General features: G+C 38.7%; 7 protein-coding genes across 7 annotated transcripts; 3 read left to right on the forward strand and 4 right to left on the reverse strand.

Annotated features, from left to right (window-relative positions):
* Window positions 1–5,720: 5,720 nt before the first annotated feature.
* Window positions 5,721–8,277, reverse strand: hmx2 (H6 family homeobox 2). Its single transcript, XM_084735897.1, has 2 exons — window positions 7,749–8,277; window positions 5,721–6,759 (listed from the first exon to the last, which is right to left on the reverse strand). Exons 1-2 carry the CDS (start codon window positions 8,023–8,025, stop codon window positions 6,215–6,217), a joined length of 822 nt encoding a protein of 273 aa, XP_084592023.1. The 5' UTR covers window positions 8,026–8,277; the 3' UTR covers window positions 5,721–6,214.
* Window positions 8,278–15,051: 6,774 nt separating this feature from the next.
* Window positions 15,052–18,367, reverse strand: hmx3a (H6 family homeobox 3a). The gene is made up of 2 exons (XM_084735744.1): window positions 17,596–18,367; window positions 15,052–16,596 (listed from the first exon to the last, which is right to left on the reverse strand). The coding sequence occupies exons 1-2, from the start codon at window positions 17,882–17,884 to the stop codon at window positions 15,977–15,979; spliced, it is 909 nt and encodes a 302-aa protein (XP_084591870.1). The 5' UTR covers window positions 17,885–18,367; the 3' UTR covers window positions 15,052–15,976.
* A 25,204-nt stretch (window positions 18,368–43,571) lies between these two features.
* On the forward strand, window positions 43,572–47,733 carry ikzf5 (IKAROS family zinc finger 5). Its single transcript, XM_084736306.1, has 4 exons — window positions 43,572–44,020; window positions 44,186–44,357; window positions 45,262–45,435; window positions 45,512–47,733. Exons 2-4 carry the CDS (start codon window positions 44,225–44,227, stop codon window positions 46,474–46,476), a joined length of 1,272 nt encoding a protein of 423 aa, XP_084592432.1. The 5' UTR covers window positions 43,572–44,020; window positions 44,186–44,224; the 3' UTR covers window positions 46,477–47,733.
* A 2,668-nt stretch (window positions 47,734–50,401) lies between these two features.
* LOC146315535 (uncharacterized) lies at window positions 50,402–64,581 on the reverse strand. Its single transcript, XM_084736555.1, has 26 exons — window positions 64,454–64,581; window positions 64,048–64,192; window positions 63,763–63,947; window positions 63,085–63,183; window positions 61,920–61,967; window positions 61,719–61,817; window positions 61,459–61,491; window positions 61,266–61,364; window positions 60,529–60,564; window positions 60,338–60,436; window positions 59,457–59,492; window positions 59,267–59,365; window positions 57,461–57,496; window positions 56,340–56,438; window positions 55,492–55,527; window positions 55,302–55,400; window positions 54,915–54,950; window positions 54,722–54,820; window positions 53,685–53,726; window positions 53,359–53,503; window positions 52,989–53,197; window positions 52,324–52,499; window positions 51,963–52,193; window positions 51,723–51,883; window positions 50,676–50,920; window positions 50,402–50,554 (listed from the first exon to the last, which is right to left on the reverse strand). The coding sequence occupies exons 1-26, from the start codon at window positions 64,482–64,484 to the stop codon at window positions 50,511–50,513; spliced, it is 2,667 nt and encodes an 888-aa protein (XP_084592681.1). The 5' UTR covers window positions 64,485–64,581; the 3' UTR covers window positions 50,402–50,510.
* Window positions 64,582–67,552: 2,971 nt separating this feature from the next.
* agt (angiotensinogen) lies at window positions 67,553–72,849 on the forward strand. The gene is made up of 7 exons (XM_084735929.1): window positions 67,553–67,699; window positions 69,580–70,037; window positions 70,167–70,533; window positions 70,898–71,022; window positions 71,174–71,322; window positions 71,905–72,061; window positions 72,149–72,849. The coding sequence occupies exons 2-7, from the start codon at window positions 69,621–69,623 to the stop codon at window positions 72,323–72,325; spliced, it is 1,392 nt and encodes a 463-aa protein (XP_084592055.1). The 5' UTR covers window positions 67,553–67,699; window positions 69,580–69,620; the 3' UTR covers window positions 72,326–72,849.
* Window positions 72,850–74,786: 1,937 nt separating this feature from the next.
* On the reverse strand, window positions 74,787–87,313 carry cog2 (component of oligomeric golgi complex 2). The gene is made up of 18 exons (XM_084736165.1): window positions 87,145–87,313; window positions 85,833–85,994; window positions 85,593–85,658; window positions 85,410–85,490; window positions 84,657–84,760; window positions 83,464–83,572; window positions 82,691–82,870; window positions 82,459–82,583; window positions 82,037–82,163; window positions 81,770–81,909; window positions 79,405–79,466; window positions 79,166–79,317; window positions 78,205–78,390; window positions 77,976–78,048; window positions 76,857–76,999; window positions 75,496–75,635; window positions 75,093–75,276; window positions 74,787–74,988 (listed from the first exon to the last, which is right to left on the reverse strand). Exons 1-18 carry the CDS (start codon window positions 87,199–87,201, stop codon window positions 74,890–74,892), a joined length of 2,190 nt encoding a protein of 729 aa, XP_084592291.1. The 5' UTR covers window positions 87,202–87,313; the 3' UTR covers window positions 74,787–74,889.
* Window positions 87,314–89,232: 1,919 nt separating this feature from the next.
* On the forward strand, window positions 89,233–118,430 carry pgbd5 (piggyBac transposable element derived 5). The gene is made up of 7 exons (XM_084736620.1): window positions 89,233–89,932; window positions 99,209–99,639; window positions 106,143–106,277; window positions 111,043–111,223; window positions 114,886–115,083; window positions 116,658–116,763; window positions 117,662–118,430. The coding sequence occupies exons 1-7, from the start codon at window positions 89,560–89,562 to the stop codon at window positions 117,855–117,857; spliced, it is 1,620 nt and encodes a 539-aa protein (XP_084592746.1). The 5' UTR covers window positions 89,233–89,559; the 3' UTR covers window positions 117,858–118,430.
* Window positions 118,431–139,110: the final 20,680 nt, after the last annotated feature.

The raw sequence follows: 139,110 nt of genomic DNA on the forward strand, positions 1-139,110 counted from the left end.
TCATGAGAGGTAATTATCCCTAAAAAAGAATGCCATGCTGTATTAAGATGTAGCCGCATCAAAACGAGGGAGGCAGCCTCATTACAAGTAATTATGAGGGAATTAGAAACATCATTTAACTAAACGAGCAAATAATGTCCAGGATATTGAAGAAGCTGCCTGCACTTCTGCCGACCGCTGCAAGTCCCATTACAAAAATTGTAGGTCTTTAATAGAATAATGACATGCTTTATCTTCTCTGAGAGGGTCTCGGAGCAGAGGGAAGGGCTGAGGGAGAGAGGGGAGGATGTGAAAACAACTGTTGCAGAGCTCTCTGTCCTCGTGGTCTCACTCTTGAGTGTGTAGCATAAGGCCTTCAAGATAATCCCCCTATTATCCTTACAAATACAAAATGGAGAGCAGAGAATTGTATCTCACATCCATTATTGTGTCAAAGGTAATGCTAATGGACTTATCTCTAGAGTAATAGCCGGGTTCTCCACGCGTACTGTAGCCTATTATTTGATGCATATTGGACAGCGAATGGCACTTCAAAACAGGCAGTTCAAGAAATGGCTGGTAATTTAACAATAAGGCTCTAATCCAGATTTTTGGTTAAATATTGTTCTTGGGGAGCTGAAGGTGGAGATGGAAAGGTTTTCACACTGTGTTTCAAATAAAGGAGCTGCTTGTATTTGACCTTAAGTTACAAACATCTCAACAGATGTCATTCACAGAATTATGAGTTTATACAAATTGATTTTAATACTTAAAACCACACTGTAAATATCATACAGGAATTTAATGGAATAATATTTATTTTCAGAACACTTCAGAACTTCAAAATATCAACAAGTTCTTCTATCGTCAAGTGTTTTGACTTGAAATGATGAGTTGAACGAATGTGCTGCACAGAGTTCAATCAACTCATTAAATTAAGTTAAAGAAACGTGGTCAGCATGTTAGTGGATTTCCCAGCATGCATTGTTTGAATTAAAACTTTCCTGAGACCCCTCTGTTCTACAGTTTTAGGAAAACGTGATGGAAACCTGCTGTGTGTTTTAATACACTTTAGAATAAGTCATGTTTTTTCACAAAAATAAAATGAAAAATGATGAAGTTAGTATTGAATTTAATTATAACCCTCTTACACTTAAAATGTAATAAATTCACCAGTGGCAGTTTTGCATATTGCCGTAATAAAGAGCTGAGTTTTCAAACTGAGAAAAGGCGTAAGGAAATCAATTTTTTGTATTTTTTGTCAGTGTGGCTAAACAGTTGTTGGTTCAACTTAACATCTTAAGTTTATTGAACATTTTTTTTCTCATGTGCAACCAAGATCAGGTTTGTTTGTTCTTTTGTTGTTGTTTTTTTTTCTTTACTAGAAAAGTTTATTTGCTTTGAATCTTTACATTTGCCCTTTCAAATTCAGTCAACTTAAAATTTTAAGACAGCCTTTTTTTGAGTTAGGTTTAAGTGCTGAATATGCCTGAATTTTGCAGAGATGCACTTAAAATGATGCAGAATATAGAGAAAATTTGACTTTGATGGAATAGTACAGCTAGAACAAATATGGAGTCTTGGATTTGAAAATTTCACTCAATTAAAAGCTGGAGCAAGCTGATACAGAATGTATTTGAGCGGTCAGACAACATTTTATTCCACATTCATGGGGAAACAAATGGTAAAAAACGGTATGTTAAGAGGTTGAAATATTACAAGTGATACAACGATAACTTAAGCTTACTGAACATTTTTTCTCAAGTACTACAGAATTATTATACAATTTATTTGAAGAGAAAAGTTTATTTGTTTTGTATCTTTACAAATTACCTCAACTTGTCTTTTCAAATTTGGTCAGTTTAAAAATTTTAAGGCAGCCCGTGGACTAACTTTTTTAAGTTTAAATAATTTGTTTATTTTTTCAGTGCATTCTGAGGTTTCAGTTTAACCAAATGACAAATTTAAAACCTATTTTTATTCAAAGCTTGGTACATCCTCTGTTTTTTTATGCTTGTTTAAGTAAGAATTACAATCATTTAAATGGAGAGGTGTACAAGGAATTTGCTCTCGGCAGGTGAGTTAAGACAACAACAACAAGAACAAACAAAAACGATGCAAGTGGGATTATTAAATAAATAAGATAACCGTATTCTAGACTGTGGGAATTTACATATGTGACTGCATTTTACAAGAATGTACAGTGTTTGGATACTGCAGAACATACATGGCTGTATTTTATAAATTTGCAAAAGGATTTACACAAGAGCCCCAGATAATTTCCACAGCTTTGACTTAACCATATATGACTATCCATATGTTGCATTTGCCATTTCTCTTTGCCTGGTAGCTACAGCAGAATTATTCCTCTCCTGTTAAGGAGACGGGGGCAGGGGACTGGGGATGGGGGGGTAGGATGGGGAGGAGGAGGGGGGACAAACACAATTTCCCTTCAGCTCCTTCATTTCCAGTTGATATAAAACAGAATCATGAAAAATCACTTCTGGTCCAAGCTCTCCTTTTTAACCATTAACCCATAAATACAGAAGCTGGTTAAAGCCAGCGGATGACAGGGCCTGCCTCAAAAACCTTGTTACGCTCCCCTCAAATTCATTTAGGGAGCAAACAGGTCTTGAGAGTTGTCTGGCTTAATGCATCGCGATCGCTTTTAAAACTCTTGTCTTGAGGCAGACCCGAGGCTCTGCATCTGCTCTGGGTGTTATACTTCATAACCCTTCCACTCTAATATGAAGCCACACATACCCTCTTTAAATCAAACGGCTGTAAATATGTTGAGAAGCCCTCATCCAAATACATGATGAAGGGATGAAGGGATTCAAATATTAGAGGAGAACATTATAAATAAAAAAGTAATGTTGTTGCAGCCTGTTTAAATTTAATGGGGTCTCTATTAAGTTAGTTTTGATCTACATCATTTTATCTCAAGACGTAAAAGAGGTGATATCCGGAGGTTTTAGTATAATTCATTATGATCCTGTAAATATGCTCTAAAAACTATCCGGAGAATCAATTTGCCCGCTGTGCTCTCTGTCTTTGCCTCTCTCCCTCTCCACACTGTGTGTAGCCCACAGTTTCCATTACTCCCATCATAAATTATACCACAGAGTGAATTACACTTGCTTTTCACCTTACCAGGCAGGTTTGATGAATCCTAAGGCACAACACATCATCTCAACAAATCTTCATCACCATGCCAGTCGCTGTCTCTTTGCAGTTTAAACCACTTCAAATCATTTTCATTGCCCTGCTATTAAAATTTGTAATTCACACCTGCCATTGCAGTGATACATAGTTACATCCAACCCCCTCCTCCTCCTCCTTTACCCCCACCCATTCCTCTCTTTCACTTGGCTCTTCTTCTTTCCTTTGCTCGTCACAGCATCCTCACACACATCTCTCTTTCTCTTTCCCCCCTCTGTCTTGTAAATCAAACAACCTCAGGTGACAGGTCATGCAGATTTCCCACAAGTCACTGGGGTGCAAACATCCATCCAAAAGAGCGGCGCGTTGCCGTCACACCTGATGACATAATGACCACTTGGAAACTAATAAACAGCTTCATTCAACCAAAGCTATTGCTCCTTTTCATAAGCGTTACGGTCCCCCCCCCCATCCCTCCTCTCTATCTCTCTTTTCTCTCTCCTATCTGTCACAAATTCATCCTCCTGCACCTCACCTATTCGCTGGTGCCGGAGTTACCCATAAATCACTGCTGTTGTCTAACGCTATCCATTTTCCCAGAAACACAGGGCGGCTGTTGCAGAAATTGGGTCAGGCATAATCTGCAGGGCAGCAGAGCCTGGCTAGTCATGATTCTGCTAGGTAATGTAGCCATTAGCACACAGTGAGAGATTGGTGGGATGGGTAGAAGGGGTTGGGCGGGTGGGTGTTGGGGGTCCCTTGTACATGATGTGACACCCAAGAAAAACTGGCAAATGACACGGTTTTATCGCTCCCCATCAACAACGGTGTGTGTGTGTGCATGTGTTTGTGTGTGTGTAAGGGAAGGAGTAAGTGTGTGTGATTCTGCTCAGGCTTGTATGTAGTATTTGCATACACTGAATTTTTATGAAATAATAAATTCACCTTCAATCTATACAACTTGATTTTAAGACTTAAACCCCTGAACTATAAAAACAAAACAAAACAGGAATTTAGTGGAAACAACTAATATTTTCTCATTAACTAAATGTAAAAATACAAGTTTTATTTATTTACTTTTAACTTTACATTAGATTTCTAGTATTAATTATGAGCACACTTCAGAACTTATAAACATGAGTTCCTCTAACGTAGTCATTTGACTCGAGATGGTGAGTTGTATGAATATACTGCACAGAGTTCAAACAACTCATTACATGAAGTTTCTAAGGAAACGTGATCATGATATGATGGGTTGGTGGTAGTTGGGTTGGTGGGTGGGTGGTGGTGGTAGGAGGGGGTCCCTTGCACATGATGTGACACCCAAGAAAAGCTGGCAAATGACACGGTTTTATCGCTCCCCATCAGCAACGGGACATCTGTGTGTTTGTGTGTGTGCTTGGGAGGGAGCAAGTGTGTGTGTGATTCTGTTCAGTCTTGTTTAGTATATGCATGTATTGAATTATTATGAAATAGTCAAACTCAAGCTGACTTGAAAATCCAAACTAGTGTCTGTATTAACAAGTCATGCTGCGTAATTCAAAGTGTAACTGATCCAGTGATTCATTAGGCAGATGGAGAGAAGAGAGCAGCTTCGATTAATGAGAGTCTTGAACTTTGACAATATGCCTCTTTATTATGTTTCCCCTTACAAGGCCTGATGCTATAGGTGGCAGACCTCAAATGAGAGAAGATCCGGCCCAGAGGCATGGATAGCTCTGATAGTGTGCATCTCTTTTCCACCCTGCAATTTGCTTTACCTACTTCTTGGTTACTTCAGCGTGTATTAACTTTGTAAGGCAGCTTGCTAGGGTCATCCACTTCTTGATTTACAGCAGATTAGCCCACTACCAGTACTGTTTACACATTCAAATTAATCTGAAAATGACTAAAATGAATCTTTGTATAATGTAAATGTTTATAATTTAGACACAGCTCAATATTTTTTTCCATGTGCTTAGGAATCAAACTAATATGGAAGCTGCCGTACAAGCCTTGCAGTAGGTTAAATGCATGACATTTCACACTGAATTCCTGCATTACAAATGCGTTGTCCCTCCACAGACACAAGCTGTGATTAAAATAAACCTGTCAAGAAGCTCACAACCTAATATTTGATGTAATAATAAAAGGAAGTGCCTGGTGAGATGTGTGCGTCAGCAGCCATGTAAACTAATGTCATATATATCAATATAATATCATGTTAATTAACGCCAGTGTCTTTTGGGTTTTTCCTCACTCAGTTGTGGTTAAAACACAGGTGTGTTTTCAGTTGAAATAAAACCACCAAGGTGACAATTGCTGCAGCTCCACACAAAAAATCACCATTAATTCCTATATACAATATGAGCCTTTAACTTACAGAGATTATCACACTATCATTTAGTTTTCTATGAATTTCTTTCTATTCTATCAATTGTTTTGTATTCTGTTTGTATGCTCTTCAGGGGACAAGATGTGTAAAAATAAGTAGGATTTAAAATTGGCAAAGTTCGCTTTCTGTGTTACAAATTAAACTGTGTCAATAATTAAGCTTAAGTACACAAAAACATACATACAATAAAACCAAGCAAGTCCAATTTTCACTGAAATAGAAAATTTATTGAATGAGAAGGTTATTATTGAAGGTCTAAATTACAATAGAAACAATGATATTTTTCCTTAAATGGAATAATTATGCTTTTCCTGTCGGGTGAAATAAAATGGCTGATGTTTTTGCGATATATTTGACAAACCAATTATCAATAAAAACAGTGTAAAAGCATTTCTTGTGGAATCCATTTTTCTTGAGTGTGATATGAATGTTAAACTCCGTTATTTCACCAGTTAAGGGAGGAGAAGGAAAAATAACAAAATAAAAGTACAAAAATTATCATAATTAATTATACACATGGTGTATTTTATACATTTAGGGAAGCTTGATTGCTTTCTTGTGAGACGCACAGTTGCTGCATAATATCCTCAACAAATAAAGTGATACAATTAATATACAGCGGTTATGTGGAGACACTTATGAGAATGTTTTGTAATTTTTTTTACGTGGACTGCAGTGGCGAACATACAGCAGAGTCATTCAGTACTCGATCTTGTTGTACAGGTTGTATAAAGGTAACGCTGGCAGGTTGCTCCCCGGGTAGTACAGGGGCGTCGGAAAGGCGATAGAGCGGGGAACCGGGACGCGCAGTAAGGAGTTATCTCTGAAAACCAGCGGCATCCCCACTAGTGTCTGTGCGGAGGCGTGGGCCATGTTGGCCGCCTCCAGTTCGGCTGATAGCTGCCGTTTCCATTTGTTCCTCCTGTTCTGAAACCACGTCTTGACCTGAGTCTCCGTCAGTTGCAGGCTGGACGCTAAGCAGGCCCGCTCCGAGCTGCTCAGGTAGCGCTTCATGTCGAAGGTGGACTCCAGCTGGTACACCTGACTCCGGGAGAAAACCGTGCGCGTCTTCTTCTTGGCCGAGCCGCTCTGCTTGTCCGCACCGTCCGCCTGTCTGTCCTCGGAGGACAGAGGAGACATTTGGTGGCACGGCCTCTCCCGCTCCTCCTTGTAGTCCTGCAGCTGCGGCAGGTGCGGCCGCCGCGCGAGCCCGTCGCTTCCGGACAGGAGTCCTTTGGCGGGACCTGAAGGCGAGCAGGAGGAGAAGGAGCAGGTGAACATCACAACTGACAGACGCGTTTATGTTTGAAGCATGGGAGAAAAATCGTTTAACAAATTTTCGACATACTCAGTTTGAGAGTTCGTCAAGTGTGAACTCTGACTCCCTAAATCGACTGCTGAAAGCCGGTGACTTTTTAAATAAACAATTCAGCACGAGTGTACAGTAAGCTATTAATTAAATCCAGCTCTATTTAACGCTCAATTGACGACGTGTAGTGCAGCCATTTTAGAAACATGTTTCATCAATTAGCAGGCTCAATTAAATTTGAAATGAGAGGAAAGACACAGGGCTAATTATTCGACCTTCCACTCTTCCGCCGCTGCTGAAATGATAGTCTGCACATGACAAACAAGTGGAGGTGGATGAGCTGCATGTGAGTGTTACAGTCACAAACACAGGCTAATGAAATGTGAGCTCAAGTACAAACAAAAACATTAAACTACAGGCCTGCTGACTATAAAAAAAATATGAACTAATCCGGATTACTTTTATAGAATATGCTGAATAAAATATTTTAAAATGTAAATATGTGTAATAATAGTTTAATTTAAAGGTAGAATAAAAAGGATTTGTCCGTGCTGAAACGTGTAGTGTAATGTAGTCTCCTTCCCAGAACGTGACATACTGACGTTTTTGTCCCGAAAACAGAAAAATAAAGATAAAATGAGGAAACACAGGCTGAGGACTGCAGGGTCTCTGCAGATACTGACACCACCACACACTTACAGTTGATCATAAGTGATGATTAAAAAGGATTATGTTTATATGAGTCTATAGGTTGTTTTTCTTTTATGAAAATGTTGCAAATTATGCCTTTAATTCCTCTTTTTGTAACATGTGAGCAATTGGTTTCTTCCTCTTTTCTGAAATAATATCACTAATAATATTCTAATAATAATAAAGATATTAATAATTTTAATAATGATGATGATGATGATAAATAAGCCTCACCTAAACATGAGAAGTTGTGGGGTTGATGCTGGCTGCATGGCTCGCTGTGACCCGTGTCGGAGCAGAAGCAGTCTGCTGAGTCCTCCCCGCCGCTGCACTCCTCCTCGGAGGACACCGACAGCGAGCGCCTCCGCGGCGGCGGTGGCGGTGGCCCCTTGGAGAGCTCTTTGGTCCCGGAGCGCGGCGCATCGGACGGCGTGCCTAAAATCGACTGGATGGTAAAGCTGGAAATCGGGCCCGACGAGCACTTGCTCCCGCTGTCTTCTGCGCTACTCATTCTCGCTTCATAACAGTATTGAAGTATTGACTGAATCTGTCTGTCCCCTTCTTGTATTCCGTTATTGGTTTCTACACGATTGGTGCGTAAAAAAACACGAAAGCGGCTTTTTGTCTTCTTCTTTTTTTTTCTCTCCCCCCTATAGTCGGTTTAATTGTGGAGTTTTAACATTGAAGGAGTTTGTAGGTGTTTTTTCTAGAGCTCGGGGAACATGAGTGTATTCCTGGTCCTCCTCCTCACGCTCTGGATCAGAGGCAGCAAGGTTGCGTTGCTTCATTTGCATGTAGGTAAGCTCCTCCTGGGCCAATCGCTGCCTCCGACATAAGCCCGGAAATTTCAAACTCCTGTCAAGGTTTTGAGACGGGATGAGAAGAGCGAGAGAGCCGAAAAAGACCAGCAGTGCTCATTTCTGCAGTTAAGTTGCAGTCAGGACAATGAAAGTAATGTTTAAACCAGTAATAACTCGTGAAAACTGTACTTTTTATTAATGCAATATGGTTAAATATGGGTTTGAATTTAAAAAAAAAAGCACCACATTGCTATGAGTCATAAAGAAAATTTGTTTAGATTAATGAAAAATAGGCCATAATTTAAAGCTACTATAAAGAGTTTTTATCTGGTAATTATAAGTCATAATTTAATAGTGATGTCTCTATTCTTCTGCATAAGCAAGGGACACCATCCAAGAAGATTGGTTATTTCTGTGAAGTTAATCTTAACGACGGATTCTCACTGAAATCAGAACAAGCATGTGTTTACATTTACCTAAAGTCACAGTGAGTAGTAGCCTGTTAAAACGAAGTTTTTATTTATCCAATTTTATTTTTGACGTTATTTTTTGTGGTTATTATGCTTTTGTCCGCAAGAGCCTCCAAAATCAACAACATATAGAAATTCCTAATAGCAACTTTAAATAAATCAACATTTATCTTTTCTTTAGTGTTATGTGCCTTACAAACAGAAGAATACGCATTATCTCTATATTCCAACATGCAACAAGCAGGAAAAGTATCAGTCACCTGAGGATGACCTCATGCAAGACCTGCCATGTCTTTTTTTTTTTTTTTCTATTATCCTGTGCATGCCAAATTGGTCGGGGTGACGGTAACACGCACGCAGCCTTGGAACTAATACAGAGGCCTAACTCATTTTTCCTGAAAATAATAAACTCATTCCGCGTCCATTATCTGCGATTAAGAATTAATTTGATCATTACTGAGCTAATCTGCCTCGTGATGACCGCGCGTGGAGTGGAGGCCGGCTAATTGATTGACTAATTGATTGGAGGTGGTGGGGGCCGAGGACGTGCACACGTAGTGTGTGTTTGGTGTAAGAGTGGAGGAGGGGGGGGTGGACGCTTCCCAACAACGCCCTCCTCCCACCTTCACCACCACCCATGCTGTGTGTGTGTGTGTGTGTGTGTGTGTGTGTGTGTGTGTGCGTGTCTGCGGGACAGCTGCGGGGCTTGAGCTGGCGGTTCGGGCACATTATCCCCCTTTTACTGCTTTGTAAGGGAGCCCCAGACACATTACAAATGGTCAGCTTTAATCATCATGTCAGCGCTCTTCCCGGTAGCCACACAACTGGCATTCGGTGTTAAGACAGGCTGGAAGACGGTGAGTATTGGGCGCTGATTTTAGTGCTGCTGCTGCTGCTGATGATGATGATGCTTATGTCGTCACCATCATCATCATAGCGCCCAGACAGAAGCATCTGGATCCACGCGTAAATATCGTCAACATGGAAGCGGGGCCAGCAGCTGCTTAACGATCTTAACAAAACGCTTGCGCAGGGGAGGCTTTACTGAAGGGGGGGCAAATATATGAGGGCAGTCCGGTCGGATGCTGGATTTATGGTGGTTACACATAAGGCGTGAAATCTGCAATGACAGTTAAATGGGTTTATTTTATATGCCGCTCTTTTCAAACAAAGACCTTTGTCAGTGCGGCCGCCTTCATCACTTTCAGACGACTTTTGCAAAGTGAGATTAGTTCATCACAGAGATAGTGGACATAAGAGGCCGCCATTGTGCCGCACAGAGTGAATTACACGCTGTTTTTATGTCAGAGTTGGCGTTTACAGGCCGAGCTGTGTAGTTCCCCTCTATTAGTATGGAAATGTCCATCCCTTACCCGCGTTTCTGCGTCTCACCTTCATCTGGCGAGGCCCCAAACAGCAACAGCAAGGCGCGCGCTCTATCTGAGTTCGTGCTCTATCACAATGATAGGTGGCGTATGGCCGCCCTACCGCAATAACAGAACAAGATCTTTAGCAGGAGAGAAAGGTCTGAGAAAGACAGATGAAGTTATGAGGCGCTTTGATCTGGGAATCAAGCTTCGATAAATATTAAACAAAGACCCTTTACACGTGTGTATTATGATATATGGCGTGTCCAACTCTAGAATAAGGAAATTACCAGAGAAAATGATATCAATAAATTTTCTAAGTATAAACGTTGATTATGTTTCGATTTTCATTCAAGAAAGCGGGGCCTGCTCTTTTTTCAGGAGGCGTTTGTGTGTGTGTGTATGTGTGTGTGTGTGTATGGGAGAGAGAGGGAGAAAGAGAGAGAGAGTTGTAAACGCAAGCAGAGCGCCCGAGCCCTGGAGGTGTACAATTTATGTAATCTGAGTGTGGAAATGAACTGGGTAATTTATTGGAAAACACAAAGTCAGGAAGATTGGATCAGTACAGCCTATCCACAGGCTCCTATCCATCAAGTTCCAATTAACAACCTAACCATTGAGTTTTAATGGCTTTCCAATCTACTGCCCTGATAGACTCATCAATTCCTCGGGGAGAAATTAAGAAAATCGACCGCCCCTCGGCGTTTCACTGTCATTCTTCACAGCAACTATATGTCAAATTAAAAACACAATTAAAATTTAAACTGTTCCAATCAGACGGTGCCCCGCAACCTATGTTTCACTTAATAGAACTTTGATGAAAATCTGATGCTCGCATTCAATCAGCAAAGCAAATGGGATGGGTTTAAAACAAGATTTCCTCACCAAGAAATGTCAAAAGAGTTGTTCACACATACGAGATTTGACACGAGGTGCTCGGATCACTTCTGTTTGGCCTCTGATTATGGAAATTCACTGGTATCTCTGTCACCCTACCAGCCCTGCAAAGCCAAATATGCAATAATTAGCTTACATATCCAGTCAAAATTTAGTTAAGATCAAAAACTGACTTCTTTAAATTTATTTTGCTATACATTTTTAAACCCAAAGAAAACAGCAGGTCAAAAGTGTAACACGAAACAGAGCTGAAATAAAAACAAGTCAACTACACAGCTAGCCAAAGCAATACACCCAAATCCTGCTGAAGCTAGCTAGAGATAGACACAACTGGCCTTGACTGAAGCCCCATAAGATTAAATAAATGGATAAATATATACATTTCTTGGTAAATTAGATTGTTATCATGCATAAATAAGACAGAAACTAAATCCAGTCATAGATGGACAAAATGGTTAAAGTGGGGGGGCATGAATGAAAATGTTTCTTGTTTGATATGATTTGTTAAAGAAATAGAAACTTTGCAGGTGATCATTCTCTTAATGCTGCAGGTGAAATATCTCTGACACACATGGTTTCTAGATTGGCCGGCAACCCTTACCAACACCTCAAGTACACTGTAAAAAATCACACAGGAAGTCAGTGGAATCAAATAATATTTTCTCATTAACTTAATACAAACATACAGGTTCTTTTTTTTTTTTGTCACATTAATCAAACTTAAAATTTGTAGTATTTTTGTTTGACCTCATAAAGATGAGCTCCTCTAACTTGAAGTGTACTTTGCAGAGTTCAATTAACTCATTAAATTGAGTTTAGAAAGAAAAACAATAAGCATATTATCAGACTTCCAGCTTGCATTGTTTTACAGTTAAAACTCCTGAGTCCTCTTTTTAGTTTGAAGAAACCATAGGTTTACACTTAAAGATAACTAATTGCTGCTCATTTTCATAATAATGAAAACAGTGAAGACCCTTGGCACTGAATCAAGTCCCTACACTTAAGATTTAATAAATTCAGTGAGAGCAGGTTTACATGTTGTCTTTGTGTCCATGCTGGGACAGAGGAAATCAAGTTTGTTGTGTAAAAAGAAGAACTGGCTTTTCAAACCAAGAACATGTAAAAGTAAATCAAATTTCTCTGTAATGTTCATCAGTACGACTAAAGAGTTGTTGGTTCAACTTAATAACTTCAGCGTAATGAACATGTTATCTCAAGTACAACTGAATTAAAATCAAGTTTATTTGACCAGAAAAGTTCATTTATTTTGACTCACTCCAAATTAACTGAACTTGTCTTTTCAAATTCAGTCAATTTTTAAGGCAGCCCAGACACTAACTTTAAGTTGAAAACTTTTTTTTACAGTGTACTCCAGAGGATATTTTTTCATGATCCATAACCAGTAGCTGTTCCTCAAACTACTGCTATGACAGAACCTATTTTGGTTCTTTAAGTAAGGGTTTTAATATCTGTATTCAGTTTTTCAATAATCCAACACACATGCGAGCAGATGCCAGTGGCTTCAGAGAGAGAAGGCTAACGTTACGCAAGGTGGTCGGGCCACTTGTGTGTTTCCAAACTGGCACTAAAACCTATGATAGGGCGTAAAATTACCCATTCAGCTCTCCATTTTAATGTAATCCACTGAGCGCAGTCCCCGGTCACGTCCGTTTGCCCCCGTCCCTGCAAATGTACTTTATCTGATTTTGGCCTCGCTCGCTTTTCTCCTTTACATAAAGATGTCGCACAAATGGAAATTATCGAGTGGTAATTTTTTCAATTTATGCGCGCAAATCAAGGTCATACGCTGAACGTTGCTCTTTACTTGACGCAATATGATGCAGACGTTTACGGATCGATATGTGCCAGAGGAATAATGCCATACCAATCTATTAATTTGCAGTAATGGGGCCGTGTTGAGTGTGCATGGTAGGTACGCGTCAATACTTGGGTGATCTGACGATATTTGAATGAACCCTTTGTCTCTAGATGAGGTCATCATATAGAGATTATTGCTGACTGATTCATTTCCAATAACCGGCCCACAGATGGAAACAGAAAATGACCTTTGAGACAAAAGTCTGATGTGCCTCAGTTGATTTTTACTCAGTGTAATTTTTGCCTTTCAGCAGTTTTCTTTATGGTAATATTTTTCAAGTTTGAGTGATCCAAGTGTAACATTGTGTATAAGGAGTTTTTGTGCAGTTTACTGCAGGTAGATTGAACCTGAAAATACTTTTAAAACTATCCTGAAACTGCATTAAAGGAAAAGTGCACAAGCAGGTTGTTTCTCTGCAGTCTATCTGGACTAACAGTCTGGAGGTGGATTTCACTTATTCCAAAGCGTAGAAATGTTAAAACGTTCCTTTGTTTAATTAAAACATCCCATGGTTGTGGTTACTTATCGCTGTTATTTAATTACTGATCATTGCTATTTATTGTACTTGCGCCCAGCTCAAGATGAGGCTGACAGGAGTGTTCACTCCCTCCTCTCAGAGCCTCCTCCCCCTGGATCTGCATCACTCCCCTGTAACTTTATACAACCAGATTAGTTTGAAAAAACAGTAAAACAAATTTTTTTAAAAATACTATTTACATTTTATAGGCTCAAGTTCAGTCTCGGCATTCTGTTAAAGAAAATACCTATGGAAACGTAATTCTGATTTTTTTTCCCCCCGCAAGATTAAAAATAATACAAACACCGTGGGGTGACACAGCCTGTATCAGAATATATTCAAATTATATTGTCCATATATTTTGTCCAATCACACAATATCTTCAGTCAATCTAGAATTCAAATCTTTCCACATTCGTTCAGAGGTTTTGTCTCCTTATTCAAGAAAAATGTACAGATTAGCAGATTAATTTGCATGGAAATAAACGTTATTATCTGATTGCATTCCAAAAAAAATATTTTAGACCTTTAGCTGTATTATTTAATTAACTTGCATAGAATCTTAGTCATGTCTTCGTTAAAATACTGGGATGTCCATTGACACCTGTAAGGACATAACCTATGTTTTATAAAGTACCAGTTTAAATATTTATCTGTAATTTTAAATTATAGGCTTTTAATACTTTTTTTAAGATAAGCAATTATTTTAGGTTATTACGATGCAATATCAGGTTTAACGGTGGAGACATTGTGAGATGTCATTCTAGAGATGTTGAAAAAATAAACAAAAGACGTAAGACTAAGGATAGAATTTGTATATAAAATGTTTTTATATCCTAAAACAAGTGTCCTACCTGACTACTTAAATTACAAATGATCCCTGTAAAAAAAAAAAAGAGAGAGGGGAGGGAGGGAGGTTTCCTCGTAAAGTAGTAAAAAGAAATAAAAACTTGCTTAAAATAAAAAAAAAATAATAACAGAAAATTAAAATAGAATCACTTAATAAATCTGACGGCTTGCTGCAACAAAAAAAGAAGAAGTGGAGATACACAGATCCTGACATCCTTCCACCTCACAATGAACATAGACTACACTTCACACACACGTACACACAAGTCCACGAGAGAGGGCGAGAGAGAGAGAGAGGGAGAGGAAAAAAAACGTTAAGAGACAGCAGCTCACACTCAGGGAGTAATGTCCTCTTCTGAATACATTACCCGTAATTTTGGCAAGATGGTGGCAATTACGCATCTAATTGACCGAGCCACTTTTTATGTAAAATAACGTTTTTAAAGTGCATAACACTAAGATGATTATAGAAACCCACCTGCCCAAGCTACAAGTGTGTGTGTGTGTGTGTGTGTGTGTGTGTGTGTGTGTGTGTGTGTGTGTGTGTGTGTGTGTGCTCCATGCATTATCAGAACAGAGATTAATTTGGGTTGCCACCTATTTTTGTATTTTTTTTGTCTCTTGGTGCATATAAATTATTATGAAAAAATAGAATAAAATCAAACTTAAAAAAAAATACTCGTTACTTAAAAACTGGCTTAATTGAACCTGCTCTGAGATTTTCTAATCCATCAGAAATCATGCAAAAATATCCTAAAATGTAAGGAATATTCTCCATTTATTTCACAACATGGTTCAGCAATACAATATCAAAACGTTGTTTTTACTGTACAAAGGAGAAGCCGCAAGTGACAGCTCCTCTCCCCGTGTCTCATTAAATATATACATTTACATATTTTTTACACCAGTGTATCGATAACCTGTTCAAAAACACAAAGTAGATTAATAAGAGACATTGGAGCTCACACTTGTGCTTGAAGGACGTGTCCATGTGGAGAGGACAAGAGTGAGAATCACTAAAACTAAACATAAAGCTACATGGGTATTTTACAGTTGAGAGTGTCTTGATTGTCCCGTCAAACGTGTTAAAAAGCAAAAAATGGGAAATTACAACAAAACCTCATCAATATTCCACCGTGAATAAAGATGGCAAAACGTTTCTCGTTGAGTGGATTCACAGCAGCACACCATCAGTGTATTGCACATCATCGTGTTATAATCAGTTATGGAAATGTAGATGAAATCAAATAATTGATGTAAAATGATAAACAGGCCGCCATTTTTTTGTAAACAAGGCAATTTTTTTTGTACATCAAACAGAGTTGGCCTGTCCAGCAACAGTCATGGTGTAAAGAGATAATAAAGGGCACTCATCAGGCAGTGTAAGCAGGTGGACTCCTGAGGTGATCATTACATATAATAATAATAATAATAATAATAATAATAATAATAATAATAATAATAATAATCTGAAACGTGGTATTTGAATTGTCGGATCACGTGAAAACATACCCTTATGGAAAATGACACAATATATTTGCCAAAATAGGTCCATGTAGCCTGACAGTGTCTTTTTTTCTGTTTTTTTTCTGTTTCTTCATTCAGTCAGTTATACAAAAATATTAAGTCTTTTTTTTTTAATTTATCGGATGAAAATAAACACCAACTTCTGCCGCTTTTTCTTTCAGACCGGTCTGAGCAGCGGCACAGATGTGACGATGGGATGGGAGTAGTAGACGCCCGGGTGCGGAAAGGTGAGCAGCGGCTGGCTCGCGGGCACGTTGGCGGCGGCTCCTGCGCTCTCCGAGGCCGAGTTCTCATGGTAGAGGATGGGAACCCGGACTATCCTCTGCGCCGCGGCGTGGCTGAGGTTGGCGGCCTCCAGCTCCGCCGCCAGCTGCCGTTTCCACTTGTTCCTCCTGTTCTGGAACCAGATCTTCACCTGGGTCTCCGTCAGGTGAAGGGACGCGGCCAGGCCGGCCCGCTCCGAGCTGCTCAGGTAGCGCTTCATGTCGAAGGTGGACTCCAGCTGGAACACCTGGCTCCGCGAGAAAACCGTGCGCGTCTTCTTCTTGCGGCACGGCTTCTTGTCGTCGTCCCTCTTCTTCCACTCCTCCAGCTCGTCTTTTTTGGCTTCTTCCGTGTCGCTCTCCTCTAGGATGATCTCGTCGCCACTTTTATTGTTGTGCTCGTCGTCCTCGTCGTCGTCTTTGGCGTCTGGCTCGGATTTGAGGACCAGGTCCGGCGAGTCTCTGTCTGTGCCCGAGGTTGGAGAGGAGTCTCTGGCTCCTGGTTTCTCGGGAACTGGAATGGGGACACAGGGAGATGAGGTCATAAACACCGGGGCCTGACACTGTTTGGAGTTTTATTATTATAGCCTGTTGATAGTGGCCAGCCAGTGGGCTCTGGGAAAACTGAAATGGTGAATAAGCTAGTGCCAGAAAAATAAGGCGTGTGACATAAACATAAACCGTTTTTAGAGCTAGCATACGAATGACAATATTGTGATCAAATTTTTTCAAATGATTAATTTAAGCCACTAAAAAGAACACGTTAAATAGACTAAAATATGATATAAAATATTAAAATATGTAGGCCTGCTTAATTTCTTATCTTTATTTCAACAAATAAACTCTCCCAGTTAAACAAGCTTTCTGTTTCTTTGCATGGACGCATGATAGTGCTTTCCATATCAGCGTGTTTTGAATCCCACATGAATAAATCACAGAAACAGGCAGGTAAAAGCGCTGTCAGTGACCGAGCCTCTGGGGTAAGATGTTCATAGTGAGCAGCGCCAATAGACAAATCAAAAGCACGCCGCGCATCGTCACCCTCATCCGATGATTTGATGATGTCTACTTCATTTTATGCTCAGTGTGTCACTTTATTGATCTATTATCGCGCGTCGTGGCATAACAAAATAGGCCTTCATAGAGGACAAGGCGTCAAATCACTGTGTGCTCTGTGGTGTTGTAAAGACAGGGCGTATCATATTATTTTCAATAACCAAAACGCACGAAATATACTTTTATAACTAAGTTTCTGGGGAGGAAGTAAAATGACTGGTTACTGGCAAAGCAATAATAGGGCACATAATACTGGGGACATGGTCCTGGAAGTGGCATGTTTGTTATTTTGAAAAATAATTATGTTTCTTCACTCTGTTTTAATGATTAAGAAGAAAAACTCTAAAATCAGCACGGAAACTCAAAGGCTAAAAGTGTCATAGTTGCTCGCTTGTGAGTGTTACTCTCTCAACGCCATAAAATACAATAAATGTTGTTTTCTGTCAGTCAGTCTTACCTTCGGTTCTGTGTAGGTGGGCGGATGAGCTGATGGCGTAGGGGTACCACCACGCCGAGGTGCGCTCCAGGTAGTGAGCCGGTAGACTGAACCTCTGTGCGGGCAGGTCAAAGCGAGGAAAGTTGAACTCCCCGACCTGAGAGAGGGAAAATCCTCCCTCCAGGGCCGCCTTGGTGGCAGCCAGCACGGGCTTGGGTTTGGACGGTTTGCTATCACAGTTCAGCAGGTTCTTAATGAAGAAAGGAGAGTCCTTGGCCGGAGCGCACGTCTCTTGCGTTGTCTCTGGCATCGCTGTGGCTGTGGTCTGAACGCAGAGGACCACGGAAACAGGAATTCGGACTTACAGACAGTCGATATCCCGGCTGAGAAGCGTCCCTGTTTAATCTTCTTCTTCTTCAGTGATTTAAAGCGAGGAGACTCGATTTCATACCCGGAGGAGAGCGCGTCAAAACACACGTCCGTCTAGGCTAGTAAAATAATAAAATAAAATGTTTGACGGGTAAAAAAAAAAAATGTATAAACATGGAGATGTCTCATTCCGGGCTCTTTCGTCAAAACGCAAACTGTGTCCACCGTGTCAGTCAGTCTGGCGTCTGATGCTAATGATGAAATAAAAATGTCATCCAAGTTAAATGCGGAAAGTATAGGCGATTGGGCATGTACAATGGCAAATGGGATTAAGGGAGAGACGGTGAGGAGAGAGAGAGAGTGTGTGAGTGAGAGAGAGAGTGTGTGTGTCTCTGTGTGCGCGTGTGTATGTGTGTGCGAGAGAGGGAGAGAGAGAGAGCATCCTCCCCTCTCTCTCTCTCTCTCTCTCTCTCTCCCTGTGCTCTGGCTGCTGCAGGCTGTGTGTGCTCGCCTGTTATTGGTCTCATACAGTCCAATTAGGCAGCAAATGAACACAGGGCTGTTAGCGCCAAAAAGGAAGGTTTTGGATAAGCGCCGTCAGATCACACAACTAACACTACAGTCAGATACAGATTTAGTGCACGCGTTACTCATAATTTAGTGGACTTTTAAAAAAAAAAAAAAAAAAAACTGGCGATTTATGAATAGATTTTAGAACTTGTGGTAGACATATTTAACTTTTAAACTAATCACTAAAACCAATGTATTTATTTTTACGCCTGTAGTTTATACGCTCATACCGAAGCTCCTGTGTACAACAGTGGTAGTTTTCCCACCATGATAACCACAAAATATAACGTCAAAAATAAAACTATCTACATTTAGAAAAAGAAAAAAAAATCCCTCATTGTAATTTTGTCTGGGAAAATGTAAACACGGTCTTGTTTAATCTAATTTCAATGAGAATCCAACCAGGTGACAGACATTAAGATTAACCATATAGAATCAGTAATAAATTGAGACTGTTTCATAACCACTTGAGAACTCTTTTAAGTACTTTTAAAATGCATTAAAGGCCAAAATGTGATTCCTTTATAAATAAATTCAGTTTAAACAGATACAAACAAAGCAAATGCAAACTAGTAAACAGTAACGTCAACTTAAATAGTCCAAAAGTCTCGGAATCACGTGCATTTTTTATTAAACAATTTAATAAAACGCCTCTTTTCTTATGCAGAATCATTAAAATCGTCATCCTGACTTGACAAAACATAATCAGAGTCTATGGTCATCACGGCAGCAGTCAGATCGTCAAATGGTCCCTAAATTTTAGGCTCTCAGACACGATCAGAAAAAGGCCTGAGATCAGGCTGCTGCAGCTACTCAACATGTCACCAACGGCCGATTAGATTCATATTTCTAATTCATTGATTTTCAGCGAGGACCACTTCCACAATGTCTGCGGGTCGCACTCTCATTTATTCACCCCTAATCGATTTGGTTAATTCATCCCTCAGATTGCACTCTTTGTAAATGTGCTATGTATATTCACTCATTGATATTAATTGACTTGTTAAAAAGCAGTCCATTGGTTGGAGGCTGGAGGAGAAGAAGAAGGACGGGGAGACAGCGTCCTCTGTGGGCCAAGAGGGAGAAATGCAAGTGCGTGAATAGTGTGTTGTTGCTTGTTGTATTAATCACACTGTGAGGACTCACCTCCAATATGGGGGCAAAAAAGCAGGCACCCACAAAGCAAACCACTAATTTTAGAATAAAGATCAGGGTTTTGGTTAAAGTCCTCTATGATTAGTGTGTGAATAAATCTCCAGGGAATGAATGCAAGTCAATATGTGAGGCCATACAGACAGTGACAAGACTGTTTTCTTATAAGTCTGCTATATTTTACACCACAAAGCTATGAAACAAACAACCTGTAGATATCATAGAAGCCAGCTTATCCACACTTATCTGTTCACTTTAGCCATTAACTAGCTTTGACTTTCTTGATACAGGGACAAGACTCTATTTTGCATTCTATTTTGCACTTATGCACCTCTGAACTTCTTTTAAAATGTTGCATTTTCCTTGATTTTATGCATTCTACTCTATTTTTAATTTCAATTTCATTATTATTATTATTATTATTATTAGGTGGGCATTATTTTCCATGTGAGGTTGCACTCTATGTATTATGTTCTCATCTGCATCTTATTTTTCCTAGTGAGTTTTACTTTAAATCTGACTTTACCTCTTTTTTCACATGAAGCACTTAGTGCATGCCATTATTTGTTGTAAGGCATTTGGTGCTGTATTTCTTGTATGTAAAGCGCTGTACAAATAAAGTTTATTATTTTGATTACATGTGTGACCTGAGATGCACTAATTCCTGTAATGAATCATCACCTTACCTGTTCCCTAAAGACATTCATGTGATCTGCAGCCATAATAACAGGTGTCAGTGACAAGGTAAAGGGTGCACAGGGTGTCACGGTGCTTCTTTTTCCCTCATCATCTGTAGAGTTCTTACATGTATCAGCATGTTCGTGTCATTAACACATGTTATTCATTTAGTGAGCTGCTCAAGTAGAGATATCCTCTTACTGTGACGTAATTGCCACCTTTCCTTACATGGTTCATCAGAGGTATTTGATGGGACTCTGACTAAGCTGCAAAATGTGCACATTTGGTAGGAAATTCATGTTATTCCCATAAGATTTGGTCAGTATTTCAAAATAAGCACAACAAATTAAACTGGGTAAGAAGATCTGAAAGCTCGTAGTAAATCTTACTGGTTAGAATTTCATCCATGTATTTGTAGTATTCATATTGTTTATATGCTCCAAAACACCACTGAGCACAGGGATGAAACTGCTGCTAATCATTCTGGACAGTGTGCACTGATCAATTATCTTAAAAAATATTTATTTGTAAGAGTTTGACCTCTTGAGCTAAATTTGGCAGGTCAGGATTAATTCACATTCTGATATCTGATACTTGTTCGCTAATCATGCAGATCCCAGTCTGCATTTGTCTATTAAATGATATGTGAGGAGTAAAATAAGAAATTCTTGGGAAAAAATAAAAATAGACTAACATGTTTTTTCTCAGCCGAATTCCACTTAGAAGACAGAAAAACACCATTAATGGGTGACAAGTGGTGACAGTGCTTGGCTGCTGAGAGATTTATATAATATTATTTCATTTTATATAATGCTTATAGATTGTTAGACTAGAGCATAATCTATTAACTATTTTAGTTTTAAATGTTAAAATATTATTTATTGAACAATTAAGCCTTTTTGAAATAAATAAATAAGATGTTTTTGCATATATCATGATCATTTAAACAAGTTAATCTGAAAACTTTTCCTGGACATTCTGGCAGAGTGCCACAGACTCCAGCGTACCACTGATGTACGTGGTATTAAATCATTGTCACATTCAGCACACTTTGCCTATATTAATACCATACAAACAGGGCAGAATATTTATAGCACCAAGACTTGTGATTTACTGACATTAAGTATTCCACTGTGTATCTGTCCACTACAAAATACATTTTCTTTTTGTCAGAATAAAATACAGGATTTTTTAAGGTTATTGTGAATCATTTCAAACATTTAAGTCATAATATTTCAAACAGAAACAAGGTGGAAGGATGAAGGGACATTAAACAAACAGAGAAGCTGATGCCCGATCAACGTCTGAGACCAAAATGGTGTGAAATAAATACACATATCATTTGGGAGCTGTTCAGCATGCAGATATCATTACTCTCCTCTCTGTATCATTATCATTATTATTATTATCTTAACCCTTGAATAAAAGTGACTATTGTATCATACTGGCCCCATTCCCAGGTCTTTGAATAGTCAAATGGAGACTGCTGAATGGTCCAGTAATATTTACACCACAAATATGCTTTACTACTATAAAGGCAGTCCAACATGTTTAACTGGGAATAAAAAGAACACAACAGATGCCAACCCTGAAAATAAACAGTAGAAGTTAAGATCCTGCAGTCTGTACTTTCAAAAATACAGTTCATATTATGCATTGATTAGAAACATGCAGTAGACATTGCCCAGAGGCCATATAGGCCTTCTGAATGCTCCATAAGTCTATTTTTGTTGCTCCTCGGGTAGGTTACTATGACTTTTATATTATTTATTTCAAAGCGCCCAGATATTGATTATTTCACAAGGAAAAATGACAAATGGCAGGAGGGAATGACACGGTCAGCAGGTTCTATTAGAGAAATGATAGTGTTGCTCGTGGTTTGTTAAAAGGTCCAGTTTAGATACTTTATAGGTTTACATCCATCATCGTCTAATGACCTATTTGATGAAAAACACGCGCTCTGGTGACAACGGCCCTGTGCAGCCAACTTCGCTTTGTAATTGCTCCCATATTAAATATAGATTTTTGTTTTGATATCTTGTGAGAATTCCTTTCTGTGGGTCAAAATTGTGATAAAGGACATGGATGCAACGGCACAAGCTTGGAGGGAGAAAACTGGGAGGAAAATAGGAAAAATAGGTGGCTATGAGATGTTTGATGGGGGAACTGTGAGCCTGTGATTCTGAGATCTGAGCAGTAGTGGAGGAAGTATTCAGATCCTTTATTTAAGTATCAAAAACAAAAGTAGGCCTCCTACACATGTGAGATGTAGAGACTGTTCAGATTATTTGAAATATGGTTGTATGAGTCAGTGTACTACCTGCAGTAGATCCAGGTCGACGTGCCCCCAGTTTGGAGAAGCAGAGAGGAGTACCAGGGTGGAAGCTAAGCAATGTCCTACTGTGGACAGAGTCAACAACAAAAGGTATTTTAGCCATTCAAAAAAGGGTCCACCTTAAAAAAAATCAGTATCAGTTTAAGTGTATATTATATTTAGAATATTTTCACTGCTTTACCTTGCTGTCAGACAGCATTGCCTGGCGGGAAATTGCTGTTGTGGAAGACAAACAACACTATGTAAACCAACCAAAGTCTGTGGGCGAAATCAGTAATTTTACCTCACAGAAAATGGAAGTTGCTGGTCTACAGCTGCCACAATCTGTTCGTTTGTTGTTCTGTGACTTTGGTGTTTTACTAGGACAGTTCAGATTCACCAAAGTAACACAATAACACAAACAAACTAAGAGATATGTAGGTCTAGATGAAGCTTATTTCAACTTCATTTGTTTTACTGTTAGGTTCGCCTGTAGTAGTAGACCAAGTAGCAGAGTAAAAAGTACAATATTTGCCTCTGAAATGCATCAGAGTGGAAACATAACGTGGCATGAAATGGAAAAACATAAAATTGTACTTAAGTACAGTACTTTCCACCACTGGCTTGAGCTTATGAGTCTTTGTACTCATTTAGGAATCAGTGAAACTGAAGAAAAGCCATCAAATATATTAGATTTTCAGTTGGGATGGTCTAATAAAATATGCAAACTAGTGCATGGTATACAAAGTCAACCATGAGTCCTTGACTTTGCTCTACAACCACCTGGAGCCTATATAAACAGAAGAACCTATACTGATTTTGTCACTAGAGGGTCTACAAGAGGAGACTGCACTATTCCAGTTCACAAATGTGAGCCAGTCAGCCTGGACTGTCAAAGATTCAAGAAAATGAAAATCAATCCAAACCATCATCAGACAACTAAATACTTACTTAACCAATTAAAACACACTACTCATGATTCTGCAAGTCCATGATTCAGTTCTGAATTTAGGGTCATTTTTCATATTTCTATTTTTCGATTTTAACTTTTTTTTTTTTTTTTTTTTTTTTTTCTTTTTTCACGGTTATGCCATGGTTAGACTATCAAGTATTGACTGGTAAAGATCAATAGGTCATTGGTTTTATGTCCTGACAACTGTCATTTACATTTTCAAATTCTACTTTAAATTGATTTACAGTATATCCAGTGTGATATTATGGCCAGTGAAGTACACTGTCTTTTAAGTGTTTTTTCACTTCAGATGTGCCAGTCTGCCTTTCTATTCTGATTTTCAAATTAATATTGTGCATGCATCAGTTTGCACTGCCACTCTTTAAATAAACTAAACTAAATTGAACTATTTCAGCCTATTGTATAATAATATGTCTCACATCCTATTACTAACCTCTGTTATGACACACTTAAAACAGTGTAATACAATGATGAATCCAAAATGACTCAGCTGGTTCAGGTAAATGAGGATGTCAGTTGATGAAACACTATCCATGCATGAAACCTCCCAGAACACGTTGTTTTCATTTGGTATGAGGAATTGAAACCAAGAGTTTGCACAGAGTCCTGTTGGACAACAAGCTCTCTGTGTCAAACTGCCTGCACAGAGACAACAGCACTTATCACTGTAGCCTGTCCACCCTGTGTCCTTCTTGCACTTTTAACTGGACACTCCTGTTGGGATGAGCCATTAAACCAACGAAGGCCACACAGAGATTGCTTAGATTTAAGTATTGCTTTTAACTTGAAAGGGAATTGGTGGCCCTCCACTGACCCGGCAAGCTTTAATTGGGATTGTGCGAGTATTGATTGTAAGTGGCCAGGCGAATCTTGAATTACAGCCTGATTAGCTTTTACTCGGCCCCTTGCACCAGCCAGTCGAAGGAGCTCAATGTCATCCAGGTTGGAACACTTCAGCTGCCACTTGACTACACAGGGAGTCTTGTTACTTCCTGCGTAAACAGGAAACAACATGTATTTAAGAATGAGAATGACAGATGTACTTTAGTCACAAGGCTGTAATATTCCCTTAGCATAGATCACTTCCTTTTAGAAATAATCTGAAAATATGTCGCTTAGCATGTACCTTATGAGTAGATATAGAACCACAGATGGTGTATTCTCTTTTTTATCTATCCTGCTCTCATTTTATCCACATTTTATCACTCCATCTTTTCCTTTATTGTTTCCCAGCAGAGATGATGACCTCTGTACGGTTCGGATGGAAACAGTCATAGGAGCGATGTAGCCCTTTTTCTCTATTATGAGCAGCTTCGTCCGAGCCCTGCAGGCACCCAGCCTCAATATCCACCCTCTGTACCTCCAAAAAACTCTGCCCCTCGGATCGTCAGATTTTTACCCAGCCTGCCTGTATGTGTCATTACAACTCGATAATCTGGAGAGGGCAACAGAAAAGTTCTCATCAGTGTCAGCCTGAGATATAGATATGGGCCGGGTAACAAATGGCCAAATGCACAGGCAGCAGAGCAGACCATCAATAAAGCAATTTCTTGTGTCATAACAGCCGCGCTTTTCCTAAAGCCAACCTTTCAAAACTTTTCCCTCTGCAAATCGCTGCAGCCCCACCATTAGGGTCCTGCCTTGTGAATTTAATGGATTCCGTACAAACAATATTCCACCATAATGGAAAAGGTTGAAGTCACTGAAGACAGATGAAGTCATAAACACGTATAATTGAGAATCAAAGACCGATAAATTTTAAACTGCTATCCATTTTCTCTTTTTAGATGATGATCTATGTCAGTGCGGCTGCAGGAAAATGGAAGAGATTATGGGGGAAAATTATAACAATAAATTTTCTAAACATACACCTTGATTATGCTTCGATTTTTTGGAGGGGTAGAAGGCGAGGGAGGGGGGTTAGAAAGAAGGCTGGGATCGCTGAAAGCTTGCTGGCTAAATGGCACCATAAAATAGGTTCCCTGCTCTTTTGCCTGCAGAGCGTAGGCATGCCTGGAGGTGTGATCCCCCCCCTCCTAAATGGGGGAAATGAATTGTGTAATTTATGGCAAACGTGCACACAGTGAGATTAGATCAGCATATCCCATCAAAGGAACAACAATCAATCAGCCTCTAGTTAACAGCTTGAAACACATAAACCAGGGCACCTAATGGCTTTCCAATTTAACAGATTGATAGACTTATCCGGTCCTAGGGGATGAATTAAGAAAACCGGGTACTTTCACACAGGCACTGGCACTTTTGACAGGACCTTTTCCCCTTTCTACCGTACTTACCATCTTTACTCCTGAATATAGAGATAAGGTTAACCTGAAAATAAAGAGGAAGTCAGTTTTCCCTCTTTTCTTTTTTTCCCTTTCTGTTTGAGAAAGCACTCCACAGCTGATTTGTTATTCAGATGAGGCGGGAGTGGAAGTGTGTCAGATGTGGAGAATGGGCTCATTTTAATGACCTGATTATCGCGGGTCATTTGGAACTGTGAAATCAAGGGAGCTATTCAAAGCCACTTAACAATATCTAAATGTGACCCAGGCGACCCATTCAACCGAGAATGTAGTTTTTTAAAAAAAGAACTTGTTTGTTTCATATCTTATTACTCACATCATTGATTCATGTAAACCCATCAGCAACAGAAAATTAAAGGAGCAGGTTCACATTTTGGTAAATATACGTATTCTAGCTTAGCTTAGCATAAATACTGGAAACGAGGATATAGCTACCCTAGCCTCTGTCTAAACATTAAAAAATCAGCACAAAAGTGTTTAATCTCTTTATAAATTAACTTGTAAAAACCACAATTCATTCAGTTTTATAGGGGATTATGTACCAGACTAAAGTGCTGCTAGGATGATGTATTTTTGTAGGCCAGCCTGGAAGTTAACACTGCTTTGGTTCTCTGCAAAAAGCCAATTGGCATATTTCCACTGGATTTTGGATTATTGCAGAAAATAAGCTTTGTGGTGAACAAAAGTTTGATACTTTTTGTTTAGCAAGACAATCTTAACAAATGAACACCACTTATATGATTTTGTCATGAGAGATACAAAGCTAACGTAAGGCTATAAGCAAGCCAGTGTCACCACCACTAAGACTTGTGTTCAGTGCGATGATGTTTAATGTCTGCAAATAACTAAAATCCATTCAAAAACCCCATTCACTTCAAGACAAGAGAATTGGAAGTGCTGTTATGCTAATTCATTTCCGTTTTGAACAATTTTCACTGAAGGAATCAGTAATTTTTAGCAGTGGAGCTCCCCTCACTGGTGACTGACAGCTTTGTTGCGGTCTGCATGAATTACGATACAATAACTCAAAATCTAGGATAGCGATAGGCTGCTAACAAACAAAGCACTGTGCCTGAAGCTGTTCTGTGGATTGGAAACAAAAATACTAAACTAAATACTAAACTAATACTAAATAAATTAACAACCTCCTTGTGTGTAGTAGGGCTCCAAGAATCTGGATACAATATGTATCATGACACAAAGGTTACAATTCAGTATATTGTGATACTGTCAGCAAGGCGATATATTCCTTTTTTTAATATAATTTTTTGATAAAGAAGACATCATCATATGTATAAAACCTGACTTTAAAACGTTTATGTTTTTTATATAACCAGGACAGTGATGATAAATAACAACACTGCTATCTTGTGCCTGGAGGTTTTACAAAACAACATTAACTGCCACCACAAATCTTTGCATGTAGCACATAATCACAATACAGGGTTTCTGAGAATTGATACAGTATCACAAAACATAACATCACAATACTCGTGTATCAATATTTTCTTACACCTCTAGTGTGTAATACAGCAGCTATGTCCCATGGAAATTTTGCTCTCCTCCTCTGCATTTTAAATTTTTAATAAACCAGCAGTTATTTTAGTCATTACCTCACACATAAAGGAACTAATTACTACAATCCTGCAAAAAAAAACACAGTTGCTCCTGCCCGCAGCAAAGTTTAAACCACGCACTTCCACAATATTTGTGCTGCAGTCATTTAGTCATTGGCTTATGAAGTGAAGTGAACTGAACAAAATGATTTAAATCAACAAAGTGATCTGAAATTTCTACAGCAGGTGCCAAACACCAGCCTCAAAGAAGCACACTCCAATAGGTTAACTGGCACAACTGTCCTCTAAAGAGCTTGGCTAAAAACCCAGAGCCTTGACCCAGAGAACTAGTGTAACGAACACTCGGTGTCACCATATTATCTTGTCCACGTCCACAGAGACAGCTGATCTCTCTGTGTCACTGCATAATTGAGGAGCCGTTGGTATCAAGGATGTGGCCCTGAGAAGGATGAGAAAGTGTTACTCTAGACCCCCACAGCAGACTGGAGGGACCGACTCGAGTGAGACCAGAACCTCAGACGGGGTGCATCCACAGGCCAGAGACGGCAGACGGTCTTCAATCTCTCCGACAGCCTCTCAAGCCAGCGGCCCATAACGTACACATGTGACTGATGTGTGCGCTCCATTCTAATGTGACAGAACTCCACGTTAAAGGGGAACCAGATCGTCTCGTCAGGACTGGGGTCAATTTTGTTTCGTCTGAGACACTTCAGGAAATGGATTGAGATTCAGCTCATGGGTTGAGAATAAGCCAAAATTGATTACTGATGGATCAATACATTGGCTAATGAATAAAAGCCCATTACTATCCAATCAAACCTAATAGCACTTTAAGCTGCCTCTTTGTTTCTGCTTTTCCATCAGCTTAGCAGAAAACCTGCAGCTATCTGACTCGCGGCGTGGCGAATCCTCCAAAACTGAAGAGGAAACACCCAAACATAAACCAGGAACAAGACTATTAAACTCAACAAGTCTTACTCTTCAGGTCAGAGAACAAAAATTGTGTTTTCCTACTTGACACTAATACTTGTATCCTCCCTGTGGACACAACTCCACTGACCCTCTTGTTTGGTCTGTGAGCAAACCAAGGAGCAAATGATCACAAAGAGCGCCCAAACATGATTGCCCGCCCCCCTCCTCGTGATGGACAGTAATTGGTGTTTGTTTGCTCTCTCTTCTCCCTCTCTTGTGTCGTGGGGTGGTAAAGAGTGCTATTACTGTCAGCTGATTAGTGTAGCTCCTCAGCCTCTTCCAGCAGCTGTCAGGACTGCCTAATGAGAGGAAATGTGAGTAGAGACAAGAGAGGCCTGCACACACACATTCACACAAGAACACAAGAACATAAATTTAAATATACAGAGTGGGAGTGAGATAGAAGTCTTTCGGTACAAAACCAACTTTGTTACAGCAATTACTGGGAAAACGCTTTCCTGTTTCACTGGGACAATGCCCCTGTGCAGAAAGATCCACAGAGAGATGGTTCTCAGAGTTGAGAGCAGTAGAGCTTCACTATCCTGCACAGAACCGTGATCTCAACCCGATCCAACACCTCTGGGATGAACTGGAAAGCCGACTGTTAGCCAGGCCTCGTTGCCCCCACATCAGTGCCCATCCATGCCTTTGCTCTTGTGGGTGAATGGCGCAAATCCATGCAGGAAGGTTCCTTGAGAAAAGCCCTCCCAAGAAGAGTGAAGGCTGTTACAGCAGCAGATTGATGCTAATGCTTTTGGAATGGGATAATAAGCAATCACATATGAGTGTAATGTTGTTATCAAACTCCGAAAAATTACACTCAGTCAGATAACTTAGTTATGGATGCACGGATCATTTGGACGCCAATCATTTTGGCCAATATTCAGTAAATATATTTGATCGAGATCATGATTGGTAACCGATGATGACTCAAAAAACATTTTTTCCAACTCTCAGCTGAGTTGGGCTCATTGTCATATGTTAACTGATCTAAAGAAGCATTTCACCCCCAACATAAATTGCTTATCAATTACTCACTCTGTGTTGCCTTTTGTGTTGCCTCCTAATGAACATAGAATGGATCCAAAACATGTTATCATACTTGTTGAAGTGGTGGAATGTCAAATCTTGAAAAAAAATCCTTAGATTGTACTGTACTCAGTGTTATACTGCAAAAACATTCATTTTTTTCTCTTTTTATTTGTGTGAAATTATTAATTGTTCCAGTAGAAATTACTAAATGAAACAAACAACAATCTAATACATTGCATTTATGATATACAAATAGAGATTAAATAATAGAAAAATGTCTGAATGAAACAATAATGAGAGCTAAACTTGAGCAGAGAAGACATTCTGCTGCTGCAGAGAAAACAACGTAATACTAAATAATAAGTTAAAACATGGGCCTCACAATATGGTAAAAAAAAAAATCATATTGCAATTGCAAGATATCATGTGAAGTCAGTCCAGAATGTGTCTCAGAAGGTGTATGCTCACCTCTTTTTCTCTACTGCAGTCATATGTCATCTACCCTTTAAGTTGTATGAATTTTGATTTAATAAAAAAGAGTTTTACAAGTAGGAGTAAAAGTAATGAAGTCCAAAGCTTCACTTTTTAGCAGGTAGATAAAAACAGGCTTGGGAGCCTGAGTTTGGCCATATAGATGCAGTTAGGATAAAGAAAATTATGATTATACATATACAGGCCTATACATATAAAGCGGAAGATATATCAAATACTCCCAAAGCATGAAATCAAATCTAATATCTTTGTTTAAGTAAAAATGGGAAACATACAAGGGACCAGCACAAAATGCTAATGGTTCTTTCAGGCTCTCCTAATACATCAAGCATTCACACCAGCATCTGACATCTCTGTCTTCCTCACATCTTAATGCACCCCAAAGTCCTCAGGGCACGCTGGAAAATTAACCATTTAATAGCAATAAATAACAGATTCTGACTCAAGGGGACTTCAAATCAGCCTCTCTCTCTCACACACAAACACACACACACACACAAACAAACACACACACACCTAGAGAGAGTAGCCTCACATGCAGTAGCTGGTTAAAATCAAAGAGCTTAATCAAATGCTTGATGACTGAGATAACGCGCCATACATAACAGTTTTTTTCCATTCACGTGTACAACAGCTTTTTATGTGACAGCTTTACAGAAAGTCTGACACAGTGTGTGGTTGTATGTGTGCAGTTTAAGTAGTCTAAGCACATTTACTCAAGTAATGTACATAAGTGTAAATTTGAGGTACTTGTATATACTGATCGATAAGTACCTCATACAACCTTACTTCAAATCTACTATCTACTACAAATCTACTATTACTATCCCTTTAGTATTTTTGTATTGTGTATTGAGTATTGTGATATCTGATCTGAATAATGCCTCCACTGGCTACCATTAGGGATTTGTAGTACAACTAATTTGACTGTGTTTTTTTTTTCCTTCTTCTTCTCTTTTTTTGTAAAACCACACAGCACTGTTACATTCTGGCATCCATCCTCTCTGTCAATAGCATTCCCATTAATGGCTCTTCCATCTTTCCATGTTTCTCTCATTTTCCCTGCTTGACGATGTAGACTGTTAGAGGCCCTCGTGTTAGTCAAAATGGATTGATTATTTGTAAAAACATAAGTGCAAATCAAATCAACATGGTACAGGGACAGATGAGAGCTGCCTACCTGTGCACACGCAGGAAAAAGGGGGCAGTTATTGACCAATTGATTTGATGTGAAGGAGGGGCATTCTTTTTCCCTGCAGTGGAAAGACCTCGACTGTAAGGCTAGCAATCACTCCACCCCCTTACCTCCGACTACAACTACCTCTAACACCCAACTGTGTCCTCAATCTCCACTCCAACGGGCCCAGGTATGCAACTTTTCCGCCAGCACCGTTGTGTATTTGGCTTTCTATTTCACTTTAATAGGGGAGAAATTGGCAACATATTCTTTTACAGCCCCCTGGCACCATTAGAAAGCCTGCTGTCATTTGGATTATTTATGAAAAACTATTTCATGCTTACTTACATTTGCCGCTTATTTTCCCCCAGTGTGACCTGCAGCAGATTTAGTTCCATTTCGAAAGCCTTAAAGCCAATTCTTTATGTCTGCAGGTCAGCCTTCTCGATTGAGTCGAGATTGAAACACCAGCGTGTAGTGGGGAAAAGTATGGCAAGAGGAAACCAATGATCTTTTATTGTGTAGAGGGGCTGTAGTAAAGAGAAAAGGAAGGGCGGATGCTGAAAGAGGAGAAACGATAGAGGGGTGAAGGCAGTGGGAAGGGGGTGATTTTAAGGTGGAGACTTCTGCAGAAATAAGAGGCAATGCAAAGGCAGCAGCAAAAGTTGAGGAATGAAAGGGCCACAAACATCCAGCTGCTCAAAGACAACAAAGAACAGCCAAAAACTGAGTCAGCAAATTGGCATAGGAAGTAAAAGACATAAAAAGAAAGTCTTAAATCTGCAAGATTTTATATTTCATCCAAAAACATGTCAAATGCAATTGCTGGCGCGGTGTTTTACAATGAAAAACTTTGCTGGGGGTTTTGTTTGTGTTTTTTTCCCTGTGTTTCTAGAATCTATACTCATATTCTTGTCTGTACAAGAAAATTGGCAATCTTTGTCTTTCAACATATCAAATAAATCAAAATAAACCTCCCCACTAAGAAGCTCGACGGGCCAGGACAAAGCAGTCACACTCATGCATCTATACTCATAATCCCATACTGTATGAGATGGGGTCTTTCACTCCCCATTGCACACACACACATACACAAACACACACACACACACAATTTTGATCTGGGTTTGGCCTGGGCTTTATACAGTGACCCTAATAAACTGCGGCGTGGCCGGGCATGTTTGTCACTGTCACAGGTAAATGATGTAATTAATGACTGTGTAGCCGAGTGGATGGGAGCCAGGGTGTTAGCTTTTAAACACTTCTCCAGCTGACTGGGTTTGGGGAGGCCCAGCTGGACACAGGCAGCGGATCGATACAGGGTCAGGGGTCAGTCAACCCTCCCATTATGACCATGGTAGCTCCCATCATCGCCTGGCTAACGATGCCTGCAGGAGGGCCAGAGACGGAGCTGCAGCAGGAGGAGGAAGCAGCTCCCAGAGCTCAAACACAGGCTGGTGTGGTTTCTGGGGCTGATATCTGTACAAGTGTGTGATGGAGTAGCCAACCAGCTTTAGCCTAGTTAGAGACTCCATATTCTGTTATTATTGGGTCACACGTGGTTGCTAATGCCATCTAAGTCCATATTTTCAACACACGCAGTGCACACTTCTGACATCTAACATGTATCTGACATGAATTTGTATTTTCATACATTGAAATCAGCATAAACTCAGAAGCACCGGCAGGATGGAATAACTTCTCCAGCCCTATGTGCAGTTTTCTTTGTGTCAGGAATTTGTTATATTAAAACAGGACAGAATATGATTCATACTGACATATTTCTGCATAAGTATCATGAAATAAACAGGTGAAATAATGTGATACTAGTGGCACATCATTTAAACTATATTGAGAAAATATTTTAGAACTAAAGAACCAGTTTAAGGAATAGTTTGAACTATTTGATGTGGGATTGTGTAAAATATTTATTTTCAGTCACTTCTAAAAAGGAAACCACCGTACATCAGCCAAAAATCACTCTCAAAATCTGTAATTTTACCTCACAGAACACAGGAGTTAACAGACTACTGCAGCCTTGATCTGTAAGTTTGTTTGTGTTATTGTGTGACCAGTGAATTCAATTATGCTTTTAAAACACTGAAAATGTACAAAAACACAAAAAACTAATAGACTGAGGCAGTGGCAGACCAGCAACTCCTGTGTTCTGTGAGAGAGAGAGTGATCTTGGAAAGAATGATATTTGGCTTATATAATTTCCTGCCAGAAAAGTCTGTCCCGACTGGGGACGTGCAGCATCTACTGTAACTGATGCACTGACTATCAGTGAGTACCTCACACAACCCCACATTATAATCTGGACTATCCCTTTAACTGGTTCTTTAACTGCACAGAGATCCAGACCAGCAGTGAAGAGCTGAATACTGCTTAACCTGACAGCGTGTTTCAGTCTGTCTTTTCAAAACATTTCTGTCATTAAACTAAAATAACCCAGGATAACAACCTAACTTTATCCACGGCGTTGACCTCTGGCTAATGCAGGCACTGAACAGCAGGGGAGCATGGGAAATTGTTCCTGGTCAGATTGGTTTAATCAATAACTGTGAGTCTGTTGATAGAGTGATTTTTGTTTGGAAAAACAAAGCACATTATGTCACACATTTTGTAATGATAAACACAATTAGATTTGGTAACCTTAATGTAGGGTTGCTTTTGCTAATGCTGATTTTACTTTAATCTGAGATGTTATCTTCAGATTTTTTTTATTTGTTAATTTTATAAAATTGTAACTCCTCAAATAATTTGATATTGTTATGGATATAATTCCCAAAGTTATGTTTTATTTGTAATACTCATCATCACTTTAACATTTTTCCTTTGCTTTTAAGTAACATGTAGGAATAGAAACAGGTAGAAATAAGCAATATTAACTTAGAAATCATTTTGTCATCTTGGTAAAAGAAATGTATGAGGCATTTTTTTCTTTGTGAGGCCAAAAAATAGTTTTTATTCCTCTGTATGTATTGATAGTGTAGCTGTATAATTCATGGCTGGTTTGTTTACACCAGAAGAAATTTTAAAGAATTTCAGCAGTCTAGCCTCAGACAGACTGAAGCCTCATTAATCTCCTTCACATTAGTAACCTTATCCATTTCAGAGCCTCTTTACTCAGACTCAATAGCCATTCCAGCAGATCCATACACAGATCAAAACTCAACAGCTAATTCTAAGTGTGCCTCACATTTCTTAGAGCTTTGAGTTTTTTTATCCCGCAGGTGCCCTGAGGAATACTGCGACCAGTTTTGTCCACGATGTTGATACATTATTAATATCACAGCAGAGGAGCATGGGAAATGTTCCTGGTCAGATTGGTTTTGATCAATATCCTCAAAGGGCACAAGAAGTCTAATCTAAAACTTCCTCCACATTAGCAGAACTGTCCAATTCAGAGCCCTCTTTACTCAGACTCAACAGCCACTTCAGCTGATCCATACAGAGATCAAAACTCAACAGCTAATTTCGAGTGCGCTGGAGTTTTTAATGTTGTGAGCTCCCCGAGGAATACTGGGACCAGTTTTGTTCGTGATGTTGATGCATTATTAATTTTACAGGAGGGGAGCAAATCGTTCCTGGCCAGATTGGGTCTGATCAATATCCTCAAAGGGCAGAAGACTCATTAATCTAAAACTTCCCTCACATTAGCGGGACTGTCTGATTCGGACCACTCTTTACTGCAGCAGATCCATATAGAAATCAAACCTCAGTGGCTAATTTAGAGTGTGACGCAGTTTTTAACGCTGTGAACTCTCAGAGAAATACCAGATCTGCTCATGATACGGATGTAGCTGCATTAGAATTATATTTACAGGGATCTTCATTTATAAAGCAAGGAAGTTGTGATGTTACAATTGCAACACTTAACAGAAATTCAGCCAATCCCTGTGAATTTTGCACAACCTTGCAGTATTGTCCAATCACTGTAGCTGTTACACAAATCTGACCAATCGCCATAGCTTTCCACCAGTCATAGCAGTCCCCTCTGCAAACATCATACACGAACGTCTCAATTATTCATTATTATGATTATTGATTTTTGTTTGTAATTTCTTTTTGTATTTCTATTTCTTTTAATTTGTGAAAAGAACACAAGGTTTTTCACTGTTACTGACATTTATTGACATTGACAATTTTCTGCTTGCTGTTTTGACTGAGTTTGAGCTCCAAAAAACTTGGATTCTTTGTGAAATGCCACCCAGTTGTACAAATAAAGCATATTTTGTTATATTTTTTTATAACACTGAGCCTTTTTTGTAAGGTTACTTAGAACACCCAGAATGGAGTAGTTTTATTCTCCCTGGAACAAACTGCCTTTGATTTTTAATAAACTATAAAAAAGGAAAAAAACACATTTTCTTGCAATTTTCAAAGCCAAACATTGCAATATATGGCACAATTTTTCTTTAAAAAGCTGCTGTGAAATCAGGCATTTTATACCACAACAAAAAAGAGGGACTCATTTTTCTACAATTTAAATGACTTTGTTTCTTTTTTCTTTATTAAACCAGGAATCTTTGCTTCATAATAAAGTAAATCTATTTGTATGCTGAGGAACCTTTAAATAATGAGACAATTCAAACTGCTTTACATAAGACTAATGCCAGACACACTTTTTGTTGTTTTACGGGCAGAAATTTATGTATATTTAATCATTTTCTCCATTCAAGTTGTTCTGTTTGTGATTTTTTTTTTACATGTAGAGGCAGACACATAGTTATTTAAAAGAATAAAATATAACAGAGGATAAAATACGCTAAAATTGTAAAACTGAAACAATTTGTCAATTAATCAGTCAACTGATCAACACAACATTAATCATTCTTCAAGCTAGAAAAATGGAAAAGCACGTACCACATTTTTATGTGACAGTACAAATATCTTTTTTTTGACTGTTATTTGGACCAAACAAACATTTTTTTTGCTCTGGGATACTTTTATGTATGTTTTTCACTACATTTTCATGACATTGTTTTGACATTTCTTGTGCCAAACAATTCAAAGGATTTGCTAATTAATCAGAAAAAATTATTGGCATACTAATTGATGCAAATAATCATTATTTGCAGCCTTAAAAAGAGAGCTCTTTGTGTTTTTCTCAGTCAGAACTGCGAAGATGATGGCTAAGATCAGTACTAAATGTGAGCAGTGTGGCCGACATGCTGAGAGTTGATACTCTACCTGTGACCCGCTGGTGTTTAAAGATGTGCCAGTGGACGCACTATATTATCTTCCTATGGACAGCCTAATCCATTACCAGCCTTCTCACGGTGCGAGTGAAATACTCGTATTAGGGCAACTGTGCGTTCAGAGGCATCATTCAGGACAATGAGCTATAGCCAGAGAGTGACAAGCTAGAAAAATGTCCCCACTTTTCAGGCTGTACAAATGACGTTTGGCCACGATAACTCACAACTGGACACTTCATTTCAAGTCGGGAGCTAGCTGGCCAGTCAAAAGCTATTATACCATCTTCTTTATTTGTGGCCCATGGTTTTGGTAGTGGGACCATCAAATAAATACTGCTAAAATGCCACTTCAGTCAAAAATATTGGCCAATTCTTTCTCTGTCGTGACTGGGTCCGGATGGCAACCTGTTTCTGATGGTATAAACCTTTAAGAGTCAGGTGGTCGGGCAGCCGGCATACATCAGGCCCAACGGCACCGTGAGTTAGTGTTGGATATATATGCAAGTGAATAAGAGTGACCAAAGCTGCCGGTCCCTTGGAGCCATTCTCAAAGCATAATAGTCGAATGAATTGATTACCAATTTATCACTGGGGAATTGCTTGCTTAGAGGAATAATCACTCACCGATAAAGAAGAAATGGCTTTGAATACATTTCAAGGATGACAATCTTTGAGGAGTAATAGTATAATTTGTCACTTCTGACAGTCTATTTGATTGTTGTCGATATTTCAGCCAGGTGGAGTATTGGACAGAATCACGCCGGGTTGTCAGAGCCAGGCTGAGGTGTGTGTGGATTTGTCGAGTGGTGCTTTAATACGGTAATAAGGCAGTTTGAAGAACACTTAGACTTCCTAAGGTGACAGCAGCTTTATCACGCATCGCCTCATAAAGTCCCATCATATCTGTTTGCCACTATCATCAAATGGCTGTTTAGCGTGCCTCTGTGTGTCCACGTGTGCGTGAGTGTATGTGAAAGGAAGAGAATGAGTGAACGACCCATGTTTGTGCACTGAGAGTGATGCAGAGGTGGGAAATAACTAAGTATAAATACTTTATTACTGTAGTTAAGTACATTTTTCAGATATGTGTTCTTTAATCGAGTACCTATTTTTCTGACAACTTTTTACTTTTCTCGCCACATTTTAACACAAATATCTGTACTTTCTACTGCTTACATTTTGAACACAGGCCAGTTACTTTAGTTTTGATGCATTGTTTTTATTTTGCATCTTTGCGTGCCACATCAAGACAGATTTCACCCTCAAAGGAGGGGAAAAAACACAGAAACAACTACTCCTTAGTACATATCATGCACAACAGGCAGATTAAAGATGATGAAAATAATGTAACAAGAGGAAAGAGGCAAAGAAGGAATACAAAAATTATGTCAGAAGACATAGGAAGATGAAAACAACATAAAAAGATGTAAGACGATCAAAATGGGATAAAAGACACTCAAGATGAACCTGATGTAACAAGATGAAAATGAAGTAACAAGACGTAAACAACATAAGAGATGTAACAAGACAAAAAAGACCTAACAAGATGAAAACAATGTAACAAGACAAAAGCAAAATAACCAGACAAAAACAACATAAATGTGACAAGACGGAAATGATCTAACAAGACAAAAACGAAGAAGACGAAAACAAGTAACAAAACAAAAACATAACAAGACAACATAACAAGATGGAAAAAGTCGTAAAAAAAACTAAAATGTTGAAACACACCAAAAACAATGTAACAAGATGTAAGAAGACGAAAACAACGTAAAAATGTGTAAAAAGATGTAAAAGACGTAACAAGGTGAAACAAACATAACACAATGAAACAGACAGGGAGGGAGACTTGACTGCAGAGAAAAGGTGAGCTTCTGTTGGCTTTTCACAGAAACAGCCAGAAGAAATGTCCATCAAAGGACTACTTTTTGCTTACTTTGAGTACAATTCAGAACCTGTACTTCTTCACATTTACTTGAGTAAAGAAGTTAAATCAGTTCTCCTACTTCTAAAAGAGTCTCTTTTTTTTTGTCTGTCCGTCTACTTGAGTAAAGATTACGTGTACTTTTTCCACCTCTGGGTTGATGACACAAGAACACAAAAAGATCAGCATGAATAGTGAGTTGATCCTGGCTGAGGGCAGAACAATACTGTAAGATTTTGAGCTTTTCATAAGAAAAATAAGCCCATCCTCCCATGCTGAAGTGAAACATTTCTCTTTTTTGCTCCTGTTCCCTCCTGAAGCAGCTGTGGTCAAACTTAGGTCAATAAAATGTCTGTCTGTCCATTGAGTTGCCACATCTATCAAAAGATGAAAGTTTGTCTTTAAAGGAGAGATAGAATTCAGCGCGGAGAGAGTGGGCCCTTTTCTGTGCGGCACGCAGGAAATTAATCAAGGAAATGGGGTTTTTGGTGTGCCTATATCACGTCTAATCTATCCTTTGTCCACATGTAGCCGGCTCCAAGCCTCACCAATCAAGAACGACACGCTGGCTTTATGAAAAGCCACTTGTTCCCTGCATAATTGGGGGGTCTCATTGCTGAGTTAAATGGGAGGTGGAGGTGGAGGGAGGGGCAGTCTTGTTTGCCCATGTAAAGTGTGATCCAGATAATAGCATTCTCATCAAAGGCGGCAATTACATTCATTACAACGGCGCAAGGCGCGCCTGCAAGGAAATTAAGTGGTGAGAGGAAAGAAAAGCTTAATATATACCTCCTTTATCCTATCCCCCACCTCTCAGTTCTTTTTCAAATGCTCCTTGTGGAGCGGGAGACCTCAAGAAAGAAACAGTCTCAGTGAGAGAAGAATAAATCTTGTCAAAGTCCCCCTTCACCTTTCTGCTTCCAAGAGGCTCCCGTCTACCGTTACTATGGCTGCACTTGTCTAGGATTAAAAAGCTTTTCCAGGAGGGTAATCTCCAATGCAGCTTTTACACAAGCCCAACAAATGACACCAAGTCTTTAAAAACTGCTTAAGACCTTCTCTAAATTAAATTCCAATTTCTTTCAGGAAAGGAGGAGCAAATCAATTGTCTTGTGTGGCGTTAAACCACAAACAGCCTGTAAATCAAGCGCTTACGAGGAGAAGGGAACCTTTTCATTCAGGCCTTTTAAATGTGAATCAGAGCAAGTGGATAACACTGCAACCTTCTCAAAGACAGGTGTTGTCCCAGAGCCCATTCTGCATGTGGCAGTGTGTGTATTCATATTCACTCGGGTAATTTTGATTAGTCTTGTAAAGGTTTTGAGATCAAGTCAGACCTTTACAAAATGTTAAGTATATGAGTAATTGTGTAATTGTATCAGAACAGACAGACATTCTGGATCAGTGCATTTGATTTACATTATATTAGATCTGAGGTTCTCATTTTGTTTCTCAGCCAAGGACCCTTACAAGATAGAAAATATACCACCTCATGTATGCCCCTTGCAATAATTTGACACAGGGCTGGGCAATATATCAATACTGTGATATGATATTGTCTTAGATTGTGGATATTGTTATATCGTGATATATTATAAACATAATATTTTTCTGGTTTTAAAAGCTGCGTAAAGTGATTTAATGATCTGGACTGACCAGACTTTTCTAGCTGTTCTATTATTAGATTTTTCCACTTAGTCATTATATCAACATTATTGATCATCATTTCTGAAAAATGTCATTCTGTGATGTATTTGGACAAAAATATTGTGATATCTGATTATGTCCATGTCACCCAGCCCTACTGCTGGGTAGTTTAATCTGTGGAAATCATCATATTCTACAAAATTATCATAGGTTTGCACTATTCGAGAGGACACAGTATGTTAGTGGAGAGATATATATTGTATATCATGGCATAGCCTAAGAATATCAATATATTATTTATAAGCCATTTTTACTTTATTTTATATATATACACATACATATAGAGTCATAGACTGTTAGATTAGAAATATAATCAATTAAATATTTTAGATAATAAAATATAAATTAGGGTTGCAAATTCATTTCATTTATTTCCTTTAACCCACAGTTACCAACACCAACAATCAATTAAACATGAATCATTTATAAGATAAAAAATGCATTTTTTTCTCATTTTTTTCTTTCTCTTTCTCAATTTAAGTTTCCTTATTCGACAATAACAGACAAAACAATGTCCAATCACGCTTAATTACTGCCATTTCTAATCTATCAATTAATACATCAGTTAATTTCTTAACACTGATTAAAGTTAAATTATTAACATCTCTAAAAAACAATGAATTTGAAATTTTCACAGACTCCCTGGCAGAGTGCCATGGACCCACTGAGTCACTGGACCGCTGTTTGAGAACCAGTGTGTTAAATGTTCCACAGTTCTATCAGGTAACCCACTCAATATCTGACACAGTTTTTCAACACAACTCAAGTATACTGTAGGAAGTCATTTCAAGTTTCCATCGGTGTGACCACAGCATTATTGGGTGTAAATGCCAGCCCTAATACGCCCTATTAGAGTATTACCTGCTCTCAGTCTCATTAATACATGTTCACTGCCCTTTAAAAGAGCAGCTTAATATATCGTGCAGTGGACATGTCATTAATGCAAAATTTAGTCTGACCAATTATTCCCCTTATGTATTTTTAGGCTTAATAAATCTGTCCCTCAAACCAAAGGCTGCATTGGCTCTAACCGCAGGAAATGCTTAGCTGGAAATAGAACACAAGATTATTGTTTTAATGATTTACAATCATGGGAATTAAAAACAAAACTACTGAAACAAATGAGAGCACCGAGAAGTGTGCACTTTGTCTTTTCGTGCCGACAAATCATTGTGGCTGTGTGTAAATTATTCAACAGGATCTGGCCCCGGTGGAAACCTGAGCATAATTAAATTGCAATAAAATAACATTAGTGTGGACAGGCTGTTAGGAGGTGATGTAATTGGCCGCTCCGGTGGTCATGGTTCAACTGATGAGGTCGACTGTCACGTCTTCCACTGTTCCTGTACACGACGTCCCTGAGGACTGGCAGCTGACACACACTATCTGACTGTACACTGAGCTGTCATTGTCTGTAGACAGAAGTGATCTGTGATGGCCTCTTCTGTAAGGTCAGAGCTTATAAACAATACTCGCCTACGTGTGTTAGCTTTGTGTCTTGTGTCATGTGGAAGTACTTGCCTCTCTAAAGAGCCTGTGGTAGAATGGGAAGTTCCTATTTCACCACTGAGACATGTCCGCCATCTAGTGTCCAGATGTTGAACTGTACTCACATGTGGACAGGCGACATCAGGTGTCCATGCCAGGCCAAATGTACCTGTTGAAAAATGTTAGAATAGTATGTTAAAATTACTCCTGATGTTCACAAGTGACACAGAAACATCATACACAAGTCCAGTTAATATACAAAATATAGTGCAGATAAGTTAATACATTTTCAGAACCAAACTAGTGACTCATGTTACAAAGTAAAGAATTCACTGGTCACAGGTTTACATTACTCTGACAGTTGCAAACTTGTAGTGTGGTAAAAGGATACAGCGGCCTCACTGAACGTGGTCGTTCATCATCTTCTCCTCACTGGTTTTCCTACAACTTTGACACAAATGGGGCAACGCGATCTTCACCAAGCGCTTACTGGTAAATTATTGATTGTGATAAAACATGAATGAGTCAATAGCTTTTGAAAGTAATGCAATTGTTGTGCCTCATTTGCCACTTGCGCATAATTGCAAGCTGTACATCTGAAGTGTGTCATGTCATGGATGTGAGTGGATATCAGTTAACTTCATTAGCTGGTGGCAAGAGATGGCTGGTTCAAGTCAACATATCTGTAAAAAAAAAAAAAAATGACACTGTGCTTGAATGACAAAGTGCATTGTTGGGATACTGTTTAGATACTGATACATTTTTTGACAAATTGTTATTGAATTAGTAATACCAACAATACTTTCTAAAGAGCAAGACAGGTCAAATGGCTTGTGAATGTTTGAATTTTACCAGCCATTTTAACACCACTCAATAGATCACTTTTTTTGGCTGATGAGTTAAGGAAGTCTATGAACCAAATACATATTTTACCAGAATTTGGCTGTGGGGCTAAAAAACAATTCACCAATAAAGCCTTTTATAATTAACATATAATTACAATTAGATAACCAATTAATTCAATTTTTTTCATAGAAGGTCATATAATCTATAGTTTATGCACACCTGAGGGCAAGAAAAGTTCATATATGGTGAGCAAAAATGATGATGATGATGATGATGATGATGATGATGATGATGATTTAATATCCGAAAGGACAAAACAATACAAAACAAAAAAAGAGTTCTGACTTTTTTCTAGTAAAGTTCATCATAAACTTCACAATACTTTCGCTTTTATAGAGTCATTGGATGTAGAATTCAAATTAAACACTTTGAGAAAATCTGTCAAATCAGTTAATAAAATAGCCAATATTTATCAGTTAATATAACAAATACCGATATAGAACGATATGTGATAGCCATACACGATATTTATTGTGCATCACTACGATTTAACTTGATATAACGTGATTACACATCAGTACAACATCAAACGTTTCATTTTATTATATATATTTATAATGTGATTTATCGTTATAAACGAAACTTTTCTTGTTATGACAATATATTGTTTATATTGTTATAATGTGATAACTTATATTATTATTATGTGTCATGTTTAAACCAAAAAAAATCTTGTTATAATGCAATACGTTTGTATATTCTAATAATGTGAAAATACCTTGAAATAACATGAATAACATCTGTTATGGCAATACTTAACGTTATAACATGACATTGATACATTTTTCTTTTTCTGGAGTGGCAGCTATCGTAACTTTTAGCTGATTGGACAGACTTTGTTTGTGAAAATATACATTTGACATACGTGACTTGTACCCCATCGACGCCAAATAATGTCATCAGGAGTAGGTATTAGTATTTGTAAATAATCAAATAAATAATCGTTTATGATCAAATATGCTTCACCCAATCTTCTGCAGCATGTTTTAGGCATTGTCCGCTGTGAAAATGTATATCTTCTGTTTTCAGGCAAAGACAGACAACAAACAGCCGCAATATTTTTGTTGGTTTCACACGTTATGAGAAACTGTTATTGGTGGGAACCTTTCTTCGCGGGCACGTTGAGCTTGAAGCGGGACGGTTTTCAGCGGTGCACACAGAATGAACTTTCACCTCTGTTGCTGGTTTATTGTTTTGATTTAGCAGGGTGTCTTTTCGTGTTATGTGTAGCAAGTGGTTCGACTAAAGGACCTTTCAAAAACTGGTAGTACTGTTGAATATTTATTCAGACACGCACAGACGATGTAAATAATGACCGTGTCGGTCAGACAGGCGGTGTTTGAGTTGACAAAGATGCTTTCTCCAAGATAAGCTAATGTTAGCTGTCTGGCTAACGTAGCGTACGTAGCTTTGGTAACAACATGACGATGATGAGGAGCAGTGTGTAGGAGCGACCGACCAGACATCGGATCGCGCCGATTTCCTGCTTGTCAATCACAGATTTCCAGGATTATCCCGTCTTTGTGTCTGGATAGCCACAAGACGACTTTTCCAGCCAACAAAACAAGATTGGTGACATTTAACCAACAAGTCATCTTCGAATAGGTAGGTATGCATCTCTGGGAATCAGGTAATAACAGGTAGCTAACGCTGATGATAGTGCTACTTTTCAAATCTGGTTGTTTGCATATGTTTTTTGTTTTTTTTAAATAATATTTGAGCGTTGAAGTTCACTTTCTGACCTCAAGCCGATTCATCTTAACTCTTCAGTTATTGTGGTCGGTTGGACATTTGCATCACTTTCTTTCAATGGGTGAGGAAAAGCCAGACACGCTGGACTTTGTCAAGGATTTCCAAGAGTACCTGAGCCAACAGACTCAACATGTCAACATGATATCAGGCTCTGTTAGCGGCGTCAAAGAGGCGGATGAGCTTCCACCAGGTAACTAGTTATGTGTCGTTTACTGTCTACAGCTATTCTTTCTAAATCCAGCAGCTTTGGTTTGGTGACACCTGACGCTATCACCTATAAGTATTATAGGTTGCAACTGACATTTTTTTTACTTATTGATTAATATGTCATTAATTTTCTCGATTAATCAATTAATTATTTGGTCCAGAAAATGGTGAAAAAGGTTTCCCAAACCCCACAAATATCCTCAAATATCTTGCTTTGTCCACAAGCCAGAGATTTTAAGTCCACTGTCACAGAGGAATTAAGAAACCAGAAAATATTTACATTTGAGAAGCTCAAATCAGATATGAAATAAAGCGATTAATCAACAATCAGGTATCTATAGCTGGTTATCACAGAGGTTTTGAGTTATCACTGTTTTAGTAGTCAGGCATTGTCATCCTTATCCACATTATCCTTCAAGAAGTCTTAAATAAATGTTATTGCAGTTCAGTATAAATGTAACTAAGTGTTGGACTACATGTTATTATGTAATCAACTGGAGTACCAGCTGTAGAAATGCATTAACGAAGCTACAGTGTGCAGTATACTTCCTTAGTTTCTCTCAAATCCTGAATGTCTGTGGGATCATGATTATGTTGTTTTTCTTCCTGCAGACACTAAGTAGCCTAAGATAGCCTAATATTGCTGTTTGACAGTTCCAGACTACACCAAATACATAAAAAGGGTCTGTTGATTAATAGTAATAAATAATGTAATATGTTTTCACTTCCATTCAGTGAGCATCCACTGAAACTGTTTGGAGACCCTCTGGGGAGGCCTGCCTCCCACTTTTTAAAACCTCAGCCCTAGATAAAGTATAAATAGAGTTTGTGTGGTAGGTCATTTTGTGCATATTAATTGTAAGTTCTGCTAATGATCCTGTCTGCAGACTGCAGTCAGAATGGACTAGATCACCCCTCTGTGGACATGTCCCTGGAGGACAGCTCAGGGATCCTGGTGGATGGTTTTGAGAGGACCTATGATGGGAAGCTCAAGTGCCGCTACTGCAACTACGCCACCAGAGGCACAGCGAGACTCATTGAGCACATCCGCATTCACACAGGTAAGTGTTAGCAGTTTGGGGGAATAACATTGACAAGTTACTGTTGTTACTTAGCCTCTTTTCCTCAATTAAACAGGAGAGAAACCTCACCGCTGCCACCTGTGCCCATTTGCTTCAGCCTATGAGCGTCACCTGGAGGCCCACATGCGATCACACACAGGCGAGAAGCCCTACAAGTGTGAGCTGTGCTCCTTCCGCTGCAGTGATCGTAGCAACTTGTCGCACCATCGTCGTCGACGCCACAAACTCCTGCCAATGAAAGGTGCCCGCTCACTATCCCATAAGAAGATGCTGAGCGTTTTACAGAAGAAGGCCAGCTCACTGGGCTATGGCCGCCGGCTCCTCATCAACTTCAGCCCCCCGTCTATGGTGGTGCACAAGGCTGACAATGTGAGCGACTTCTCCCATGAGCTGCCCCACTTACGCCAGGAGACCTATGATAATCAGAGTCGAGCAGTCGAGGATGGACACTCCACAAATCAAAATCACCATCATCATGACATGGTGATGGATAATCCACTGAACCAGCTGTCAACCCTGGCGGGCCAGTTGGCCAGCCTCCCATCAGAGTCTCAGGCCCAGACTCAAGCTTCCATGTCTCCAGGAGCAGAGTCTATCGTTGATGAGAAGCCCTTCCTCATCCAGCAGCCCCACCCTGCCACAGCTCCCGTGGCAGTCACAGCCAGCATGGCCCACGCCTCCTCCTCTTCCCCCATCACCCCAGAGCCACGAGCTCCTCCCCACAGCAACTGCAGCCCTGGAGGGGGACCTTGCAGCGAGCACAGTGGGCGCACCAGTACCCCCAGTATCTCCAACAGTCAACCCAGCACACCGGCCCCTGGCATGTCCGCTCCACTGCAGGACCCCCACATGCTGCACCACTGCCAGCACTGTGACATCTATTTCCCCGACAACATCCTTTACACCATCCACATGGGCTGCCACGGCTATGAGAACCCATTCCAGTGCAACATCTGCGGCCACAAGTGCAAGAGCAAGTATGACTTTGCCTGCCACTTTGCCCGCGGGCAGCACAAGTAAAGAATGAAATCTTTGAAAGAACTTTTAACGGACAGCTTTGTTTTATCTATTCCATAGTAACTTTATTTATTGGTCTTTTACTTGGCCTTGATGTAGCCTAGCCTTTGAAAGTTGTACTTATACAGGAAAATGTCAACATTCAGATGGTTTCATTTTGTATGGTGCCCATTCAAGTGTATTATAAAGGGATGATCAGTGTTTTCAACAGGTTGAGAATTTATTTGTGGCGGTGGAGAAAAAACAACTTCCCTACTCAGACAAAACTAATTAACCTCATTTAATGTTGTAGGGGTTACCAAAGTCACAACATTTATTGAATTTTGTTTATCTTTTGCTTTTTTTTAAAGTTACTATAAGGAGTTTTGAACTGGTGGTGAAACAGTCTCAATTTATTACTGATGCCGCCATCTGACTTACTTAAGTTAACAAGACTATCCGCGAGAAGATTGGCTATTTCTGCGTAACTATTCTTAATGCCTGCCACTGGGTTGGAGTCTCCTTGAAATCAGATGAAACAAGCCTGTGTATACATTTTCCCAGGCAAAGTTACAGTGAGTAGTATGTTAGTTAAAAAGAAGAAGGATGTGATTTTTATTACGATCTTTATTTTATTTTTGATGATATCTTTTGTTAATTATAGTGATGGAAACACTACTGCTTTCGTCTACAAAATACAGAAGTTCCTTGTAGTTGCTTTGATAAGCAAAAATGTATTACTACTCTCATGTTGGAGCTTTCTTTAAGTACATGTACTTAACTGATGCAATACCATGTAACACTAAGGTAACTGACAAAAATGGCTTTAATTGTACCTATCTAAAGAAAATTAGATAGGTAAGTACCATTTTATACAGGTTATATGGCCTCAAATCAGGATGAGGTGATTGAAATCCATTAGCTGCTTGAAGTGATTTATTCAGCAATTAAAACAACCTAGGAATAAATAAAGTGAGAAAGTCGTGCTAAAGGCAGAGGAGCTGTTTTGAGAAAACTACACCTGCAGTTGCCAAATGTTATGTTTTTATTAACCACACAAATAAATTCTCAACACTCCTGGAGATATATCTGAAGATTGTTCTGATGATACTAACACAGGAGTGAAACTGTTGGTCTAGAGAGACCTTACTTAAGCCTTGTTGAAATTATTTCAGTGCTTGGTGCATTACTATTTCTTTGCAGTGCCTGACATAGTCACTTTTTGTGTGTCCAGCATAGAGAGGACTGTTATTTTAAAAATTAAAGGATATTATTACTATATCCACTTCTTACTGTAATGGATCGGCCCAGAACCTTAGAAACAAGTTGGCCATCATGATTTTCCATGGTAGCAATTTTTTTTTCTTTTGCCAAAATTCTACTCCATGAATGCTGCTAAGAAACTTTGGGATCAAAACTATACTCAAAAATATAAACGCAACACTTTTGTTTTTGCTCCAATTTTTCATGAGTTGAAATTTGAAAAGTCTAAGTTTTTGTTTTCCGCACAACACAAGCTTTTTTTTCTTCCAAATTGTGTTCACAAATTTCTTAACCCTTTAGACCTAAGTAGATTTCCAGAATGTTGTTGCAGTTCTCCTTACTGAAAGATCATCGTACCTCCTCTGGAAACCAGCCTCCATCTCGAGCATTAAGAGCCAAGAAGGTCCTGCTGTCTACTGATAGTAATCATGTGATGTGATTTCAAACAAAAAAAAAAACACAATGTCTTAATTGTTTTCCACAGTGGTGCACAGGGTAGTGCTTTTACAATGAATATTTTTGTTTCCAGTTATTGATGACAACTGAAAGTATTTACAGCACAAAGCTCAGTACATATTTCTGTGTTTTAATACCCAGTGGGAGAGATTTTAAAATGATGGGTGCTCCCGGGCACTATAGTGAAATATGGGGTCTAGAGGGTTACAGTCCATGTTAGTGAGCCCTTCTCTGCCTCTGACTGGCTTGTACTCATTGCCTTCACTGGTTGGGTTGGTAAGTTGTGGACATAAAGAGTACGGTTAGGGTTGAGTTAAGAATATCAGGGTAAGCCAATCAGGGACAAAGTGGGGCAGTTCATGACTTTGTCCCCCTGGGGAAAAAATTGGTATCTGTAGCCGTATGTGAAATAGCCATAGTTGAGTGCCTAATAAATGTCTTTTCTTTTTTTTTAGATAGAACTGGTGGCCTTTTATTGTGAACAGGCCAAGGCACACCTGTGCAATAATCCTGCTGTTTAATCAGCACCTCTATATGCCACACCTATTAGGTGGATGGATTTCTTTGGCAGAAGATAAGAAACTCACTAACGGATTTTAACAAATTTGGGAACTAAATTTGAAAAAACAAAACTTTTGTGTGCACAGAAGAAGTCTTAGATATGTAACTTCAGCTCACGAACAAAGGAGCAAAACCAAATGTGTTGTGTTTATATTTTTGTTGAGTATATGGTTGGCATCCACAGTAAAAACCTGGCAAAACTTTGTGCTTACTGGTCAGCCAGTTGTTGAACTAGATTTTGTAGAAGTCGTGTTGTTTTGAAGTCCCTCCACACAGTGCCCTTCTTTGACCAGCATCGTAGTAACTTCACTCATTTTGTTAAAAGCATTTTGCATATCCTTTTAATCACATCATGTCACAACCTGATGTTTTGATATTGTATGAAGTCACCTTGATATCCAGTGTCTCCATGTTTAGGACAAAATCACAAAGTCGTGTGTCTCATGTGAACACTTTTTCAGAATTGCCACGTATCGCTGGGGATGCCACGTTTTAGCCTTTGTGATACAAACACTGAGAATCCCCATTTATCATATGGATCCCAGTGCATTTCTGAATATTTACTGAGTATTGTATTCTGAGTGGTTGGATAGATGTTCGGTGTCAAAAAAAGCAAAATCATGTTGCAGTAAGACTGCTACTTTAGCAAGATTGTTCTTTGTCTTGGATACTGTTGTCTGTTGCATAGCAACATGCGTGGAGAACATAGTTACTGTTTTTAGGACCACCTCCTTGTCACCACGCTTACCAGTAATAGGGGCATCCAGTAACGGCTGCCTTATGTTCTCTCAGTGTGTCGTAGGTTCATAGGTAATGGTGAATGTTGAAGCCTTTTGGCGATCACTCTCTCCCTCTGGGATGGCAAATCATTTTATTGTGACATGGATTAATCTAACTAATTTATAAGTAAAGTGTTTTCTAACTGAGCTGCACTTTGTCTTTTGTTGTCCTTCTCTCCATCCTCTTGGTATCCAAGAACATAAATTAATACTAGTTGTATTATTTAAAGGAGAAATGTGTAATATATTTTCTGCACTAAATCATAAAATGACCATATGTCATCAGATTAAGGAAACATGCCAAGTTGAAATACTGTCTCCTCCAACAGCAATGCTGCTGCTAGATGTTCTCCCTTTAAATTCACAGTCTCGGCTGAAACAACCATTTCTGTTCACCAGTTTCACGCTTGTTATTTTAAATTAATGTTAAATGTTCGATGAATGAGTAAGTGTCTTTTAGAAGGAATAGATGTTTATGGTGATTAAATTTAGGAATATTTTAATGGAGTTTGGCAGGCAGTCACTGACCTCCAACTCCAGAGTGTGTATTTTCAGAGCTTTCGTTTTCAGGGTAACAGGCTTAGCGTTGCATTGACAGACAATTGACAGTTATAAACAGCTGATCAACTTACAGTGCAGGACTCGCCATCACTTGTTATTGTCAAAATATAACGTTGCACTCCTGAGCTTCAAGTCTGGGAAGGAGGAGGTGGAAAAACAACCTGCTTCAACCATAAATCATACAAAAAATTGGGATTTAACCAATTTAATATACAGTTTACGGCTCTAATTCACTATTTGGACTGCAGTACTGATTTTTGAACACTTAAATATTTCTTCATTTAAGTTTCATTAATTAATAGCATGACAATTAAATACACAAACTCAGATTGTCTTTTGATGATGCTTTTAATCAGTTAATGTGATAAGGAGAAAAATGATTATAGTGCAGTATTAGTGAACAGAAAGGTGACTGAAGCAGTTCATTGCAGGATCAAGTTAGGCCTTGTCCTCCTTCTGAGTCTCTTCTTTTTTCTCAGGCTCTGGTGAAGAGAAATAGTATATTTAATTGTAATGTTTGTGGACTTTTCTTAGTGATAATATAATATAATTATTTAATTGATTCATTTTTGGTATCAAAACCAGGCACAAATGGCTGCAGACCTTTGAGCTTGATGGGACCCAGGACCAGAGTTTGACTGTCATGTTTTGATCCCACGCCTCTGACTGCGCGTCTGCTGCAGCCACGTTTGCAGCGGGAGTTGGTGTCAGACTCCGAGCATATCAGGACCTTGCACTGGATGTACACAGACTCTGTGGCTCGTAGGAATTGGAAAGCTCTAAATGTGAATTGGGCATAAGGACTTGTGCCAGTGACATAGGCATGGTAGGTGCTGTCCATACGACATCTAAATGTGAAACAAGACAAAATTAATGGACAATACTAAAACTATGAAGAGCTAGGTCCTGTAAAGGTCTAAAAATGTAGTTAACACTGACTTTAGTTTTCACACTAGACTAAAATCCTCGTCTCCTGGAACAGGATTCAAACCCCAACCCACTGACCCACTGCAGCCTTTTTAATAGTAAATTAGTCACTATTTATAGCAAGAATAAGGGGGTTGGGTGTCAATAATTTAACAGCTGCATTGTGCCTATTCTCACCCAGGTGCACATAGACACACTGTAATGCTACAAATGTGAATTCATCTTTTTGGTACTCTAATAATAAATGCCATCTTTTTTCAGTCCACCAAATTATGATGGTTTTTTTTATGAGGTCAGTGGGATTGACTGCCTGCTTGACAATCCCCCTTTTGCTGCAATAACAGTGTATGAAGTAAGATGAACAGAATGAAAATGTTATATTATTAAAAGAAGTTGATAAAGTTTTCCTTTGAGGACCTAATTTCCAATTGGAAAAAGGGAATAAATTGCAATATATCGCAACAGATGTTGGTGCAATACTAATTATATCACAAAATGTTTAAAATTGCAGTGACATTGTACTGCGACCTAAGTATAGTGATAATATTGTATTGTGGGCCCTCTGATGATTCTCATTCCTACTTTGCACCACTAATGGTGGGTGATATTCCCAAGAGGCTTCAGCTTTAATCTGCCTGTTCTTACTGTGAAAATGTGCACACAGTGCAGATTAATCTACACAGTTTATAGGGAACAATGAAGCGAGGAGCACTCTCATCTTACCCGTTACGGACCAGGTAGTAAGCTCTGGTGTTGAAATCGTGGGGTGATGGTGAGGCCACACAGGTGTCAAGAAAGAGGTCCAGGGTGTTGTCACCCCTCCTCAGGTCCACTTGGATATACAAGTTCTGGTTGAGTGTCACCTCATACGGCACTTGAGTCACCTGAGAGTGCGAAAGCAAATTGTCAGCATCTTGTGGAAGTATTTACAAAAGGAATTTTCTGTCCACTACCTGAACGCACCTTATAGTAGAAGCTGCTGGATGTGTAGAAGTCCATGCTGGTATTGAATCTGCCTGTGCCTGTGATGCTGCTGTTGTCAACATGATTGACAACGTACATAATCTGGGCCACTGAGTCCTGTTCCATTCGACAGGCCACATTCAGCTTCAGGTGAGTTTGGCGTGTGATCTCACCAGAGTTGGAGGTGTAGGCTCGGATGGTGTTGCTATACACAATTCTGCCACTCTCAAACTGATCAAGGTAAAAGATATTGAAAAACAGTCGCACTCAAGGTTCCACCGACATGTAATTCATCCATAATTTGTGGGAGAATTATTATGAAGTATTTGTGATGTTTTCTAGAAAGTGATGAGTTGTCTACCTTTCGAATGGTGCCACAAGAGTTGATGGGAAAACTGAAGACCACCTGATAATAGGAAACCTGGGGTCGGCATTGCGGGTCGTTCAGGTACAGACTATGGCCGTCGTAGCCGAGAGAGTTCAGGTAACTCCTCTCAATCACAATGTTCATGTTGTCTGAGGAACAGTCCACTCGACCTGACAAAGGACCACGTTCACAAAATATTTACTTTCAGCATTAAGCTTTTAGCAGTGCTTGGTTGGTTGGGATGTTTTCCACTTTGGTCCAAAAACTTCTCAACAACTACAGAAAGGATTGTCAAGAAGTTCTGTACAGACATCCGTGGTACCTGGAGGATGAAACCTTTTGATTCTGGTGATCCCCTGGTTTTTCCTGTAGCTACAAGGTTACATTTGTGGTTTTGAATTAAATTCCTTGACATCTATTGTATGGATTTTAATGAAATTTGGTATTGACATTCATGTCTCCATCAGGATCAACTGTAGTAACTTTGGTGATCCTTTCATTTTCCTTATAGTGCCATCATCAGGTCAAATTTTTAATTTGTCCAAGACTTTTGTCTATGACCAAATAAATGCAAAATGAATGGATTATGGATTATTTTTATATAAGACTATACACTGAAAATTCTGTATAGTATGCCTTTAAATCTATCATAATTGTACCTGAGCTTGGTGACAGAGAGCTTATGAAGTCAGCACTGAACCCTCGGCCAACCACAGAGCCATCAGTCCTGAAGAGCACAGTCATGTAGTTGGAGGTGGAGTAGAAAGAATTCAGAGTGTTGTTGTTGCAGACTGTCCCCAGATATCGTGAGCCAACAGATGGCCCGTCGTAGACTTTAATGTAGTCACAGGAGCAGCAGTTCTCCAATCTGTTTTTAAAAAAAGAAGATAAACTCAAAAAATAGTTCAAATGTGTCCTTGATGATTATCAGTGTAGAGTCTAATTCTATTTGTAGGTATTTTTCCATATAACATAATTTCTGCTCATTTATACTAATGATCTTCAAAAATGAGTCTGTTCTTCACTCACTGCAGGTATGTGAATGTCAGGAAGAGCCTTTGGTCATAAGGAGCTCTGAGCTGCCAGGTACAGTAGGCATTGTCGTAGTAGTAGTTAGGGTGGTTCGGGCTGGAGAAAGTCCCAGAGCCAAACAGAGAACCTCCGCATGGGCCTCCTGAAGGTGGACAAGACAACACTAGTGTCACTGAAGTGAACTGTGTTTGCAGCAGGCTCATTTTGCACACTGAGAATCTTGTCAAAGTTGTAAAACACATCCGTAAAACTTCCTGCCAGCAGAATAGAATAATAAACTGATTTAATCCCATATATTCCCTGTTAAAGAGAGGTTTTCATACCTGTAGTGGATGGGGGTGACTGAGTGGTTGAGGGGCAGACATCTACATGACAAAGAGAGGAGGATAAAGTTATTAAAATCTTCCCTTGTGTAAAACACATTCTGGTACACTTGTTTATTCTGCAAATGTGAACAAAAAATATTATCCTTCCACATTGTTACCCAGTCAACTAGCAGTTGTTTTCGATACACAAGTGAGGAGGATACTGCAATAGTCTAATTTACTAAATGAATGTGTGAACAAGTTTTGTCCATATGTGGCTTACTTTAAACACATTTTGTAAGTTACAGGTTCCCGGTCTGTCTGGTACTTTCTAGAGACAGACGGGTTAAATAAGGACATGTTTCCTGCTCCTGAGGCTTCAGCACAATAACAAGAATCTCTCTTTCACTTGATAAAGGCGGAGTCAGTAAGATTTGCCCGAGCAAATAATAATGTTTTGAGTTGGGGGAAATTATGGATGTTTTAGGTTAGTCAAGGCTGTATTAGCAGCAGTGACAGATTTAGGCTGTCTGAGGGGCAGGAGAAAAAAAAACAAAAAGGGCAGGAGCATGCTGAAAGTCATATTTTTGGTGAATCAGTTCTGATAAAGGTACTAGAAGAGGTACTACAAGTCAAATCAAGGCTAGTTTTCTGACAATTTCCCTGAGGGCTCAGAGAAATACATCTATTAACATCATACAGTAAGAGTTATTTGTAGCCAGTAATGGGGAAGGAACTCTATGTGGCCCATGAACCCTCGGTGATTTTTTCTACTCTGTCCACTTCCATTGAAGTAGAAGAATAACACTGGTTTGGAGTTTAGTATGATCTCCTACAGGTGTCCTGTTTCAAGAGGAAATACATCCTATCAAGAGAAGAATTCAGTTTGTATCACCGCACCATCAATTTCTATAGGAACTTTTTATAGTACTTCACTCATTTCCTTTATGAGGAATAATATTGGAGTAGAGCATTTTAGCATGAATGAAGATACTATTTGGTTGAAATTGAGATCATAGTGTGCAGCAGCTTCACTGCTGAGCTTTGATACTTACAGTAGTAATCATAACAGCAGGTTCCATAGTATTCACAAGAGCTTGAGCAGGAGCAGCTTCCCATGTTCCTGCCACAGTTGTATCGACATGAGGGCTGAGCTGAGCAACACAGGAGGTTATGAAACATTTCAGTCATTGATGATATTTGAATGTTTTATTCTTTTAAAAATATGTTGTTGAGAAGTTTTCCTACCTGTTGTAGGTGCAACAGTTGCTGACGAGCAGTAATCTACATGACAGAGAAAAGAGAATAAAGCATTTATTATCTTTTACACACAACACAGAACCTGCCTTGAGAAATTCTACCAGTCTTTCCTTCATATCAGATCTGACAGCTTGTATCTTTCTTAACTAATATCTCTGTTTGTTTTAGTTTTACAGTGATCTCCCACAGTGTCCTGCCCCAACATCCTGTTTCAAAAGAAAACACATCATATTAAGATGAAAAGATGTCTGTTTTATCACTGTACAGTAGGAACGAAACAACAAACCACCATACTGCATAGTCAATTTCTATGGAAACTTTGGATAATAATTCAGTAAAATTCAGCCGCTTCTCTTTGGGGGACATGATACTTACAGTTGTAATCATGGCAACAGTTTCCATTGTATCGACAAGAGCTTGAACAGGAGCAGCTTCCCATCCACCTGCCGCAGTTGTATCGACATGAGGGCTGAGCTGAGAGACATGAGAGAGTATAAAACATTTCAGTCGTTGATGATATTTGAATGTTTTATTCTTTTAAAAATATGTTGAGAAGTTTTCCTACCTGTTGTAGATGCAACAGTTGTTGACGAGCAGTAATCTACATGACAGAGAAAAGAGAATAAAGCGTTTACTATCTTTTACACCTCTTTTACACCTATTAACCTTTTATCTCCCCACATGGTCAGACAACTTGTTGTATAAAGTAGTCTTTCTCTGTACAGTTCTAACAGAACTGGATCATCACACAATTTATGTATGTTATGTTTTATTATTTTACATTTATCTAACCATTGGTATAATTAGTCTCATTTGTTGCTCAAAATTGTGAGCTGCAGATTTTTAGATTTTAATTTGGGCTGTGGCATTTTTAAGCTTGGGAATAACTAGTTTAGAGTTTACAGTGATCTCCCACAGTGTCCTGCACCAACATGCTGTTTCAACAGGAACTGCATCATATTGAGAGGAAAAGCTGCCGGTTCTTATCACTGTACAGTGGCAATGACATAATAGACCATGATAAAATCTCAGACAATGAGTATATCAAATGTTCTTTATCATCAAGTGTGCTTGATTACCAAAGTTTGTCTCCCAGATGCAGATGCAGGATGCATCTTTGCTTTGTTTTGCATCAATGAAAACATTCACATCACAAAGGACATGATGCCATTTCAAAACATTGAGAGGTTTTCAATATAAACACTTTGCAAAATGATTTCAGTGTGTGTATCAGGACATTTTAAACATAATCAGCACACTACTACCACAAAACTGTGGTAATACTAATAACCGACATCATTTTTGTCACTATAATCATGATATTAAATGCAAGCGATGCTTGCAGTTGCTTTTCAGTTAAAATTGTGACCATTGTGTTCTTCTACTTTTCTCTTTCGGGGACATGATACTTACAGTTGTAATCATAGCAACAGTTTCCATTGTATCGACAAGAGCTTGAACAGGAGCAGCTTCCCATCCACCTGCCACAGTTGTATCGACATGAGGGCTGAGCTGAGAGACATGAGAGTATAAAACATTTCAGTCATTGATAATATTAGAATGTTTTATTCTTTTAAAAATATGTTGTTGAGAAGTTTTCCTACCTGTTGTAGATGCAACAGTTGTTGACGGGCAGTAATCTACATGACAGAGAAAAGAGAATAAAGCGTTTACTATCTTTTACACCTCTTTTACACCTATTAACACTTTTATCTCCCCACACGGTCAGACAACTTGTTGTATAAAGTAGTCTTTTTCTGTACAGTTCTAACAGAACTGGATCTGAGAAATTTTGTCCTTCTTTTGTATGTTATGTTCTGTTATTTTACATTTATCTAACCATTGGTATGATTAGTCTCATTTGTTGCTCAAAGTTGTTATTAAACATTTGGGTAGGCTGCAAAAGATTTTCACATTTTAAATTGGGCTGTGGCATTTTTGAGTTTACAGTGAGGCCATTCAGAACAGCTGTTAACACTTTTACTTCCCACATGATCAGACAACTTGTTGTATGAACTGTTTTTTTTTCTTTCTGGACAGTTGTGACAGAATCTGCCCTGAGAAATTCTACCAGTCTTTCCTTCATATCAGATCTGACAGCTTGTATCTTTCTTAACTAATATCTCTGTTTGTTTTAGTTTTACAGTGATCTCCCACAGTGTCCTGCCCCAACATCCTGTTTCAAAAGAAAACACATCATATTAAGATGAAAAGATGTCTGTTTTATCACTGTACAGTAGGAACGAAACAACAAACCACCATACTGCATAGTCAATTTCTATGGAAACTTTGGATAATAATTCAGTAAAATTCAGCCGCTTCTCTTTGGGGACATGATACTTACAGTTGTAATCATGGCAACAGTTTCCATTGTATCGACAAGAGCTTGAACAGGAGCAGCTTCCCATCCACCTGCCGCAGTTGTATCGACATGAGGGCCGAGCTGAGAGACATGAGAGAGTATAAAACATTTCAGTCGTTGATGATATTTGAATGTTTTATTCTTTTAAAAATATGTTGAGAAGTTTTCCTACCTGTTGTAGGTGCAACAGTTGTTGACGAGCAGTAATCTACATGACAGAGAAAAGAGAATAAAGCGTTTACTATCTTTTACACCTCTTTTACACCTATTAACCTTTTATCTCCCCACATGGTCAGACAACTTGTTGTATAAAGTAGTCTTTCTCTGTACAGTTCTAACAGAACTGGATCTGAGAAATTTTGTCCCTCTTTCATATGGAATCACACAATTTATGTATGTTATGTTTTATTATTTTACATTTATCTAACCATTGGTATAATTAGTCTCATTTGTTGCTCAAAATTGTGAGCTGCAGATTTTTAGATTTTAAATTGGGCTGTGGCATTTTTAAGCTTGGGAATAACTAGTTTAGAGTTTACAGTGATCTCCCACAGTGTCCTGCACCAACATGCTGTTTCAACAGGAACTGCATCATATTGAGAGGAAAAGCTGCCGGTTCTTATCACTGTACAGTGGCAATGACATAATAGACCATGATAAAATCTCAGACAATGAGTATATCAAATGTTCTTTATCATCAAGTGTGCTTGATTACCAAAGTTTGTCTCCCAGATGCAGATGCAGGATGCATCTTTGCTTTGTTTTGCATCAATGAAAACATTCACATCACAAAGGACATGATGCCATTTCAAAACATTGAGAGGTTTTCAATATAAACACTTTGCAAAATGATTTCAGTGTGTGTATCAGGACATTTTAAACATAATCAGCACACTACTACCACAAAACTGTGGTAATACTAATAACCGACATCATTTTTGTCACTATAATCATGATATTAAATGCAAGCGCTGCTTGCAGTTGCTTTTCAGTTAAAATTGTGACCATTGTGTTCTACTGTTCTCTTTGGGGGACATGATACTTACAGTTGTAATCATGGCAACAGTTTCCATTGTATCGACAAGAGCTTGAACAGGAGCAGCTTCCCATCCACCTGCCACAGTTGTATCGACATGAGGGCTGAGCTGAGAGACATGAGAGTATAAAACATTTCAGTCATTGATGATATTAGAATGTTTTATTTTTTAAAAAATATGTTGTTGAGAAGTTTTCCTACCTGTTGTAGATGCAACAGTTGTTGACGGGCAGTAATCTACATGACAGAGAAAAGAGAATAAAGCGTTTACTATCTTTTACACCTCTTTTACACCTATTAACACTTTTATCTCCCCACACGGTCAGACAACTTGTTGTATAAAGTAGTCTTTTTCTGTACAGTTCTAACAGAACTGGATCTGAGAAATTTTGTCCTTCTTTTGTATGTTATGTTCTGTTATTTTACATTTATCTAACCATTGGTATGATTAGTCTCATTTGTTGCTCAAAGTTGTTATTAAACATTTGGGTAGGCTGCAAAAGATTTTCACATTTTAAATTGGGCTGTGGCATTTTTGAGTTTACAGTGAGGCCATTCAGAACAGCTGTTAACACTTTTACTTCCCACATGATCAGACAACTTGTTGTATGAACTGTTTTTTTTTCTTTCTGGACAGTTGTGACAGAATCTGCCCTGAGAAATTCTACCAGTCTTTCCTTCATATCAGATCTGACAGCTTGTATCTTTCTTAACTAATATCTCTGTTTGTTTTAGTTTTACAGTGATCTCCCACAGTGTCCTGCCCCAACACCCTGTTTCAAAAGAAAACACATCATATTAAGATGAAAAGATGTCTGTTTTATCACTGTACAGTAGGAACGAAACAACAAACCACCATATTGCATAGTCAATTTCTATGGAAACTTTGGATAATAATTCAGTAAAATTCAGCCGCTTCTCTTTGGGGGACATGATACTTACAGTTGTAATCATGGCAACAGTTTCCATTGTATCGACAAGAGCTTGAACAGGAGCAGCTTCCCATCCAGCTGCCACAGTTGTATCGACATGAGGGCCGAGCTGAGAGACATGAGAGAGTATAAAACATTTCAGTCGTTGATGATATTTGAATGTTTTATTCTTTTAAAAATATGTTGAGAAGTTTTCCTACCTGTTGTAGATGCAACAGTTGTTGACGAGCAGTAATCTACATGACAGAGAAAAGAGAATAAAGCGTTTACTATCTTTTACACCTCTTTTACACCTATTAACCTTTTATCTCCCCACATGGTCAGACAACTTGTTGTATAAAGTAGTCTTTCTCTGTACAGTTCTAACAGAACTGGATCTGAGAAATTTTGTCCCTCTTTCATATGGAATCACACAATTTATGTATGTTATGTTTTATTATTTTACATTTATCTAACCATTGGTATAATTAGTCTCATTTGTTGCTCAAAATTGTGAGCTGCAGATTTTTAGATTTTAAATTGGGCTGTGGCATTTTTAAGCTTGGGAATAACTAGTTTAGAGTTTAGAGTTTACAGTGATCTCCCACAGTGTCCTGCACCAACATGTTGTTTCAACAGGAACTGCATCATATTGAGAGGAAAAGCTGCCGGTTCTTATCACTGTACAGTGGCAATGACATAATAGACCATGATAAAATCTCAGACAATGAGTATATCAAATGTTCTTTATCATCAAGTGTGCTTGATTACCAAAGTTTGTCTCCCAGATGCAGATGCAGGATGCATCTTTGCTTTGTTTTGCATCAATGAAAACATTCACATCACAAAGGACATGATGCCATTTCAAAACATTGAGAGGTTTTCAATATAAACACTTTGCAAAATGATTTCAGTGTGTGTATCAGGACATTTTAAACATAATCAGCACACTACTACCACAAAACTGTGGTAATACTAATAACCGACATCATTTTTGTCACTATAATCATGATATTAAATGCAAGCGCTGCTTGCAGTTGCTTTTCAGTTAAAATTGTGACCATTGTGTTCTACTGTTCTCTTTGGGGGACATGATACTTACAGTTGTAATCATAGCAACAGTTTCCATTGTATCGACAAGAGCTTGAACAGGAGCAGCTTCCCATCCACCTGCCACAGTTGTATCGACATGAGGGCCGAGCTGAGAGACATGAGAGTATAAAACATTTCAGTCATTGATGATATTAGAATGTTTTATTTTTTAAAAAATATGTTGTTGAGAAGTTTTCCTACCTGTTGTAGATGCAACAGTTGTTGACGGGCAGTAATCTACATGACAGAGAAAAGAGAATAAAGCGTTTACTATCTTTTACACCTCTTTTACACCTATTAACACTTTTATCTCCCCACACGGTCAGACAACTTGTTGTATAAAGTAGTCTTTTTCTGTACAGTTCTAACAGAACTGGATCTGAGAAATTTTGTCCTTCTTTTGTATGTTATGTTCTGTTATTTTACATTTATCTAACCATTGGTATGATTAGTCTCATTTGTTGCTCAAAGTTGTTATTAAACATTTGGGTAGGCTGCAAAAGATTTTCACATTTTAAATTGGGCTGTGGCATTTTTGAGTTTACAGTGAGGCCATTCAGAACAGCTGTTAACACTTTTACTTCCCACATGATCAGACAACTTGTTGTATGAACTGTTTTTTTTTCTTTCTGGACAGTTGTGACAGAATCTGCCTTGAGATATTCTACCAGTCTTTCCTTCATATCAAATCTGACAGCTTGTATCTTTCTTAACTAATATCTCTGTTTTAGTTTTACAGTGATCTCCCACAGTGTCCTGCACCAACATCCTGTTTCAAAAGAAAACACATCATATTAAGATGAAAAGATGTCTGTTTTATCACTGTACAGTAGGAACGAAACAACAAACCACCATACTGCATAGTCAATTTCTATGGAAACTTTGGATAATAATTCAGTAAAATCCAGCCGCTTCTCTTTCGGGGACATGATACTTACAGTTGTAATCATGGCAACAGTTTCCATTGTATCGACAAGAGCTTGAACAGGAGCAGCTTCCCATCCACCTGCCGCAGTTGTATCGACATGAGGGCTGAGCTGAGAGACATGAGAGAGTATAAAACATTTCAGTCGTTGATGATATTTGATTGTTTTATTCTTTTAAAAATACGTTGTTGAGAAGTTTTCCTACCTGTTGTAGGTTGAGTGGTTGTTGGGCAGAAATCTACATGACAGAGAGAAAAGAATAAAGTGATTACAGTCTTCAACATCTCGTCACGCTGTGTAAATCAAATGTTAATACACCTGCTGTTTATTCTGCAACTGTGAACACAAAAAATATTATCACACCATTTCCATATCAGCACTGAGGAAATAGACAGACTGACTTCCTCAGCGAGAGAGGGATGCAGAACCTGTTAATACTGTTGATTTGTTGGACTTGGCACTTACAGTCGTAGCCATAGCAACAGTTGCCATGGTATTTACAAGAGCTTGTGCAGGAGCAGATTCCCAGGTTGAGGCCGCAGTTGTATTGACATGAGTACCAATCTGAGAGACATAGAGGATAGAGTCTTACCAAAGTATTTACATTTCTCTGTCAGGATGAATGAATTTGATGGAGCTATTGTCTTAAAAAATGTTTGGTCATACGGGTGACATCTGTCGTCGGTGCCATAGACGTCATGGTTAGGCAATAATCTGAAAGAAAGTTAAGAATAACAGGAATGAGTTTTACAACTTCTCTTCCCCTCTTCCATCAAGTATGAGGAGTCAGTACATTTTCCTGTTGTAGTTGGTATAGCTAGTTTTAACAGTTATGTATTTCAGTCCAGTGGTTCTTAACCTAGGGGTCGCACCCCCTCTAAAGGATTACAGTATAAATCTTAGGTAATAAATGGTGCAGGAAAGGAAAAAAAAAGTCTGCTCCACAAATTTATTTGCGTATTTCTCTTTGTCTTTGTTTAGAATAATGAATCATTTAAGTTTTGAGTTGATTGCATTCATATAGCACTTTAAAAAGCTTTATGAACACAGACATACAGTATAAGGACCCATACACATACAAGCATACAGTAAGGACATACAGTATATGTGCAAACCCTCCCAAAGCCCTGCCTCTTTTTCCTCTGCAATCCAATAACATTTTAAGAAACTTGGTACATCTATCAGTGTAATGTGTAAGGATGCCAAGATGGGTATGATGTGATTTTGTTTCTTGGACCTTGTTAGTAACTGGCAGCAGCATTTTGGATTAGTTGTAAGAAATGGAAGTCTTAGAGATGCCTAGATAGAGGGAATTACAGAAGTGCAGCCTGGATGTTATTCCCACGTGACTTTTTTCTAAATGATAGGAAGGAGCTGAACCTAACAATAGAATTTACCTGCCTCTTAAAACTTATACACATCCAATATAATACCCAGGTTCTCTATCTTGTCCTTGTTTAACTGATGGGAATTTTGAGCCAATCTGTCTATATATATCCTGGAGCCTGATCTTGGGAATTAAACGGTACGTAGGATATCATCAGGATATCATCCGCACCAATACTGACATCTGAAACATGATGGGAGGCACCAACCAAACACAAAGGATGGGAACCACTCATTTAATATTCAGTGATGCATTGTATTTTATAAGCTTAAAATATATTGTTTCATGTAAAGTGTTAATATGAAAAGTCACCACAACTGTCAAATGTATGTAATGGAGTAGAAGAAGTGTAAAGGATCACAGAATGGAAAAACCAAGGTAAAATACAAGTACCTCAAAATTTACTTGAGTAAATGTACTTAGTTACTTTCCACCATTGCTTACTTCTATAGTCTCGACAACAGTTCCCATTCCATTCACAGCTTGATGAGCAAGAGCAGCTTCCAACCTGGTAGCCACAGTTGTATCTGCAGGACCCTGAAGCTGTACATACACAGAAATCACACAGTTAAGGCAAATGTCTAATGTCTTTGTGTTTTAAAAAAGGAACAGTGTGTAGGATCTAGTGACTACTAGTGGTGAAGGTAGCAGATTGCAACCAACCTGCCTGCCAATCATGTAGGAATGGTGTTTTTTTTTGTTTGTTTGTTTGTTTTTATAAAGGGAGGGAGTGTATGAGTTGAGTGAATGTGAAAAGAGGTGTTTTTTTAAGGAAAAACAAATCAAAACAAATTGTCCTTGTCAAGTTTATTAGATAAACGTGATACTAATTCAGTTGCACTTGAGAAGACATGTTCAGTAAGCTTGAGCTTATTAAACTGAACAAACTCTGCTACTTTGTTCCAGTATCGGCACAAAGACAATATGTGAAACTGCTCCCAGTGAATTTATTACATTTTGAGTGCCAGGTGGTATTCATTGAATTCAATACACTGGTACTTCTTATTTTCAGGGGATTATACAGTAATGAAAACATTTGTATGAATGCTATTAAAATCATTTACATCATTAAAATGAACATATTGTGTACAGTGCATTTTCATTATAATCACTGTGACTTACCCACAACTCGGTAGTTAGCACGAAATCCTGAGTAGCTAACACTTCCATCAGTCTTGAAGCGTACAGTCAAATAATATCCGGTGGAGTGGAAGGTGGCACGTGTCGCTCCACACAGCTTCCCCAGAATCCTGTAGCCAGTATTGTAGCCATCATAGACTTCAATGTAATCATGACAACCCTCCAGCCTGTGATAAGGGCAAGGGAGAGGCAGAGGTTTTATTTTAAAGCTGGAGAGAATACAGCAACAGCAGGAAGTGTTCACAGGGGCCTCTTGCATATGCTTACTGTACAGAAGAGAACTCCAGCTCCACGATTTTATTTCCTGGTCTGATGTACCATATACAGTTTACACTGTGCGGGTAATTGTTTGGATAGTTGGGGCTGTAAAAAGTGCCTTGGCTGCCAGACAGGTAGCCACCACAGGGTGGACCTCCTGATGATGATAATTAAAAAGAAAAAAATACAAATGACAAGAATGCAATCATACAAGTGAGAAACATAACCATGATCTAATATTATGCTTCTTATTTTGGCAGTGCTCAATTTACCTCCTACAGACTATTCTGATAGCCGGACCTTTCCATTTTTAATACACTTAATAAATGTTTCTGATTTTGCTGAAACTTGCACATCAATCAATATTTTGAATGAATGCTGGACAATTAAAACAGAAAACACGATTTCTTTTTACCTGACACTGCTTCTGATGTTGGTAAAGACATTTCAGTTGTTTGACCTGATGGATTATGAGAAAATAAAATAAATATGACAAAAATTCAGAGTCCATTTAGGCAACCTAAAGTCAAGTGAGAGCACAGGTAGCAACAGCCAAACATCCCTTCAGGAAGGCTAAATATAAAAACACGGGTGATCTTTCCAAGAAATGCTCCAACATTAGAATAAGATAATGGTGGACAATACCTTGTGCGCCACAGGAGGCGATCACGCTGCCAAGAACCAAGAGAGTCCACATGGTGACTTTGCTCACCTTCCAACCTGCTTCAGATGGTGAACATGACAGCTTATATAGCCAGCAGCCGAATCAGACACCGTGATGCAGCACCCATAAAGTTTCTGCTGCCATTAATACTGATGGTGATAAATTACACAGTAATCACTGAGCATGAGAAACACACACTTGGTTAACTATCATAAAACACACGCAAAGGATGTGTTTTAGGTATTTGCTTAGGACACAGGCAAAATTTCATGAGGGTATTCGGGAACTTGCACATACGCAGATAATATAATATCCACTATAAAGATCTCACATGTCTGCTACAGTGATCAGCACTGACAGGACTGTTACAACATGAATCCTGCTGCATCAGTTTTGTGCTTTTACAGCAGATCAGTAGAACATTAAACATTTGTACATTATTTTCAAACTAAGAGAAAAACTATCACCAGAATCAGAAATCATCTTATATAAAATAGGTTTTTACATACAAGGAACTGGCATCAATAGTTTTGTGCCTAAGGGTCACAATAAACACAGTAAGAGAAAAGAAGTGCAACAGAAGTCAATAAGAAGTATAAACTAGAAATTTACAATAAACATACATGTCAAATATGTCTGTTTAAAATGAAAAGAGCAATTTAAAATAGGAGATAAGATATGCAAAAAAAAGACTATTACTGCATTTTCAAGTAATGTAATGTTGAAGCCTGGAAAATTTTTAATAAAACACCATCACCATACAGTAGCTTATACCTGCCCTGTAAACATGTACACAAACCATATGGATTAGCTTAATTCATCCTATATTCGCTTATTCTTAAAAAAAAAAAAGTTATTATGGCTCCAGAGATGAGCAGATTGCTGAGTCTTTCAGTCCACCAGTTTGGTTCAGACTAAAAATATTTCAACAGCTGGTGGACTGATTATTTGTATTTGTGTAGTCAAGATCTGCAAATCATTGCATTTTTTATTTACGTTGTACACACGTAGCCCCAACTTTTTTGGAATTGAGCTTTGTACATAGTGTTAATGTTTTATAGTTGGATTGTTATATACTGCTGTTGAAAATGTACCATATGTTTATACGATTACTGTCATCTAGGTTACTAATTTTTATTGTACAAGTATTGGATCCACTGCCTTAGTAAATACCATTGATACAACTCAAGAGATTATCATTTTGCTTTATAGACCCTTAAAGTTCCATTATCAATTATTCTCATCTTGGTAATATTTATAAAAGATAAATCCAGGGCTGTAAAACACTTGATGACATGATTTCTCTTCCTGGTGAGAAAATCTAGTGTACTCTGCACTGTTGAATCAGCTGCACATAAAGGATATTCTTCATTATGTTCACGGATGTCACCTTTTGACGATAAATGAACTATATTGCTTAATAAACTTATTTGCCTGCCTATAAAGAACATTTGGAAGGTGTTTGCTCTTTTCCTAGGACACGTTGGGTTTGTTATCCCTCTGAGTTCAATCATAACACCATTTAAACAATTTCATAATGTAAGAATGATGAAGTGAGAATAACAAGGTTTAATGAGAAAAGAATACTGAGAAATATATAAAGGAGGCTAAAGGAATAAAGGCTAAAGGTATAAGTTAATACACAGGTTGTACTGCACTTTTGTTTATATTAGGTTGAATACTTTACAAAGGCAAGATATTTAATATTCAAACTGACAAACTATATTATACACACACATATATATACACACATACACATATACATATATATATATATATATATATATATATATATATATATATATATATACATATATATATATATATATATATATATATATATATATATATATATATATAGGATACTAGACTGGCCTGCCTATAGTCCAGATCAGTTTCCCATTGAAAATATAAGGTGCATTACAAAGCGCAAAATACAAGCAGAGACTCAAAACTTCCACCATTAGTGTCTTCAGTTCCCAAATGCTTATTGAGTGTTGTTAAAAGAAAAGGTGATCCTCCTGACTCAACTGTTTTCAAAATGAGTGTATATTCATGGAATATGTCAGAAATAGCATAATACAAACACATGTTAACTTAAGTCAATGATGAAGTTGTGAAACGTTAAGTTACAAATAAGTCATGGGACTTTTGGATCGTAGTATGTGTATTTAATACAGATCTCTGGATATCTTGCTCTCTAGTTTGTGTATTGTTTAAATTAATAAAAAATAATAATTACCAAAAAAAAACAAGATTTAATGAGACTTACTGTAAATTTATAATAAACAGTACATTTGCCCCGGTATCACTGAATGTGAATAACGATTCATATGGATTATATCAGACACTACTAAACAATTTAATAGAGAGCAGCATATTATAATAAAACATGAAAATCTGATGGTTATAGTCATTTCTTGACTCCTTTCTGCATTTGTACTTTGTTTTTCTCTATTCTTATTTTTCATACATAGATTTTAGAGATTCACGTTTCAGACATGTTTACCTTATACTTGTTTGACTCCTAGGTTGAGGAAAATTTCAAAGAACGTACGTAATTAATGAAGAGTACTGTTCCCTCTTCACAAATAAACATCTAGCTCTACAATATGGTGACATTTCAGTGAATCACTCTCAAACACAAACAAGCCTGGCTGACCCTGTGTCTCCCACTCCTCCTTTGTGAAAGTCAATTTCTCCTTTCACCCCCTCCAGGATGTGCTTGCATCACCCTCCTAAAGTCAACATGTAGAGGGACATTGGGTGGTCTCTTTCTTCTCTCTGTCAGACCTATTTATCAAAAGCAGTAGCACGTCAGTACAAAGCGGGCTGTGAGTCATGGCAGCAGAGCCCCTGACTCAATGCTGCTTTGGTTAATCAGTAACTAGAGTGGGAGCACCGCAGCCGGCTGGCTGGGTTAAAGTAAGGGAGCAGAGGAGTCAGGACCTCACTCAGCACCTCTCTCAGCAGCAGCAGCAGCAACAGACACAGACGGTAAGAGCCAACTTTGACTTTATCTCTGTATTCGGCTTCTGAGTGTGCAGTGCAGTGAATGTATAAACTTGTCAGAGATGAGAGGAAAAATTTGAGTTTAGAGTCCTTAAACTAATGGGACAAATCCATTACATTCTTCAAAACCAAAAAATAATCTTCTAAATGTCTAAAAGTGGTGTACAAGAAGGCACCTCTGTCAAACTGACTCTTTGACCTACTTTTTAGTTTGACTTGAGGGTTATGTACTTCATAAAAATAAATAGTCCAACGAATTTTTGTAAAGTTACAACGAAAAGGTTATGATGAGCATGTTATTTCAAAGATTTAGTCAAAATTCCGCATCTTGACAGAAACCTACAGTGATCGTGAATCAGCCATGTTTTTTGACCTCTGTCACTGAGTCATCCAGTACACAGGGGGGTTTGGTTGCGTATAAGAACAGTTGAGTGCAATGGTTTTATTGATAAAAGACCAAGGCCATGTCCTGTGGTACATGTCCAAATAGAGACAAATCCAGTATTTGCTCACGTCTTCCAAGAGTCCATCAGTCCACATTTCTGCACGTTCAACTCAAAGGATAAAGTCCTGTTTTTGCACAAGAGCACTCCACAAGTTTCTCTCCTTCACAGACACCTCGCTTAATGCGTAAAAATTGTTCATTAAGGGGAAAAAGTTACCAGTTTCGCATCCATTAGGAGGTCTTGCAACAAAATTGCAATGGGCAGTTGAGAAAATGTGAAATATCTCCATGAACTTGTCAGTAATCAAGTAAAATATTTATTTTTAATTTATTATATACATTATATGTAAAAGTGTGTTTTGCAACTTGTATTAATTCTAAATATGTGGTTATTTGTACAGTTATTACAACATAAATACTGCCAGATTTGTCCAAAGAATCATATTTTCCAGTCCAGTGTCCAGATTGAACAGTTTTGGCAATTTGAGCATGTAAACTTGTTTGATGACTGTCTGTATGCAGTCTGAACACAGCTTTAACAATATCCAAATGAAACATCCATCTTATTTTAGTCCTAACACATACAAATTCACACACAGACGCTCGTAGATGCGTCTTCATTATCTATGCGACCCCTTTTGCAGAGGGTAATGCCTGCTCTCATTCACTGACCAGCCCAAGAGAGGACACACAAAGAGCAATCAATCCATCACTGACATGCTGCACTACGTCTAATGTTCCTGCCAGCCAATCCTGTCAGAGACAGAAAACCAGATCCAGCCAGATTTCTGACGAAGGCCACTCTAATAGTGATGTACAACCATGATACCAAAAAAGTTGGGATGCTATGAAATGTAAATAAACATAGAATGCAATGATTTGCAATTCCTTTTTGACCTATTTAATTGAATACAGTACAAAGATAGGATATTTAATGTGCAACGGATAAACTCTATTGGTTTTTGTAGATATACACTCATTCTGCATTTGATCCGTAGCACAGGTTTTAAAAAAGTCGACACAGGGGGCATGTTTAGTACTGTGTTCCAGTAAGTAAGCATTTGGGAAGTGAAGAGACTAGGATAATTACTTACCATTATTGCTTAATATATGACTTCAGTTTATCAACAGTCTGGGGTCTCGGCAGCAGGGACGTCTCTGAAAAAGACGTCACCTGGAGAGCAGCAAATGTTGCTCCAAAACCTGTACATACCTTTCAGCATTAATGGGGCCGTCACAGATAACGCCCATGATGCTGTGGGCACTAACACACCCCCATACCCCTGAACTTTGCACCGGATGGTCCTTTTCCTCCTTAGCCCGGATGGCATGACGACCACTAATAATCAAGAGGCAGTTACTAGGTTGGTATACTCATGGTAATTCATTGGAAACTAAAAATATCTGTCTACCTCTACAGAAGGAATCGTTTTAAGGTGACTGCAAACAACAAGGGTAAAAATGCAGATTCTGCGAACGGCCCTTCTAGCCCTCCTATTCTGCTCCTACCTCTCTGGAAGCCAAGCCAACCGCGTCTATGTTCATCCCTTCAATCTCTTCGCTGCCGAGAATGTCAGCTGTGAGAACCTACAGACCCAAACATCAAAACCTCTGGTGACACTTCCTGTAGCCCCCCTTGATATTGAGGTCCTGACACCAGACAGCAGGGACGCGTCAACGCTGGATGCACAGAGGCAGAACATCACAGAGAGGACGGTGGTTCTGGCACAGCTCTCGAACACCCTGGGCCTGAGGATGTACCAGCATCTAAGCAGCAAACAGCAAGGCACCAACACCCTCCTCTCTCCAGTCAACACCTACGGATCCCTTGTCACCTTCTACCTGGGAGCCTCCAAGACGACAGCAAGCCCATTCCTGGTCTTTGATTTTGATTTAATCTCATTGTAAAGATAGTCCAAAAATTACTGATATGGTTCTAACCATCTATTATTATCTGGTTTTGTACATTCACTCACATTTATCCCAATTTCACTCCTGTCCATTCAGCTTCTACTGGGCCTGAGCAGTGAAACTGACAGAGAGGACTGTGTGTCCTTAGTAGATGGGCACAAGGTTCTCAAGACTCTGCAGAGCATCAACTCCCTGGTGGACGATGGACCGAAAGATGAAATCACTACCCAGGTGTGGACCTTCTCTCGCCAGGATGCTCAACTATCCGAGGACTTTATTCAAGGCACACAGGACTTCTCAGACACATCGTTCATCCGTGGCGTGGACTTCTCAAAACCTGAGGAGGCCGAGCAGCTGGTGAACAGCTTTGTGGAGAAGACATCAGGCGGGAAGGTGAAGAGCATCTTCAAAGATCTGAACTCCAGCAGCAATCTTTTGTTTCTCACTTCATTCAACTTCCAAGGTCCGTTGCTTCCTCTACTTTGTTTAGGCATTGGTTGATTTACACAGACTAAGATTCACAATTTAAAGTCGAAAGTAACTTTGTATTTGGTATGTGAACAGATACCGTATTTTTAGACTTCATCATAATTCTAGGATGATAATATTAAATCAACTACTCAAGGCTGGTACACTGTATGTGGCACCATAGATTTTATTTTGAATAGATAACATGTTGCACTTTAAGGTTTGCAGGATAGATGAAATACAGGACCACTAATTTGATATAACAAATTAAAAACCTACAGATAAAAATATTTAGAGTACCATCTACTACTGCACCACCTTGCAGGGCCTGATTGTGTTCTTTACTTGTGTCTATTTAGGCAACTGGAGGACAGCCTTCCAGCCAGAGAGGACCTCCTTGCAGGAGTTTCACGTGGATGAAACAACCACAGTAATGGCTCCACTGATGACCCACACGGGTCAGTACCACTACCTGAATGATAAGGTAAATCTTAGTTCAGGACATTTGTGTTTTAGTGTTGATTTGCGGCCACATACTTGCATCTGTAACATAATAAATGTACTTGTGTGAAAAGCAAGAGGTCTGCACTGAGGACGGGATTTTGTATTCTGTTTTTTCCTTTGTTATCATGAAGGTAAGGCGGTGCACAGTTGTGAAGCTGTCTCTGAGCAAACGGTCCTATATGTTGCTGGTCCTGCCTCATGAAGGGGCTAGCCTCCATGACATAGAGTCGAAGTTGCTCACTGACGTCATGTCTGACTGGCACCAGAGCCTCCAGGAGGGGTGAGTATTGTCCTTATTGTTCTTTAAATTCACACCTAGTATTCACCCTTGATGCTTGATGTCCTTCACAACCGCAACTAGAAATCTGAAGCTTCATTTTTCTTCATTTTGTTGTCATGTTATGGGTCCATTTTTAATTCCATCTCCACCTCACATCATTTGTCACTCAGCATTTTCATAAATGCTGGCCAATAATGTATGTTTCTGTTCAAACGTTACTTATTTAGTTGAATAGCTCATGTGTATAATTAAAACTTATTGGATGAGGCTACACAATAGTTAAAATTTAAACCTGTGTTTGTCATAATAACTTGCAAGAATTTTTTAAACACTTGGTGTTTTGAGATTGTTTGTTTTTCCAGGACTAGAGAAAATTCCTGGTTTTTGCAGCACATGTCATTTTGTTGGCTTCAAGTTTAAATACCTTAGCTATGACCAGTCCAAACTGGTCAATCAATAAGGTGTCATCTTATCAGTTAAGAGAAAATGGGGCTATAGATTTCAAGGGGACAAAAGAGTCCCATATAAATGCTCTTCATGTAAAGATTTAAAATCTCTCTCTCCTTCTGTCCATCCACCCAGTCTGTTGGAGCTGTCCCTTCCAAAGTTCTCCATGTCTTCTGTGAATGATCTGTCCGACCTGCTGGCCAACGTGAATCCAGATGTCGAGGCCAAACTGTTGGGCTCCCAGGCTGAGTTCAGCCAACTCAGTAACATCAAACCCTTCACTATAAATAAGGTGAAGTACTGGTTATCCTGTCATATTCCAATAAACACACTTTTTTGAATGTGTGCATCATTAAATGATCTTCTTGTCTCCTCTCAGGCGGTCAACAAAGTTATGTTTGAGATGTCAGAGGAAGGAGCTGAACCTCAGGACACGATCCAGGAAGCTGGCATCCCTCTGAAACTGTCCATCAACCGGCCGTTCTTCTTTTCTGTCATAGAAGGAGATTCCAACGCCATCCTGATGCTGGGAAAGATCATCAACCCTACACTCTGAAGTTATTGAGTCCTTGAAACAAACAAAATCCTGACATGAAAAATGTCCCGCATACCAGGCCCATTGCTTTACAATTTACTTCATCGCCTACAGCTTACATTTCTGCAGGTGCTGAAATCAATCATTCAACAGACATTTCATTTAGATCCTACCCTTGTTTTTCAACTGAAATAATGGTCACACGCAGTACGAGGAATAAAGCACCACCTCGCCCATGATGGATCTATCAATATTCAACAGTGTTATCTTTCACCACCTAACTGATTTATGAGAACAGTATTTATGAAAACCTGTTACTTTAAGCTGAGTTGTTTTCACGCGGCCTGTTAAAAATCCTAATTTGTTTTGTTTCTGTAAAATTTATTATAGCAGAGTTCTGTACAGTATTTTTCAGTAGAGTAGGTACAGTAACCATGATTCTCTATGATGAATTACTAATGACGTTGTACTGTATATTGTAACTAAGAGTTTATTTTTGTTTTGTTACGATTTGTGATTGCTGTAATAAAACATTTGTATCCCAATACAGGTACAATGTCATTTTTTCATCAGGAGCGCAGACAATATTACCATGTCAATGCTTCAAATGAGTCAGAAAGAGAAGCCTGCAAAACTGTACTGCAGGGAAAGGCTGCACTAGAGGTCATTCAACTTTCTGTTTAAGGTTATTCTGCATTAATAGCTGACAGTATGGAAATTAGGGTGAGGTTTAGAATTATCTAATCAACTACTGTATATAAATTAATTTTTAGCAAGTTAAAACATGAAATTTAAATCAAATAAATATTTATCTGTTTCCAAAATCTAGCTTCTCATGTTCACTCCTGTATATTGTGTGTATGAAAAGAATATAAATTATAATAGTGTCCTTCTCCTACAATCTATTACTTTGCAACTTATCTAAATTTACACTTACACATCAGTGTAGTGGCAGTTTTAAGTGTATATTACATCTCACTCATAAATATTATAACACATATGTATAAAAACATGATTAATGCATGAAATAGTATGGAAACGTGTATATCAGCATTACTGCATAATGACAGATCTTGTTCTTGTGACCAAATCTAAAACCACTTATTCATGGTCAGTTTTCACAGCACAACAGTTTGGCTTTAATTTAGATGTTACATATCTGTAGTTTATCAATCTGTAGCATGCTTCCCACTGTGACATCACACAGTATAATGATTTCTTTACATGTAGACAATGCTAAGACCCCAGCATCTTTCTTTGAAGTCCTCAGGGGGAAATATATAAATAATATAATATATGGCAGTTTGTAGCTAGCTAACGAATTTTGTATTAAAACACACAAATTCAACAACTGTATCCAAAGTTCTTTATTTTATTCCCAAGTTATGATATATTATGTTAAACATATTATAATATACAACTTTGATTTGAACAAAAATGTACATTTTAGACTTTTTTTAATTTGAGATGAATCCTTCACCGAGTAGCAGAAATTAGACAAATATCATTCTCCCTCTACAACTTAGATTTTAAACTCTAGTTATGCAGCATTCTGGCCCAGCGCTGCATATCACAGTCAGTCGTTCTGTTTTCATGGGCACAGTACCATGTAGTTCCTTTTACTGACATTGCAGAACCAGCGATGATCTAGTTTCACTCACAGATGATGGTTTCTCAGCCGATTCCAACAGCAATTTACAGCTTGATCAGACACAAGTCTAGCAGGTTGAAATGTTTGTGCACTTCAGCTTTAAAGTTTGTATTAAAGCCGTGGTATTCTAGTGGTCTGACAGAAAACTAGACTTCTGCTCCTGCTCTGGGCTCTATTTTCAGGCTTTAAGGAATCTAGCCTGTCACAAGAGACTTTGGCAGACCACAGGTCATTTCAGAGAGACAGCGTTCTTCTTAGCTGTTCTACAAATGCAGATAAGTGTACACCTCCCTTAAGATGGTGAAAATCCTGATTCAGTGGCGGGAAATTCTGCAAAGTATCCTGCAACCTTCGCCTACAATGGCTTACAGTGGAAAACGTGTGTGAACACGTCCAACCAACTCCACATAGAGCTTCATGCTCATTATTTCCAGTGCCATGGCACTCTTATCGACAAGTGACAAAGATGCATGATGACAAACTGTGAGAATATCTTTTGAGCTGGGGCACTATGGTCTGATCCTACAGTTAGACACTGTCACAGTCACCTCTGAAGCCTGGGTCGCTCTGCCCCGGGGCTGCAAAGTGTTGGGGGGGTGTCTTTGAGAAGACGGATTGTGGCGAAAAGGACCAGTTTCTTGGCAGGCCGTAGAGAGCAACCCTATGCAGCATCACTCAGCACGATTCCTGCTGCAATTTGAGCTTGTGTGTTTGATAGGGGGCAGGCTGAGCGTAGTGGTACAAGCAGCAGAGAGCAGGAAGGTTTTACCGTTATTGTGTATGTTCGGTTGTTGCATACTGCAGCTTTAAAGAGAGATGTTTTTATACAAAAGTTCTTATCCTACATTCTTCCTGTTCTAATCAGCATAAACTGTCACCAGACTGGGGTGAGTGCAAAACATTAATGGGTTTCTGTTACCATGGAGTCACCTTTTTACTGGTTCTGTTCAGCGAGTTCTCGGGCCTCTTTCACAAGCTCCATCAGAGTGGAGAACATGGAAATGTCACTCGGCTGTAAACCCATCTTCTGGATCTGAGAAACAAAACAATATACAGCAGCGTAAGAGAGAATACTCAGAAGAATTTCAGATCACGCTGAAGGTTGTGACAGAGCAGTTTGTCAGCAACACCACCTACCTGTTCTCCCAGGTATTCCACATCCAGCGCCAGTTGAAGCCGGATCTTGCTGTCGTCTGTGGGCCCACCGTTTGCTCCTGCTGTGGTGGTCGCTGTCGCACCCTTTCTGGCTTGCTTCAGTCGCTTCAGACTCTCCTCCATCTTTCTCACTGAGCTCAGCACCTCTGAGATAGTCTCATAGTACCTGGACACAAGGAAGATGGAAATTAAAGTGGGAAACACAGATTGTGTTGGTTGGAAAGAAATGCAACTTTCAGAAAACAAACATTCACTTGTATTAAATGGAACAGCTTATTCTGTAAATATCATCGGCACAGGCTATACTCTTCAGTTCTTCAACAGTGGCACTGTATCTGGGTCAAGTAATGTTTACAGCTGTGTATTTGTATGTGTGTTGTGTCACCTCTGTGTGCAGTCAGACAGTGCAACTCGCAGCCACTCTTGTGCCGTAGAGGGGGTGACCAGCCCCGTTGAGTCAGTCAGCAGCTGATGTAATGGACGTAAGGCGTTGTCCATGTAAGCTGATGCACGCACTGGCAGATCCTGTTTTGGGGAGAAAGTGGTTTGTGTGCACAGTGAGGTGTGAAGATACACATTTCAATATTTGCTTGTGTTAAGGACATGGCTGTGTTTCAGGTTTTGTTTTCTTAATGTGGAGCTTTGCTCTTGTCAATCATATCAAAATATCAATGCATTCATTGTGTAGCTCTATTATGCAGGAAAATGTGAATAAAGCATCAGACTCAGTATGAGCAGAATTGCCAGGACTACAGCTGCAAGATTAGCTAATTACTTGATTGAAAACTGTTTTCATTTTATTTTATTATATACATTAAAGGTCTATGAGATTCCATTATTTTTCCTTATATATACCTCTATTATTAGTAGTATTTTATTTTGTTTTATTGTTATTCTGTTTCCTCTCTATGTAACTATTAAATAATATATTATATATATTTATTTCCTGTTCTTTGATATTGGAGTTGCTGCAATCTCATTTCACTGCTGTTGTACTCGCACAAATATATATGTGACAAATTGTTTCAGTCAACAAACAACAAAAATGTAATGTAAATATAAATGTGCTGTCTTTCTTTAACATATATGACAGTATAAGTGTTTGCTGGACAAAAGAAGCCATTTAGGAAATTTTGATGAGCATTTAACTTTTTTTACATTTCATGGACTAATCAATGAATCAATTAAAACAATCAGGAGATAATCAGGACATCCTCATTCAATTGTTGTCACTGTGTCTGAGTGCTGTATGCTATCAGTGTTTACACCCCTATACTCACTTTGCAATAATGATTCCAAACATTGGATTTCGCCAATAATGCTACAGAAATAATAACACTGTAGCTGCTGCACTGCATTGAAGAGGTGATGCTAGTGGTGCAGGACAGGCTAACCATGTGTGAGCAAGTAAGTGGAGGAGGGAATAAACAATGAGCATGTCTGGCAAATTCTTTTCTCAAGGTCAGCTTACTGAAAAGTAAATCCAGTGGTGTTGAAACTAAACATATATTAAGATGCATAATCACTTTGACCAGTCAATACATTTCAAAACATGAAATTCTGACCTTTAATTATAACATTTCCATCAGAAAAAAATGAATATGTCACAACACAGATCCAAGCACATTAGCCCCACACTTTTGGCCTAAATCAGATAAACAGTGCTCCTGATGTTTGCTCCAAGATATGTTATATGATGAAATATAGGAGAAACACGACCATGTGCATGTTTACCGCTTCACTGACCTTATTAGTCCTGCGGTAAAGTCGTGGAACCTCAGAGGCACTCTTTAGGAAACGGCAACTGCGCTCAGTCAGATGCTGGGTCATCCTGGTGTTCAGAGTGGGAATGCTACTTGACAGGCAAGCCTTGGAGTCTGACAGAGCACCTGACATATAAGAGAATACTAGTGAATGCAAAAGTACACACATACAGGCTGAGTTATCTTTATTCTAAAGCTGGAGAGAGTCAGCAGGGAATTATTACATTTTGTGACTGAGATACTGTCTGTCAAGATGCCATGTTCAAAAGCCTGTTGGGGATTGAATGGTTACATTTTTAAATGTCAGTGAACACTAGATTTATGTTCACATTGACATCTGTCTCTTGGCATGTTTTCCATAAAAATAAGACCAGAGCAGAAATAGTGCAGCAATCTCTACCAATTCCAAAAATATCCTCCATCCTGAAATTCCACTTGTATTACAGTTTCTTTTCAGAAACCAACAGCTGTTAATAAGAGTGGCACAATTTCAATTCTGAATTGAAAATGGATTGAAATCAAGGATTTTTTCCAATTTATTTTCCAACCCTGCCTCTTTGCACACATCTGGCACGTGTCAGAAGAAAAAAAAACAACAGCACTTTAGAGACCACACAGACTGCTGGTAACATTTATCCATAGTAAGCAGCACTTCACACAATTCTGCTGTGAAGAAAGCCAGACACTGTAGTGACATTGCAAAGAAAAAAAAATGGTGGTTATATCGCACTTGATAACATGTAGCCCATCTATTTAAATAAGAATTTGAAAATGTAAATCAAAGCTGTCAGGGCCTAAAACCAGTGGATGTTTACAAATCAAGACATAGTTGTCAGGGGAGAAAAAACAAGTTTAAACTGAAAATTAAATTGAACTGAATTGTGACCTTAAAATCAATAATCAAATCCAATCACGGATTTTGAGAATCATGACACCCCTAGTTGTAATATACAAGTGTATAGTGGTGTCATAAAATCTTGTGCACATTACTACTTACTTCATTACATTTGCAGACAAAACTTTGCGGAATAAGATCAAGTGAACGCTGCAAAGGAAGTGGAAAGTTAAAACTACTTCCATGTGTACTGTACGGGTAGCTTACCTTCCACAACAGTGAAGTTTTTGAAACCGATGGCTTCTAACCGCTGTCTCACCATGTCTGACAACTCTGGCATCTAAGAGCACAAGCAAGTTATCAGTGTGGAAACAATTAATTAAAAAAGGACCAGTGCTGTAAAATTGAGATTGAGATTAATACCGTAAATGTAAAATGTAATTTAAAGTATGCACAGTTGGTGTGTACGCGTGCGCATGTGTGTGTTAGTGTGCACCTGCTCTTGTAGCTTTTGGATGTCAGCTGCGATGTAGACCAGCTGTTTGGTGGACAGTGAGGCTGGACTCCCACTCTCACTGCCACCCTCGTCCATTGATGTCCGACTGGAGGTGGAGGATGCTGAGCTCGGCAGCGGCCTGGTCGGCTCTTTGGTCGCTTCAGGGGACGGAGTCTTAGTCAAAACCTGTACAAAACAGAGTTCTTAACGTTTTGTATTATTTTTCATTCTTTTTTATTTTTATTTCATTTAAAAAATTTTGTTTTAAACTCATTTTAGTTTTGGTTAGTTTTCACAGAAGATTTGGAGGTTTCAGTTTAGTTTTTATTGTTAAAAAATGTTTACTTTTAGATTAGTTTTTATTAGTTTCAGTATTACCTTTAGCTTTTTCATAATTACAATATATATTTTCACTTGATTTATTACATCAGTAAACAGTTTCCTAATGCTTTTATTTGCTCAGTCACTAGTTTCAAGTCTTCTTCTATACAGCTTTATATTTATTTTGTAATACAATATCTGTCAGGGACATTATTTAACAAGTTCAGAAAAGTTTTGCTTTGTGAAGGAAATGGACTCATTGTCATGTAGACATCCCAACTCCTCTGCCTCCACATGCTCACTGTATACACAAATTTGAACAAAATGACAAAGACTACAACTAAAGACATTTTCTGTACATTTTAATTTCATTTTAGTTGGTTTTATTAGCACGCAATAACGTTTTTGCTTTTTTTTTTAAGTCTATTATTTATTCTATTTTTGGTTAATCAAAATGTTTTTTCAGACCTAGTTTTAGTTATAATAAATAATAAAATTGGTGCAGACACTGATAAAGACGAGTAACAGGAGTAGGTAAAAGCAACAAGGCTATTCGTTTGCATAGCTCTTTGTTGAAATTACTGCTCTTAAAAATAATATTTAAATCAAAATATTCTTCTTCTGGTTTATTTAAGTTTACCTCATCAAGAAACTTGGCATATCGAGCGTAGAGCTGCAGTGTGAGCTTCCAGAAGCGATGGGCCAGAGGCGACAGATAAACTTTGTCCGACCAACATCTCACCAGACAGGACCACAACACCTCAGATACCTGCAGGTGGTATGCACTGCCAGCTGGACACCAACAAACACAGATATACAGTCACTGCATGTAAAGTATTAAGTGCTCGCTGACATTCATTATAGAAAATAAATTTCTACCTGGTGCTGCCTCTAGTCCATCACTTACAGCATTCTCCAGACTTCCTGCTATTTCCTTGTACCTGGAAAATGTGGAGACACACACAGAAAGGGGAAGGAAAAAACAATCAATGTGTTATCAGCTTATTTCTTGCATCAGCTCTGATATGCACATGCTTGTGACGTGAAACAACACTGTGTGCTCTGGAAATTATGGACTTTCCAGCAGAGGCTGAATAGCAAAGGTTTGTATTGTGAAATGAGGACACGAGCACTGATCTTAATAGTGTGTGCGTGTTTGTGGAGGCAGGACGAGGTTGACAAGCAGAACACAACTTCTCTACTTTTTCACACAGATCAATGGCCACTCAAGTCAAGGTCCAGTGTCATGTTTATGGGCTATGTGTAGTTATACGCTGACACACATCCTCAATTTACATTTTGCTTCTTGTCATCATTCTGCAGGAAACTCACCCATAAGCAATTTTCTACAATACTGTAAAAAAAATGGGCATTTTTTTACTTTTGAACATCTGCCAACTTGTCGTTTTCCCCTAAAAATGCTGACAGGCTGCAATTTTAATCAAAGTTTGTCTCTTGAGTCATTAAAGTAAGACCTGACAATTCTTCAAAATACATGCTGTGCAGAAATTCCACACTCGCCATCGTCAGACCATATTCATTTAAGCTGAGAGGTCTAAATTCAAAAGATTAAAACACACCTATTATATCGACTGCCTGCGAGTAAAAATGATGTAACCTAAGGCAGTGCAGGTGTAATGAGTTTCCAGGAAGTCTTGCTGTCACCCAGGAAGTTAAGCTACCAATATGCCTCATCAGAGGGGTGTACTACGAAGCTAGATTAATGGGTTACAGAGGTATGTTGAGTTTAAAGCCAGTTTTCAATATCACAAAAGTGGCTCTCTTTTAACCTGGCTAGGTCACCATGGTAACTCATGCTGAACACTTAACCTTGTCCGGAGCAGGTTATGTTCAGTTTATATTTCAGATTAAAGCGACAGTTCACCCAAAAATGAAAATTCTGTCACTGTCTACTCATCCAGACACCGACTGAAGCTTAGGTTTAGTTTTTGAGTCCACCACACACTGCTGGAGTTTCACAGGAAAACAGCATTGGAGAATCTCCCACAGAACATAAGTGAATGGTGACCAATTTTCAAATGTAAGAAAACAATAGAAAACAAACATAAAATGCCTCCATACTGCTCGTCTGGTATAATCAAAGTCTCCTAAAGCTTCAACATGCCAAGCTGATTTTAAAGATATACACCATGTTTTAGCCTAAATCTTCACTGTAGATCTTTAGCTTGTAGCCATGTTCACATGTGCATGCACACCGTCTGAACGGGGAGTGTGTGTGGTGTGATGGTGTATGAATGTCATGTCAATGCTTTGGGAGACTTGGATTATGCCAGATGAGCAGTATGGAGGCATTTTACATTTATTTTTTGGTTGTTTTTTCTGTTTGATAACTGGTCCTTCACCTAAATTATCTGTGAAATTCTGCAGTGCTGTTTTGTTCTGGTGAAACTCCAGCAGTGATTTGTGGACTACAAAACTAAACCTGACCTTCAATCAGCAGAGGGTATAATGACTGAATTCTAATTGTTGGGTGAACTTTCCCTTTAAAACCGTGTAATGTAATTACAGTAGGACAAACTCCATGCATGGTGCTGCCACAGGAACCTCACCTGATGATGCAGATTTTTGTTTTCCTATTTTCTTCAGGTCATACTAAGACTTTAAATTTTACAGTGTATCATCCACACACTGAAAGAATGATGATGCACATATAAACCACTTTGAATAATGTTTTTAAGCTTGATCCTGATTTGCTGCCAAGTCCGTTCTACACTGCTGAAATTGCAGCTCAGAACACCGATTGATTAATCTGTCCTATTTATCATTATCATCATATTTAACATTAATTTCTACTTTGATTTGTCCAAAACTAAAGTGATTTCTGTCTCCTTTATAATCAGAGAGTGTGAGACCTAAGTATTTACATAAATCTGCTATATCAAGTTCAATCTTTTAATGTGCTGTTGCACACTAGAAATAAACAGCAAGCATTGAGAGCGCACTGAGTCAATTTTTCATTTTTGGTCAGCATGCTTCTCTTGTCTTATTTGCAGCAGCAGTGTTGCTTTTTGCTGTAATATATTTTAAATATTTTTGTAGCTCTCCACTCTAACATGTTCATCTTGACTGAAGCAGGCATCATACAATCATGCCACTTTGTACAAATCAAGAGCCACATGATGCTTCAAACACCCCTTTCATGTGAACATGCACAGACCCTGCACTGTGCATAGAATAATCGCTGTAGTATGTAGAATATAGATCATATAGAAGTAATATGCACCTTAGCTGAAAGTAGACAGGCAGGTTCCATTTGTTGTGGAAGCTGGTATATGAAGGGTGTACTCTCAGTCTCTTCACACTGGCCTGCGAGCTGCACTGACGCTCAAATTTTCGCACAAAATCCATACTCGTACTGTAACGCTACAAAAGAAAATCAAGGGTCAACAGAAAACACACACAGATGATACTACTAAATCTAACATTAAAGTAAGTGAAAGCATTAAATAAACCAAACTTTTACAAAGTAACTATGTCACTGTTGCTGTACCTCATAAAATATGTCAGGGTTTCCAGGGTTGAAGAGGTAGGCCAACCTCTCTTCTATCCCTCTGATCATCTCCGGCCACACTGAGTTCACCAAGAAATCATAACCTGGCACTATATCAGCTTTGTCACTGAGGAGAGAGGCAGCAGCACATTAAAAATACGTTATGATAGCATAAACATTGGTCACTGGTCCCGCCACTGATTCATTTAATGTGCACAATCTAGGAGAAGTAGGTTTTATTTTATGAGCAAATGATACATGGTAAGTGGATTAACATATGCATAAAACACAATGAATAAATAATAAAAGTGTTTTATCAATATGCTGAAAGCATAAGATGAAAGCAGACAATTAGCTTTTCTATTAAAGGCAAGAAGATTTCCAAACACAACAAAAAGCTTTGAATGAAACTGCATCAATACCTGGATATGGCTCCTCCAGTCACCTCTCTGAGCAGTCTACAGTGATGAGGAACAAACTCCAACAGTCTCGAGTACATCAACTGGAGACCATTTGGATTGGACTTCACCACCTCCTCTACTATTACCTAGAAAGAGAGAAGTGGAGAGGATGTTCTGGCAAAGTTATCAATTAATTTAATTAAAAAAGCAGAAATGCAGTTGGGTCAACAGTGTAAACGTGTGGCGCGTTTACCTGGTCCATGTATGGTTTGACCAACACCTGTCCTACCAGGGCCTCAGCATCTCGAGTCTTGTCTATGGTGGCATATGTCCTCAGGCAGTGACGCACCATGTCCACATTGGATGTCTGCAGACCCTCGATCAGCAGGCCCTCTAGAGACTGCTGCAGCATCGAGGTGATCCCTGCAATACGCTGGCAGAGGACAGAAACTCATCACATACACAGTTGAAAAACAAGTATCAAAAATATTTTCAACAGAGTATAGAGACAGAGTGCTAATCAAGCCCCATCAACACCTAAAATGAAAGTCCTGGTGATTTGACTAAATAGTTGCGAATATAGAAGTATTTCACTTACAGCCAATCAGTCATATAATTTTTCTAAGAAAAGCAAGGTCAGGACAATGGACACTGAGGTAGACTGTTTGTTTGCTAAAATAATCACTTGGCATGCTGAAACCTAATGTTTTTAGCAAGCTACATGACTTTTGTTAGCAATTTAGTCCTTGATCGCATATTACCACACCAACCATTTTACCCTCTGGTGGGCATAGGACACAGTATGACTCACTGGACTCTATATATATCTATATTCCAGCAGACACACAGACCCATCATGCATCAATGTGAAACCCATGGTTGAATATTTCCTGTAAAGTCAGAAGGTTGTATTGATGATTACAAGGCACTTACAAGAAGGACTGCACAGAAACCAATTATGTTAAACAACTGCAGAGTGACTAATGGTTTGGCAGCTGTCTGACTGACTGACCCATTAACACTTACAGGTCTGACTTTGTCCAGCAGGGGCATGCCCTTGCTCTGCACAGCATGGAACTGCAGCTGGTTGAATTCTGTAGCAATCCTCTCCAGGATCTGACCTGCTAGTAAGGGACTGCGCACAAACACAGACATGAAGTTAGATGTAAAACATCCCTGCAGTGATGGAGATCAAGCAATTCTCTGTTTCTCCAAGGGGCTCAAGAACTTTTTCCATTTTCCTGAAGGGCTCTGTGTCAGCAGTTTAGATATTTGTTGAAAAATATAAAAGAAATACATTATTACAAAAGCAATTGATGAGATATGTTAACCAGATTTGTTCTATGTACTCAGGGGTTATCAAAGTTTTTAATCACATTGCATTTGCGTATTTCAGGTACCCTGTTGATGAAATAGATTCTGTTAAATAAACCCCTAGAAAATGGCTACTCCTCAAGAAAAACCACAATGTGTATTGTGATTTACAGAAACAAAATCAAATACGCAGACTCAGCGTAACTACAGGATTAAGTATGGAAGACATCCACCGTCACGTCCGTCAATTCGTGCATGGCACAAGAAATTTATAGAGACAGGGACAGCGTTGGATAAAGAGAGGAGTGGACGACCAAGGACGATGTCTGAGGAAAACATCAATCGTGTAAGACAAGCCTTTGATCGTACTCCTACAATGTCCATCCATACTGCTGCCAGACAGTTGTCCATACTTAATCCTGTATTTTCGCTGAGTCTGCGTATCCGATTTTGTTTCAATAAACTATGATACACATTGTGCCTTTTCTTGAGAAGTAGCCATTTTTTAGGGGTTTATTTAACAGAACCTATTTCATCAACAGGGTACCTGAAATACACAAATGCAATGTGATTAAAAACTTTGATAAACACATAGATATACTTGATAAAGTACATAGAACAAATCTGATTGGCATATCTCATCAATTGTTTTTGTAATTTTTATTTTAATTGTAAAGAGACTTTGTGGACACCCTGTATATCTTCTTACAATGCAGATTCAAAAAAACATTTTCTTACTAACTGAATGTGTCTTTTGATGGACATTTCTCATATCAGGTTGGGCCTGATATTGTAATGCACCTACGGAAACTGCCATGACTTGGTAAATATACTGCACTCATTCTACAACAAGTAAGAATGAGTGCAGTGATTCCAGTGGGTTTGTTATCATGTCAGTTTCCCACCTGCTAATTTCCAGAGAGCTGGATTCCTTGGAGTTCTGTGAGTGGAGGATCTTCTCAATCTTCTCCACTGATCGTACCACCTGAATCAGCCTCAAAACACACACCTGACAGATGGGATATTAAAAAGGAAGATAATAATTATTTGAGATTGTCCTACAGAGTAGACAACAGCTATTGATATCCTGTAGATTAAAAGTTTGAAAACTAGTATTGTAACAAAATAATAAAAAGGAAAAAAACAGGTTATTTGTCTGAATGACACAAAATGTAGTCTGGTGAAACAGGATGAAGTTCATAATTTGTCTGCACAGTTTAATATTAAAAAATAGGCTACACTTAACATTAGTATTATACTAATTTAAGAATTAGATTCCAGCAGCGGCCACACAGAATTGTTTCTGACTTGTGTGATCCAAACATTTTCAATTACTCCAAACCAGTGTGAAGTCCAAAAGTATAGAAAAAAAAATAGATGTAATAACTTCCAAAATTCTCAACATGTATTATCTGAAGAATCTAAGCTGATTTAATGACAAAAAGACTAATTCATTTCATCCAATTAATCACTTAATTCAAAATTGAGTTCTTTGTTTGAGAATTTTCTAAGGGTGGTGTGACACCCAACATTCATAGCTTCAATCAAAAACTTCACAAAAACAAAAATGTTAAAAAAATGACATTTGGTACAGTCCTATTTAGTCTTGAACACAAAATATGGTGAAATGATGAAGTCAGGAAGACAAGGAGCCAAACCTTTTTTCTCTGCAGATCCTCCTGTTTGGACAGCTGGTTGTCTATAGCCTGAATCACCTCACTCACACAGGACCGCAGACTCTGTAATAGACAGAACAGTCAGAGACGTGTGAACACTCTGTGGCAGGAATTAATAAGAATAATAATGATAAAGCTTGCAGTATATTAAATCATAATACATACCATAACCTCCTCTCGTAACTGTCCCAATGGCACAGAAAGCTGATTGAGGGCTTTGTCCATCCCCACCTGAGAGAAAAAAGCACAGATCAAAATTAGAAACAGTCTAGACTCACGCTCTCAGATTTACTTCTAAAAATGGTACAAAACTTTTGAGGCTGAGGCCGATACTTGAGGAACAAATTGTCCAATGTTCTTTTTTGATATAACAGATAACATAAACAAAATTAATTAACAACTGACCAGGTTGGTGGAGAGGTTAACAAAGTCAGCATAGTCCTTGTTGATGAGCTCCACCATGGCAGTTTTCAGCAGCTTATAGTAGAGCTCCAGGTCCTCTCTCATCTCCTCCAGCTGCACCTGCTTGCGACACTCAGCCACAAACTGGTCAACGTCAAAGTCATCCTGCAGGCAGAGACATGACAGACAGGATACAGACACATTAAATACCACTCAGTGGTAGAATGTGACTTAAGTACACCTACTCAAGTACTCAAGTACAATTTTGAGGTACTTGTACTCTACTTGAGTATTTCCATTTTTTGCCATTTTTGCCAAATTTCCTCTCCACTGCATCTCAGAGACTCTTTACTTCAACACATTTATCTGATAACTTTTGTTACTAGTTACTTTACAAAATAAGATCGTTTTTCCAAACAAAACATACGAAGAGTTTGTAAAATACTTTTTTCTTTATACATTAAACAACCCATCAGTTTATACAAGTACAGATGGAACTACTACAGTCAGATAATGGAAAATCAAATTTAACTATTTTGATTTTTTCACCGTTTCAGCTTCACAAATGTGAATCTGCTTTTCTGCATTTCCTATTAATAATTTTCAAATATTCGTAAATAGAAATGAGCTTTGGACACTTGGCTGGAAAAAATAAACATAGTGAGGGTGTCACTTTGGGCTTTAAATGACTGTGACGGTAAATCGTGGTCTTACATTAATGCTTGAGTAATAGGACTACTTTTAATGCAGCAACTACAGTTCCCTGATAAGATTTAACTATGTTTACTTAGGTAACATTTTAATGCAGGACTATTAGTTGTAAAAGTAGAAGTAGCTCTACTTTTACTTGAATAGAAGATCTGAGTGCTTCCCCCACCACTGATAACAGCACTTGGTAATTGGTCATATGTGCAATATAACAAACATACGGACAGGCAGACTGTAACAAAATATGGAGAGTACATCGACTTAGCTACAGACTGACAGACCGAAAAGACAAATTCAGCCACATCGTAAGAATGACCACACTAAATTAGCTAGCTAGCTTAGGCTAACTCATTACTGGTGTCGTATGCTATGAAGGATTGTATTAATACACATTACGTCAACGTTTGACATGGTCAGTATTAACAACATTGACTATGGCTGTGACTGAAGTTTAAAAGCTTATCGACTGAATTAGTATCTCCAATCATTAGCAGACAAACATGTTTAAGAAAAAGGAGCATCAGTATGCACAACTATGAACAGACAAGCTAATGCTAACTAGCTTAAGGGGTTGTTACTGCGTTACCAACCGTTGACGGATTCTCACCTTCATAAAAACATCTTTGTCGAAGCACAAAGAATCCGGTCCCTTCGGCAGATTCATTTTGGATTATAAAACACAGCTACAACATACACAGAAAAGTCACAAGCTCACAACTAGCTAACGCATCTATGAACTGCTGTTACCGAGCTTCCGCAAACATGGCAAGCGCACCAACGAGGAAGAAGAGACAACCTCAGGCAGTTTAGGATAATACTACAGCGCCTCCAAGAGGCAGCAAGAAGTAGCGGTAAATGTACTGTGGCAAGGTGGGGTTGCAACATAAAAACTTATAATGTGAAATATATAAATCCAGCTTCGTTCAGAGTATACAAGTCCAATAATTTACAAGTGTCTCCATTAACTGGTGATGACCAACAGGATTAGCCACATCTTGCTGTCAAAGGTTTTTATTTGGAACAGGGTAAGACATTTAGGTCCATCTCAGGCCTTTTGGAAGAAAAAAAAGGCATGTCAGCTCTGTTTCAATTTAAGTTTATTCACAAAACATTTTTAAAAATACAAAAACAATCCTGTAAGACATACTTAAGACTTGAAATGGGACACACCGATCTGGGGCTTCAAAAATAGGGACCCAGGCACCAAGCAATTAATATTTAACATATATTCACTAACATATTGCCTATATTTTAAAAAGAATGCATGTATTTTTCAATAACAGTTACAGCCTGCAAATCTCCTAAGACTAACCAAAGATCATTTAGGAGAGACACTGCCAGAGCTCATAACCAAATATGCTTGATAATGTTTATGATCAGCAGCATACAGGATGTCAAATAACTGTGTGTACACTACTGCTCCCACAGCAGGGCAGTGGGGCTCCATAATGACCTCGCCAACAGCAAATTCTGGAAATGTATCCTGTGCTTTAATGGTTTATAGGTCAGCCTGATGCTGCATAACATTTAAAACATGAAAATTATATTACATTTGATTCAACAAGAACTGAGACAGCCTAATACAAGTCCAATAAAGGCTGCATGACCCTAAACATCCAAGTGTTAATTAGACCTATCATTGACTCTCTTTATGAGGATATTTGTAGATTTATTTTATTTATTGTTTTTTTTAATTAAAGCTTTAATGGGCTATATCCCCTGCTTTGTTTTGGGAGGCATTGTTTAGGGCCTTTATGTTAATCTCTGTCCACTAAATAAAGGTCTCTGGGTCTTATCAGTGAAAACATATGGTAACAGAAGAAATAAACAGTAGGAAAGGACAGTTCATTCTCAACCTTGGAGAGTTGTCCAACCAATTTCACAACAAGGTCGAATCAGTTTTTCTGGAGCTTTTGATTAAACAACATGGATTTCATCCACAGACTGAGACTGTGTGGTTGTCGGTTTTAAAATTTTCTATAGCCCCCCTTTTGGCTTGAAAGTTGACACTGAAAGTTGGTTCTTGAGTTGACAAACTAAGCTCATTATCCAAAAATAGACCTAAACATGTAAATATTTGCAATTCAGTAACAATGGAGCAGACTCCAGATCTTTTACTGTGAGAACAAACAGCTCTTTACTACTAAATAAACCCTGTGATGAGATTGTTTTGTTCATGTCGAAAGGGTTTATACAGATTCAGTGTGTAAAAGTTAGTTTGTCTTTTTTTATTTGAATGGATGTGGACATGAACATAAACCGGGGCGTAACAGATTACAATTACTTTGGTGTTTGTAGGCCTACAATTTGAATTAATATGCAAAAACTATATGCATTTTTGTAGCCAATAAAGCTATCAGATTGCAAATGGGCCAATGAAAACAAATGCATTCACCTAATAATATTTTTATTGTTACACAGGCTATTATAATATTTATTTTTATCAGTAGAATATTAGATTATAATTGTATCACTTCTATCCTACCATGCTATGTCCGTTTCCAATATTTTATTGTAATGTCACATTGCTATTAATCATCATAATTGTTTCCACAGTATATTCCTGGCTCCCAGCAGCTCTCCTCTCTGAGTTTGGATGAGAAGATGCATCTTATTGGATAACAGAGCAGGGCTGTGGTGTCAGGTGATGCAGCGGCAGCCACTACTCTCTATTTTCTCTCTGTGTGGAGGAGAAATCACTGGTCTCTCAACCCGGATGCTGTGCCACAACTATCGATAATTGTGCCCAGTGCGCAGCGCTGTAGACTGAGAAAGGGGGCGGAAATATTTCAGTACCCTTGAGGCGGACAGCTCTCCCCGGATCCACGCGCTTCTGACCGCGGGGCTCCGCACCGAGCCTGGAGGAGGGCAGGGGGATCATAATTCATACCTAAGAAAAGAGAGGGTGTCGTCGCCACATTAAAGCGAACACATCGTGACCACTCGCACGCTACTGTAAGGGTGAGGAAGAGGGAGGAAGACAGAGAAAAGGGGGAGCAGAGCAGCATCACTACAGAGAGAGATGGCGGAGTGCGGGCGGAAGGCGCTGTCTCTCCTGGAAGCGGCCCGCTCCCGGTACGAGAGCCTGCAGATATCCGACGACGTGTTCGGCGAGTCCGGCGACGACAGCAGCGACAACCCCTTCTACAGCACCTCCGGAGACTCCGACTCCGACAACTACATAGCCGAGGTGGGCGAGGAGGAGCAGCAGCAGCCGAAGCACCACCACCAGAAACGGAGCGATAAGGAGAGCGGGCACAGCTGGGCAGCGGGAGGTGGCAGCGGGAGCAGCGGAGCCGGTCCCCCGGGCTCTCTGTCCCGGAGTCAGGCGGAGGAGGAGGGCTGGACGGAGACTCTGCAGGATGTCACCGTGCCGCCGTACAAAGAGACATACGGTGAGAGACGTGATGCACGACAAGATGAATAAGGTCATATGCGCTGAGGGGAAGAATTAGGAGGGTGTGAAGTGACTGGATGGAGACAGGCAGACATAGAGCGGTCCACGTTTGTGTTTTTCAGGTCAGACAGGCCGTTTGTGTGGCTCTCAATCTGGTGCCAAAGCTGCACACAAAAGGGCTATTGCTTTGGGACAACTGGAGGCTTGTTTCGTTTTCGTTTGTGTGTGTGCATCCTCCTTGTGTGTGTGTGTAGAGCAGGGATGTAAGAAAATAGGCAGCTACTATTTGCACCTTGGGTGGAATAGCCAGTGTGACTATTTGCACCCAGGTGTACACAGTCTAGCATGGCAGAAACAAGCACCCAGATGTCTGCAGCCAACAATGCTATTTACATCCCAGGTGTAATAGCAAATGTGACTATTTACCCCCACATGGCAGAGACAAACCATGATGTTTTTCTAAACCTAACCAAGTAGTTTTGTTGCCTTAACCTGACCAAGAAGATTGGTTGGTTGAAATTAACCAAGTGTTGCCTAAATCTAACCAAGTAGTTTTGTTGCCTAAATCTAACCAGCCTGTGACTGAAAACTAAAATAACAATCATTAAAAAAAACTAAGAATAAGTCAACTAAGTCCAAAGATATAGTATATACTGACTTAAAATTTCACTCTAGACTAATATCCTGCTCTCCTGAAACAGGATTTGAACTGCTCTCTCCCACTGATGGGGTAGGGATACTCTGACATTGATACAGTTTGACTGAACAATCCTCTTTTTCTGCACCTTTTTCAATAAATTGAAAATTATATAACACATTACAGTCCAACCTATTTATAGTATTCTGCAGCTCTTTTTAAACACTCAAAGAATAAACCTATTTACCACAGTATCATTAAATTTAAGTTCTTTTTTCAAGTCTTTACTTTTATGTATCAGCACCTTTTGCATTTTTCTGCTCAAAGCAATTTTACAACATAAAAAAATAAACCACGTCTTGGAGATTTACTCCTAAGGTATTGCAATTTGGTATTGAATGACAAGGCATTTTCACAGGAATTGATATTAATGAAGAAATATGGTCGGTGCCATGAAAGTATTCAAGTTCAGTAACCAGCCCTACCTGCTTGAGAGTCTTTTGCTTAATCCATTCACCCATTGCAGCTTCTTGTTGATGCCAAAATTTGTCGCTATTTATGGCTAGACTAAGGTGGTCGCGTCTAAATAGATGAATAGCTGCCATGTACATATTCTCACCCAGGTGCAAATAGTACAAGTAATATCAATACACATGAGTATCACAATAATATGTTTTGTGATACTATCAGTTCACAAAAACATTACTGTGATGCATACAAAGATTTGTGACAGTGGTTCATTTTGTGTTGCGTAGCAGTGTTGTTAAAAGTAAACTTTTTAGCTCAGATTTTATGTATATGGTTGTGCACTCTTAGCAATATATTGAATTGTAACTCCTCTATTGTGTTATGCATCATATCCCCAGATTCTTGCCAACACACAGTCCCAGTAGAGAGTGACAGATGAGACTGCATCATTAATTGCTGTATTAAGTTAATGGCAAACGCTTAGCCTTTGATATTTCACCCCTTGGTGCTGTGGTACACATGCTGTCCTGGGTCTGTGTGTGTGTGTGTTCATGTTTCAGGGCTGATCAGGGAGACATGCTGTTTAATTCAGAGAAACAGCATATTGCATCTGGTTCTACACACATATTACAACAAACACATTACATAAAACCTATTGTATGTATACACAATACATGCACAAGTGCACACATGCTGGTCTTTGTCCCTCTGCACCAAGTTAATTAACTGAATTCATAACTGTAGCAGCATGAGACACAAGCTCTAGGCACCCTGATTTTGGTTGCACACTTTCTTCTCTAATGTGTGTGTGTGTGTGTGTGTGTGTGTGTGTGTGTACAGGAGACTTGTGTGTGTGTGTGTGTGTGTGTGTGTGTGTGTGTGTGTGTGTGTGCGTGTGTGTGTGTGTGTGTGTGAATCGTGACAGTTAAACAGCACCGTGCACCCACACTGCTGTCTGTCTCTCTGTCTTTCTTTGCTTCAGTCTGTCTTTGTGATAAAATGGCCAAAAGCAGCACCTCAATCACACATTGTTCTCATGCTGTTTAAAGCCCACTGCTCACCAACATGTAACTACAGTCAGTACTGTCTCTGCTTACTTACAGCTTTCATCCATTTATCTAACACTAACACTGATGTAACAATAACAAAAACTCAATATTCATGTACAGCATTTTTTGTCTGTATAAAATCTGTTTTTTCTTTTTAACATAAAGTGCTTTCTTTTGTGAATAAAATAAAATAAAACAAGCTAGCTATGACATAAACGTGCAAAAAAGGGCACAAAGTGTCTGGCAACAAATGTTTGAATTATGTATATACAACTGCAAAACAAAAACAGTGCAGCAGCCAGTAGCCCTCCTTAAAAAAATCTAAAATAATAAAATAAGATAGTAAATCATGCAATATATCACAGAAGATGTATTCACAGTCTGGTACGCTATTGAGACATTTGTTTATAGCGATATCCAATATATTGTTACATCCCTAATCACTGCATCAGAGAGTGGGGTTTGGGTTTCTAGTGCAGTGCCTTCTGTCAGGCTTCGTTTGGATTTTTTGTCCTCCTCTCCCATCTCTTCTGCCTCAGCTGAGGCAAAGGCGATTGGTAGAAATGCCATCCTGTATCCACCGTGACATGTTGCACTGTGGCACCCTTGGAGGTGAACCAGCATATGGCTGTAGCAGATATGGACCAAACCCTGGTTTGCTGCTCGCTCAACGGAAACAAGCATGAAACACACATTGGAGCATTTATATAAAAATGTATAACAGCACAAAAGTGGCTGTAGGCAAAGTCCCAGGAAACCCCTGGAATTTAAGTAAACTGCCCTGGTTGTAAGCAAAGAAAGATTTGTTTTGCAGGCTGGTCTGGCAGCAAAACAATGGGCTACTTCAGAATTCAAAATAAAAGACATGATATGATCATGAGATAGAAGTTTTTAATAATTTTGTTGAGATAATTATTTTTTCTTCTGTAGAAAAACTTGAATGTTTGAATTATAAAAAACACCAAAATTTCAAAAAAAAAAATTGTTCATAGTGAGCTTTGAACATGTTTTGTCGTTATTTGGATTCTTGAATCTGAAATGGTTGCAATTGAAAATATTAAATTATTAAGCATTATTCATTTTAACTTTAAAGAATTTAATGTTTTTTAGTTTATTTCAAATCTTAAGAGTCTGTTTTTGATTCAAAACTCAAAAACTTTATAAACAGAGGTGTCATGCAAAAGTTTTCTAAACTTTTTTTACTGTGCAAAAAATATATTTTTTTCTTTCAACTTGAAGTGCATCCTTTTTCCTTTTTGAATAAAATAAAGTAAAAGTAGCCAGCCATGACCTAAACATGTGCAAAAAATTGGCATGAATTGTCTTTGGCAGTGAATCCTTGACTTATGTACGTACAATTGCAAAACAAAAACAGCGCAGCATTCTGTAGAGATACGTTTGTAATATCACAGTAACTGTCGTCACAGTCCAGTACAGCTTTGAGATATTTTTATCATCATATTTTGAATATTTTTACATCCCTACAGTCCAGTTATCCAGTTAACTTATCCAGTAATCCTGCTTTGGACTGGGAACAGATACGGGATGTAGGAGTGGAACCTTTTTCACTTATTCAAATTAATGAACCAAACTGATCTGAGCTGGGACTCTACATGAGATTCTTTGGTGAGAGAAAGGTTACAGAGTGTTCTGTACTCTCATGCACATCCTGCTCTGTTTGACTGTTTTTGCTCTGTTGACTTAAGAGAGGGAGGCAGCAGGTGTACGTGTCTGCTCCGTACTGGATAGTCTGGTCTGGTTTGCAGAGATACAGTTAGCAATTGTTTGCACGAGCACATGCAGCCAGTGTGGGTGTGGTCCCTCCATCCTGCATCAGGGTTGAGCTGATTAACTGACTGGATAGATGCAGGACTCCCAGGGAACATAATCACACTTCAGACCTCAAGTAGCTGAGAGCGTACTCTGATTTAATCTGCCTAAGATCGAATGCATCCTGTGCACCAGCAAATCTACATAAATATGTTTCTCCACTGATTCTAATGGAACAGGATGGGAAGCTGCTTAAGCTAGATGAGGTTTCCACTAAGTTGTTCCATGGTGGAAATATCAGAGATACATTCATCATGTGTCTGGATTTCTCCATCTATCTGTCTGGCCACCTGTCTGTCTGTCTCCCTGTCCACTTCTCCGTCTGTCTGTGTGTCTGGCAGTGACAGTGCTGACACAGACGAAGTGTTGATGTGACAGCTCTGCTCCTTGGAGACTGTGCACCCCGTGCATAAATCATCAGCCACCGTCATAAGGCATCGACTCAGCCTCATTCAGACTCCCTCCAACTGGTTTGTGTTTTGGGTTTGTTTACATTTTCGGCAGCAGATTGTCCTCAAGAAGTTTGAAACCACCAGGCTGAGTTTTTTGGCTTGCATAACATGTGGTTTACCGAAGATCGGGTTCATAGGTGATGATGTGTTATCTTGATCTCAGTGTATGAGTATTTCCCCTGCAGAGGGGTGGCAAAGGACCAAGCTGAGGATTATGAAGCATACATCCACATCTCAGATTATATAACCACCTTATCGTGATGTTTGAGGGAATTAAAGAGCTATTTATTCATTCGCTTTGCTGAGCGCATCTCATAGATTACAGCTACTCTCCATATGTCAGTTTATCTGCCTGGCCCTGTATTTCTGACCGTCTGTCCTGTCCACATGTTGCCTCAGAACCGTTTGGAAAAAAATTACAAGCAAACTACACACAAAGTATTATTTAGCATTTATGTATAGAAGGCTGCTATAAGATATATTTACTGGCTGCTTGACATGCAGAAATACATGTCTAATAGTCCAAATAGTCACAAAACTATAAAAAGAATAAAACCAAAACAACTGATACAAATTCAATTGAACATGAGACCTGGGTCTGCAGACACAAACAATACAAAATAAAATTAAATTAAATAAGGTAACCTGTAAATAGCACACAAAACAAACAAGATGATATGCATGATACAGGGGAAAAAAACATAGAAAGGTAATGTAACTATAAATATAAATTTCTATAATGATATAGGTATCGTAATTAATAATATGAATGAATGATGCCATAAAATCATCTAAGTCTGATCCAGAACCCTGCATATATATTTCCAAACATTCAAAAATGATGGAAAGTGATTTTCACAATCATATTTTCAGGTTTTAATTACGCATAACAAAATTACTATATCATAGACAAAGCATGCACTCCAACAGGAATCAGAATAAATACAGATTAAATAAGCAATCTTGCTTTTCCAGGCTTTTAATACAAAGTTAGCCAACTTTAACACATTAAAATTTGACAATCCTTTTAATATCATCTGTACCCCAGATTATTTCATGGAACAGTGACACTCTTAAATCATCGTAGTGCTGTATGTGCAATACAAAAGAGAACTGTACTGATATGATCACTATATGTGACTATTTCTCATAATTCTAAAATCAAAAGAAGTTATTCCAAGCAAACTATAATCATAAAACCAAACAAAATATGTTGTTAAATAGGGCTGGGAGATCTGGACAAAATCAAACATCATAGTATTTTCAACCAAATACCTCGAATCGATATTGTAATAATATTGAAGGGATAACTATTGGTACTTTCCCAAAATATTAACACACCGAGATTTTTGCTAAATAGTCATCAGTAATGTGGATACAATGATAAGTGAGTGAAGACAAACAATAGAACAGCTAGAAGAGTCTGGTAAGTTCAGAAAATTGCATCACTTTACTGTAATGCATGCTGTAAGACCAGGAGAAGACAACACTTATCCAAAATCTAATGTAATATCTATCAGATCATCCTGTTATCAGCATGATATAAATATATGGCCCAGACTATTCTTAAAGTCTTTGTTTCACACATGTAAAAAGGCTTTACTCAGCAGTAAAAGAGCAGTAAATAGCAGTAAAAGACAGATAATTTTATAGGCGATTTGGCCTCCACTTGTACATTCTAAATATGAAGTACTGTACAAGCATGTATAACATGCCTAACATGCAGAAATGTCTTCTTATTAATATTGTGGTATTAATTTACTTGTAAGTATATTGCCCAGCCATGGCTAGAATGCATCAGAGAAAACAGATATAAACTGCACTCAGACTCACATGCTTTTTTTCATGTAATATCTGCTCAAAACTGAGCATGTTTCGTCTACATGAAGGATTTATCCCCATGAACTGCACAGTAATCCCTCATTCTTAAATCCATGGCTATAAAAACACTACTAGGCAGATGTTTGTCCCTCGACAAAAGAAATACTACAACAGCTGATAATCATGAGGGATTATAAGTCTGTCTGTCTGTATCTGCAGTGGAGGTGGAGTTCTGTAATGAGTAATGTGGGAAATTCATATTTCAAAGCTTCCCTTCCCTGAGATGAACATCAGCTAATATTAGTAGTCTGAAAGAAGAATTATGTAAATGTTTGATCCAGTTTCATCAGAGTGATGTAGGCTGGACGTAGGATCAGCTGGCAGGGACGTATAAAGAAAAATGTATGGTGGGGGTAGTATTCAATGACACAGAAACAATTCCATTATCCATAAAAATGATGAGTTGCTCCTCAGGTTGTATTTTTGGCTTTCTCCCGAGATGAGCTGAGGTGAGTCATTTTGCCTCTGTGGACCTTCCATCTGAATGTCTGATGTTTTTATCGAGGAGTGGCTCGCTCCAAGGAAGTCACGCTGGATTTTACATTCAGCTTTCAAGTCTAATGGAATGCAAATGAGTGGATTTCGAGCTGTGCCCAGCTACTTCTGCTGTCTTGGCCGCCAGCATCAGCATTGTGGGCGTGCTTGTACTCTTCTCTTGTCTTTCTTTCTTCCTCTTGTCCTCCTCCACATGTTGCTGTTTAAACAGTTTAGGTTCAAGTCTTGTACTTGTTGTCTTTAACTCAACATTAAAAGACTGAATCAACAGTCCTTCATTATTTTGGTTGCAGCCAAACACTCAAGACTAGAAAAGGGAGACAGAAAGAGAGAGAAAACCTTGTCCTACACTGTTAAGAGATAATGAGATTGCAGTGTTCAATTGAGCCTGAAGTTGTTTTGTTCAATGTCCAAATTCCCTCATACGGATCCAACAACCACTGAGAAAATCTCTTATTTACCAAGAGCCAGTCGCTGCATTGTGCATTGACAGTCTGACCTCAATGCGACACCTAAATGTTTACAGATAGAGAGAGTTTAAATGGCAACTCTCACTTTCCCCTCAAAAAACTAGGGAATGACAACATATGAATGAGGGAAAATAGTTTCATAGGAAGAAAAAGTCATTATCTAGAGAGAATCTGCACAGACTGGTAGTTACTATGGCATCATGTTGATATTATATGTGCATTATATTATCAACTTACTGCTGAGTAGCTACAAAAGAAAGTATATCATATGATAAACTCAAAGGTTGCATGCTAGTGTATGGTATTTTAAGTAGTAGCCTACAGTATTTTTAGCTCATTTTAAGTTACTATGCAGCCTATAACTCCAGACAGAACGATGATAGGAGGTTTATAGGAATATTATACAAGGCTTAAAATGATGGAAATAAAACTGTGAAGTATTGTTTCAATTTTTTATGATTCAGTAGGCAGTTTCTATTTCAATACTTTTAATTAATTTTAATGAATTATGTATAATATGCAACATTTTATCTGTGGAGACCCTGCTCTCTGCCTTATTTTCTTCTTATTTTGCTGTGCAAATCCTACTGATTCTGCTTTTAACTGTTTTAGCTGTTAATTTGGCTACTTTAAGCTAACTATTTTTAGCTTTAACAAATTATTTGAACTGTTTTTCCATATTTTTAGATATCTGGTCTTCAAACTGTGCCATAGGCTCACCAAACGACCAGCCAAAATCTCAAGGCTCATGTGTTTTCATATCTGTGCAAAGTAGCCTCTATAAACAGTGTAACAGAGTTCAGGTCGGAAAAAAAATTAGGCCTCGGTCAATTCACTTATTTCATGTGTCACACTCTAATAATTCCCACCGTCCATCAAAGCAAAACTGGGGTTTGCTTTGATGGAGGGTTTTAAAACTGCCACCCCCTCTCAATCCCTTAGTAGGAGAGATTGCAGGGGCAATGGGGATATTTACTTGAATATATCTAGTCTGCCTGACTCATTGATCCTAGATCATAGAAACACACTACTGATTGTAGTATTCCTCTTCTATTTCTTTGATTTTTCAGTAGTGTCTGTGCTGCTAAAAATACACCACTGGTGCGAGCCACCTCTAACAAAATATTTTAAGAGTGACATGACTATAGATATAGGTTTTACTGCAGCGTCAGGGCCATCCCACCCATTCCCCATTAACAAATCACCTACTGTCCTTATCAAGTGTTTATCCATCAAATTCAACACTTCAAATTAGTGAACCTACTCAACAATCATACTTTGCAAAGCAACTGCCAATCCACAGGTTTAGGTTCATAAATTTATTGGTTTAAAAGGTCAGTTTCACTGTTAAAATTATACCATCTCTTATCACCTGATGCTTTACTGACAGTGTGACATCAGACGCCTTTTCGTTCATGGCTCCCTCCTGACTCGACTATCAGATCACAACATGAGTTTGACTCATACCCTGCCATAACACTAAAGCAACAAGACACTGAAACCTTCCGCAAGCATAGAAACGCCACGCTGTGACGAGGATCACAGTGTGGTGGCTGTCATGTTGTGTAAACTTTCTAAGCTCTGCCCTGGGCATGTGACAAACACACCAAAAGCTGCTGTGGCTCATTCATGATAAAGCACAGCGATCGTGTGAATGAAGTATATTTGTCTGACCTTAACCAATGGACGTTCTCTCTGTGACTGTTTACTCTCTTCTTATGAGATGACAATGAAGTTAATACAAGCAGGAAACAGTTTTTATGCATCGCACACAGCCTTGACAGTGACAGCTCAACAAGATCTAAGTTTATCATGTCTCACAGTGGCGAAAGAGAAACCTTTTTTTTTCAGCAAAGTCAATCAAATTGAAGGCCCAGTGCCAAAGTTTAAAAACTGAGATTAAGTGACAGTTGTGTCTGTGAGTTAGCCCATATGGGAGTCTCCATCTGTCAACTGTTAACTTTTTTTTTGTCCCATCCTGTCCTGATCCAGGCCCTGCTCAGAAGATGCCGGCCACCTCCACAGCCTTGGACTTCTTCCAGCTCTTTGTCCCTGACAATTGCATCCAAAACATGGTCGTCCAGACCAACATGTATGCCAAGAAGTTCCAGGAGCGCTTTGGCTCAGACGAAGGCTGGCGTCCTGTCACAGCCCAGGAGATAAAGGCCTTCCTGGGCTTCGTCACCTCCACTAGTGTGCACCGTTGTGAGTCGGTCCTCAGCATCTGGAGCTCGGGCTTCTTCAGCAACCGCAGCATCGCCTTGAAGATGAGCCAAGCACGCTTTGAGAAGATCCTCAAGTACTTCCACATCGTGGCTTTCCGGCCGTCACAGGGAAGCAACCAGGGCCTGTACAAGATCCAGCCCTTCCTGGATTCGCTGCAGCAGTCATTCAGCTGCACCTTCAGACCTTCACAGACACAGGTGGGTGCACTCTTATCCAGATCGGGGTCTCCTTAAAAGATCTTTTTGAAGACCTGGGTGCTACATTCAACATATGTGTATATACATATGCAGAATGTATATATAATCAATTGTTAGACTGACTTTGTGAAGAGTTTCATTATTTCACAGCAAGCTTGAACACCAACACATTACTGAAATTTTCAACTTGGAACTCAGAGTTTCTGACCATAATGAATTGAGTCCCCCTTAATGCATGAGAACTGCACACGGATAAAGAGGGACATGAGATAAAGGAGACAATCTGTCTGTCTCTTTTGTTAACAGAGACTCTGGTCTGCAGTGTAGCCCTGATCATGCTTCATGCTGCATGATCAGATAAAGTTTTTAGGCTATATCATGTTAACACCTCTGTCAGTGCTCATTTTGCACACGCTCTGTCCCTCTGACACTTTTTTTCCCCAGCTTATAACGTGAGCGTTGTTCACTCTCTCAGGAATGAATGATGCGCACGATCATTAGCAAACTTATTTGTTTAATTCACCATTGCACAAAAACATGAGCACCTTCAATGAACAACTCTCTTTTAACACATTCATGCACAACATTGGGTGTGGGCCCTCTTCCATGAAGGCCGCCATGTTTCTACAGTAGCCCAGACTCGACCAGCCAAACACTGGCACTGGCAAATTTCACAGCCACCATATGTTCTCCTACACACTTGGAAGGGGAGAGTTACAAGAGGTGCAATCTGTAATCGCTCTGCTAAATGCCACTAAAAACTACACACTGGTCCTTTAACACTCTCTCTCTCTCTCTCTCTCTCTCTCTCTCTCTCTCTCTCTCTCTCTCTCTCTCTCCCTCATTAACTGCAGACTATTCCAAAAAATGTGACAAACAACTTCTTGAGGTGATCTCTAGTTGGCAAACAGCAGACAAAATATCAGCGACAGTTTAGGTTTAAATATATGCTGAATTTGTTGAATCACTGTTTTCTCGGTTATCAGGTCAGCAGTGTAGCTGTTTCACTTTAAGGTACATTCATACACATGTACTTTTAATGCAGCTGCAAAGCTAGCTATTTGCTCATGAAATAGGGCGAACCAACTAAATAGCTCCCACAAGGAGTCTCAGTTTGAAAACCGTCTACACAGCAAGTATTTAGCACTCATTTTTAACAGACTCCCCCTCCAGAGGACTTACTTAAACTTGTATTCAGTTGCACTGTGTGCATTAGATCCACATTTATGCAACTGGGGCAGTGGAGCGCCAGCCTTGCTACTCTATTTTGGGTGGGAGTTTATTCAACTTCTACTTCACTTTCCTTTCTAGATGAGCAGCAGCACAGCAGATTTTAAAGGGACAGTTAACCTAAAAAGGAAAATCCAGTCATTATCTACTTGCCGTCATGACAATTGAAGTTGAGTTTCACAGGAAAACAGCAATACAGTATTTCCAAAACAATGTAAGTGCATGGTGACCAATTTTCAATTGTAAAAAAAGAATAAAAATACAAAATGCCTCCATACTACTTGCCTAGTGTAATCCAAGTCTTTACACCATGCTTTTATTCTGAATCTTCACTGTGGATCTTTATCTTGGAGCCACGTTCACGTGTACATGCATACTATCTAACCTAGGTGTGACGGTGTGCAAACAGTTTTGGGACTCTAGGAGACTTCGATTATGCCAGACGAGCAGTATGGAGGGTTTTTTTTTTTTCACTTGTCTTTTACGTTTGAAAACTTGTCTCCATTCACTTCAATTGTTTGGGAGATTCTGCAACACTGTTTTCCTTTGAAACTCCAGCAGTGTTTTGCAGACAAACAAAATAAACTCGACCTTCAATCAGCATGAAGGTGAGTAGATAATTTCATTTTTGGATGAACTATTCCTTTAAAGAACCAGTGGGGGAAAAAACACTAATTGAAGTAGCAACTGTTAAATCAAATTAGCACTTACATGTCATTGTTACTCTCTTGTCCAGCTTGATTACTGTATTGTCTGTATGTGTTGGCGAAAAGGAAAACAGTCCAACGAAATTTGCTCCTCTTGAGCAAAGAGAGACAGCAGCAATCACTCCAACATTGTTTCCTGGAAAATCTAGCAGAGAAATGTTTTACTGAGTGTTTTCACAGAAGGAAAATAAATCACACTCCAGCATGTCATTTGCTCCTGATTGTCTATTATCTCTAAATAAAATTTGTACTGTGTGTGCTGACTCATGAAAATTGTTGCCATAAGAGGTACACAAAAATAATATTTCACTTTGAACTGTTTGGTTTGTTATTGGGCAACATAAAGTTGCTTCCACTTCCTTTAAAGGCATACTATGCTAGATTTTCCTAACGACAATGTACAGACCGTAGACCATATACAAAACAGTGGACAGAGCTTTCAGGTTTGAAAATTGAGCACCTTAAACCTGAGTTCTTTTTTATGATTAGCAGGGGTCGATTTGATTGGCTGCAAAAAGAAGTCTGAGAGTCTGCTCTGGTTGCAAAAACCAAGATAATAACCCTGATAATGCTAAACCAAGGTTTCACAGTGGTTGTCCACAAACCAATGGGTGATGTCATGGTTGGTTCACACTTGACTAATATAAAAAAAATCATCTCTCTCAGTTGACCCAGAACAACTGTGTGGTGGTGTCTGTATTTGCAGAGACCCTGCCCTCTTCTGTATTTTATTTTCTTATGATTTTGCTGTTGCTTCTGGGCGCCAGCGTTGGTATTTGATGACCTGGGAATGAGACTCAACAATCAACTATCTTTCTGGAGCAACTGATAAATCCTGCATGATCTCCTACCTTTTCTCAATCTGCTATAAAAATCATTGATTCAGAACGTGGTTAGGAGGAGGGCACCAGGGGTGGCTAATCATATTCCAGTGGGATCTGGTGCCACCCCTGCAGACACTCTTAAAAATTAATGAATTTCTGGGAAGTAGCTGATTGAATTGCTTTGGGTCTTTCTGCAGTATAAGTGCTAGGCTATAACATCATCTTCACAATGAAAGATGATGTCAGTGTTGTGATGCATTTGGGATTACAGCATCTTAACAGCAACCCCCACCTCATATCACATCCACATCTCATTCAGCTGTGTAATTTCACTGTCAAAATAGTTTACATTTAAATGTTGATGAGTTAGTTTCATTACGGAGAAATAAAAGGTTTGAACTACAGTTTCACATTAGTGCTTGGATCTAAAAATGACTAAATTCTAGCAATGAGGGCAAAGCGGCTTTCAGACAGTGTGTGTGTGTGTCATTAGCAGTGATGGGGTGCATGTGTATCTAGGCCAGTTTGTTTTATCTGTTAGTTATCGGTGCCAGGGGCAGAGAGGGAGCCCAGATAGTGAGAGTGGCACAGACTGAAACTGTTGCTCCACAGACAATGGAAAAGTCATCTACCCATTTAATGACTGACGCAGAGGGAAGGAAAGAAGTTGATGTACTGGTTTGAGTTGAGGCTGCAACTAATGATCGTTCTCATTGTCACTAAATCTTCACGACTAGAAGAGGTCACCAGGCAAAAGATGGTGAAGCACCTGCTGCAATGCCACCACAATTCCCAGATGCAGCCAGCAGAGATTTGTAAAGTTCTGCCAACAATAACATGCTTTGTTGGAGCTGAAACAAGATTTCAAACCGGAGCAGTTGTTAAGCACTTGCAGCCCCCTAGCAGCCTTTAAGGAAAGTGAGAAGCCAGTGATTAGCTCTAGACAAGATGTAGGTTCACTGATCACACACGCACACACACACATACACACTCACTCACACACGCACACACAGATGCAATCGCATGATCACCTGGTGGGGATGATAAAGGTACTTTAGCCTTTATAGAGCATTTTGCCAAAGAACTCAAAATAAATGCTTTGACATAATCAGTAAAATCAGATTATTCTAGCTGATATCGATCAGCTAATATGTGATTAAAGTACTGACACCAATAGAGACTGATACAGCTCTGATAGGCAATATCGGCCAATAATTTATTGGTCCTGATACAACACTGTACAACACTACTTTTAAAGGATTTTAATATTTAAAATAATACTTTTTTGTGTAAAAAACATATCAGACGCACATTATTGTTTGAAGCAGCCTAAAGTACTTTTATATATGTCGTAACACATGTATGGGAAGGATTTTTTAGTTTGATATTATGGAAGAAAACAAGAATTTGGGACGTGTTAGCTTTAGAAATGAGTGTTTTGATTCCTTTATGCTGCTCAGCTTATCAATTAATCAACAAATCATTTGAGCTCTATTTTTAATTGGGAAGAAACGAAACAAGGACGGGAACTGGGGAGTCAAATTTCTTGTTCCAACACAAGGTATATTTTTCTACATGTGAGTCTGTGTGACCTGGATTTATCTGCCTCTGAGCATTATTCAACATGATATGTGTGTGTGTGTTTGTGAATATGAACGCTAACGTGTGAATAACATCAGTGCTGAATATTAGCATGTTATGTCAGCTCCCACTGGCAGCAATTCTGACACATTTTCTGTGTCAGTCTGGCAGTTTTGCCGTCGCTACGATGATCTGTTGACACTGCTTTGTATTGATTTGCAAGTGTAAAATCTTTCGGAGCATTTGTTGCAGTCATCTCAGAACATCCACTGTAAGACAGTAAGAGAGTGGATAGATGGATTTTCTCCCTCGCTTTGTCCAATACAGGATAAGTGCACCTATGCAAATGATTTACTTGAAGCAGTCAAATTTAACCACCCTGTTTTCAGCTGTCAGGAGAAGGTTTAGAGAAATATGTGGTGCTGCAGTAGCCACGGCTGTGCTCACATGTCAGCTACAGGATGAGATATTTCTTAAAAGGCCATTGTGGTTTTGGTGATGTCATCCATCCACAGGCTAGATAGCCTCATTAATTTTCCACTTGTGATCCATAATTCCGCATTTGACTTGGAAATGACTTGTTGCTCTCAGTGCTGGAGCAAGAGAGAGCTGCTGGTCACTGTTCACTTTGGCTTTAGTCAAATCATGATGGAGCGGGCGGAGGAGGCGGGCAAGACACCGGAGAAAGAGAGAGCTGAGAGGAATTTGAAATGCAAATATTTGTGTTTGCGGTTGAAAGCATCTCTGGGAAATATTTTGCCAGGTTTTAGGTGTATTATTTAATCATCCAAGAAAGGGTTAGGAAATATTTGTGCTCTGCTAAAGCCTCTGTTTGTTTGTGTTTGGATTTGCAAATGTGCGCCAGTTTTTAATACTTTAATCCTCATTGGGAAATTCATCCTCAGTATCTGATCTGACACATCTTAACTACAGACACACAGATATATCAATATTATTGGCCTGGCTTTGGCCAAGCACAACTATATTCCTGTGTATCAGTATCAGTGTATGTTGTTTGATATTTTATTTATTTTATATTTTACGGATCAGTAGAGCTGCAATGATTCGTCTATTAATCGATTAGTTGTCAAATATCAATCACCAACTATCTTGATAATCACAGCTGAATAAAAACTCTATGAATAAACTGAATATCTTTTGGTTGTGGACAAAACAAGGGACTTGGGGACTTGTGCTCCTGCAGCTGTCGATGTATTTCCACGGTGCTGACAAGCTTTTCTTGCACCTATCAATAGCTAATACTTTTTGAAGCTTTTTACAAGCAACAAAGTCACTGACAGTATTAGTCTCAGTCTTTAAATGCAACAGAAACAAACTACAATGCTGCATGATATTGAGAAGACATACAGTTTTAGTACTCCTCCTTGGTTCAGGTGCACAGCTTAACAATGTTGTTAGTCCCATTTGTGGTGCTGTATTATATTTTTATGTATGCATTTTTCATCATATTTAAATTTTAATTATTTTGCACCATACAAAAATACTGTTATTTTGTTATAACTTCTTTGTCGCAAAGCCTTTTTTCCCTCAGGGCCCACTGAATTTACTGTGTTGGGCAAAATTCACACCCAAGTTTCTGAAGGAGCCTCTTTTTCTTTTTGCCACTTAGATGTATTTTTTATTTTGTCTATTTTTCATGGGGTTTGGTCTGGAGTTAGAGCTGTCAACACAGAACATGAAAGCACTGTCTGTCCCCATTTTATTTCTTAGTGGTTATGAAAAGAAAGATGTAGACTGACAGACAAAGAAATCCTGAAGGGGGATAACATAAAGGCAAAAGTGAAGGACAAAGCAACAACTGAAACAATAGAAAAAAGTGGAACTGATTATTCTGAAGGGTTTTGCCGACAGCTGCAGAGTTGAGAGCGTGTTTCTGCTGAGAACTGTGTTTTCTCTCTATGGTATCACACTTAGAAGACTTGTGAGGATCTTCGATTGGCTGCCTTCTCTCTCTAACCCTTAGCTGTAGTGTTACATCACACACAACCTCACTCCTATCCCTCGCACAAAAGTACTTTTTTCTCCATTGTTAAGGCCAACTTTTTCTCCAGTAACATTACTGTACTTGTGACATGGTTATATAAAAATACAAGAAGACGAACTGTGAATGTGTGAAGTAACATCGCCTGTGTGTCTCCAGGTTCTTCATGAGCCTTTGATAGACGAGGATCCAGTGTTCATCACCACCTGCACGGAAAGAGAGCTGAGGAAGAGGAAGAAGAGGAAGTTCAGCCTCTGGGTTCGACAGTGCACCTCCACAGGATTCATCTGTCAGGTAGAAGCATGTAATACTCAGTGAATGTGTGTGTGCGTGTTACACGTTTGTAGGGAACCCTGTAAGTCCTTCCCCTTTTTGCTCTGTCCTCCTGGTACCTGGCAGAACCTCGGTCAACTTTCTTCCTTCCTATTTGTTAGTTGACCGAGGAAGGGCCAGATCTTTCAGGGCTCATTTGAGACACAAGAGTGAGTAAAGAGATCAGAGATAGAAAAGAGTGCATGCTTGTTTGTTTGCTTTGACTGTATTTCATTTGCTGCTTTCAAACTTCATGGCAGAAATCTAATATTTTACATCAAATATACAAGAAAAAAGCCTGCAGTCTGCCTGAAGCCAAAAAAGCTTGCACGAAACTTTGATCTTCACCAAATTTCAGATCTCAGCTTGTCGATTCCTTATTTTGCATTCAGCCAGTTACTTGTCGACACTGTAAAGAATATAATCACTCTCCATAAATTCATCATGAAGATGTGCAGGCTTTACATGCAGAAATTATCAAACTCATCTTGAAAGGAGAAATACCTTTTGGACAGAAACACTGGTTGTCAGATTTCTCTTTTGATGCTGTTTTAGAGAGTGGAATAGCTGCTGGCTCATGCTTAGATCTGTGTTGTCACATCTCAGGCAGGCAGACCTGCTCAGCTCGCTAACAACCTTGCCCTTACCGCAACCTTCCACTCCTACGTCGTCTGATTATATAACACCACCATTTAACTGGGGCTCGGCACTGTAGGAGGCATGACAGACCTGTCCAACTCTGACCATTAGAGAGGACAGAGGAGACAACACTGCAAACCACAACTGCAAGAGGCTGCAGTTTTTTATTTTGCCTTGTTAAATTAGTGAAGAGTAACTGAGCCTCTTAACAACTACCCACTGTATACCAAACTGAGTGAAAGCAAAACATTTTCCTCCAGAATGCAGGTTGTTAAAGTGATTTTTTTATTACTGTATAAATATTTCGAAGGGTTTCCATCCGGCCACCCACCCACACACACACACACAGTCACACACACACACACACACACACACACCAGCACACATGTAAACGTTTGTGCTATTATACTGATGCTATACTGAAGAGGACCTGACATTTACCTCCAGTGGTATCTAACTATGCACTTACAGGTTTTTGACAACACATTTGGTTTTATTTGTCCATATTTTGAGATACATGTCTCTGATATTTCTACCTCTACCCCACATATATTGCTGTACTTGCAGCAATGAAAAGTTGCATTAAAAATTCAACATAAAACTCTTTTCAGAAACAGTGTCCCCATCACCCAGAGACATCACTGTTTTTAGGGGGACTTCTTCTTTGGTTGAGAATAATTCCAGTTTCAAGTTTCAAAATGAAAAGCTTGTTTTCTGTTTGGGTAAAACAGACATCCGTCCCATTCTCGTGAACACAAGAACGCATGGAAGGAATTTGTTCAGACTTGAACTGAATGATGAACTGACCAGGTTTTGGTGGTCAGAGGCTAAAAGTCAATGTCACCATGACCTCAAGCTCATCCCATTCTCATGAACATGATATTTCAGGGATGCCTGGAGTGAATTTCATTACATCTGGCACAAGGGACAGGTATCAAGAACCAGGACCAAACTGCTACCAGTTCCTTAGTGGTCAGTACCAAAATATTGATAAGACAAATGATACAGCTGTTGGTATTTATGTAATGTTACATAAACAGCTGACAGGGCAAAACGTTCAAAAGTGTGCTCACTGTACTAGATTTGATGAAAACGCAGCTAAATACGATAACTCAGTGAGTAGATATATCAAGAGTATTGATAAGTATCTGCATCAATAAGAAGTATCAGTATTTAGATTACATTTATCCTTATCTGGCACAAACATCCACTTGAACTCAAAGATGAACTGATTAGAATTTGGTGGTCAAAGGTCACTGTAACCTCACAAAACATTTTTTTGGCCGTAACTCAGTTTCATATGTTAATTATGACAAAATTTCTTACAAATATCTAATAGAATAAAATAAAGGGATGTCATTTTATATCCAAAAGGTCGAAGGCCAACTATGACATCCAAAACACTTGATGTTCCTCTGTACGGCTCTGTAAAAAACACCTTTCTAAGTAAAGAGAACATGTTTCTCAATGGAAATTATCCACTGGAATCATAACATGTCATTTTTGCCAAAAAATACATTTAGTACCTTTTATTAAATTCCTTCAGGTCTGTCTTAAAGCAATAGTCTGGTGCTCATATGAATACTGGAACAGGTTTTGCTCACTTTAATCATGTCATCTGTTCATACTGAGAGATCAAAAGATCCCTTCCAAAGTCCACATAATGTCAGTGGTATTTTATGCCTTTATGAGAGTTTATGAGGGTAGAGAGAGAGTGACGTGCATCAGAGTTCCCCATTCAGACTCAAACTGTGGACGTTGCAGTTTGTGGTTGAAGCTTTATAAATTCTGAAACAACATTGTAAAGAAAGGGTTTTTTTTAAAGCACAGAAGCCATAAATAGATTGATCCCAGGCATAAGACTACTGCTGCGGAGAGGGGGGGTTCCTTCTTTAGTCTGGATGTAGTCCAGAATTATATTAGTGCAGAGAGGACCAACCACATGCAGAATTTTAATTAGCCTGCTTTCTTTTCTCTCCTTTTGTTTTATATGAAATAAAATAACCGATGAATCTAACTATTCATCATTTTGCCTGTAATCCCAAATGTCCTGTGTAAAACGATTTGTGCCTAAGAAGCATCACCGACTCATGTCATTTAAAGCCATATTCCATTATCCCATCCATTTAACAAATAAGCATTATCATTCACACTGACTGTGGCCATTTGGCAGTCACTCAGTCTTTACCAGTCCTCTGTACTGATGTGTGTCTGCACTGAGATCTTCTCTCTCTAAATGAATTGAGAGAAAAAAAATCTAAGAAATAAAACGAGTTAATGGAGTGAATCAATGAGATTCCATTAGCCAATGCGCCACACAGGGACACACACACACACACACACACACACAGAGACACACAAAATCACAGAGGCAAGGACTGACCACTTAGTGTAATAGCTAAAGGCCTGACGTAGATGCTGCCTAATCAGGCTAATGCCGTTCAGCTTGTGAAAACCGACAGAAATCTAAGTGCAACAAGGACACTGAACTGTTTGTGAGTGTATATTTCACATCTCTACATTTGATAATGGCTTTCTTTGGAAGCCTTGTTCTTTTTAGAAATATAATTAAGGGCATCTCGAATCAGCGTGTTCGGCTCGGAAGCACAGCTCAGTCCGCCTCGATCCAGAGCAACATCATCTAAACAACAACTAGCCAGATCTTCATGAAATTTGCAGTGAATATTCAAGACCACCAGTGGGCACTCTTAAAATATTTCTGCAATACCTTACGCACATTTCACACATTGGGGAAATTTTGAAAAGTTAGAGCCTTACCTAAAATATCAAGATTTATTGGATGAGCAGTTTTTATTTTGGGCACATCAAAATCTTTCTTACACCATCATCAGGCCATTTTTTAAATCATTTTGTGCCTTAATGAGAGCATCAGGAAATCAGGGGGAGAGAGGGAGAATGACACATCAGAGGCTCCCCGTCTAGAGTCATACTGGGGACGTTGCAGTTTGTGGTCAGTGCCTTAAATTAAAATTCTGGTATATTTCAACGAGGTGTATTTCCCATAAATGTAGGCATTGTGACAAACTTCTTGTAGCTTTTAAAATAACATGATTTTTACATCAATCATTCCAAATGCTTGTTTCTGAGTGTGACCGAGAGTAAACACAGAAAGTAGTCCTAACTGGAATAGTCATTATGGTTATTGCCCCAGATCAACTTGTCCTCATTTCCTGAAATCTCTACAACAGTGGTGGTGAGTGCAAAGTTTGCATGGCATATAAAGTCATATGCCAGGTTGAAAAATACTGGAACAAACTTTGAATTTTACTTTACTACTGGTACATCTTAAAGAAAAGTGAAATCATCAACATGTTTTCTCCATCTTACTATTTTGTAAAATGAACATTGCAGCCTTTACAGGGTTTAGATCTATAGCTGAAGGATTTTCTAACTTAGAGTACAGTAAATGGTACACAGGGCACTAGTTCCCAACCTTTGGGTCCCGTCCCCCACTAGGGGTCGCCAAAGATACATAGTTTTAAAAAATGAAACAGAAATTCAAGTTCAAAGTTCAAAGTATCTTTATTGTCCCTTACCAGGAAATTGATTTCCAGCCAGGATTATAAAAAAACACAATAAAAAAAATGCAAAAACACTTTACACTGGTGGACAACCAGCAGACAAACAGGGCATACACTACAGGAAAAAACACGATACAAGCTATATTCACAACACAATCTATGTTCACAAACAAAGAGCTCATAGAACAATGGCCAAGCCTCAGTGAGAAGACGAAGAATTGTATAAAAAGTTCCTAAAATTAGGAAAAAATTAGGAAAACTCATCTCTGATGCAACATACAGAGGAAATAATCTGCTCAAAAAGTTTTTCCTCCCACAGTTATTGTGTTCAGTATTTGTATTAATTGTACAGTTTATCAGTTGTTCTGTACTGTTGTTTTTGTGCATTTAATATAATATCCATAAAATATGTCACTTAGTCTGGGATTGTCAACGATGGAAAAGGAGTTCCTTAATGAAAAAGGCTGTGAACCACCGGTTGAGGGAAAACTGAAGTGAAGTTTGCTAATTCTATATCAGTTTTATCTATAATCTACACGTGCTGACTGTTTCCGCCCACTCTGCAGATCTCCGTCCATCTGAAGGAGGGCCAGGGTACAGACGGTCTTGCCACCTTGAAGAACAAGCCTCAGCTCCACAGCCTCGTGGCCAAGCAGCTCTGCCAGAACATCTCTGGCAAGAACACCATCATCTTCACCGGGCCGTCCATCACGAGCCTCAGCCTCTTCTCCGAATTCAGCAAACAAGGTACAAGAACAGCAGATATCGTGTCTGTTGGTCTGTCTCGCCATTTTCTCCAGCCTCCTCTTCCTCTGTCGCCTCTCGTCCCCGTTTTCTTGCTTTGATGTACAGATTGTAATCTCTCCACTCATCTCATCTCCCTCCCTTTTTGCATTTTTAATTTGTTTATTTATTTTTAATCATGGTTTGATGATAGCGTCCCCAGGCTAACCAGTGCAGAGAGGAAGATAGTCTGTTGCTTTTCACCTTCAAATGAGACTTCGCAGCACTACAGTCTGCAGTCAGAGTGATTCATTTTCTTGTCTTCATCATGTCCTTACACCCCAAGCGAAACATCTTAAACTACATAGGAATGTGTAAAAGCTCAAGCATGCCTCTGTTAATGAAAACGTGTATTTGTGTCAAGTAGTAAACAAATTTGCCACCAGTATGACATCTCTTCCTGATACAAATCAATGTGTTTAGAGATCACTGTAGAAGCGTAATTTTATACTCATGCACAAAGCTGACTTACTGTGTCAGGTTTCCAAATGTTCACAGTCATGACTAGAAAATCAAGGACTCAAGGACATTTATTGTCATTATACAGCACAGCGTTGTACAACAAAAAGAAAATACAACAAAAAGAAAAATGTAACAGATCCTGAAACACAGAGAAATTGTCTGAATAGAAATAAAAATACATCACTGTTTTTTCTTCTTTTAAGGAAAATGCATTTTGATGACTGAATCTTAAAAAACTTTTTAAGATGGATGTATTTTTGTGCGGTAACAGTGCTGGGATGGATAACAGTAGACTGTTAGACAGTAAATCCTGGAAGATTCAGCAGGGAGCGTTTAGCCTTGTCACAGCTCCAAAAAATCAATAGGTAAAGTGGACACTTTAGTGGACACTTAAGTTAAACACCACTTAACATCTGACAACGATCAACTCTGAATCCAAACAGGGTTTTTTTGTCTTTTGTTAAAGGAACAGTTGACCCCAAAATCAAAAAATACATTTTTGTGCTCCTACCTGTTGTTTAATTTATCCATTTAGATTGTTTCGTGTGAGCTGTGAGTTGTTTTGTGAGATATTAGCTGTACACATGAAACTGGATGGCATTACACAGCCCCAAAAAATACATTTGAAAAATTCAGTATCAGTGTCTCTTTCCAGAAGTCAGGACCTCAAGATAATCCACAGTTTGAGAGCAGTTTCACGCAGGTACTATTTTCTTTCTCCACCAACTGTATCAATGCACAGAGAGAATCATGCATCTACTCATGGATCAGAGGTTCATGACACCAGTGTTACTTTTGCAGCAGATTTTAATTTAGTTTTAGTCATTGTCTTTTGACATATAGTTTTGATAATATTTTAGTCATCTGGATTGTTTTTAGTCTAGTTTTAGTTGACTAATTATCATAAAAATAAACACCCCGAGTCATTTGGGATTCTGCTCAGCCCTTTCTAACATTTTTCATCTGGTTTTTATTTGTTGATGAAAAGTGTCAGTAGATTTCATTGTAGTTTTTGTCATCATAAATGACTTTATTTAGTTTATTAAGAAAAAGTCTTGTTGATAAAAACTGACAAAAATTATTAGTCAGTGAACAAACTGACACAGAGGGATGCAAGCATTAATGGTGCACTCGGCTGACCTGTAAACACTCATCAGTGAGAACATGCATGTTCTGCACAGAGATACAGTTGGCGGGTATAGTTCAATAGAAAAAAAGTGCAATCAACAATGTATTTTTTGGTGCTTTGTGCACAACAAGCAAAGCACGATCTAGTTCCATTATTTTTGAGAGAAGGCAGACATCTCTATGGCTGATATCTCCATAACTTGGCAGTCTAGATGGATTAATAACACTACACTGTACACTGAACTGTCCCTTTAAGGCTTACGAACAGGCCTGTACCAAATTCTCAGTATGTGATTTTTTATCAGAGGGTGTTGCAAAAGACAATTATTTTGGAGGAAATTGTGATATTTTATGCTGTGAATCCACCTTTGAAGCCAGATTTCCACAGAGCTCAGATTTCCATGCTCATTATACCAAAGGCATCTTTTATTCTAAAAGCATAATCCTATTGTGGTGGGCTGAGTCACATTTGAATTCTCTTCGGTGTCCTGCTTTGTTCTTTCATAATAATAACAGCAAATATGGGACAGTGTCACCATAAAGGGCTAAAAATGACTGAATCAGTGAAGGCAGAGAACAAATATTCAGGCTCTTTTGCAGATATCATCAGCACAACTTGGAAATTGAAAAGTTTTTACATTCCTGTTATCACAAATGCTCTCTCACTAAACAATAACAGAAGAGCAATTTTAAATTCAACAGGGCAGAGCTGCAGTAAAGAAAAACAAGTCCAGAGATATAATCAATATTTTGTCATTCTAATTGGGTGAAGCTACCACAAGGCATTCAGCCAGAAAAAAATCTGTTTTGAGCTTGTGAAGGCATTGTCCGACATTCTTCTTTCAAATTTATCATGTCGGATTAATTAGCAGAGTTAATTACCCCACGTTGCTCTGCAGCACTTACTGTGGACGCACACACTCACGCACAGCACAGATAGAAATCATCGTCCAAATTGAGAACGTTAAATCAGCAGCAGTCAGCCACATGATTGTTTCGCCGCTGCTCATCCATGTAAGAAATAAAGGGATGAGATGGGTGGAAAGGCAGAAAAAGCAAAAGGCAGAGATGGAAGAAGAGATATGAGAGAAGAGAAAAGTGGTACAGCTGTCAGATAGATAAACAGTCTACAGTACTTTGTTCTGTGAGTTCACATCGAAGAGCAGAATGCATGAAAACCACAATACATGCTCAAGTTACTGCAGGGGTGGGTGAAACTGAAACTGATAGTTTTTGATTGATTGTTTGTTCTATAAAATGTCAGAACACAAAGGAAAATGCCCATCACAATTTCCTGAAGCCCAAGGTAATGCCATTAAATAGGTTGTTTTGTCCAACCAACAGTCCAAAACCCAAATGCATTTGACATATAATCACGTAAGATAAAGAAAATCAACATTCGCTCACATTTGTGTAAGCTGGTATCAGTGAGTTTTTGGCATTTTTGCTTAAAGGTCCAGTATCTCCAGTATTTGGAAGATCATGGCAGAAAGTGAGCATGATCTTTATAAGTATATTTTCATTTACTTGGTATCCTTTAGTATTTTATATATGCCTCTACAGGATATCTCTCACGTCCGTGTATATCAGATCTTGTAAGTCTGGGTGCCGTATCCGGCCCACTGGAACGTTCCACGTGGCCCACAAGACCGCCACGAGTGCTTAGAAATATTACAGTTAACATCAAAGACCGTTAATATCATTTTATCATGGACCCTGGCAATAAAAGTATGGCGATTCAGAAAGGGTAGAAGTGTATTTCTGTTAGCCAGATCTTAGCTCATAGACATGTACATGCCGGTGTGCCCTATATAGGACATTTCTGATTATTTCATTATTGGAGATTAAGCCGTTATTAGGACATTACATCACATTTGTATCTGGCCCTCACAGCATGATCAATTTCTTATGTGTGGCCCCACACGAAAAATAATTTCCCGCCCCTCATGTATGCGATAATAGTTTCTACAAATGTTAACGTGTCTTTGGAAAAAACAAACAAACAAATTAAAACATGTCTTTGTTTTTTTCTCCAGATATCTACTGTTGTGGCCTGCTGAGCACCAGAAAGAGCGACTGTACAGGCTTACCACAAAACATGCTGGTCTGCGGCTCCACGCCAGCGCAGCGCGGCCAATCACGAGTCATGATGAAAGGCACCATGTCACTGATCAGCTGGTACAATAAAGGACACTTCAGGTTCCTCACCAATGCTTATTCCCCAACAAAACAAGGTAAACAGAGCTCGGATACACCCAGAACTAAACCTCTAACGCCATATTTGTGTCTTTGAATTATAATATTTTCAGAATTTTAGTTCTGATGGGAGACGCATTAGAGCACAGAACGTTTTTATTTATTATTATCGGAAACAACTAATGTTCCATAATACTTGAAAAGTCTTTAACGTGACTGTCTTCACTGAAAAATAGATGAACTGTTCTGTCGTTTCTGGATGCAGGTTACTATCGTTAAGGATTCGTGTCAGGAAAAATCAATGAGCGCTTGTAATCCATGATAATCCATTTCCAGGAGGCGACAGGATCATGATATTCCCCTCCTCTTCCAGCATAATCCACTCTCGATTAAACCGTTTTGTTAGGTGTTAAACCTGGAAGGGCTGCGGTGTGCCTGAGCGCTGTGAATGAGGAGAGTGGAAGCAAAGCAGCAGATGAGTTAAACCGTTATTATCCAATATTGATTTTCTTTCCTCTGTGTGAGTGCGTGGGTCTGTATGTGGAGGCGTTTTTCACTCTCTACAAAAAGAAGAACAAAATTAGCTGTCAATCCCTTCGATATCCACCACAGGTTTTTGTTGTTAAAGGCACATAAAATAAAACCATATTAAGATTAGCGATTGTTATGTGGATTATATTACATAATTAGCCGTGGTGCCTGGTGCATGTCTTGCCCTGAAGTCACTGAGACATTTATAGAGAAATTTAAGGATATTTTTCTTAGTTAAAAATCTGAAGAGAAAAACAGTGACAGTCTGCAAAGTGAACCCTGACATTGTGCATGCTGGCTCACACTGTAAAAAAATATCAAGGCAACAACTCGAACTCTTAAGTTTTTAAATAAAATAAAACATGTTTTGCTGACCTGTAATCTTTAGTTGAAATAAACAACTTCTCTTATTTAGATGAACTTGAATGTTTGCATTTTAGAAACTTTTCAAAACTGGTCACAGTGAGCTGTGAACTGTATTTGTCATTATGTGGTTGACTGAAATTGAGTGGTTTTATTTGAAAATATTAAGATATTAACCATAATTTACTTTCTCTTTTATGGGTTTACTCAGTCATTTTTGAAATACATTTTGGGGGGTTTCTAAAACTCAAATATTCAAGATTATCTGAAGAAAATGAGTAAATTATGTAAACAGAAGATGTGTAGTTGGTAAAACTCTTTCATAAATCTAATGCAGTAAGTTGCCTTGAAATTTTCTTAACTTTTTCATTTACTGTCATAGCTTAGTGAGACATAACTGAAACGGAGCCACTGTTAATGTTATTAGTTACACCTCCTGCTGTGATGAGTCTGAGTCTTTGCTTTGAAAAAGACCCATTAAACAAAGCTTCCCTCCAGGGACAAAAGAAAGAAGAGACCAGCCACAAACAAAAATAGTAACGAGGCACATCTGGGCAGCCTCCCTCACGTAAAGGAGCGCTTATTTTCCTCTTCCTTGTCTCCCTTGTTGTTGGCCAGGTGACCACGGAGTCTGGAGAAAACGAGTCCCTTCAGTGGGATGTCGTCTCTCTGCTGCATGTCTCTCACTCTCAGTTTGTGGTGTGTGTGTTTGTGGCAGGTATGATCATTAAGAGGAAAAGCGGCGAGATTCCATGTCCCTTGGCTGTTGAGGCCTTTGCAGCTCATCTCAGCTACATCTGCAAATATGACGACAAGTACAGCAAGTATGTACATTTTACTTATTTCCTGCTGTGGGTTCATATTGACTGGAGGTCTGAATCAGTCCAAATTTATACATGACATATTTTTCCTTCTTTAGGTCCAGTGTGTAAGTTTTTTTTAGATTCATTACAATATGTCAATTCAGAAGTATGTTTTTATTAGTATATAATCACATGAAAATAAGAGTTGTTGTGTTTTTGTTACCTTAGAATGAGCCATGTATGCGCACAGAGGGCGTGTCCACCATGTTGCACCACCATTTTTCTACAGTAGCCCAGAACAGACAAACCAAAGACTGCCTCTAGATATGGCTTATCACATTTTTAGCAAAATTTGCAGCCACCTTTGGTTCTCCTACTTGCCAGGAATGGTTCCGAGAGACGTAGTACTTGAAATGTGTGAGACTGTATAACATTTGAAATGAGAAGTTTAATTTGTAAGTGATAAAACACACACCTTTATTTATTAAAATAAACAGGGGATGCATCTTCACCTGGTCTGCTATGACCACTGGATTATAATGACTGATGTTTAGATAATCAATGTAGAGAATATCTTGTATTTGACCAACAATTTGGGGGACTGTTTCCTTTCTTTTATCATTTCTTGATCATTCAAACTAGAGCTGAAATAATCACCAAATTAACTGATTGGTTGATTGACAGAAAATTAACCTGCTACTAGTTTTAAAATCAATGAATAGCTTAAGTCTTAAGTTGATGATGTCTTTAAAGGAAATGACTCATTAGAAATCATGTGCCATTATCCGTTTTTTAACACAAAACAAAATAGTCTCATTATGAAGCGTGTTATTTATGGTGGAGTGTTAGCTTTATTTATTTAATTAAAAAAAATCTATGAATAGAAACCCTGGAGTAAGTAGCTATTTTTCTCCCACAGGTACTTTATCTTCCATAAACCCAACAAGACCTGGCAGCAGGTGTTCTGGTTGAGCATCAGCATCGCCATCAATAACGCGTACATCCTCTACAAGATGTCTGACGCCTACACGGTTAAACGCTACAGCCGAGCGCAGTTCGGAGAAAGACTGGTCAGGGAGCTGCTGGATTTAGACGACTGCTCCCCCACGCAGTGAGGAGGAGGAGAACGAGGACAGCAGGAGCACACAACAAACACACACTCACACACACAGACACAATGATCCCCACACACACATTCACACTCTTCATTACGGTTGTACAGACTCTGCGGTCTGTGTGTATGTGATGATACTGAAGCAGTGCCAAGTCTCTGTTCCTCTAGTTGTTTTCTGTGGTACTGTAAATATTCATTCACACACGACTGCACACTACACAGTAGAGAATCATGAGACATGGGACAGTTCACATGCCTCAACTGTTACTTTTAACCACGCAGATTTACTAAGGATTTGTCAGCAGGAGCATTTTCACAAGCAGAGATGCGGGCGAGAACAATAAAACCGGGACAAATTCGCCAAAAATGATGTCAGCATCAACTTTTAACTCCTATCAAAGAGTTAAAATATTGATATGAGCCTGAATCTCCCATGTGACTGTTCAAACATCTACATCTACATGTAGCTCAATATTAAACTCTGCAAAAACACCTGTGACCCTGTAACAAAAGCTTAGTAAACCAGGACTATGGTGTGTTCACACGCTGCATGCATAAAGAATCTGGATCGTGATATTCTCTTGTTCAGTGTGAAAATGATTTCTGCTCCAGGTGGGTTTTGATTTTTTTTTTTTTTTGTGTGTACTGTATGTATTTAGCAAGTGGAACTGCCTTTTGTGTGTGCGACATTGAGCCTGAGGATGTAAACGTATGGCTATTGTGACCCAGATGCGTTGTGTTGCTGCATACTGTACTCGCCAGAGGAAGACTGTCAGCTGATGTAAAGCCACAGCCAGCAGTGTGCCAGCAATTCACAGCCTCCCATTAGGCTCCCCATAGTTTGTATTATCTCAAGTTAAATCAACTTAAATTTCCTTTGAAAAGGCTAGCAAAGTGCTTATTGCTTGTTCGTTCCCTGTAAAGGCAGCTAGCGAGGGATTGTCGCAGACATTGATTGCTGTTTACAGTATCCAATAGCACTGTGCGTTATTGCCCACATCCACTATGCAGCTAAAGAAATTCATGGATGTAACGCTAGGAGGGAGAACATGTCCCGATAGCCGACTCCTGCTGGACTGAGCGCTCCAAGCAAACACGGCTAGGTCACGATCATGATAAATGGAGGTCAGTTTTGCGACAGGGAATAACCTGCAGTAGCGAGGTTTTCTTGCTGCCAGCAGCCCAGGGTTGAGTAACGGCTAACAGCAGTTAGCGGATGGCGGAGTTACTTTAGCAACAAGAGCAATCTTTCCATCAGGAAATGCCATAAACAACCTCGCCACTGTATTCCCTGTCGGCCTTGTGACCAGCTGTGTTCAGTTCAGGAGGTTGCTGAGCCCAGCTACTTTAGCAACAGGCAAACTAACGCTATCTGTCCATCAGGAAAGCTCTGTTGCTAAATAACCAAGAGCCGAAGCTAAGCAGCCAGAGGACGTCAGAAGGGAAACCAGAAAAATATTTCTATATAAAATATTATCCAGTTTCACCCAAATCTGTGAATAAAGTTATAAAGTTGTGCTTTTGTTCAGTGAGGCCCCGTCCCCTGAAACACTACTGTCCCCTCTGGTGAGTAGATGTAATTTCCTTTCTTGCTTAACTGCGTCATGAGCAAGAAAGCATTTAGTTGAACACAAATTTAGCCCCCCAGTGCAGGATGAGTCAAAAAAAAACATTCTTAGCTTTTATTCATCGAAAGTTTAGCACTTAAAAACTCAGTTAATCTGCTTTGACATGACTGTGTGGGTGTGGTTTGATCAGATTGTATTGACAATATCAAGTAAAAACCCCACAACTGTCCAACTAATTTTAATGCAAAATCCTAATTGGTGCACCAAAATAGGTGATCTCACACCTATTTTATGAAAACACAAAGTTCTAATGTGAAATCATTAGAAATTGGGCAGAAAATGTTGTGCTCATGTAGAACTGCACCGCTCACAGTAAGAAGCAGATTGAGGAAACAGGTTAAATCAGTTAATGGCATCAAATCTGTAGCCTACTTTTAACCACACTTATAATAGCAAATGAACTCCTCTAATGTGTCTTTTATATAACTCATGTAGTTAACTGTACTTTGGCATTGCAATGCAGAACACGTTCAAAATGTCCTTGATTTGATGTTGAATAAGCCAATGTTGCTAAGCAACAAGTACAATCTTGGCCAGTGGGCAGGGGTTTTGATAATATTGCTTGGCAAGATTTAAGCCAAGGAAGTAAAAACTGAGTCACTGGTGGCTTATAAGACGTCCCAGAAAAGCAAATGTTGTAACAAATCTTAATGTAGATAAAAAGGCTCTGGGGCTGCAACTTATCTTCTTATTTTGGTGCCAAAATCTGATCAGGAACTCCAGATGTAAACTGACATCAGTTAGCAGTGAAATAATTTGACAAATTAAAAAAAAAAACATGATTACGTAAGTGGATAGTTACTATTTATGAGAGCATTTGCTGTTGTCAATTAAACGTCTTCAGAAAAACCTATTTTCTTCAACACCATGTCATCTCAAATGGAGACATGAATACAATTTGAACTCTCTGAATGTTGCTTTCTTCCAGGAGCACATTTCTTGCCAAGTAACTGATTTAGACATGCCCTCTTGTGTCCAGCCAATGGAAGTGTGAGTGGCGAGGCGGCGTTTATCTGATTAAAACACACTTACTGTCTTCAGATCACATACCACACTGCTGTCTGTAGCTTTAATGAGGACTCTGCAGTCCACTTTGCTTTGCTTTGTTATGCAGTCAACATGTTGTTGTTGCTGGCTTCATGTTATGAAGGTTTTAAGTGAAAGGTTTTGATGTGTGCATGACTTGATGTGTGAATACATATTAGAGTAAGATGACAGTCTTTAAGCCGGTAGAGCAGAGTTGTCGAGTAATTCGCTGGCAGGACTCATGCACTTTCCCCCCCATCACAGTCTTGCACTTTGAGAAGAAAAAATGTAAAGTTAGCAAAGTTAGCACCATTTAGTTTTGAACCCAATGATAGTATAAACTCAGAAAAATATGGAAAATATGAATAGATAAGTTCTGTAAATATACATAGATAAAGGAAACGGACTATTTAAAAAAAAACACCAGTGAAATAAGACTGAAAATTAATGACTATAACCAAAACAGAAAAGATTTCCACTGTAGATTTAGAGTACAAGGTAAAGTATGTATGTGTATATTTTGTTTACAAATTACTGTGAGCGTATGTCCCTAATCACTCTGTCACTGAGACTCAAGATTGTGATTTTTTTAACTTTTTCACTAATCCAAAGCATTGGTGTTGTCATTGTTGCTCTTGTGTGTGTGCGTGTGTGTGTGTGAGAACCACTGAATGTTGTTGTCATGTGTCTAATCACTGTTCACCTTGAAGTAACACTGGTAATCTTAGCAGGCACCCCTGTCGTGTCATGTATTTGTCAGCTCATTATTTTAATACAATATTTGATATCAACGGATTTACACACACATTTATTGAAATGGAGTACAGCTGTAGCCATTTTAGAAACCCATCCTGCCTGATTGCATAATATGTCCTGATGTCCTGTGTTGGTGATTAAAGGATAAATCTACACAACTGAAAAACTCTTACAACAGTTCAAAGAGTAATTTAGTATCTGGTCCACCTCTGATGCGGAGTGTAGTCGGAGGTCTGCTCTGTTGCCCCTTTAAACACGCCCACCAGTGATGTCACAGTGTACTGACACACCCTGGTGTTCACTTCTATATCACTGCAGCGAGATGAGAGGTTAATCTGCAAGAGGTCCGAAAACGCAAATTTCAAGATGGTGTTATCTACTGTCTCCACCGCAAGTGAGTCAGACGCATTTTTCGCTGAACAGAAACACAATCATTTTAATCTATGCAGCTGTCTGCAACAGCTCCTTGCGTCTCACATCTCTGCTGCATCTAATGGGTGTAAACGCAACCTGAAGCATTTACTTAGACCTCTTTATATTTTTTTCGACAGTATGCGAGTACACGTGCAGTTGGTGCACAGTGAAAAGGCACTGAATAAATATGTTTATCCACATTTTGTAAGCCAGGTGGAGCAGTGTGTGCTCCAGAGCCAGAGAGCACCTCGCTCTGCTTCGATGTAATCACACAGACCCTTCCTTTACATCACCCATCAGCTGGGTAGCAAGACACACTGACTTTCTGAATTTCTTCTGTAGTGTTTATTACTGGGCAAACTGTCGCCCTCACTGTACATTTACTGCCACAAGACAACCTTGCTAAACTTAAGTGCAGCCGTGGCACTCTTTTTCTTGTCTTTCCATTGCTCCACCACATTCACGACGTACGCACACATTGCTGTGCTGATGCCACAATCATATGCATCATTTTGATGGAAAAATAGATCAGGATATTCAGTCTTGTCAAAGGAAAGCTGTATACTGCACAAGAAAGTTTGCCTGTTAATTTACTGCTGGATACTTTGAAATGGGTGGACAAGACAGGTCCTATACAGACAGACACTTCAGTGTGGCGTGAACACTGTTGCTGATGTGACGTTGGCAGTCTAGACATGACATTGGGTTGCTCTTTACAGCAAACTGGCATGATATCACACTCTCCAATTCTTGTCTGATGGTGTACTTCTTGTATCCCCGTTAATAACTGACTAAATTTGGACATTGTGTTGTTCCACCAACATATTTTCAGTGCATTTTATTTTCCTAAAAAAATCACTGACCATTTAGAAAAAAAATGTTTGTAACAGTCCCTAATTTAAAGTTAGGGACTGTCTCAAAACCACTAATTTATAGTGTACATGGAGAAAAAAGTGATCTTATAAAGGGCAAAGACACCAGTTTCTCCACAAAGACTTGCCTCAGAAGGCCCTTAATGCAAGCATGTTGTATTCTGAGTAAGGAGCGTGGATGCAGAAAAAGAAAATACAGCTCTTCAAAGGAAAATAATCCCTGGACTGCACCACAAAATGTTGAAGGACACATCACTGTCAAGAGTATCCTAGCATGAATTTTTCCTTAACAGTGTCGCACATATAAAAAAGAGCCTCTGTGATGGCGGCGTTTGTAAAACGGCATCTAATCTGCAGCTCATGGTGGACTGAAGCAGGTGTCACACATACACACACACAAACACACACACACCTCACTGTAAGATGGCACTCACCAAGGATGTGTGTGTGACATCCACAGAGGTTTTCTGTAGTGCTTATACTGCTCAGCTCAGACCACAGATGAGAAGAAATTATGCATCAGGGACTCTGCAAAGCCACGGTTACTTGGCAACAAATTATATATGAGTGAGAGGGAGAGGGAACAGGGTATCATTTGAGGTTTTTTTGGCCCATATGGTAATACCGTTATCACCCCAATTGCAGATTGAGAGCTGAGCGGCTTCATGTCGTCTCCTTTTTATCGTCCATCTGAAGAGTGGGGCCAAGGATCCTTTTGTGAATTTAGCTCAGAGCGGCGTTGCATTTTAGCCTGTATAGATCAAAAACATTTTAAATTCTCAGGTTGATCTCTGAAGTGATTTGAGAAAGAAAAAAAAATCTCTTACAATTATTCTGTCTAGCCGGCTCTATTGATCAGCCATGAATCAAGATGTTTCTATAGTGCCTTTTCCAGCTAATTTTTTTCCTCTCATTGCAGTGGTTTAGTGTTGTTGACGTCCTGAATTGGAGTATGACTAGGACAGATAAGACTTTGGATTCAAACAAAATGAATAAGATAAAATCTTGTCCTGCATTGTGTGGACGATAGACAAGAGAAATAAATCTATCACTTTCGCAGTAATGTTTTAGAGTTTTTAACATGTCAAAAACATTCATAGGTTCCAGTAACACTTCTTTGTGCATTAAGTAAGTTTACCTGTTCATTAAAAGTGATGATAATTTAATGGTAGAAAATATGTCCACTAATCCCAGTGATGAATGTTTTGTGTTTTGTTGGTGACACTTTACAACAAGAGTGCATTAACTGACATTAGTTAATGCAGTAATAAGTATCAACTAACTAAGGATTCTAATTATCATTTACTGATAGTGCTCGTGGTATTAATTCAGACATTATTTAGTTGTTTATAGGCACAATTAACATTTAATACTTTAATAAACATTAACATTTAATTATAACTGTAATATAATACTAAGCATTAAATAAGCATCGACATCTATTAAAGATTTGACTTTTTAGTATATATAAGTATAATTAATAATATATATGTCACAAGATTCCCAGTGAAGCCATTTCATTAAGAGAAAACTGTTTTTTACAAATGTTTATTCAAGGGTAATAATTGTCCACTTACTTGTCCATCCTCCAACTTTATGTTTGGTGTCTGTTGAGATCAGTTGACACATTCTATGGTCTTCATGCAAAGGTTTGCTTGTTCCTTTATCTGCATGTAGGTAGTCCTCAGTTCATAGCCTACTTGCTTTTCTAATCTAATATATATTTATACAACCAGTAATATAAAGGTATAAATTATTGGTCCTGTTATATAAGCATTACTTACCATAAGCATTAAATTAACCATGTATTTGAACCGTGCTTAACCACGTACTAGTACTGAACTGGACTAATTGTTAATTAACTGTTCATTAATGCTTGTTACTGAATTAACTAATATTAATTGATGTACTCTTGTTGGAAAGTGTTACCATTTTGTTTTTACATGGGTGAACTACTATGTAGGAACCTAGTTTGTATGTTGGAGGAGAGGGTGGGGATGGCTGAGCCCTGCTATAGTCTGAAGATCCCAATGCCAAATATAGCCTTAAAAAATTATAACCACTGATATTAAAAGTGAAAATGTCCCCCAACAGAGAAATGTCACATTGATGGCCCTTAATAATAGTGTGGATGTTTTTCTCTCCATTTCCTACCTTGTCTCCTTTTACAAATAGTAGAAAATGTCTGTGATCTTTTATTTGTGTATGTCAGATGTGCAAATGGGAGTAAACAAAAGTCAGACTGGAAAGAGCAACATGCTGAAATATTTGTCTTTCATCCGGTTTTGTCAGACAAATGATGAAATCCCTAAAACCTTGTTGCAAAAAAGATACCATGAAATAAATCACCCTCACTGTCGGTTGTTTTTTGGTGATGAAACACAGTGGTGTATAAGATGATGTCCATGTACTGTATGTGCCAGTGTGCTATCTCTGTACAGTGCTTCACTGATGTCTGTGTTTAAATCTGCTGAGTGAGACAGTGAGAAAGATATTTAAGTGATTAGCTGTGGATGTGATGAAGAGTTAAACTGGCTGACCTCAGGGCTTCATAACTAACTGCTGTACAATATATTCACTTACTGAAATAATATACATACACTAAATGGACTTCTTTAATGTGATCAGGTGCTATCAAAACACTGTACAAGTAATAGTAGAATTAGAATTATTGTTGTTGTTGTTGTTGTTGGGAGCTCAGCAACCAAACAGTGATCACCAGGGTCATACTGTGCATTGCAGGAGTTGTGCCACTAAAAACACCGGAAGTTCATGTTTTTTTTTCTGGGAAAAATGTCAGAAATATTAATGTCTCCAGACACCAAAAGCAGACTTTAAATTTACGAGTGGTAAAACTATTTCACTCCACGTGATTCTGGTTTGTAACGGTGGCTGCAGGATGTACTGTGGACTAAAGTGTTATCTAGTTTCACAGACGGGCCAGAGGGATGTGTGTATGTGCATGTAATGTTAACATTGGGTGGAATAATATGTGTAAAATAACCGGTGTATGTATGCTGGACCAAATAACTTTCTAAAATGTGTGTGGTGATGAGTTGTACAAGGTTGTTGTGTAAATGTCTTCATTAAAACTCGCCACATGTGGGTGCTCCATCGAAGCTCATTACTCTGTAGCAAATGATTGGAAATCAAGAGGAAGTTAGAGGAAGGAAAATGGTACTTCTCATGATTTGAGTGCAGAGTATATCTTGACTGAGCGTCTGTGATTAGAAGAAGTTTCTTTGCATAATCTTTCCACATTAACTTTCAGTTCAGCAAAGACACATTTGGAGCAAAAACAATTACTGCTTTTATGATAGATCTACCTATTCATGATTCAACCTCTCAGAGTAGAACTTAGACTCAACTGCACTCTGTTCATAGTGAGGGACTGTATGAAAATGACTGGGATGTGAGGGGAAGCTGAAGTTTATGTTTTACTTTTTTTTAAGACTCTCCCCAGTGCAATTAATATTTTCATTAACACTTCATTGGAAAAGGTGTTTATAAAGCATCATGATGCCTGTCATGGGCATTATGGGGGGTTATATCGATGTTTATGACTGTTGCCGTGGTGTGTCATTCAGTCAGTTGTCATTTTTAATCCAGTGTATGTCTGATATGTCTTTTTTATGGCAACTTGAATAAACCAAGACAGTATAACCTGTCATTGTCTTGGTCATGACAACTTGACATCATCAGCCTTAAAGAAACTGTTCAGCTTTATATTTTAACATTACATTGAACTGTCATAAGTCGTTGGTTTTGACACTGGCCACCATTAGAGCATTAAGTATGTCATGAATATTTTCCTTGACTTCAAGTAAAGTGGTACATTTTGAACTTGTCACTAAGATGTCATTAAGTTTTATTGCAATGTCAAATGCATTTGTAATGGTGCCATGAATCATTTCCATTTGGACTCATAAACATGTCCAGCAGGGCCATTTTGATGACAGAGTATAGTACCAAGGTGATTTAACTTACAGAGTTACCAGGACAGATAGTGGTTAGCTATCAGTTTACTTACTGCTAAAGTCGTCCGTCTGCTGTTATTTGTAGCTGCCGTTGGCTAGTTAGCTTGGTTGGCCACGGAGCTAGACACCTAATTAGCTGACTCAGCCACAGGGTGCCAAACCCAGTGAGAAAACCACCTCAGTACTGTATTCCCTGTGGTCAAACTGGTCATTGTTGGTCCTGGAAGTTGTATTCAGTTCTGGTTTGGCTGGGACTCTGACAAAGATAACATAATGTATAATGTAATATTAACACATAAAGCTACACAGCTTGACGAGGTCAAGTTGTCATTGCAAAGACACTGACAGGATATGTGAGCGTTATTAATGTCAAGCTGTCATAACAAACATCTCAACTTTGCCTTAAATGACATAACTGTCCGAATGAAACTCAGTGACAAGAGTCATAAACATTCACAAAGACTCCTTCATGTTCTTGACAGGTGTCATGACATGGTTATGACAGCCATATGCACACCCCTTCAAATACCATATTTTCTTTGGACACTCTCACAGACTACAACTCTCCCCCAGAATCTCAAAATAATACAGAGTAACGCTGTTCGCTGCTGCTCTCTTGAGTATTGCAAAACACAGCTTTATGATTCATGAGTCATTATGATGCTTTGGATCCAACTATTTTAAGTATGATGAATCTCACAAGGGAAGGCTGAAGTAAGGTATAAGTATGGGTTAGGAATGAAAGACCCTCCCATGCTCTCCCAAAAAAGTTAGACTACCCTCCATTTGACAAAAAAAAAAAAAAAAAAAAAACACCCTCTCCTTTCTCTGACAACAGCCGTCAGCTGATCATTTTCATGCCATCCTTTATTGGACAAAATTATCCACTTGTAAACACTACAGGCAAAAGTGCTATGTGAAATTAGTCTTCTGTTTTCAGCTGCTAAGAATCATTTGTCCAAACAAATCAATTAAGAGGTTAAGTGTTTCAAATGTTGGTCTGTTGTTGTCATTATGTGCCGGAGGCTCCTTCTTGATTGTTTTTTTGGTTAGCCTGGAAAGCAGTTTTACGATGGGCTGGCAAAACGCCTATCTGATGTTTTCCAGGCTTCTGACTGTGCTGAGATTTCGCCCCCAGCACTCAAGAAACCAAACCTGTAAGTTAACTTTCTTGGCCAACCTGCTACGTGGAGTGTTTGTTGCCAGGTTTTGGTGGTCTACATGCAATTTCTCACCTTGTTTGACCTATGAACGGAACTATAAAGGACTGACTCTGCTGTGTACGACTTCCTCTGTCATTTACCCCAGCTCCTACTCTTCCTGCCACGGACTGATGTTATTGTGAACTGTGTGCATACATTCTCTACGTCCCTCTAAGTATCTTTTCTTTTGGTTTGAAAAGCTGTCAAGGCTACAACTGGGCAGCATGTGACTGGAAAATAATAATAATAATAAAAAAGGTTATGTGTAAATTTTGTCAGCTTTCCACCAGTCAACACACCATTTTGCACACAGTATCTAATTAATGTTCCTGGTTTGGTACACCTGCCCTGGTCAGAGGTGTTTTTGTGATTATGGAAAGTATTTCATCTGTTGGACTTGCTTTGCATGGACAAACAGCATGGAAAAAATCTAGTGCTGATGCAAAGATGGGTGGTACTTTATCACATACAGAAATAATGACACAAACAAATCTCACACACATCAAACAGTTTTCTTTCTGCTTTTATTCTAAGTTTTAATGTTCATAGCATGGTTATGAGTAGGAAATCCTTCATTTAGATTTAGTGGCTTTTCCCCTTCTTGCTTTGCTCTGCAGAGGAAGAGACAAAGCCTGACATGAACAAAATGCCCAGAGGAAGTTAAAGAGTGATATATGCTCATAAACCTGCCACGGCAACATTTCAAGTCAAGTATTGATTGAGCTGACACAAGAAAGTGAAGAAAGAGGAATGTGTAGAGCATGACAAACTGCTTGTGGGCTGGATGTAAACCCAGGACCACCGTCTCCACATCAGCCTCTGGCCATTTGTAGAATCTGCTAAGAATACTTAGAAGAAGAAACCAACAAAGACAGATCTGCTAACATCTGCTATGTTAAAAATAAGAATTTTATTTATATAAGACTTTTCAAACATGTGTTACCATGTGCTTTACAAAAAACATTACAAAAAACAAGCATATAGTGCAATAAAATATAAATGAATAAGATTAAAATAAAGTGCAATTTGACAAATGGAAAAAATAGCAATACAGTAAAAGAACAGAATAAAAAAAATATTGAAGGATGTGCAGTTCTAAAATAGCGTGATTAAATAAATTTTAAGAGCTATTTGCAGATGTCCTCCAGCGGGTCTTTCCAGAGTTGAGGGGTCGTGATGACAAAAGTCTGGTCCTGGTTTTTAGCCATGAATTACTGGGAATTAATAAGAGATAACTAAAGGAAGATATCAGGCCAAACTAAAGCTGAGATGTGATTAGCAGGTCAGAAACATTATCAGGAGCCGAGCCCACATATGCCTGACAGTCACAAAGCTTAACAAACCCCAGCCAGTTTTCATTATGATAGTTAACATGATATTTAAAGGGACAATAAGTAATTTAATTAAGTAATTTCATTTGTATCAGCAGAGTCCTGAAAAGGTCTGTGACTCAGAAAAAGAAAATAATAAGTGGACCAAACAAGAAAGTCACTGGGGATGTTTGTTAATTAATGGTTGCAAATAACTCTTAACGATATAATGTTAATAGATATATTCCTCTGAGCCCTCAGCAAAGCAGGCAGAAAACTTGTAGTGCCTCTTCACGTTGTTTTCTTTCATCACAGCAATGCATTTGTTGCACAATAAACTCACCGGTTTATTACTTGCTATGTCAATAAATACTTGTGAGTTCATTCACTCTCTCGTATGTCTCCTTAACTCTGAGAGAGACATTTTGAAGATTGCTGATAGCTTAGGTAACATGAGTTTCTCTGTGGCTCACCAGCCCAGACTGCAACATGAAGCTTGACTGAGCAACTGACAGGTATGAAGCGGGTGTAATCCTGTGGCAGCCAATCGCAGCGCATAGGAGGTTCATATATTGGTGCAAATCATACAGTCTATGGTTCAGATGTCTCAAAGTAGCCCAGAGATACTGTAGGTACCTTAGTTATGTTTGATTTATAGGCAGCCTCCTGTGGGCCATAGGAAAATTCAAAAAGGCCTAGATGCAAAAGCACTAGATGAATGGGCATGAAATGTAGTGTTATGAAGTGAAATATTAGTGTGAATTGATGATCAAGATCAAGATCAAGATCAATTTTATTTGTGCCCATGAAGAAATTTGCTTTGAACTCACAGTGACTCACAGTGCAGTTCCACTGTAAGTTAACAGCACAGATAAAACATGAAACCAACAGCATGAATAAAACAATATCAAACCAATACAGTACAGGCTAGCATACTAATTTGCTCTTCTGTTTTTTTGGAGCCGACTGCACCTTTAAGACGCATTTCTATGACTCACTCTGGGTTTGATCACTCAGGGCTATTTCCTGAGAAGTCTGACTTGTAATTCACCTGTCAGAACAGACGTTTCCAAATTGACTTGGAAATTCACAGAAACCTGCTGTGCAGCTTTTCCCATCATTCTTTAGATTACGTAAAAGGCTTGCATATGACTGTTGAAGTGAGGATTATGTGATCAGTTAGGGAAATTTTATGGCTGTCAGAGCCGTGTTACCACGCACAAGAGCTCCTCAGTACAGACTGCTGTGTTACATATTCGCAACAAATTGAAAAAAAAAATGTAATGTGAGATAGAAGCAGTAGAGGGCAGCAGATCACAATTCTCTTAGACACATTAAAATCAGTCTGACCACCATCAGCTTATTGATCCTCCACTGAGGCTAAATGGATTATAATTGGTCCGAGCACCAAAGTGAGACTGTATAATTGAATTATTTTTCACCTTATTGATGATTCGCTCCAGAACAGACTGACTGGCCGACCTCCTAAAACTGGAGGCAACTTAAACAGCAACCTCCAGGAAGAGGCCGTTCAGCAGAAGTAGTGGCATGTTATCCCATCTGCAGAGCTGAAGAAGCTTTCAATGAAAATATTATTTCTGCCTCTGACTGTGGGTGGTGGAGCATGTGTGTGTGTGTGTGTGTGTGTGTGTGTGTGTGTATAAAACGTGTGTGTGAGAGAAAGGGTGAGCAAGTGATGGAGCATGAAGCAGGCCTGACAAAGCTGCAGCTCTGTTCTCTCCCATGCCTCAAGGTAAAACTTCTAATGATTTTCTTTTTTTCAACTGATCATCAGAGAGACCTGTGGAGAAGTTACACAACAGAAAAAGATCAGTCAAGCTGAGCGCTGAGCTGCAGCTCCTCTTCAGGCCTCGCACAACCACCGACAGCTCCCTGGGGCGGACAAACACCGCAGGACTGAGGCCTGATAATCAGTGGAGAGACAGACAGACGGATTGAATGTCACGGGGAAAATGGGAAGCGATGCTGGCTATCATTGTAAATAGTTAATTAGTTCTTATTTGATTGTTATAGTCTGTAGTGAGTGGAATTGATTTTGTCACCTCCTGCCTTGGCACGACTGCTTTCTGCCAATAAAGCAGCTGCTGAACTCAATGGAGACAGACAGCAAAACCAGCTCTCAGATTTTAGTTTAATAAAAACAGCAATACCATAGAAATATTACCTATCTGCATTCAAAATTCGACAGAGATATACTCCAAGTATAAAATACTCATGCACAATGACCCACTTTAAAATCACACTGGATTATTACAGAAGCATAACGCTGCCAGGTCAGAAAAATAAATATGTATCAGTATCACACTGTAACACAAAAAAGTGTTATTGTTATAATGAGATGTTTTTTATATTATAACAAGATATTTTCATGTTATTTTAACATACAAACTTATCACATTATAACAACAGAAATAGCATCATATATTGTTATAACAAGAAAAGTTACTTGTTATGACATATGTTTGTTTTTGTAAATCTGTGAAAATATCTTGTTATAATGTAAAAAAAAATATCTTCACATTGTAAAGTGAACTTCTATTGCAATAACGTGATATCTTATAATTTTCTGACGTCATGTTAAAAGTATATGTTATCATGTTATTACTGTAAAGTATCTGTGATCTGTTTATTTTGTCTTGTTTCAAGGTCACTTCTAGAAAATTTCTGAAACTAAAGAACCTGCAGCAAGAACAAGTGAAATTATTTCAAACAACTAGACGATTTTTTTGTCTTCTTTTACTGAGAGAAAAGTTTTTGTTGCATTATGAAGTGTGATATTTCTGGCACAACTTCACTTATTTCAAAGGTGCCTGGAGGACAATAGTTTCACTGTAAAAGGTCAAACCTGCAGTAACGCTTTACTTTATTGTGAAACCAATGTGTTTCAGCTTGTTGCCTTGGTAAAGGTCATCACCTATTATTCCAATATGAAGACACAAGAAAGTGTCAGTTTAGTCACACGCTCAAGTATGATATTCAAAAAAAATCTGAGGTTTTATTTAAATGTGAACGCTGTAAAAACCCACGTCATCTACTCAACCATGTCAACAACACTCAGATGTGTGGATTTCAGAGCGATATTGTAAAACATTACTCATCTTATGCACCATATACAATAAAAGTGGACTAACAATGATGTTTCATGAGAAATGTCTCTCCCAGGTTTATAATCTCTGTCTCCACAATGTCTGGAGTCTCCACCCATCCTATGTGTGCAAGGTTATGACATCCACAGCACACACTCTTTCAATCAAGCTCTTAACCCTGCACACTCACATGCACACACCTTCACTGTATGTCATTATGTTGTAATCAGCGGTATAAGCGACACCTGGGTAATGATTATATTTATGGGTGTCTTTTGATACCTCGCCTTTGGGAGGTCACTGTTGTGTTATGAGGCGTCACCTGTGGGAAGATGCACCATCGTGCTCAATCATCCATTTTTGAAAAGAGTGAAATCACATGAAAGGCTTTTTTTTGGTTTTTGTTTTTGTTTTGGGTGGTTTTGTATTTATTTGTCAAAGAAAGGAGCTGATTCTAGATGATGTACAATGATTAACCAGTCAGGACGTTTCTTTTTACTGGCTGCTGCCCTGTTGCAACACTGAAACACGTGTCTCCTCGAGAGGAATTGTTTGAAAAATGTCAGCCATTCATTTTGACATGAAATATGATTTGACAAACACAGCCTTCGTGCTTTAAGAAACCTGCCCAGATAAGGCTGAGGGTGGACTTTTAACACAGACATGGATAATGCTAATTAGTCCTCTATAATGAGTTCTTCTTTACACAAAGGTGTCAAGAAACTCTCTGCAGACTCTACGTGTAGACTTCTTCCAGTCAGGTGGCGTGCGCGCGCGTGTGTGTGTGTGTGTCTGTGTGTGTGTTAGAGAGAGAGAGAGAGAGAGAGAGAGAGAGAGAGAGAGAGAGAGAGAGAGAGCGGGGCTCTAACATCTCTCTGTCATGTTTCCTAGAGGTTGCTCATCCATGACTCACCATCTTTTCTCTGCATAGATAGATCTATGTATATATATATATATATAGACAGAGAGATAGGTATAATATAGAAGATAGAATAGTTCAACAGTTTTAGAAATACAAATAATAAAATCTAGCCAGCAGCTGGTTGGCTTAGCACTAGGAATGCAGGGAAACTCTCCTGGCTCTGTCAAATGGTCAAAACAAAACTACTCATCCACCATCTCTAAATCTGACTAATTAACAACTTTTATCTCATTTGTTCAATCTGTACAAAAACAGAAGAGTAAAGTTGTTACTTTTATACTAAGCAAATGTGCATATTATCCAAAATGAATATATTAATTTCAATTATCAAAAGAAAAACTACTGTAGTGTTTATGCAGTACATAGTACTATTAGTGCATTTACATCAAGCAGCATTTTAATTTTGTTGCTCATCAACATGGTGCTGATTTCTAATTTATAGTTTGCTTTCATCAATAACAAATTATCAGAATTTCTAAAATTAATGTTTTCTGTAAAATCTGAAATTACATAAGAGAAACTATAGCTATCAGATAAAAGTAGAGTAGAAAATATACTTACAGAGGTGTGGACTTAAATTGACAAAATCAAAAAGACTTGCACTGGCAATGGATGAAAGCTAGCCTTGTGGGTAATTCTGGCATATTTACAGTAATGTCTAATTCACCAGATCCAGACACTTTTAACCAATCCAACAGCATCCAATCAAGTTGCAAGAGAAAGCAATTAATAACTAATATTATGTTACTGATCTACAGTTAGAAAAATAATACTAAAGATAATTTCATTTGCGCATAAAAACTAGCTGGCAGTCAACAAAAAATTACAGACAGACGCAACAACTTCCAACTTCATTCGTCATTTGAAGTTGTACAAAGAATGGTGGGTCAGTGCTAATATTAACATACTAAGAGAGCTATGCTAAGCTAATGTTAGCTTAACAGCTAAGTAACTTTGTAAATCAACAGTGCTGGGAACTCATTGTTACATCATTACTTGTTTAAGACTTGAAGTTCAAAGTTTAGGACTTTGGTCTTGTTAGGACCGACCTGTCTTGACTTGGGACTTGAGCACAAAGACTTGAAGAAATGTTCACATTTAAGAAGGTGGGGCCAGAGAAGTTTTTATCTTTTTTTCTTAAAAAAAATAATAAAAAATATTTATATATTAATACACAGCAGAACAACCCCCACCAGTGTTGTAGGATGAGAATAGATAGATAGATAGATAGATAGATAGATAGATAGATAGATAGATAGATAGATAGATAGATAGATAGATAGATAGATAGATAGATAGATAGATAGATAGATAGATAGATAATTTCCATGGACGTGTACAAGAAATCAGACTAACCATTGCTTTCTCATGGAGACAATGGCTCCCAGCTGTAGCGTCTGTGTGTGTGCGTGCTTGTGTGTGTGTGTTGTATGCGAGTGTGTGTGTTTTTGTGTGTGCTGAGGGAGCCTCTTTTCTCCCACTCAGGTCATATCTAAACAACAGGACAGGGTCAAGACCATACAGATTAAACTATTACCATTATGATGTTAGTGGGACTCGAGGGTGGAATCATGAGCAGCAGTTATGAATACCAGGTTTCTTAGAAAACAGTTAAAATGACGTGCAGCTGCCAAAGAAGAAAGGAGAGAGAAAAAGAGGGAGGAGGGGGCTGAGAGGTAGGGGATGTGAGATTTTTAGCCTCCTTACATGTGTGTGTGTGCCTAAGCCATGTGTTGAGCGACTGTGTGTAGGTGTTAGGGGATATTTTGGCTGCAGCAGGGGGATTCAGGCATGAGAGAGGCCTCCGTCATATAATAGGATAATGTTTTATCTCATCGGAAGAAAGGAGGCGGGAAAAGGGGGGGTAATGAGAAGGGGAAGAGAAAGACTAATTATTTTCATAAAGCAGATCTGGCATGGTTGTCCACCCACAAAACTTTACAACCTGTTTGACGTGTGTAGTACTCATGCACACACGCATAAGCATTGTGTACACAGGGTAATATCTGGTCAGACAGGTTAGGACAAGCAATAGGAACTTCTTTTCATTATATAACGTCTATTCACATGGAGAATTATGTGCTTACCCTACAAGAGACTGCATGTCTGTCAATGTGTGTATATGTATGTGTGTGCAGTTAAATACTTCTTCCCATGCCTTTTAACGTATAGTTTTAGCATTGATTGATTTTTAGAAAAAGGAAGCACATACTCCTGTCTTCATCAGTGGAACTGAGGTAGAGCAGGTGAACAGTTTTAGATTCCTGGGAATCAGCATCACAGAGAAACTGTCATAAACATCACGCATCTCCACCCTGGGGGAAAAAAAAGGCACAGCAACAGCTGCATTTCTTAAGGAAAATCCAGGCAAATTTCCCTTACCAAGTTAATTTTAACTTTTACAGAGGAGCAATAGAAAGCTTCCTGACTGGAAACATCACAAATTGGCAACGCGGGATGTGTGCAGCCCAGGACAGGGAGACTGCTGTGTGTGATTAAAACTCTCCAGAACATTATTGGTACCCATCTATCAAGTATCAGTGATATCAGGGAGGTGAGATGCCTGCACAGACCCCAAGGATACCAAAACACAATACCCACCACAGCCTTTCAACATGCTGCTGTCTGGCAAGAGATACAGAAGTATCCACTGCTGTACTCCACATTAAGCTTCTTTCCTCAGGCTGTGACTCCTCAATTCATCCTCAGCACTCAAACATAATCAATTATTATTTATTCAAGGACTGAAAAGGGGGAAGAACAAGGGATGTGGAGAGTCTCATGCCTGTGTTTGCCTTAGTTTGACTAAATCAACTCCTGCTCTATCGGCATGTAGCAGAGGAACAGCATCATACACTACACTTGTGAGAAATGTGAAAGCTTCAAATGTAGGGCCATTGTCAACACACCTTTGATAGAAACATTTACTTTTCTTTTTAAAGGTTATTTCCTGGGATTTTTGCCTTTATTGGACAGGACAGCTGAGGAGCAGACAGAAAAGAGGGCTAAGAGGAGGGGATAACACACAGCAAAGGGGTGCAGGTGGGAGCTGAACCAGGACTGTCAGCCTCAGTACATGGAGCACATGCTCTACCAACTGAGCTACAGGGACACTCGAAACATGTACTTTTCTAAGTATTTCTTTCAGTGTTTTAGGCTTGTTTACCTTGGCTACACACACACCTGGCACTACTTGTTAAGAAGCCCGAATGAAACAGCACAAACCTGCTCACATTACTTATCATGGGGCTTTACACACAGATAAACACGCTCCTACAGGCGGTTACATCTCTAACCCACACTGCCCGCATGTGTTTAAACTGTGGGACAAAACTGGAGGAAACCCTCACACAAGCTGGGAGAACATGCAAAAGCTTGACATGATTCCTGAAATGATGTAAGCTCGTCATGAGTAACACCTGATCCAGGTGTTAAAGTCCTGCCAGCAAACCAGATTCGCAGACAGGTGCCAGTTGAGTCGCCAAATCCAAGCTCAAACCAGAGTGACCAGTTTGAGTTAGAAAAGCAAATTTTAAACAAAGGTGTAAATTTCACATTAAAAGCAAATCAGTTAGTTAAAATAGTGACTTTTCAATTTGGATATCTTTGTAAACACCTACTTATTTATTGATAAATTCATTTTATTTTCTGTGTATCAAAATGTCATTACTTTCTGCTTCTTGGGAATAATGGATTGCTTCTATTGAGAATTAAAAGTCTCCCAGCAATAAAACATCACATTTTTAAAAGTCCTGACCCTTCACCTCTCCCATAACATAAAACTACCTCAGTTTTCCCACTGATATGTCTTTGGTGCACAAGTATAAAGCCTGATTAATGTCCTGCCTGAGCATAATGTTAAACATGTCAAATCCTGACTGTCAGATAGTCTCAACAGTACTGCCTCACTGGGACTTTAAATTCTGGAATTAAGTTAGTCTTCCAAAGAATGAGTGATTAACTGAAAAAAAAAAAAAAAACTTCAATGGCACTATTGTATTTTCTGTGCACTGTGGGTTTTTGTTATGACAACAACTAAAGGGTCCCCATGAAGATTTAGATTAAAACAGAACAAATTAATTCCTCAAACTGAAACAATAACACTAGACAGCTTGATCAGGTGATTAAACTCCAGGTGTAACTCATCAGTATCACACTGACGTGACATAAGTCACTGACCCATGACTGCATATAATTTCCCTCAGTCAACAGAGAGTCTTTTACAGCCTCACGCCCCCCCCCCCCTTTATGAATATTTGATGTTTTACACATTGCAAGACCTGATGACATGTTATTGAGTCGGATTAGGAACTGAAGTGGGTGCAATGTTGCTTTTTGGGGGTTTCAGGATTAAGCAGATCCACATGTGGTGCTGTGCCTGAAAAGGTCAAGATCAGCTTGATTAACATTTTTAAATCAAGTCAGCTTGTTAGAAAAAAAAAGGACACGCATGTGCATGAATCACTAAACAAGCATTTGATGGCTTCAAGACCAATATTTTCCTGAAAAGTGATTTTCCGTTTGTTGCTTTAATGCAACATTGTACTGTTAGGATATTTGACAGGACAATCTCACGCTCAAAGATGCAGATGACAATGTGCAGTGTTTATTCTCACTGGTGTAATTTAGTGTGAAATAGAGCAGAAGTAAATAACAGGATAAAATAACATGTATTATGACCAAAATGAACTGAGGTTCAAACCAGAATTAGAAACCAGAAAATAATTAAATATATTTGAAATGTTGAATCATTAGGCACACCAGACCTATAAATAATATAATAAGCATTAAATAAATATTGTCAACATCACCTAGCAACATAACCATTATACATGTAATATATACATCACCGTCAACAGAACGTGACTCATCTCTATAATTCTGGACATCAGCATCACCACCACCGGGAAACTCTAAATATACAATACTGCACTTCAGTATTACAGTAAAAAAGCAGAATTGTCAGTGTCACTGTATCATTGTCATCATCATCATCCTCACTAAAGTGACAGATTGTCAACAGCAGTAAGAGTTTAAGGCTTAAATCAAGACAGGGATGATGCATGTGTAGCTTGTCTTGATCATCAGAAGAACCACATCATCTAAAAAACAGAGTTCTTAATATGTTCTTAATATGTTCTGTATCAGTTGATTAACAAACACAGCTATACTCTAATTAGACACACTAATGACATGAAACAAGCCATACTTTGTATCAAATGATACAATATCTCAAAATAATTTGTTCTTTATTAAACAGTATTAGACAGTTTATTAGAACAATATTACACTTAATTAGAGGGTAATTAGGCTAGTCCTATAAAAATGACGGAGTAGCTAAGACCAATGTCAACTTGTCTGATCAAATCACGCTATGTGCCTACAGTATTAAAATAAGTCTGCGCATTCACAATCACAACCACATCAGGTATTGTTTTTAAATGGGGAAGTAGCAGATATGTGATTTCACTTTTATTTACTGTACAGTTCTGTTGTAATGTGCCTCTAAGAAAGTCTAATAAAGGGTTTTACGCTGTCTAATAATGAGCATCTAATTTTGTTTTTGTCTAATCTGATACAAAGCACAGCTCGTCATATTAGTGTACTGTAAAATAAAGTGTGATCGAAACATAATTCGTGTAGAAGAGGATCGCAGTCCAGACTCATAGCTGATCATTGAAGTGGCTGAGTGAAGGTGACTGTCATGTTGGGCTGAATCTATGAGCTTCCAGTTATAAGACAGTACGACTAACCAAAGACCACGTGTGCTTCATCACCTCTAATCTCTGAAACCATAAACCATGTGAGAGGACAAGAGCAAACTATTAGCTGTTTGGTCAGGGAGGCGGTTAGTCCAGTCGGATAGTCTAGGAGTTAATGGTGAGCAAACAGCTTTGATTAAGTGTATGTACATAGACGATATATATATATAGCCTGCAGACCCTTTTCTCTTTTCACAAATTACGATAAGAGGTCACAAAAAGGCCTCCACTTCCACACATGAAGTGTGAAAGCAAAAGGGTTTTGTTGTATCCTCCGA

Source organism: Lutjanus erythropterus, chromosome 14 (assembly GCF_056507025.1).
Source record: "Lutjanus erythropterus isolate fLutEry1 chromosome 14, fLutEry1.hap2, whole genome shotgun sequence".
In the NCBI taxonomy this organism is placed as follows: domain Eukaryota; kingdom Metazoa; phylum Chordata; class Actinopteri; order Lutjaniformes; family Lutjanidae; genus Lutjanus; species Lutjanus erythropterus.

What these genes read in the sequence shown, in the direction of transcription:
- LOC146315535 (XM_084736555.1), bottom strand. Translation starts at nt 64,484, where the DNA reads ATGTCTTTACCAACATCAGAAGCAGTGTCAG. An exon ending in CTGTTGCCATGATTACAACT is followed by an intron (nt 60,565 to 61,265) that starts GTAAGTATCATG and finishes TCTGTCATGTAG; the next exon opens with ATTACTGCCCGTCAACAACT. An exon ending in AACTGTTGCACCTACAACAG is followed by an intron (nt 54,821 to 54,914) that starts GTAGGAAAACTT and finishes TGTGTTGCTCAG; the next exon opens with CTCAGCCCTCATGTCGATAC.
- hmx2 (XM_084735897.1), bottom strand. Translation starts at nt 8,025, where the DNA reads ATGAGTAGCGCAGAAGACAGCGGGAGCAAGTGCTCGTCGGGCCCGATT. An exon ending in CCACAACTTCTCATGTTTAG is followed by an intron (nt 6,760 to 7,748) that starts GTGAGGCTTATT and finishes GCTCGCCTTCAG; the next exon opens with GTCCCGCCAAAGGACTCCTG.
- cog2 (XM_084736165.1), bottom strand. Translation starts at nt 87,201, where the DNA reads ATGAATCTGCCGAAGGGACCGGATTCTTTGTGCTTCGACAAAGATGTT. An exon ending in TTAACCTCTCCACCAACCTG is followed by an intron (nt 85,659 to 85,832) that starts GTCAGTTGTTAA and finishes TTTTTCTCTCAG; the next exon opens with GTGGGGATGGACAAAGCCCT. An exon ending in TTTACCGCAGGACTAATAAG is followed by an intron (nt 75,636 to 76,856) that starts GTCAGTGAAGCG and finishes TCCCCAAAACAG; the next exon opens with GATCTGCCAGTGCGTGCATC.
- pgbd5 (XM_084736620.1), top strand. Translation starts at nt 89,560, where the DNA reads ATGGCGGAGTGCGGGCGGAAGGCGCTGTCTCTCCTGGAAGCGGCCCGC. An exon ending in GCCGTACAAAGAGACATACG is followed by an intron (nt 89,933 to 99,208) that starts GTGAGAGACGTG and finishes GTCCTGATCCAG; the next exon opens with GCCCTGCTCAGAAGATGCCG. An exon ending in TATGACGACAAGTACAGCAA is followed by an intron (nt 116,764 to 117,661) that starts GTATGTACATTT and finishes TTTCTCCCACAG; the next exon opens with GTACTTTATCTTCCATAAAC.
- agt (XM_084735929.1), top strand. Translation starts at nt 69,621, where the DNA reads ATGCAGATTCTGCGAACGGCCCTTCTAGCCCTCCTATTCTGCTCCTAC. An exon ending in CACTTCATTCAACTTCCAAG is followed by an intron (nt 70,534 to 70,897) that starts GTCCGTTGCTTC and finishes GTGTCTATTTAG; the next exon opens with GCAACTGGAGGACAGCCTTC. An exon ending in ACCACTACCTGAATGATAAG is followed by an intron (nt 71,023 to 71,173) that starts GTAAATCTTAGT and finishes GTTATCATGAAG; the next exon opens with GTAAGGCGGTGCACAGTTGT.
- ikzf5 (XM_084736306.1), top strand. Translation starts at nt 44,225, where the DNA reads ATGGGTGAGGAAAAGCCAGACACGCTGGACTTTGTCAAGGATTTCCAA. An exon ending in GGCGGATGAGCTTCCACCAG is followed by an intron (nt 44,358 to 45,261) that starts GTAACTAGTTAT and finishes TCCTGTCTGCAG; the next exon opens with ACTGCAGTCAGAATGGACTA. An exon ending in GCACATCCGCATTCACACAG is followed by an intron (nt 45,436 to 45,511) that starts GTAAGTGTTAGC and finishes TCAATTAAACAG; the next exon opens with GAGAGAAACCTCACCGCTGC.
- hmx3a (XM_084735744.1), bottom strand. Translation starts at nt 17,884, where the DNA reads ATGCCAGAGACAACGCAAGAGACGTGCGCTCCGGCCAAGGACTCTCCT. An exon ending in CCACCTACACAGAACCGAAG is followed by an intron (nt 16,597 to 17,595) that starts GTAAGACTGACT and finishes TCCCCATTCCAG; the next exon opens with TTCCCGAGAAACCAGGAGCC.